This window comes from Stegodyphus dumicola, chromosome 7, assembly GCF_044657685.1.
Source record: "Stegodyphus dumicola isolate Sdum_Otavi_A_Nest chromosome 7, ASM4465768v1".
NCBI lineage: Eukaryota > Metazoa > Arthropoda > Arachnida > Araneae > Eresidae > Stegodyphus > Stegodyphus dumicola.
In genome coordinates, this window is record NC_140774.1 from 146,636,689 (window position 1) to 146,760,957 (window position 124,269).

General features: G+C 33.8%; 1 protein-coding gene across 3 annotated transcripts; it reads right to left on the reverse strand.

Moving 5' to 3' along the window:
- Positions 1–22,828: 22,828 nt before the first annotated feature.
- On the reverse strand, positions 22,829–84,494 carry LOC118179306 (ATP-dependent Clp protease proteolytic subunit, mitochondrial-like). 3 transcript variants are annotated; one of them, XM_035348490.2, is made up of 6 exons: positions 83,640–84,489; positions 74,434–74,595; positions 63,662–63,758; positions 49,434–49,621; positions 28,850–28,955; positions 22,829–23,034 (listed from the first exon to the last, which is right to left on the reverse strand). In XM_035348490.2, exons 1-6 carry the CDS (start codon positions 83,670–83,672, stop codon positions 22,907–22,909), a joined length of 714 nt encoding a protein of 237 aa, XP_035204381.1. In that variant the 5' UTR covers positions 83,673–84,489; the 3' UTR covers positions 22,829–22,906. The 3 variants fall into 3 exon arrangements, with proteins under 3 accessions (XP_035204381.1, XP_035204383.1, XP_035204382.1); XM_035348492.2 differs by lacking the exon at positions 83,640–84,489 and adding an exon at positions 77,557–78,209; XM_035348491.2 differs by lacking the exon at positions 74,434–74,595 and having other exon boundaries at positions 83,640–84,494.
- Between the last annotated feature and the right edge of the window lie 39,775 nt (positions 84,495–124,269).

Consider the following 124,269-nt stretch of genomic DNA (forward strand, 5'->3'; position numbering starts at 1 on the left):
ATAATTTCATTTTCATTCAAAGCATTCGATGTGTCATGATCATTAATTCATGATGTTTTGCATATGTCTATGTAAAACATTATGAATTCCCTTTTAGATATTTTACTTCCATTGAAAATATTGACAAAACTATGTTTCAGTTATACATCGCAAAATCTTTTATACACATCTTACATTTATTCAAAGGATTCACCAAACTATGTCCAGAAAGGGCAAATCTTATACCTTTCTATGTACGTAATTTTGCTTATATTTAATTTTTATCTTGCTTTTAAGACACATTCATGTTTCATTTCTAATCCCTTTTTACCCAAAAGTAAATACAGATTTGTTACAAATATGTTTATTGTAAGACCTACTGACTTTAGATCATATCTTATAAAACAGGAAGGGTGGCTTTTCTTGATATGAAGTCTATGCATCTGCATTTCTACGCAGTTTAGTTAAAACAGATACCAAAATATTTCCTTTCTTATTATTTTACGCTACAGAAACTTCTGTGGATACACCCAAAACACCCTCTTTTATTCAGAAGAGAGATTGATTTATATTCACACGAATTCTGTTAACTCTTTGAAACACTTTACAAATATCCCTTGAATTTTTTGACCTTAAACCTCTAAGAACATACTCTAGAACTTTATTTTCGTCATGTGAAAACTACGGATTCTTAACATGATGTCACCATCTACTGCATAGCCTGATAGCAACTACTATATTCGAACTGAACATAGTTTGAGTTTTTAGCAACTTTTAAATTATAAATAATTAGTAACGTATTTAAATCTGAACTATAGGCAGGTCTGTGAACAGAACACCAAACAAAACGAGTATTTGAGTGCTTGGAAAGCATTTGCAATCTGCAATTCGGTGCTAGGGTTTCTTATTTTCCAACCCTTCATCAAAATACCCATATATTTTAAAGTCAGCTAAAAAATCCAAATAGAGGTATTCAAACAGGAATGCTTTGCAAATAAGCAAAAAGATAGCAAAGTAATGAATAAATTGATAAACACGGAAAGCCGTGTAAAGGACTTAAAAAATATGCTTTTGTGGAAGGAAGACTTTGTTTTGCACAAGGGCTGCATTCTTCGTTTTCCGATTAAGCAAACATTCAAGATAATTACTATATAACTAGTAGTTTTAACCACACTAGTTTGTAATGTAAATTATTAGAATAATTCCAGACGAATAGGAAAAGTATGCAATATCCATGGAAAAACTTCTTAAGCCAAACAACAATAGTGAAAGATAAAATGGAAAAAAAATATATTAGATTTCTAACAAAACGACAACATTTGAATATGCAAAACATGAACAAAAAGCGAGTATTTTCTTAAGAAAAACAACAATAGTGGCATATAAAATGGAAAAAGAAAATATCAGATTTTTAACAAAATGTAAGCATTTGAATATGCAAAACATGAACAAGAAAGGAATATTTTTTCTGTATTTGATCCGAAGGAGACAAATCCTTAACCAGTTTCAGGAATTCCATAGAAGTATTTTTGATCTTACTTTTGCAGACATAATTATTCTAAAATCTTCCCTTTGGACGATTATATGCTACAGATAGGCATAAATAGATGATTCAGAGTTATTTCGTTTTATGAATATTTATGTTAAAAAAATGTTACAGTTTTAGAGAAAAAAAAAAAAAAAAGGCTTTGAATGACAAAGGAATATGCCTGAATGTGACAAATTAATTTTTCGCTGCATTTCATGAATCCGCAGATAAGTAGCAAAATTATCGTGCACTTTATACAAACATTTTTAAAATTTAATTTGGTCACTATTTTCAATTACGTAGACGATATTTCGTGATAATTTGCAGTATTTCATGAGAAACATTCATTTATTTACTTAATTTCAGCATATTTTTCATTTGCAGCATTAAAAGAGGATAAAAGAACTTTTTTTTTTTTTTTTTTTTTTTTTTTTTTGGAAAAATGTATTTGGAAAATGTCCCTAACTTGACTGAATTATTTCCTTAGTATTGTTACGAATTTACATTAACACTTATGTCCATAAATTAAGGATAATTCAGAATCACACGGAAATCGAACTCTAAAGTAAAAATTTCACCTATAGAATTATCGCACGCATCAAGGATAATATGCAAATTATAGGAAGACATCAGAGGGCGCTGATAGTACGCCACAATGACGAGAGTGTTAGAGAAGTGTGTTTAAGGAATGGTAGCAAAAAATTAAAATTGTTCACAAGCGTTCTGTAAGCCGCTCAGTGGCACAACGACACAAAAGACGCATGTGCATGATTTTTTACATGGTAGAATTATCGGCCGCCTCAAATGTAGGCGTACTCAGACGAAAGTATCCGAGGAACTTGGAATAGCCGAAAGTGTCATCTCTAGGTTTTTCAACGATTCCAAAATGATGTAAATGTCAGTATATGTTATACTACAGGTCGCTCGTGTTACAACGCTGAATGGCGACCGGTTTTTGGCAGTCACTGAAAAATGAAGCAGACGGAGCACAGCATCAAACATGTCTCGTCAGCTGTCTTACACGGATGTCATACTGTCAGCAGCAGCAGCCACGGATACGACAATTTCAAGGCAAACCATGTAGAGACGTTTAGGGCAGATTAGTCTATATGCTCGCAGGCCTGTCAGATGTATTCCGCTCATGGCAACTCAATGTCGCCAAAATGTTAGCGTGAAGTAGAGAACATGCAATGCAGACATCGTCACAGTGGGCATGTGTGATGTTTTCCGACGAGTCCAGGTTTAGCTTGCAGTCTGATTCACGTCGGACTTTCATATAGAGAAATCCAAGTACCCGCTGCCACCAAGACAACATCATTGAACGACACTGTTACGGTAGTGCAGGATTGCTCGTTTGGAGTGGAATTACACTGTGCTCCAGAACAGATCTGCATGCTCAGATCGAAACCATGACAGGGCAAATTTATCGGGAAATTATTCTGGAACAACACGTACTTTTGTTTAGAGATGCAATTGGGGCAGAGTTTTTGTTTATGGATGAGAACTCCCATCCTCACCGTGCAGTCTTTGTAAAAGAATGATTTCAATCTGAGGATATCATCCGTATGGAATGGCCAGCATTCTCACCTGACTTGATTCTGATACAGCATGCATGGGACATCTTCAGCCGACGAATTGCAGCCCGTCAAGCACTTCCTACAAGTGTACCGGAGCTTCGGAGAGTATTGCTTGATGAGTGGAGTAATCGTACCCAAGATCACCTCGAAAACTTGATACTCAGCATGCCCAGGCGTTGTACGGACTGTATTTCATTGTCTTGGAGACATACAATTAACCATCATACCAACCATGTAACGTGAAGTTTTGGTCAGGGAGATAGATTTTTGTAATTGCTCCCAGGGAACAAAAATCGTAGTTTTTATGAATCGTATCATACACACACCAACGTTTTCGTTCTTTATGATTTGTTTAATAAATGGACTTTATGAATAAGTCACGTTTGTTTTGTTTCTGAGCTTTTATTTGCCCGAGCTAGCATTATCCTTAATTTATGGACATGAATGTAGATAGCTAATTTTAGTAGAATTATAATTAAAATTGTATTTCCCTGTACAATGCAACGCAAGATAAATTTTAAGAAAAAGCTTTACCCGAAAAACACAGGAGTACAAGAGTAAATGGATATCTCGTTATTTGTTAAAACTTCACGTTACATCTCGTTAATTTGTGTTGAAATCGGATAAATGTAATTAAGCACTATGTAGCTGTAACTGTAACTCACACTCTTTTTACTTTTCAAAAATCTCGAGAAACAGAAATTACTAGATATTCCTCAGGACCGATTGACAGCTATAAAAAGCCAGAGAGAGAACATCTCAGTTCATTTGCCGATGCGATGTCATAGCCATGTCCACGTGACAAACTGGTCACGCGCCTTCGCCATTTTCTATCTGTCCTCCTGGGCTCACTATGTTGCACTCATTCTGCTTAAGCGTCCTGCCATGGCACGCGAAGTTCTGACAGCCGGAACACAGCATGAACTTTTCATGCTAATCTCGGTATACAGCCGAAGTTGGAGCTGGATATCTCAGTTCATTTGTTTAGTTAGCTGCTGTTGTTATTGTTGTGAGTTCAGCGTGAGATTGGATTAGCTTTCTGTTCAGATACTTTGTGCATTGCGTTGTATTTTAACGATTTCAGTAGTTTGAAGTATAACTACTGGTTATATTGAGTGATATTGTGAACACTTGTACGACTATTCCTGAGGAAAATTCCAGCGTTCTGTTATATTTCTTTTGACAAGAATAAATCTTACTAACCGTTTATCGTACTTGTGCATTCGATCTATTACAAACCCGTACAACACGCAACAGTATTGTTGAAGTAAAGATTTTTAAAATCAGTTGCCTTTTATTAATTTTTCAGCCTCTGGCCTTGTTTACTGATTTTTATTACATATCATGTAAATGTCTAAGGTAAGTCATTAGGAAGCCAGGTAAAGAATTTAAGTTATATGTTATACATAAGGAAAACTCGTTAACTTTCAATTAAAGTTGACCGAATTCAGTGTTTTATTGTTAATTTGAGTTTCTAACAGAAACAAACACATTCAAACATTAAAGTCAAGGCATTCTACACTGACTACCAATAAGTATTTGGACACCTATGCAAATGACGATATCTGCGGTCCTAAGGTACGTCACGGACTCCGTCGGTATATATCGTGTAGGAAACAGCATCGGCTTTAGTCGCATGCAAGATGCCTGGCAGTTCGGAGCTTTCTGATTTCGAGAATATAACTATTGGGTATCACAAATGTGGCCGATCCATAAGGGGCATATCTAGCGATCTGAAGTACCCAAAAGCGACAGTGGCATATATGATTAAGACGTAGAAGGTGAGCGGTGATTGTAGGAATGTGCCCCGAGTCGGCAGACCAACGAAACTGGGAGATAGAGACCGACGAGTGCTGTCCAGAGAAATTCGGAAGAACCGCACCCAACCGATGGCCCTCATCCGCGAGGAGATTCAACAGGCATCCGTGAGCATTGTTTCAATGAATACCATCCGTAAGGAAGCACATCTGCTTGGATTTCATGGTCGTGCTGCTGCTAATAAGCCTTTGATCACAAAGTCCAACCGCGCTGCTCGGTTAATGTGGTGCAAAGCATATCGAAATTGGACCGCAGATCAGTGGAAACGGGTTCTTTGGAGTGACGAATCAAGGTTCACCCTTTACCGTTCGGATGGCAGGGTCTGGGTCTGGCGTCTACCTGGAGAACGTCTCCTGTCCTTTGCATTGTGCCAACAGTCAAGTTCGGCGGAGGTGGAGTTATGTTTCTCCTGGTATGGGCTGGGACCCTTGGTCCCCATTCATGGTAAGCTCAACTCTGATGCCTACTGCACTATTTTGGATGACAATGTGCTTCCTACGTTGTGGCAGTTTTACGGGTTGGACCCCTGCTACTTTCAGGACGACAATGCCAGTTGTCATGTTTCGACGTTAACCAAGGCTTGGTATGGTGCCAATGGAGTTCATAGAATGGACTGGCCTGCCCAGAGTCCAGACCTGAACCCTATCGAGAACCTCTGGGATGAGTTGCATCGTCGAATTCAGGGGTGCACTACCTGTGCAAAATCGGTGAAGGAACTTCTATGTCTTCTCCAAGCCGAGTGGAAGAAAATACCACTATCTGTCATACAAAGACTTGTGGAAAGTATGCCCCGGACCTCTCGTGGAGGCTCTACCAACTATTGATTTTGAATAAAGTTAGTTTTTCTTTTCTATCACAGGTGTCCAAATACTTATTGGTAGTCAGTGTACATGGATATTTTTCTACTTTTTTGCCATTTTTCACTATTTCATTTCCAGTGAAGCTTGATTCTTTGGCAAATTGTGTTTGCTAATTTTCCCTTCTGAATGCATTTTGTATTTTACATATGCTTTTAATGATAACATGACTCCTTACAGATAACATATTAATGACTTAATAAAATTACAAACAAATTAAAAAGTGAATGAATATTTCCTGAAAATTCTAGAAGTTCCATTTTGGAAAGTTTACATGAATAACTTCAATTTCAATCCTTTAATGTTTCTTTTCCTACATCACAGCTTAAAATTTTTTGTTTTCTAGAAATTTATTTGAAAATCACTGTGATTTCTGACAAAAAGACTTTTATGGAAATTCCTTACCGATAACATTTTAAACATTTAGAATATATTATCTCTTTTTCTCGTTTACCACTGGTCTGCTATTGCTGATAATCATTAAGATTTTAATTATTTTCATATAATTTCTCATTTTTTTAACATTGCCTTCTAAGGATTCAGAAGCAAATTTTATTAGGTTGTTACATAGGCTAATTTAATAATATTTTGTTTGTGTGTTTGAAAGATTCAGACTGAATAGAATTTACTTTAGCTTACTACTATGACAGTTGTACATATATGCAGGTACCAGATATTTTAAGTGACTTAATATGAACTTTGAATCTTTTCTCCAAATTATCACGACCACAGACTAACATTATCCTAGACATTAAGAAAAATTTTCTGCTGATTTCATAAGAAGCATGTCTAAGTAAACATTGATCAACTTTGTTTTAATTTAAATTAATAATAGAATAAGAATTTTTTTTTTTGAAAAATATTTCTCTTTGACTGAAAAATTACTTCTTTATCAAATAATCAACTATATATACTTACAGTATTGAAATGATGGACCAGGTTTATAGTGTTACGAATTTGGTATTTGAAAAGCTAATGTTAGTTCAATTATAAATTAAATGGTTTTATTTCTCACGTAGTACAGCGCGTGACGAATATTAAAAGAAAGCTAAGCCGGAAAATTGAAAATACAAGAGCGCGTGCATTAAATAAATAAATATCTCTTTTTGATTTCGAGAAAGTACTGGAAAATTCTAGCGCGTGATTTTTAAAATCTTATAAAAGGAGGAAAACATCTCAGTTCGTAGTAGTTGCTTAGTTTGTTGTTGTTTAGAAAACTGCTCTTGTTGATTGTAGCGAATTCGCGGATTAGCGTTCTTTAGCTGTTTTGAATTACGTTCTATTGGACATTTGAGTAGTTAAAAGATAACTACTATGAGATATTGTAATACTGCATGATAATTTGAGAAAATTTAAGCATTTTTGTTGTGATAATAATAAATTTTTTGTTCATTTTTCATCGGACTTGTGCATTCACTTCATAACGAACCCGTACGCACGCAACAATATTTTAACTTATTACAAAACATGTTAAGCGAGTATTTGAAAAACGTCACGTTTTCCCTGCACAATTTCAAGTCGATTTTTCCTAACACACAAAAGTCTTTACTGCAGTTGTACTAAACTCTCAAACGTTGAATTGAGTGTTTCATTGATAAATTACTAGGTTCTGACCAATCCTTCTAAAAATGTCTACCAAGAAACTTAGACTGAAATTGATTTTAAAACAAATTTTTAAAATTTTAATGGGAATGTACACAAATAGTAAAATCTTCAGATTTTTCATAATCTGTAGAATTCAAAAAACGTAAAGGACTGAATCATGGACTGAATCTTGCCGCCTTCAGGAATATAAATCCCTCTTTTTAATACTCCTATTCAAAGATTCCGGATAACCTAACCATTTTACGAAATATTTTCCCTTTTCGCATACCTTTCTTTTTAAATATTTTTTCAATCTCATGTAAATAAACTTTTCATTATACTTTACCATTTCATAGTCGAAAAATATTCATAAGCCGTACTTACAACTGAGGAAAATCAATGCAACACCTAAAACTATAATTTCAGTAATTAACATACAACAAATCAAACCTTAACTCAATAATTGAGCGCACAAATTTAGAAACAAATAGAATCATGGTCTCAGTCAACCCTGGACGTATGGCTAGCGCGTCGCGCAGCTATACCACAGGTCTGGGGTTCGATCTCCGGGTTGGGCAACTTTGACTCAGCCTTTCGTCCCTTGAATGGGTCGATAAAATGAGTACCAAGTTCGCTTGGGGACTAAACACCTGGGGTCCTGCGACAAGCTGACTACTTGTCCAGAGCATATGCTGATGCAACCCGGGGCCCAAGGTCAAGAAAGCAGATTTCGGGGCTCTGTAGGCCGTGGCCCACTAGGGCTGTTGCGCCACTGAAATTAGTTTTTTTAGGATCATGGTCTTATACCATTTATATTATATACACTACGTACTATGGCCATAGTAAGGGGCTAACCTGTCGTAATGAACGACTTAAGGCCCGTCCACACGAGGACGCTCCCGACGTAGTTGACGTAACTTTTTTGACGCCGGCGTAAATTCGCGTGACGCAGAAACCGTAAAACTGAGTACGCTCCTGTTCAGCTTTTTCGCCCGCGACGCGCGCGTATAGCCAATCGCCGACCGAGTTCTTATCACGTGTCATAATCAGAAAACCTTCTTGCTTATCCGTTTCAATATGGCGTCAGAACCACACAGAGATGAGTTTTTGCTTAGAAATATCATAACTGTATACAGCAATAAAATAATCAGCATTGTTCACGCCATCTTCAGATTTCTCAAACCGTACATATTGGTATACATTTAAAATTTTCATTAAAGGGGAAAACTGTATATTTATAAAGCAATGATCCGACCAGTATATCCATATGCTTCACCTATTTATAACACCGTAAGTAATATGAACCTAAATAAATTACAGTTTCTACGAAATCAAAGTTTCTGCCTTACAAAATTATCCTTGATTATTATAAATATTGGCTATATCATGTGTAATAAAAAGCTCTATAAATATCCCAATATTAAATACACCAAAAACTAACTTCAGCAATATAACCACTTTGAAAATAAAGCATTTGACTGTGAAAGAGTATTCAATAAAATACAATTACGAAATTTTGGAGGAAAGTTACAACTTGTGTCATACAGCAATCATTTATTGAAGTTTAATTAAATTATCTTTGCAGCGACTTCTACTAGTTACATTATTTTTTCCAAACACTGCTATCACAGATAGCTGAGTAGTCAGCGCGCTGCTTTGTTAGCGGAGGAATGAAAAGGTGGCGAGTTCGAACCTCACCCGTAGGCGGTATATATTTCATTCTCATTTTGAAACGTGTTTCTTATATTTAATCATGAATCATTATATTCTTATTTTACCTATTATTATTGTTTTCATTTCTTATTTTATTCACTATTATTATTGTTTTCATTTCTTATTTTATTCACTATTATTATTGTTTTTAATTTAGTGTAAATAGAAATCCTTATGTAATAATATATCTGCATCTCTTTATCATATATCATCTATAAATTCTCTTTTTATTTTTACTTTATTGCATATTTTATCATGCACATACACTCACGTTTGTGAAAATTGCAACACCATGAAGGACTTACGCGAGTGAGCTGAAATTTTCAGGAAATGCAAAGTAGCGCATGATATGCAAATGATTAGAATTGCAAATCCGTAGCGCATGCGTATGCTGAGCAGCGCCCTCTGAACGGCTGATGGATCCGAATAAATAGACGGCTGTAGCGAGGCGTGTATGGTTATCGGTGGTTATCTGCTAGTGGTAAACGTTAACTCAATCTGTACTTATGCCTCGTCGACGAAAGAGAGCGAGATTTGAACAACTTACAGAGTTTGAACGAGGGAGAATCATCGGCCTTCGTGAAGCTGGATTGTCGTATCGTGCAGTAGCCTCTCGTGTGCAGCGTAACAGCAGCACAGTGATGCGCGTTTGGAAGCAGTGGACGGACGAGTGTCGGACAACTCGGAAATCCGGGAGTGGACCCCGAAATGTGACGTCAGCTCGCGATGATAGACACCTGGTCCGCATGGCGCGGACGGACCGTGCAGCTTCCTCTAGACAATTGGCAGCACTGTGGTCAATAGCTACAGGTGTTTCATTGTGTGCTTCATCAATTCGTAGACGTCTGCTGCAGTGTGGACTGCGCGCACGGACTCCTTTATACAGGATCCCCCTAACGCACGACCATCGCCGCCTGCGGCTACAATGGGCCAATCAGCATAGAGACTGGCGTGCTGATTGGCAGCATGTCGTGTTTTCTGACGAATCCCGCTTTAATTTGTGGTACCATGATGGCCGCATTCGTGTCAGACGCTATGCCGGTGAACGCCACCTTCCGGAGTGCATTATCGAACGCCACAGTGGACGAACACCCGGAGTTATGGTCTGGGGCGCCATAGCATATCATAGACGATCTCAATTGCTACAAATTGTGGGCAATCTGAACAGCAACCGGTATATCCGTGAAGTTCTACAGCCCGAAGCTGTTCCCTTCCTTCAAAGCTTGCCAGGCGCTGTATTTCAACAGGACAATGCCCGCTCTCATACTGCTCGGATTGTTAAATCCTTCTTTGCAGCGCAGCAGGTACAGCTTCTTCCTTGGCCTGCGTGTTCCCCGGATATGTCGCCAATTGAACATGTGTGGGATGTCATTGGTCGGCGTCTTGCTCGTGATCCTCGTCCTGTTGCGTCTGCAGACGAACTTTGGGTACGCGTACAAACGATATGGAATGCTCTTCCTCAGTCAGACATTCAAACTTTGTTTGACTCCATGCCACGTCGTGTAGCAGCACTTATTGCGGCGCGTGGTGGCCACACAAAATACTGATTCTGATCTCTTGTTCTTGTTTGTTTGCTTTGAACATTTAATCATTTATTTGTACCACTACCACTCAACTGTGTATTAAATTGCATTCAATTATGACGATTCCTTCTTGGTGTTGCAATTTTCACAAACGTGAGTGTAATTTCTCATAAACTGTCCAAAGTTTGAACCTCATTCTAAATTCAAAAATAAATAAAAAGAAAAACAAAAGGCCAAGGGAGGGGGAGTTAAAAAATATGAAGTTGGTTTTATTATATGGTGGATGGTGTATATAAAGAGAATTAAGTAATTTAATTCTCTTTATATACTGTATTCCAAACCAATTTTATAAATCCTAATTTTCATACAATATAGAATCTGCAAGCCTGTCAAACTGGTCGATACTTATTCTGAAGTAATTAAAGAACAAGTAATATACCAAAAAAAAAAAAATTAAGTCGAATCCTACTTATGTCTACAAAGAAAAACTTTTAAAATACAAAAATAAATAAATAAATAAATAAAAATTAAGTAATAATAAATAAGAATAAATAAGAATTTTTTAAAATTAAAAATTTTAATATGTGAAAAAGCTGTATTAACATCAAGTGTCACTACAAGATTAAAAAATTGTATTTGAACTTGAGTGGATGAATAAAAAGCATCTTATGTACTGAAAATTTCAATAAGATATAGAGAGAGTGTGAGCTAATAGTAGGAATTTAATAATTCCGGATATTCCTTTCGCAAACAAGGCAGTAAAAAAAAATCTCTTTGAATAGGTCGCTCTAAATAAATCTTTCGGACTCATTCTTGCCATTTTTTGCGGTTTTGCCTCTGCTTAATAATTGCACTTAAAGTTTCAGCTATTAAAAAAAAAATCATCTGTTTCGGACAACTTGCCGCAAACCATACAGAAGAAAAGCGAAGTAATAAGATACAGCTCTGTTGACGCTATATTACAGCGTCACGTGATTTTTGCGCAAAATAATTCTATTGGTTAAACGCACTCTTCGCGAGCGTACTCGTTTGGACGCTTTTACGCTGGTAACGTAAAAGCGCGTTCGTCAGCTACGTTTCGAGCGTACTCGTGTGGACGGCCCTTTAAGGCTATGAATTCGGTGACTTACTGATCCGAACAACGACGCCGTTCAGCCTGTTTTAGGGCAGTGTAAGTCCTCTCCGTAGAATCAGATTCCACGACCACAGCTTGTTATCTTCGTTGAATCGATGTCCTGTAGCTTTTGTGTCATATCGGGTCTTAATCTTCTCCGTCGCTCTCGTGCAAAATTGTGCATCGCTTCAATCCGGGCCTAGATCATGGATGCACTCAATAGGTGATAAAGGCGCATTCGGAGGACGACCAAACAAGAGATCACAAGGCAGACATAGGTCACAACCGAAGAGCATATGGGATGTTGAATAGCCAGAGTAGTCTCTTGGACAGCACTGCGCTAAGCCAGTAAAAACAGACGTAAATTCTTGTCCTAGTCCTGTTGGTTTCTGGAAGCCACCACCGAGAGGTTATTAAGGATGGTTCGATTAAAACTCTCTAGCATCCCTTCTGACTGGGGATGTAAAGGTGTCGTTTGAGTTTAGTCAATGCAAAGTAGCTTGCAGAGTTCTTTAATTAGAGCCGATGCAAAATTTTTCCTTCATCGGAATGTAACTGAAGCGGCACTCGGAACCTGGAAATCCAAAGCTATACCCTTTCATCTGCTATCGTGACAGCCTCTTGATCAGTAATAGGACACGCTTTAGTCCATTTGGTGAAGTAACCAGTGACAACTAGGATGTATTTGTTGCCAGCAGCAGTTCGTAGCAGAGGTCACAAAATGTCGGAGGCGATGCGTTCAAAAGGTGCTCCTACATTGCAACGTTGCAGCTTGCCTCGGCTACGTTTCATCGGTCCTTTCCGACCCGCGCAAGCATCACAAGATCGGCACCACTTTTGAATCTCAACCCTTGCATTACTGCAGCAGAAGCATTCTTGAAATATCTACAAAACGTTCGCTACAGTGGAGTAGCAAGTATAACTGGCGCCCGGGGAAAAGTAACTTTTTGGCGCCCCCCCGGAAAAAACACAGTGATATGATGAAAATCTTGTTTGGAGACCACCATTTGGCGCCCGTCTGTGAGCGGCGCCTGGGCATTATACACCCCCTTGCCCCCCTCTCGCTACGCCACTGGTTCACTATTCCGAAGTGGCTTCCTGTATGTTGTTCTATCCGTGATCTTCAAAGCATCAGCTGCCCTCGGAAAGCTTTTCCATCATCCGATTCGAATTTCCTGTACAAAACGCTGTTTCGAATATGGAGTAAGTTCCAGAGAGCCCATTATTGTTTTGTCGTAGGAGCGAAATGTCCTGCCAGGTAGGTTTTCTGTTTGAAGACTTCATTAAGCCAAGTACGGGTTTAATGTCGTCGTCCTCCAGCTGGTCCCTCCTGACATTTTTGTCACTCCATCGGTCTCGATCAGCCAATGTGGATATATGGTCACTTTACTTAACCTGTTCCGCCAAACTAAGTTAATGGCACTACAGGGTTAGGAAGTCATCCTAGTCATTGTTAGCAATCTGACGGTTAGGCCGCCTTTCTACATTTTACATTAATCTGTAGTTTCTTGGATATAATTATTTTCATTCACTTGCTTCATTATCTCTAAGATGCCCTTGTTGCAGTGAACTGCTGTCGAAGGTGTTCTGTCAGAGGACAGGAGAGCAGGTAATGAAGTGCGCCTGCGTCTTCCCCGCGAAAACCGAAAGAACAGCTGACATCCCGTCTGAGGAATCGTCTGTAATACGCTGGGAATTTCCCGTGGTTGGTACAGGCTTGGAGGAAGAGTCAGTTGCATATGAGCCTCTTGAGAGAAGGTACTGGGAAGATGTTTAAGTAAATCTTCCTGTCTCTTCTTCCTGCCATCGTGAAGATCATGTCTTTTGAAATGTTGTCTTGAGGAGCCTTTTTGCAACTTCTGCGGAAAGCGGAACTTCCAGGGGCGTAGCTAGAGGGGGGCAAGGGGGGCATCTGTCCCCGAGCGCAGATTCCAAGGGGCGCCAAACTGATGTTACGACATTTTAGAATTAAATGTTTTCCATCCTTGGCAAGCAGTAGGGGGCGCGAAATTTTCAGTTGTCCCTGGGCGCTGAAAGCCCTAGCTACGACTCTGGGAACTTCCTTGTCAATTTCTGGTTTGAGAGCTGCAGTCTTAGCTAGTTCATCCGCTCGTTCGTTGCCTTGCTGCCCGGTATGTCCTGTTATCCAGTTGATCTTTAAAGGTATGGAAAAGCCTAACGTCAAGAGGATCTATCTAAGTGCTGCCGTGTGCGGATGTTTTGGAGGAAAGGAATTCAGCGCATTCAGAACGCTCATACTATCTGTGAAGAATGAAGTGTGAGCTGCTGGTTGCTTACCTAACCATAGTGCTGCTTCTTCGAGTGCTAGGGACTCGGCTTGGAAGACTGAAGCCATGGTTGCTTAGACGGAATTGTGCTTGATAAATTTCTTCATTGTTCGAAATGACCGTGAAAGCTGCCCCTACTCGTCCTGAAATTTTTCAACCGTAAGAGAAAATCTCTCTTTGTTGTCCTGAGAGTGGCGATTTGCACCAGGGAAGGATGGGTAGATCTCCTGGGTGTAAGTCAGGGGGATTTTGGAAACTTTCTATGCTGACATAGGATAGATGTAAATCTTCTTTAGTGTGAAGGTCCTCTTTGTAGTGTAGAAGTCCATAGATTGTTCTTTCTAATTCTACTTTTAGGTCGAGTGGAAGCGTGCCAGCTAAAACCTGAAGTGCTGCGGTTGATGTGGTGTTATACGCACTGGTGAGTTTTAACAGGATTACTCGCTGTATTTGATGTAGTTTTTGACACATTCTTGCTGTGCCATTCATCCAGCCTGGGCAGCCGTAGAGGATCATGCGTTCAATTGCATTAAGGTATAGATGTTTTAACAGGCGCCCCTTTTGGCTCCACTTGTATGTGATTATACTGTTTAGTTTATAGATGATTCGATGCGTCTTATCTGGGACTTTCGCAGGATGTGAAACCCACGTGAGCTTCTTATCAAGCGTGAATCTGAAGTATTTAATGGTATCCTGGCGTCGCAGTGGATGCCCTTCCAACTTTATGCGTGGTGGATTCGCTTCTATTTTTGAACCTTTTGGAAAGACTATCATCTGTGTCTTTTCAATACTGAAACACAGTTTGTTGTCTTGACTCCATTTTGTAAGCAATTTGAGTGCTACGTCTGCTTTACGCTCTATTGTTGTTCTATTGTCTCCGTCTATTATGAGCATAATATCGTCCGCGTAAGCTTGTATCTTGGCATTGTCTCCAAAGTTGATGTTCAGCGCCGAGTCTGCAATTACGTTCCACAGGATGGGTCCGATATTAGACCCCTGTGGGACTCCTTAGTGGTAATTCATCGTGATATTTAGGGCGTCTCTTTTGTAGGTCACTTGACGTCCTGTGAGGTAGCTTGTAATCAGTTGGTAAAGATTCTTTGGACATCGCAGGTCTTCTAGTTTTGTTTTGAGCACTGGCCACCATAGTTTATTGAATGCTGAAGCGATATTATACACGTATGGAGGTTATTTTGTCTGTTATTTAAGATGATGTCTTGAACACGGTTGAGGGCTTCAGTGGTGCTCCGCCCTTTAGTAAACTCGAATTGGGCAGGGTTTAGTAGTTTGTTTTTGACCAGGTAATACCTTAATCTCTGCGTAAGCATCTTGTCAAGGACTTTGCCTCACCAGCCAATGTTGATGTCATAACTTGCCGTGTTGTAACGTGTCGGATGAAGCAGCTCTTAATTCGCTTCGACCCTGGAACAATATCGGCAGCTTTCTGGGCCGGCTCTTCTAGACAGGGTGTCGCGGTTTCCATTATAATCCCTTCCAGTGACAGATAGTGATGTCACATTCCTGGAGTACTGTATTAAACTAGCTATTTGGCGTTCAGCATTCTTGAAATTTAAAAGCCATGTCAACGTTGCATGATTCATACGGAGCAAGAAATTTCTTCCGTAGAGATAATGACGGAAATGTTCTATGGCTATGGCGAGTAACTTTTTCCTGGTGACACAGTAATTCCGCTCGGGTTTAGAGTTTAGACAGGCACTTTTTACAGTAGGCCAAGGCATGTTCTTAGCCGTTTACTTCTTATGACAAAACACCGCCGATACTTTCATTGCTCGCATCCGTGTTGAGAATAAATGGCTTGTCGAGCTGACGATACGCAAGGAGAGCACATGTTCATGCTTCCTTCAGGTTGTTAAATGCATCCTCACATTCTTTTGTCCACATAAAATTTTGCTTGCTCTCTGTCAGCTTGTGATGGATGAAATGACCTTCACAAATCTCCTATAGTAGGTGTTAAGACCCAGGAAACTTCTCAGCAGATCCGCATTTTCGGAGCGTCTCCAGTCTTTGACTGCTGACACTTTTCCTCTGGATCTGTACAGACACATTCGGCAGAGATGACATGCCCAAAATAAGTCACTTCCTGTCTGAATAATTTAAATTGGTAGGACTTTGGATTCGCTCTTTTCAATTTTTGAACCAACTTCCTGAGATTTTCTAAATGTCCTTCAAAACTTCTTGAGGATGATGGTCATGCAGATATATCAGACAGGGTTCGTAGAAAAGACCTCTCCACATGGTCACCATGAAGCGTTAGAATGTTGCTGGCGCATTACATGTATATGTACTCTTTTCTCGGTCATCAAGATGTATCTCTACCTGTCAATATTCAGTCCTTCAATCAAGCGTCGAAAACCACTTGTTTCCAGAAAGAGTGTCGAGAATGTAGTCAATTCTAGGAAGAAGGAAGCTGTCTTTCTTCGTAACTTCGTTCAACCGGCGCAAAATCTGGTTGAGCAGTCTTTTTGACCAGGACGATGGGAGAGGCCCAAAGATTTGCCAATGTATCGAGAACATTGCTCTCTCCTTAGAAAGTCCAATCCGAATATGCAAGGATCTGTAATCTCGTTAAGTTATTCCGTGTGATGGTAGGTGGAGCATCCACACGTGATGGTAACGTTTAATTTTCCGTCGATGTTACTCTCGCCAGACACTCTGGAGGGTAACGCAGGGCGCGTCCAGATAAGTTTATCTTCCAGGTGTTGAGCCAAATGATTTCGGATGATGGTAACGTTGGCTCCTGTATCGATCGTCATATTGCAGGGAATTCCATTCATTTGTCCCATGATGAAGAGTCCATTACTGCCGCCATTACCATTACATCGCAGAAAACTGAAGCGCTTTAAAATGGGATTTCTCATTATCTGGCCAACTCCTCCCTGCGAGATGGTCACTAGTTAGTCTCTCTTCTTCTTGGTGAGAGCAGTCTTATTTTCCGGGCCTTGGGGTTTCTGCAGTTCCTTCGTAAATAGCCTTCAGCACCACAGTTCCAGCACTTCAGAATTTGTTTCTTGTCACACCTATTCCACCTCAAGGCATTGATTTGTCTGGTTAAATCATTTAGGCGAGCAGCTCTAACTGGTTGGCAGTCTCTACGGGTTGCGAGCCGGGCTACCTCGAATTTCACGTCGTACCCTACAGCACATTTTAAATCCCTGACATGCGACATTCGCAGAGCTTTCTGTATTGGCAAGCTCTCTGATGCCATCGATGACGTACTGGAGAGACAAGATTTCCCTTGTTTCTGTCGGCATTCCGATAAGGAAAAATAAGACAGCCATTCAGCAACCGTGGTGAGCTCCTGGAGTGTTCCCGTAGCCTTCAGTTGATGGGATTTTAGTTGAAGCCTGCCATAATCTTTCAAACACTTGTCGCCAAGGCGGATTCCAACGCAAGTCTAGCCTCTGGTTTTCGGGATGAGTTTGGAGGATATTCGCTGCGTCTGCTCTCAGAGAAGCGGCGAGATGACAGGCCTTAGCTTGAGAATCCCATCTATTCGCGTCCGCCACTACAGAAAATTGCGTCCTATAAACTTGCCAGTATGTTTATGCCAGTTTTTACTATCATAAGTATGCCAGTTTTACTATCATAAGTGTATAGCTTCAAAGAGAGGCGAGAAGGGAAGGTTAACAATTGAAAGCCCTCAGAATTGCTTCCTGCTGTCGCTATGCACTTCTTTAAGTTGTCAACTTCTTTGGTAACGGTAGCAGAAACCAGTGGCGTAGCTAGGGTTGAGCAAGGGGCAACATCTGTCCCTGGGCGCAGCATCCAAAGCCTAATTATTGCTGCGAATTTTTTTAATGAAATGTTTTCCATTTTTGGCACACAGAAAGGGGCGCAAATTCTTCAGTTGTCCCTGGGCCCTGGAAACTCTAGCTACGCACCTGGAGAAATCCTATCATCAATTTGTTTTTCGATGGCAGAAACTCTTTCTTCGATTGGTTGCTCCACAGGTGAAACTCTCTTTTTTATCTGTTCTTTCACAGACGAAACTCTTCTTTCATTGAGTTCAACTTTATTTTCAACAGCGTCCCTTCTGCCTTTCATAGCCTCAGATTTGTTTTCTATTATGAAGGTGATTTCTCTTTTCATTTCCTCTTGATCAGCTTCCATCCTGCTTGAACTGCATTCATCTCTGCTTTATCAAATTCTTGACCCGTTTCATCTCTAACGGATTTTTGACCTGCATACATCTCTTTTTTAACAGATGCTTAACCGGCTTACATCTCTTTTTTGTATGTTGCAGAGGCTGCTTGTAACTGGTATTCAATCTCGCTTCTGACACCAAAAATTGGCAGATTTAACAGATTCTTCCATCTTTCCTTGAACTGCTTTCAACTCTGCTTTAATAGATTCTTGACCCGTTTCATCTTTTTTTAACGGATGCTTAACCCGCTTACATCCCTTCTTTGTATGCTGCAGAGGCTGCTTGTCACTGGTATTCAATCCCCCTTCTGACACCACAAATTGTTGTGTGCGTATGGGTTCGTAGTAGATTGAATGCACACGGGTCCGATAACACATTAATAACATTTTTTTATCAAAAAAGTATTTCAGAGTTCTGGAATTTTCCACAGAAATATTCATACAAGTGTTCACAGTATCACACAGTACACTCAGTAGTTACACTTCAAACTACTAAGGACGTTAAAACAACACAATGTAAAGCTCATCTAAAGAGAAAGCTAATTCTGGTATATCTCACTTCACGTGGAGCCCTCAGAATTGCAACAACAAGAACTAAGCAATTAGCAACAACAAGAACTAAGCAAATCGGCTCCTGTTTATAGACATATCGTCGGAACTATTATAAATTCGTTAATTTTGCCGGGTCCTTGACGCTCTCTCTTCGGCTTTAGTTTCCAACCGGCCGCAGAGATATCTGTAGTACTTTCTGCTTCTCGAAATTACTGGAAAACAATATGAGGTTGGAATTACGGTTACAACTAACATAGCGGTCAATTACTTTATTCAATTTCAATACATATTACGGTGATACAGGGACCGGAACAAAATGTCGCCAAATTACCGAGATACCCTTTTACTCAATGTTAAATGCAGTTGTAATGTATTCTTATTTTAAGAGTTTTCGCGTTACATTACGCAGCAAAATACACCAATTTCACTAAAATCATCTATTTCTATGTGCAAATTTCGTAATACCTTTCAGGAAAAGGCTAAAAAGTACTCATTTTACTTTCACATTGTACATAATTTCCTTTTCCAAGTTTCTTATGATAATTTTCAGTTCCTGTTTTCTTATTACATGAGAGACAATAAATCGAAATTGCCATACCAAACTTCTCTTTAGTTTTTATAATAGGTTTAATTATAATTCTGCCTATTCTTTCTCCAATAGTTGGGTTTTTGATCGCATCTAAATTGTCTAATAATTCTTGACCTGCTCTTTTATTTTCGTATCTTTTGTTTTACTCTCTTTCATATTATGCTCTTTACAGGCTTTATTGATTCTATTTATACCAGGATCTCCTTCTTCTAGTCTTTTTTTTCAAATTTAGTAAACGCATCACAATATTGATATCCTGGTAAATGCATTCCCAGAGGATTTATTTTATCTTTTAACCCTCCTAGAATATCACTGCCTTTAATTAAACCATCTCCATTAATTTCTTTACAAACTATTTATGAATAATATTTATAGCCATTCAATTTGTTTTATATATTTTTCAACAGCATTAAATTTTAAACTTTTTATAAAATGTTCTTTTTTGTACATTTCTTCTCCAGAAATTTCTTTTGCTTTAAATGATTTAAGTTCTTTATAAAAATTTAAACAATGTTTGCGAGTGAAATGAACAACTTCCAATATATCAGCTGACAAATGTAAAATTCCAGGCCTTCTTGGAACTTTTCCCGCGGCCTTCTCGGAACCTTCCCCTCTGATGTGTAAGAGATTTCTTTTGCAGTGCGCCCGCTCCACTGCCCTCTCTTGTCTTGAATCTTACTGACACGTCCACTTCCTCCCACTCGCCATTGTTAGTTTAAGCCTAATAGTGTTTGCGAACCGGTCAGAGTTAATTTCTTATCTTTTATTGTGTTCAGCGCTTGTGCTTTTGGGTTTTGTGTTTTTCATTACCGATTTAAAATGTCAGGAAAACGAAAAAAGGTTGTGTTGACGATTGCGCAAAAATTAGAATTAATTTCTAAAGTAGCAAATGGCGCTACAAGGCCGCAGATGGAATTGGATTACAGAATCGCAGAAACAACAGTGCGCAACATTCTAAAGCAAAAAGACAAACTGGTAAACTTTGGATGTTGGACAGTGCTTCCGCAATAAAAACGTGAAAAACTATGAAGGGTTCTACCTTTGATGAGCTAGACACAGCATTGACAGAGTGGTTAGCTCAAGTTCGAAAAGAGGGTACTCCTGTAAATGGTCCTATCATTGCGGCGAAGGCAAAAACCTTTTTTGAGTTGTTAGACCTGAAAGGAAATTTTGATGCGTCTTCGGCTGGTTGACTCATTTTAAGCAGCAACATGGAATTCGAGAAATTGGACTTCATGGGGAGAAACTTAGTGGTGACCAACAAGCAGCCAACGATTTCCACCATGAATTTGAAGAATTTGTTTTAAAAGAAGAGCTATATTTTGAACAAATTTACAATGCTGACGAATCAGGACTTTTGTAGAAATGTCTTCCCACTCGCACTTTAGCATTTGAAAGTGAAAGTAAAGTGGCGGGTCATAAAAGCAGCAAGGAAAGGATCACTATCATGTCTTGCACCAACGCTACTGGTGGACATAAACTTAGATTTGTTGTCATTGGAAAGTAAAAAAAAACTGAGATCTTTCAAAGGCACAAGGATAGAAAATTTGCCTGTTGATTACTTTAACCAAAAAAAAAAAAAAAAAAGGATGGATAAACCAAAACATTTTTCAAGAATGGTTTGAAAAAATCTTTCTTCTTCAAGTGTGTAAACATCCTTAATCGAAAAACCTGCCTGAAAAAGCTGTGCTATTAATCGACAACGCACTTTCTCACCCAGCAACAAACATGCTAAAGTTTTTGATGGACAAATTTTTGCAAAGTTTCTCCCCCAAACGTTACTGCACTAATCCAACCCATGGACCAAGGAGTCATTGCAACAATGAAGAGAGCATACCGAACCAAGCTGCTAATGACCAAAATTGAAGAAGGTTATGATCTGAAAGAGTTTTAGAAACACTACACAATCTTGGACAAACTCTACGGTATTGCATCAGCATGGGACTCAGTGAAACCGTTAACCCTCATAAAATCATGGAGAAAACTCATGCCTAATGTTGAAGCCAACAACAACCTAATTCCTTTGAGTTGTGAAGAAGAGAATGAAGATGTAGACACGCCCACGGCAACTCTTGCCGATATGGTGAAAACAGTTCCTGGTGGTGAGAACGTCGATGCTGAAAACATTAACGAGTGGTTGGAGTGTGACGTCAATAAACCTGGCTTCGAACGCTTGACAGATGACAAAATTGTGAAGAAAGCAAGGGGAGAGACCGAGAATGAAGGACAGCGAAGTAAAGGTGAAGAAGAGCCCACTGTGCAGATGCGGAAGACTCACGAAGCGGCTTTGCAACAAGTCAACGGACTGCTGAGCTATTTGGAAGAACAAGACGACGTGGAGTTGGCCGAGAAATTTATGCTACGAAAAAATGCAATCTCGGATCAAGAGAAAATGCTTCCAAAGAAGAAGAAAACACAAATGACTGATTTCTTCAAAAAGGTGTAGTTTTACAGTTATGCTTTTATAATTACATAATACATTACAGTATTAAAACAGTACATATGTATTAATTTTTCTGTGTATCCTTGTCGCCTCTCGTAAGTACAAAGCACTTTTCTGTTTTCATTAACAAAATGCATTTTAGGTTAGTTTTAAGTGATATACTAAAATATTAAGCGTTAATTAAACATTTCCTGCTGTTTATTTTACGTTTTATAAAAATGATTTTTCATAAAACGATTCTTCAAAGTTGGAATGACTGTTTTCTCTTTTGCCATACCCGTTTTTAACTTTTTTTGGATTATCCGCGATTTTTGTTATCCGTGGCGACCGCACCACCCAATTCCGCGGGTAATCGGCAGTGTACTGTAGTTCAAAAGATGAATTTTATTATGATTTTAATATACCTAAGTTTTTAAAACAGAGATATAATAGTAAAGTTTTTTTTATTTAATAAAATTAAAAGAAAAAAATATTATTTTAACTCAAGAGGTAGATGTTTTTAAATTTTATAAACTCAACCCTTTGTGGAAGAATAAATAATTATTTATTTTTTATAAAAAGTTTGTGATTATTATAATATTCCACATGAAGCAAATGCTTGCAGCTTATAAAAAGCTGTTTACACTAGGGAGAAATCATTGCTTATTTTGTATTTTATTTAGTCAAAAATAAAATAAAATAAAAAATAAGCAATGATTTCTTCCTAGTGTAAACAGGTTCTTATAAGCTGCAAGTCCCACTTCCAGTTGTTTAACATTTTTTATTCAAAATCTAATCTACTCTTAAATGCAAAACTTAAACATGGAAAATGGAAATTTCTACCAGTTTCATTAAGAGTTATCATGGATGAAAAAATCAACACATACAGAGACAGACATCACAGTAAATATATGCAATGAGGTCCTTAATTTATGCTTATTCACTGGATAGTCACTGTCGAATTTTTTGAACTGAAGACAATCTACCTCTAAGCTGGCAGGAGATAAAAAATATTAATATGGAATAACTTTTACTTTTGAAGTAAAGTACTTATTTCACATTTCTGAGCCACATTTCAATTTTCCGCTTACTTAATAGAAAATAATACATGGAACAAAAATATGACCAAAAAGATTTATTAAAAGTCTTAAGACAAAAATTACAACTGAGCACATATAATTAAAATAGAAAGTCCATTTTACTGTTCAACAGAGGCTGTCTCTTTTTCGTCTTCTAGAATAGGAGAACGTGATAAGACATCATCTATTAAACCAAAATCTTTAGCCTGTTCTGGAGTCATATGCTGAACCCGTTCCATATGTTTTTCTGAAATAAAACATTCAAACCTAATACATTACACATTTTTTTAAAATTTCGAATGACAGAATACAAAGACAACCGTAGGCAGAACAAACAAATATGAAAGAGAACAGCAAAATTAAAAAAAAAAAAAGAGTTCACACTGTAATCTATCAATCTATTTTGTATCTTGCCTCCAAGTATCTCTCCCAGAGTGATCCAGTATTAAGTACAGGGCAATGACTTAGGTGTGAGGCATCTATTTCCTCATGAATGTTGCATAATTTACAAATTAAAGTTGGAATAATGATCATTCAAAGCAAATGTTTTAAAAGGCAATCATGACCAGTAACAAGATGAAAAATAGCAAACAGATTTCTTTCAGGGCCATAAAAGAGTGTCAAAAATTCTGTTAATCCTTATTTTATAACTGTTTTTTTCTATAATGTCTTTCCAAAAAGCTTCTCGATAGCAATTATTAATTACTCTTTTGGCAGTGTAAAAAGGGATGTGGCTGTAATTTATTTGGAGAATAAAAGGTCTTTCTGTGTCAACAAAGCTGCCTTATCATTTCCATGAAGGCTACCGTGTGATGGCATCCATTGCATGACAAGCTCTTTGCCCACTTGACCTAAGTTGTTTAGAAACTGTTTACATTTCAAATCATCAACAAACACTGGCAATAAAATAAAATTAAAAAAAAAAAAAAAGGCTAGAAGAGCAGTTTTAGAATCAGAGTTTGACAACCTTTGAAAAATGTTAAAGTTGACACTGAGGCTGGGCTAAAGCTATGTGTATAGCAGGGATCTCAGCATCAAAAGCAGTCCTATTTCTTCCAACAGCATTTTAAAATGAAAAAAACCTTACAAAAGACACCAGCCCCTGCATTAATACTGTCAGCTAACACAGAGCCAAAATACATTGATTATTTTGTGAGCTGCCATGGCTGGCAATAACTGCTGTAACATGCCTCAGTGATGAAATAAAAAAGCTTTGAATGCATACTTAGAGTATGTTAATCTGTGTTGTTTCTATATGATGCCAAAGTTCATCTGGCATGACTGAAGATGGAGTATGCTAGGCCATACATTTTCCAGTCACTGGCCAGATGTGTTCAATGAGTGACAAATAAGGAAAATGATCATGCCAAGGCAGAGAATGAAGAAATGCAGGCATTACATGTCATATGAGTTCTTTGGACAGGAAGTTGGAACTGGACATATAGAGCAAGCCTTGAAGGGAATGCTGATAAGAAGCTTCAAATTTCAGAGATGTAGCAAAGTGATAAATATGCTGGAAATGTGGTGGCTGTTAAATGTGCTGGAAATGCATATTAGACAAATACAAAAATAAAATCCAATGGCACCCAGAACCAGAAAATACCTCAGGTTAAGGGGCAGTTTAATGAAGCATAACACAAAGGTCATGACACCTGCAATACATGCAAACTCAGATGTAAAAACTGTGATGTTGTAGGCACAATTGAGATTCGTCTGAAGAGATGTCATAAAATCCATTTATCTATGCATAGTGCTCAACACATCATTGCAGCTGCACACATCTGTGTGCTACAGTATCAATAATGATTGGAGAATGATACCTTGCAAAGATCTCTTATGCAGACAACATTGAATGGTGTGTGCTAACACAGGCTACAGAGCAAGAAAACAAAATTTTTGAACTAAGATTCTTAGTGCTGCTTTGGGATTTGTCATTACTATGTACACAACATGCCTGTCTTCTTTTTCCGTGGTGTGACAAGTCTACTACAATCACTCCTGTTGGTCCATCCAATCCTTCTTGCATTCACCAATTCCACATTTGCATAATAGTGGCTTGATTCTGTCCAACACAAGTATCAGTTTCTAGAAAAGATAATCTGCAGTCTCCATAGGCTGCTATACTTTATCTGTCAAACTCAGAAATTTGCTGAAATTCATTTTTCAAGAAGGCATACTGAAACATCACACACAAAAGAACAGTGGGAAAACATGGTTTCAGTGTTTAAAAACATCCTATGGTTCATTTTTACATTGTTTCTAGGTGGTGTTACTGGCATGTTTTTCAGGGTTCTTACACATTTCTGCACAAGGAAATTAAGTACTCTTAAGGACTTTTAAGGACCATTAATGAAAAAATTAAGGACCTATGAGCAAATGGGAACTGAATAAATTCAATTAAAAATATTATATCTATGCCTGAACGTGAGTAGGATGCATTATTATTAAACATAATTAATATAATTATTAATATGTTTGAGAATAGAATTAATTTTATGAAATTTATCAAGTAGCATTAAATATTTTACACTCATAATAACTGGACTTATTTGAAGGAAGATAAGTGACATTTTAGTTAAGTTTTACTAACAGTTATCTTTTTTTTTTCTTTCTTTTTTCTTTCTTTTTCTTCTTCTTTTTTTTTTAATGTCTCATTTTGTTACATACTTTCTCAGTTTAGAGGTTTAGTAAATAGTAAGCTGATTTTATGTCAAGCAACATAGGTTAAAATGAGCATTAAAATCATAATCAGCATGATTCATAACAAAAGACCAGCTGTTGTCACCGCTCCTGCTTACCTATAGAGAGACCTGTTGATCAGAACAAACCTGAAAGGCCTGATGTAGGCACAGTAGCAAGTTTTGAAAGTTAGCTGACCTCTGTCTGACGCTGTTAGTGTCGTAGCTTCGTGTAGAGTTCCAGGGGTTGTAACTCAGTTAATATACTTTAAGGTTTATTAAGCCACTAAAGCATTAGCGGTGATAAGTTGTTTTGCATTAAGTCTTACTAGATGCAAAGAATAAGTTTCACATGAATTTTTATATTTTTACGTTTTACCTTGTGACCACGGTAAACGTTTAACACGTTGAGCACGGCGCCGAATTTGCTGTCCTTTCTGTTCAGCCGGTGAAATTATAGAAAAAGGAAGGATATAAAGTCCGAAAGTATTGCTCGAAATGTTATGATGACAATTCAAAACTATTTGGATGCAAGATAGCCAAAAATGTTACCAAAATAGTTGTTTCGTATTGTAATATGTGTAAAGCTAAACCATAGTTTTGTTTAGAATGTTTCAATAAATTTTATTAAAACTACATTTGATCTCATTTCATTGAGACTATACTTATTTTTTAACTTTACTGTCGGTCCTGCAGATTGATGCCAGCCAAACGAAAACTCCAGTGCCAGTTCCCAGGGACCAACGCCGGGCTTAGCGTGTTAACGAAAGGCAATAACTTGCTTTAATATAGAGAGATAATTTTTAAGAGAATGCATTTAGTTATAACTAAATTAGGTATTAGATAACCTTAGTCCTTATGGATTTACATGGCCACTATTAAATTAAATTAATTTTTTAATAATATTTGTTAAAAAAAACTATTAATATAACAATCTCATAAAATTTCACAGTTTAAAATACATGCAGTTTATGACATTGATTTTTAAACAATATTAGGATAATTACACATTAAAAGCTACAAGACATAAAACTCAACCAAATAATTATGCATCTTTTTAATTTGTAGGCCTTCCCAGACATTTTGGCTAACTTATATTGATTTCCTTCTCCTTAAGCATGTTTTCTAACAATTAGAAATTTGTCTCAATAAGCAAAATAATGTTCTCATTAGTTTCTGCGTGTTTTATATCCTAACTGCCAACCTCTCTACAATGTACTTCCTATGAGAGTTTACTTGATCTGGTAAAAGTTAAATAGTCCGACCCCCACGTGAAAAAAATTATCACTATGTCTGAAAGTAACTATAAATCAGATAATAAATTTAAATTCTTCTTATTCAAAAAGAACTTGGAACATATAGGCCTGTTCTTATGCTAACAGAATCAATTACAGTTTGTGGTGATATAAATAAACAAGAAGAGTCAAATTCAAACTAAAAATATGGATTAGTGGCCAAAGACTATACAATTTAATTTCAATTTAATCTGGCTCAGTAACTCTATTGTCATAATAAACTCAAATGTCAGCAGCAGTAATGGAAAGACTAATAATTACAAATTATCAGAGCTGACAGAACTAATGCAGGGAGCAAGTGGAGGACAGAAACATACTCGTCTTACACTCCAAAAACTTCCTTTTAAAAACTAAGTGATTTGCATTCTGGTGAGGAAATAGAAATGGGAAATTAAAAGTACAGGCTTAAACTGTAAATAACTGGGTAATTTACATAATAATAACTGTACATATCTTTGAAGAATAATTTTCTTCTCTTTACATATTCAGTTTCTTTTTTCAACACGTTTCCTTTTCACTTTAAATTTTTGGGATTTAATTAAAGACTTCTAAAAGACTAAATGCATTTAGAATGTATGGAAAAAGCTGCTAATTTTATTTCTTTAGTAATGCGAACATTCAGAAGAAATATGAAATACATATGGTAAAGTCTGGTCACAGAGCTGGTGTGGCATAATTTTTAGAATTTAAGGACACAATGAGCAACAAAATCTAGAAATGGCAAAACTTTTAGAATTTAGAGCAGGCATTGGAAGCAGAATTTAGAAAGGCACCAAGCAGCAAAATTTAGGATCCACAGAGACTGCGTCAGGTGGCAAAATCCCTAGCGCCAGCTCTGTGTATGATGCATTAAGACATGTTAGATGAATCTTTTGAATTGTCAGTTTTCAATTTCTTTATTAATAAAAAAATTCCTTTTTATAATGCCTTTCCATATGATAAGATTAAAAGTACTTTTGATATTTTCCATGCCTATATCTAGTGAAAAGTAGAGAAAATAAAGAGAAGATAAAAATGTTAAAAAAGCAATTCTAGAATCAGAAGTAAAACATTCAACTATTATATTTTCATTGCTCTTCCAGATGTTCTCCAAAATGTAAGAAACTGCATGTTACTACCATGGAGACATTTTTCATTTTATCACATTTTTCTGGAATCTTTTAGAATCATGGGTCTATAAATTTGCCTTAAAATCTTTCTAAACTTTCCAAGCTTCAATGTCTAAAATCCTAAAGAAAAATTACCCCCACCAATTATGTAACAGCAAAAAGCTAGAAACGCTTTTGAAAAAAATTGGAGGAAAAAAGTGTGAAATTAATTTTATAGAGAAAACTGATGCATTTTCTGAGAATTCTGATCATTCTGAGAAATGGGAAAAATTCTTACCATGAAAAAATTAAAAAGACATTTTTAATTAATTACATAGCTATTTTGCTTTTGCTAGAGACTGTTTTGTAAACTGTGCTTTATAGCATTATTCCTTGCTTATTTTTCAGATTCAAAAAATTGTATAATATGTGGTCAAAATGGAACTTTATATGACAAGTGAAAAATAAAAATTATTTAATGTTATTTCTTAAATATAATTCCAATATATTACCATTATTTTAATGAAATTTATCAATGTTAGAATGTTCTAAAAAAATCGTCAAAAAATTCCCAGATCTCGGAATTAAAAATTTTCTATAGAAACCGATCTTAAAATCGCCAAAATGTTGATAATCACCAAATTTAGAGCCGTTTAATAAAAGAATTCGCATTTCCAAAAGGAAAAATGTTGTTTGAGAGCTCTTCATCACAAAAACTGAAATAATTCTGAAATGTTTAAAATGATCATTAGAAATAAGAGAAAAAATTTTAGTGGAAATATATAAAGATTAATTTTTATTTATGCAGATACATCAACAGATAGAAATCTTATAAAAAAAAAGTAATCACTTCTATTGAATCAAATCAATCTATAGAATCTCTATCAAAGCAATTTTTTTTTTAATACAACGGCTAACACTATTACAAAAATGCAAAATTTTATATGCAGATGTATAACAAAAAGAAATTTCAATACTTAAATTTAGAAAGAAAATCATACCAATGATTTCAGTTGGCTGCTTTGTGTGTTTAGCCAATATACTATTCATTTGTTTCTTATGAAATAACAGCCGTTCAGCGTGGATTTGAACATCAGTAACTGCACCCTAAAAAGAAGTCAGCTCATTATTTTTAACTCTAAGATATAATACAATGCTAATAAAAGTTTAAGAAAATATAATTAAAAAGTATATACATGCACATTATAATGTTTCATTAAAAACTAATTTGTAAAGTTAAATAATTATTTTGCACCAATGCTGCAAGGAATGAAATATGAATTTAATAATTACAATATTATAATCTCATTCATATAAAGCAAATTAAATTGCAAACAAAATAAATTGATTAATTATTGATGTGGCCTAATTTGAAATATCATTAAATTCAGAAAACATAAATAAAGTGCAAGCATGTGAATGCTAGAAAAACGTAATACAATCCCAAAAATTTTATCTTAAAAACCTTTCAAAATTTTTAAATAAATTTTAATTTGCATAAAGTGAATAATTGTTGAGCAGGCAGGAGACAGAGCTTTTTAAGGAGAAGTTGCCCCCAATTCCTACTGTGGATTTGTTTTTTAATTTCTTGAAAATTCCTTAAATATTAATTTCTCATTTTAACATATTATTACTTTTGGTTTTGTGTGTTTCTTTACCTATACCTGTACAGTTGGCGAAACGTGAATTGCATAATTGAATAATTAGGTTTGGGGGCAACTTCCCCTTGAAAAGATCTGTCTCCTGCCTACTCAATAATTATTCAGTTTATGCATATTAAAATTTATTTTTAAAATTGTAAAGGCTTTTAAGGTAAAAATTTTGGGGTTGCATTACGTTTTTTTAGTATTTACATGCTTTCACTTTATTTACTTATGTTTTTTGAATTTGATATAGCAAATTAATTTACAGCAATAATTAATCAATTTATTTTGCTTGCAATTGAATTTTCATAATTTAAAATTTAATTTGCTTTATATGAATGAGATTATAATATTGTTTTATTAAATACACACACATTACATATACTTTTTTAAAAATTCAACAATACTCAACATTTCATTCAGAACACCATGGAAAAATCCCAAAACTGCAATTATTTATAAACTTTTGTTTGGCTGATATGAAAATTTAACCAAAACATATAAAAAATAAGCTATAAAAAGATATAAAATCAATTTTTTAATTCACTTTCAAAATCAGCATATGAATGAAAATCACAAAATGTAAATATCAGCAATATAGAATATGATTATTCTGAGCAACAATATATCAACTAATGCAATGTTCCAAGTAGTGAATAAAAGTGTCTATGAGATCTATAATGAGTGAAGTCAATTGTTATCAAAACTGCTCCAGTCATGGCAAGAGTTTGAGGAGGACGGGCATAACAGCAGTAATACATGTACTTAGAGCATCCCAGAACTACTCACTAAGATTTGAATAAAAAGATCAAGCTGGCTACTCTACATGCAGAACTGTTACCGTATTGCTATCTTCTAAATCAAAATTTTCATCTACTGCACCTGCATAAGCATCAAGAATATTGTTTCTATACACACAAACAATCTCGGTTTTACAAAAATTCTGACCAGCCACCTACAGACATCTTAACTCAAACATGGATATTGCTTTCTCCAAATAACTCTCTTTCAAGAGTGTCTGAATGATGACACCAGTTCTCATGTCTCCTTAAATCAAGAAAGACTTGTCATTATTTTGAAAGCTAAAGACTCATCCAAGAAAAGAAAAAGCCTCCATTTATCTGGTACTGCAATAACCATATTGATCTGTCTACTGCAAATACAATCTCATCTTCTCACAGTTAAGAGGTATGCAAATTGTTGGTGGCTTTACATATAAATCTCTTGCATGACGTCTTCAGCATTCAAGAGATTACGATAGTATACTTTCAGTAGTTGTCAGAAGAGAAGATTTTAGTAGGATTCATGTGCCTTCTTGCCCATTAATAAAGATTTAGTTTCTGATGTTCATTCTAGCTCTTAACTTGCTGCTTTTTCTAGAAATCATATCCATAACTACATTAAAAATTATGAAACTGAGAAAGTCTTACATTTATTCATCTCTCCAACCTCTATCTGAATTTGCCCAGCTTCATTCTCAAAACATGTAGATTTATTTTCTTGTTCCATAATACAAATCGATTACTCATTATTTTGAATATTGTTGCATGTGTACGGGTTCATAATAAATTAAATACACAAGTCCGATGAAAAGTGAATAAAATTTACTCTTATCACTACAAATATAACAAAATGCTGAAATGTCCTCAGAGATATTCGTACAATATTGCAATATCTCACAGTAGTTATATTTTAAACTAATAAAACATTCAATAGAACTCAATTCAAAACACTGAGAAAGCTAATCCGATCTCGCCGCAAATTCGCTACAGTCAATAACAACACTAAGTAAACAACTAATGAACGAATGAATTGAGATGTTTTGATCCAGCTTTTATAAGATTTTTAATCCTGCACAAGAACATTATGGTATTTTCTCAATTTTTCTGTATAGCTAAAAAGAATACAATTATGAGATATCTATTTATTAAAATGTTAAATGCTCGTGCTCCTGTATTTAGATTTTTTCTGGCATAGCTTTCTCTTCAAAAAAGTCTTGTGCTGCATTGCACAGGAATATAAAACAATTTTAATTATAGCTAAATAAATACAAAAAAGTAACAATATTATATTTGAGTTCAATTTATTAAGGATACACCTAAATTTTCTATAAAATGCTTTATTTTCATTATAAATTATCATAAATTTCACGATTTTTCCTCAATTCTTAGAAACCACTGCATTTATTCAAATATATGGCATTAAAAAAAATTAAGTAAAAATTACTTGAACTAATTTAACAAACAATTTTAGTTAAACATTTAATTTAATTAAAGTACAGATTATAGATTAATTAAAGTACAGATTATAGAAACATGATATCAAGATTGCTCTTTTCCATTATTATTATTTTTAACTACTGATGCATTCTTCATTAACTAATTTTTTATTTGTTTTTTGCATGAATCAATGTTATCAGAAAACATAACTTTTCATACCTGTATCATACTAAATAAAGATTAGTCAATTATTATGACCCATTCCCATGATTAGCATTGCCCTATCCTTCATTAATCATGCAAGTATTGTGAAATAACACTCTGAAATAACTTGAATAGATGTTTTATTATTCTCTCATACACACTTAAAAGTTTATTTCTCAAAGTCCTAGGTTTTTGGCACAAGCTAGCCCAGCCACAACTTCAATTAAGAAATCAGTTCCTTTGCATGTACTATGGTTAAGGCTCAAAATTTTCCTTTGAGAGCTTATTATTGTTACAGTAAATGGGAGCACAGTACTCCTGGGTTGCTGGCTCCTTGAAGAGTCATCAAAATTATTTAACTTTCATTAAAAAACTCATAGAAAATTCATTTACTTTTTGTTTGAATAAATTCATAGATCACTCCCAGATCATCCACCATTTCTCGTTCTCGCATGGGGGGGAGAAGAAGAATCCTTTTAAAAGAAGAATTCTTTTTAATTCTTATCAATCCGTTCTAGTCTGGCACTCTTTATGCCAAGGTTATAACTAGTTAGTTATACAACCCCAATGAGTCACCAAGACTTTCATTATAACATTCCTTATGCACCAGGTGAAAAATAAAAATATTAATATACTTTTAACCTTTTTATTTATATATTTATATACATAATCCTACCCTAAATGATTCTATTAGCAAAAACTTTATCTATCAAACTGCATTATATACAAAGCAGGCAAACTAATTATTGTTTCAATTGAAACTGAAAAACTAAAACAACTTATATATTAAAATTATCCAAGATTTTACAAATGCAAATGGCAAAATGTGAAACAACAAACAGAATTATCTGCATAATTTATTGTATGTCATAATTTATTCTCTAAGAGAACATTATCTTTCTCATAATATACAAACAAATATTATGAAAAAGATAATGATAATATATAAACAAGGAATCAAAGTACTGACTTACCAAGGCATTGTTCATATTAATTAGTATAACTAATTAATGTATATAGTAATTCATATTAATTAGTATAATTAAATAAATCTTAAAATAAAATTTCCTACTCTCTTTTCATACAGTATTTATCATCACTTGAATCATACTATGATATGGTATAACAAAATTTTTATGATACTGCTATCAAAATGATTATTGTTATTATACACGCAGTATTCATCAAATTTGAGCTAAAATGGATGAGAAAAAATATAGCATTGCATTATATATAAAACCGCAAATCAAAGGTTTTATTTCCAAATAAAACCATAATTGTCTCTTGGATGAAGATTATATTTGACAGATGGTTCCTGATCAGTCAACTATGATTAATGTCATTACTGCCAATTTGCAATACTTTATCATGTATTGGAATCATAATTTATTTTTAAAGTTCTGTTTCTCAGTTGTTGAGAAGTTCAAAATCTTAAAATCATATTCAAGGAATTTTGAGGTTCATATACCAGGTGAGGCTCATGAATTTCTGTTTCACAATCAAAATGATTTTTTTTTTCTAAATGTTCATCCTCAAGTTCCCTTGGAATCAGGAAAAATTTCACAGCTTCACTTTCTTTATCATATTTATATGTATAATATCTTACTTTGTGGTTCAGCCAGGAGATCAGTTTCATAATTTATATCTGATAATCTTCTTCTTACTCTGCATGTGCCATCATTTAATTTGCTTAAACTTTTTTTAATCCAACTATTACTTTAGAAATAGAAAGATAAAAAATATCATTTACATTAATATTTTTGTCTTTAATGAATTTATTGTCTTGCTTAGGAACAGCTGCCATTAGATTCCATTTTACACAGTTAAATGTTTAATCGGAAGGAATGTATGTTTGTCAGTTTCGTCTGAAAATAATTTCATCAAGCAAAATTTTGGGGGGGGGGGTTACAATAGTAAAACATTAAATTTATAAAATGCCTGTTAAAATTTAAGTTTTACAAATACTAGTTATTGCCAAATGCAAAACCTTAACTAATCTTGTATTATGCATGCTTTAAATTTTGCAGTCATATTTTTATGTCAATGCATGGTAGTTTTGATTATTTTAATTTTAAGCATACATTTGTAGAATTTTATTCTTCCCAAGAGCTTCACAGAAAATAAAAAAAACAGCTGTGGAAAGTTGATTACTTTAATACAAGTAGGAAGAAGAGTACTTTATTGTGCAAAATGAACACCATTCAACAAACTGTTTGCTTTTCCTTGAAAGTGTGTTATTAAAAAATATATATATAACATTTGACTGTATGATGAAACAAACATCATTCCATGATCTTTTCCTCATGAATCTTTCACAAAGTAAAAATTAACTTTAGCTAATCTTTAAATTAATAAATAAAAAAATCTTTGCAAGAACTGCAAAATATAATGCTATAAGAGATTTCACAAGATACAGAAGTGGCAAGAGCATAGTACAAAATTCCTTACATACTTGAAAAACATATGAAATCCTTTATTGATGACAAAACTGTGAAAGAATGTTTAGGATAAAGAAATAAGTATGAAAGCTTATGTAACTTAAATGATTTTTGCTGCAAAGAACATGGAAGTCGCAAAATATCTTTTTAAACATACAAATTTGCCTAATTGGGGAGGGGGATGAACATAGGAAATGTGATAAAAACTAGGGGCAGGAAAAACTGGTATTAATACTTTTTACAGACACAAAGAATGAATTAATAATGTATGTAATCATTTCTGAACAAAACGCAAGCTTTACAGTGACTTTCTATGCTGTGTATTGGATTATACACATGTCCTATGGTAACAAACCACATTCAGAATGAATAGTACCTAAAAGCTCCTGAAGAGTGCTAAATAGGGGGCTGAAGTGATATAAGTCAACATTCTAGTGCTTACCACTTACTGGATTCAAATCAGGGCTGTGGAGTCAGAATCAGAGTTGGGCAGATATTTGGATAAAAGCAGTGGGAGCTGGAGTCGCTAAAGGCATGTCGACTCCAACTCCAGTTTTTATTGGACAGTTTGAATTTGAAATGAAATTAAGGTGAACTAAAATAAAAAAAAAAAAAAAAAAAAAGACTGTGTTATTATTTTTATCTATGGATGATATACATTAATAAATACTTACTTTCTATTTTATTGACATATTAATAAATAATATAAGGGAGGAATATGGATGTGATATTTGCCATTATCGATTAAACTGATTCATTTAGTTTCAAATATCATTGGTAAATTTAGGTAAGCAGCAATAGTAGCAAGAACTCTCAAAATTGATGCTATTCTTAAGAAGCAAGGAGGAAAAGGAGGAATTATTGATCAAAGAACTTTTCTAGAAGATGTAGATAACCCTAATGTTTCACTAGCAGAAAGACTGTGTAATGACCTTGCAAAATTGGAAACTCTTCTTTTTACACCATATATAACAGCAAAAAAGCTACAATCTGAAGAATTAACAGGAGGTGAGAATGGAAGAATGTGATGCTCTTTCTGCACGAGGGCTTATTGCAAAAGGAATCATTTCTTCAATGAAGAAAAAAGAAACTAATTTGCTAGACAATGAGATCTTGCTGGGTTCAATATATGCAGATTTAAAACACTGAATTTTGTTGGATGACAAACAAAAAGGAAAAGAAAGTCATCTATGAACCATATTAAGAATGAAATTATTCTCAGAACAATTGCAGTATTCAGATCAGGACAGTCAGACTGCAGACACTGCAACTAAGTCTATATCATCCTCTTCCACTAATGAATTAGATTTTGAGAAATATTTGGATAATATTGAAAAGGCTATGGCAAAGCTAATGAAAATAAAGAACCAAGAGCCTTTGGATATAAAAATGAAAAAATACACACAAGATTTCTACACAGCCTTTGAAGAAACAGAGAAATATGATTGCTTTTGCAAGACACGTCTTTTAGAACTTATAAAAATCTATCTTGAAAAGTTAAAAAAAAAAAAAAAAAAATATTCCTAATAGTAACAGCTCTTCCTCCTATTCTATAGCTATTCCCTCCTTCTTCCTCAAGTTAGTATGGAAAGACTCTTCTCAGTTCTGAAATTTATCAAATTGGATCTATGGTCCTCTAACAAAGAAGATCTTGCCAAAGCTATACTGTTTCTTAGAAATTACTAATGGCAGTTTTTCTATTTAATAATCAATCCTTATTACTGTAAATAATTTGCTATGCCATTAATTTTTTTTCCTGTAGCATCTATTACTTCTGTTATAAATTACTAATGGCAGTTTTTCCATTTAATAATCAATCCTAATTAATATAAATAATTTGCTATGCCATTATTTTTTTTTCTGTAGCATCTATTACTTCTTTTATATATATATATATATATATATATATATATATATATATAAAAGCCTTAACACATGTGTATATGTTTACATATATATGAGGGAGTCAGTGTCTTTAAGTTTAAAATTCCAGGAGTAGGATTCAGTCATTTTTCCTACAGACTCCCTAGCCCTGATTCAGATATGTAGAATAGGCAAGCCCTACCACCTGCTTGATTCCTTCACCTCAAAATATTTGATATCTAATGAAGAAGACTCGGGATAAGCATTATCATCAATCTGGAGGAAGTTATTACCAACTGCATCCCTATATAATTTAACATAGTCAGAAACCTCATTTCTGTACATTTCAGCATTTACAGTTTCACTGATAAAATGTGTAGATCTGTGTGGCCATTAATACTCTTATGAAATCTGTACATATATAAATTGAAATTACATGTAAAACTGTAGCTTCTTTTGTATACTGTAACATAAAAGTATAAACAGGTTATGCTTTGCCAGAAAAGTAAGAATACAGGGGCAAATCTATTCAGCATTGAGTAAATGCCTAAATTGGGGTGATATCACCAAGCTGATGATAGTTTTAGCAACTAATTTTTTGCCAAATTTGGCAAGAAATCGCTAAAAGTTGCCAAACTTGACAACCATTTGGGGACATTTTGCTTTGGTTCTTGTATAACTGTAATGGGTATTGTAACTGAATAACTGTAATTGATCCTACATGTAACTAATTGTATCCAGCCCTCATATGCCTTCCAGTAATTTCGAGAAACAGAAGGTACTAGCAATTTCTCAGTAGCCAGGGTAAAACTATATAACACCACGTACAGCATTTACTTCTGAGTGGGAGTAATTTAGTTAAAGCACGAATTCGGAGTATTGAGATACCTCCATGTTAGCTTCCCTCTTCAGATGCATTTTGCATTTAACGTTTTAATTAATTTGAAGTGTAACTATTGATTGTACTCTGTGAATTGTAAACAGCTGTACGAGTGTTTCTGTCGAAAATTCCTGAAATGTGAAGTGTCCCTTCTGCTAAAATGAATTTTATTGACCTATTATCGATTTTATGTGCATTCAATCTATTACGGACCCGTATGCATGCAACAATTTTATTAAAATCTGTGTGTATCTCTATCTGCATGCTTATTTGTAACATCATCTCCTCAGGAATGAGTTTCGAGAGGTACCCCCCCCCAGATTCCAAATATTTGGGGGAAAGTCATTTCACACATTCTCATCTTCATATGATTTTAATCAGCCAAACATTAATTAAAAACTCTGGAAATGCTAATTTTTGCACCTTGCAAATTGCTTTTTTCATTGAACTTTACTGCTGTTCGGTGTGCTTACTTCGAAGCATATACGAGGTGGAATTTTAAAATTGCCATCAGACTTTTCTAAAAAAAGGTACAGTAAAAATTTTTTATGGAATCATGCAGTTAGGTTATTATCATTAAAATACTGCTGCACGCAAGCGGGATAATAATAGATTGAATGCACATACAATTGATGACAGCTTGATAAATCTATTTTACCCAAAATAACAGTTCACAGTTCAGGAACTTTCCACAAAAACAGTTGTACAACTCTTCACAGTATCACAAAATACAATCAGTAGTTACACTTCAATCTACTAAGAACGTTAAACACAACACAATGCAAAGCGCATCTAAACAGCAAAACTAACCCAGAAGTATCTCAGTAATCCAAACTCACGCTTAACAACTACAAAAAGTGATGATCTCTTATATAGTTTTCATCCAGCCAAAGATATTTGTAGTAATTTCTGCTTCTCGAAACTTAAAGGCATATGAGGGCTGGATATGGTTACAGTTACATATAGCAACCAATTCCATTTATTCAATCACAATACCAATTACAGTTATTCAGGGACAGGACTAAAATGTCACCATATGGCAGTCAAAAATTAGTTGCCGAAACTATCGCCAGCTTGGCAATACCTCGCCAATTTAGCAACATAGTTGTTTACACAATGCTAAATAGACTTGCCCCTGCATTCTTATTTTTTCTGGCAGAGCATCATCTCTCTAGATTTCCATGTTATGTTACAGAGAAAAATACAACAATGTTGTATATAACTGCACTAAAATCATCTATCCATATACAAAATTTGTAACAATATATGTAATTGATTTCATTCATGCTGAAATATTTTGCTTTGGCATACTGAAATGCTGTCTTGTTTTGCTTTGGCCGCAGCTCACTAGTTTAATATAATGCTCGCTCCTACCACAATTCCATTACTGTCATAATGATGTCTTATAAACAATAAGGTGGTATTTTTTTAAGCATTTTGTGTTATTTTACTTCACGCATATTGTTACAGTATTTCTACAAATTCCCTGCACTTGATATGTAGATTGTTCACTCTCATAATATTTCAAACTTGCACTGAAAACAAAACTATCAGTTATGCTGTTTCCTTTAAATATGAAGGGCAGGAATGAAATTTCTGTTTAGAAATCAAGAACTAAAAAGCAATAATTATCAAGTATAATATATTTTCATTATAGATATATACTAATGATCAGTGCTGGCGCAAGGTTATCTGGCACTCACCTGCAAAATAGCTGAAGTCACGCCCCTCCCCCTTTTTAAATTTTTGTCTAGGAAAAGGAAGTTTTGAAGAAAGCATTTGTTGATTTTTTAACTTTTTTTTGAGAATAATTAATTTTTCTGCATTTCATACTTACAAATTTTTCTAAATTTTTTTTTGCATTTATCTCTTGACAGATTTCATTTTCAATGGCAATCAACGCAAAATTTATGAGTCTTTCCTGCGATATATTTGACCGTAAATATGCCTCGATCAATTTTAATTTGGAGAATGACGTTTTGCTACTAGCAACACTAACAGAAATACTAAGTAGTATTCTCAATATCATCTTCAAGTTCGAAAAGCATAAACTGTTTGACACAATTAAGTTTAGAGTATCAAATGGGTCATTTATACTGGCTGTAAAAATGTCTTTCAAAGCTACTGTTTTGTCATAAAGGTGTTCTGCATTAATATCTTTATTGTCATCTCACTGCAGCAATTTTTCTCATTTAGTGTATTTTATTTTCAAATTTGCATTATATATTTTTGATAAATTACCCAGGAAACTAAAATTATCGCAATGGTTTATTGCATCAGATCTTTCATTTAATGATGTCCAAGCAATATTCAAAATTCCAAAAAAGACATTTGCTGTAAACTTTTCTTATGGATATTGAGGGAATTTGTCAGCATGTTCGTAATCGAAGTGACATTTCTTTTTCCTTCGTCGGGCTTCTTCAACAGTTTTAAATTGCGGCTCTCCATCGACTTCTTCACTAAGTTCTTTGGTTTTCTCAAGAATTCTTTTGTAATTGATGTCACTTCTATATTTTTCAATGAATGTTTTTAAGTTACTTATTCCTTTAAGGCTAGTGTAACTCACAACCCCCTTTTTCTTGCAGTTTTTTGCTGAAGGATTAATTCTGTTATGCAAATCATGCCAAATTATCAAGGAACAAATCAATTTATAATCTGTGATTTTGGCACACAGACTTCGTCCTTCATGTTGCACTCCTTTTGAAAAGCCCTCACCTTCGGATATTTCAAAAAGAGAGTCGTAGATTACTCCTAGTTGATATCTTAAAGGTCGAATGGCTTCAATTTTGCTTTCCCATCGAGTGTTTGAGAGAGGTTTTAAGGTTAAACAGGAAATGCTTCTCAAAAGAACTGACCATCGCTCAGGAGAAGAAGAAAATACATTGTATAATTATTGAATTGAGGGGAAAAAAAAAAAAAAAAAACACTTTAACTGTACCTGCATTCACCTTTGCTGTATCGTTAATCATTATATTTAAATTATGAGTGCCACAAGAAAAATAAAATGTGCAAGGATTTACTTTTAAGATATTATATTGAAGATAATTTTTTTTTACCTTTCCTATTTGCACCATTGTCATGTCCCTGTTCTCAAATATCATCAAGAGGAAGGTTCCATATTTTCAACATTTCCATTACTGTCTCCCGTTCTGTTACTGTTTAAGTCGTTACCTGTAGAATCATCAACTTTAATAAAGCCTAAAAAATGCTCCTTGATTTCTGATACTCGATCATTGCAGAGGACAAAATACTGATGACATTCATCTGTTCAGTTTTGCTAATATAGGGAGTATAATCTAAAGTTATAAAATAATACTTGGCTTTTCGAAGAAATAGTAAGATTTTCTCGCTTATACTATTGCCAATAATTTACAGCATTTTATTTTGACTCTTTTTGTTTAGATTATGACTTTCCTGCTGCTACCTTTAGGTCGTAATACTCTTTCTATGTGAAATTCCATAACTGGGTCAAACTTTGTAAACAATTCCCTTAATTTTAAGAAGTTTCCATTGTATTTTTAATACAGCTCATCAGATGAGCCTCGAAAAGCTAAGTTCTGGCTGCCAAGAAATTTTGTGATCTCAATCATTCTTCCTAATACACTTGACCAATGTTTTTGTTTCTCTTACATACATCTCTTGTGTTTGGGAATCAAATGTTTTATTTTTCAAATTTTTCTCAAGCTGTTTCCATTTTAAGAAATATTTCATATGTGCTGTACGAGTCTCATGCCTATGCAAGGCTTTAGACACATTTATCCAATCATTATAGCTTTTTACGAGGCTACTTCTATCAATCGGTGAAAATATCTTGCAACAGAAGCAAAAAACAGGATTGTTACTTATGGAATATCATAGCCATGTACGGGGAACTCATTCTTCGTTTTCCATTTTTCTGTTGTAATATGTATCATTAAATTTAAGTTTATTATTACTTTTCAGATACATTTTTTAATAGGCCTCCATTTCAGACAAGTCATTCTCACTTTGTCGCTAAGAGTTGGTTTTCAAGCAGTTGGTGAAGAATTAGCATCTTTCTAACAAACAATTAGGCCTTGTGATGGGTCAAACTTAAATGCTTGCCAAGAGCTTCGTGTACAAGCACCATGAAACCTGTCTTTCCGCAAACACCAGCTAAGCCTTACCTCAATCTATCTATACACCACCACGACAGCACTGAAAACAAACAGATACCAGCTCATGGCGAACGTTAACCACATAATAATGCCCTTTAAATATCCCCCAGTACATTCAACAGCTTTATGTGAAGTTGCCGTACCCCCTGCACATATCTTTCTTTTTGATGTCACACTGTACTATTGCATTACCTTTTATAATTGAATTATTGTGAAATTCTAATGCTCATTTTTGTTTATTATTATCCTCAATCTTGTAAATGCTTCCAAAGTTTTATGATATTGTTATTATTCGTTTTAATATATCATGTGTCAACAAAAGCCAGATTTGTAAAAAGCATCACAGACAAAATCGCGGATGTTTGGACATGTAATTCATACACAATATCTAAAAACTTCACTTCTCCAAAATTCTCGACAAGATGGAATCAACAGATGTTGTTACGGAAGAGCGGCAGCCAAATGGTCTGATTGCTCCGATGGAGGAATACAATCTTTAAAGTTTTAGCAACAGATAGAACCATCCTTGTGTGGTATTTTGAAGTTAAATTTTCTATGTAAATACTATTTGTACATTTTCAAGAAACACAACCATTAAAAATACCTCTAAAATTTATTTCAACATAAATGCCTTCTAGTTGAGCGGATTCAGATTTTCTCCAAAGAACGATAGGGAGGGGGGACAATTCGTACCAGGCACGTAATCGGAAAATTTCAGAGGATGAAAGTGCAAAAATGTTTTACTAATATACAAAAAATATGTTTACAGATAACATGAATTCCACTGTGTGTTGTAAACCTAAGCTTAAATGACCAATGTAGACAATTCTGTTTTTAGCTCCAAGGAACTAATCAAATTTTGAAATTACAACCGTTAATGAGAAGGAAAAGGCCTTCGCCTCAGAGGATCCGATGCAGCATTCCCCAGCAGGGTACGGGGTGAAGTCCCAGAAACCAACTTAATATTAAAAATCTAATAAAGATTCTCAACGCTTTACGAAAATAACTGAATATAAAACTTAAGTTCTTTACCTTGGGCCCTTCCCCTGCCTGCGTGCCTAATGGGTAAGCTCCTCAAGCGGCTTTTTATATTCCTTTTGTCTTTCTGTACAAACACGTGCACGAGCAAGCCAAGATACTTAATTGGGAGTCTAGTCATTAAATAAATTATACCAAACGTTGAGAATTTGGACTTAGACAGATGCTACACGCTTCCCCATGAAAGAGGAAAATGAATCCTTCATACAATTTTCAATTTTCCTCCAATGCAAATACTGCCCCCCCTCTCCAATTCCCGTGAAGAAAATGAAAAGTTGGCACCTGTGTTCAGTCCTACATATGGGGAAATGACAAATTTGTCCCCGAAGGCTAATCAATTCCCTCCTTCACACCTTGAGAAAAATTTTCTAGAGAAAAAAAGCAGTATTTCACTCTACACATTTTAAATAAAAATATAATAAAATTGATTAAATAAGGATAAATAGAAATTGTATTAAGTAAAATAAAATAAGTACGTACTTCCTCAAATGGATTTTTCTTTTCCAATAGTAGTAAGGTTACTTTAGATCGAAAATTTTCTTCGCCAGCCACTCAGCCATAAATATGCAGAAGGAATGTGTAGATGATACATAACACATGGCTTTCTAGACACATGGAAAATGACCATTATATTGTACTAGGTGCTCAGAAGGGCTATTTTGACCAGTGCACAATGTCTGCGCATGTAGTCGGCGTACAGTATTAACCTAGATTAAACTTGCTCACAGCTTGAATTCCCACGGCTTTTGGAACTCGAACATCTTTGTCTGACACTGTACCTAATGACTGACGGTTGGGTGGCAAGGTACTTGTGTGGGCTGGAGAGGAAAGGTGAGGGGCACAAACGCCCATGGTCCCTGTCCTGTGTACCATTCAAGGTACATTGAAGAAGGCCACAGGCCCTGCTAATGACAGTATAACTTATTTGCATTTATCAGATTAATCACAGAAAGAAGGCCATGTCAAGTAAGAAAGCAAAAAAAAAAAAAAAATTTGCATTCTTGCATCAGAAGCAAAGTTATGAACACAAAGAAGCTTTTCACAGAAATTATATATATATATATACATGTTGTATAATCTTAAATTCACAATTTCTGTGAAATCTACTAAATTAATCTTAGGAGATAATATAATGATAATAAATACATCTTTAGTAAACAAATTTATACATACACTGCTTGACACAGCTTTTTTTATGTGATATATATATATATATATATATATATATATATATATATACGAGGTAGGATTCAAAAGTTCCTGGACTGAGACTATAACATAAATACTATAAATTAAATTGTAGAAACACATCCCCCTTTGAAATAAGACCCTTGTGCAACAACACACTTTTGCCAGCACCTGTAAAGTTCATTGAAGCTTGTCTGCAACCCATTTTTGATCATGTCCTTTAATTCAGAATGCAATGTGCACTTAACTTCAGCTGAAGATTGAAATCAACGACCTTACAAGCATCTTGCCAATACAGGAAATAGGAAGAAATTGCAAGGTGCAAGACCAGGTGAGTAAGGAGGATGAGGCAAAACAATTGTTTTCCTTTTCTCAAGAAAGTCATTGATGAGTAGAGAGCAGGTGAGCAGGAGTGTTGTTGTGCAACAGCACCCATGACTGCTCAGTCCACATTTTTGGTCTCTTCATCTGGATCAACTCACGCAAACGAAGCAAGATTTTGACGTAGAGTTCTTTGTTCACAGTGCGACCTTCAGGGATGAATTCCAGATGCACAATGCCCTGGATATCAAAGAATACATCTAGCATAACATTTCCTTTAGAGCGATCTTGGCAGAAATTCTGCTTCTGTGAAGATTGTGGTGATTTCCACATTGCCGATGCTCTCTTGGTTTGTGGGTTAGGATCTTTGTCAACAGCCGAGATTAAGTCTCCCACCATTTCCATTTGAATTTCCTTTTGGTCTACGTTTAACAAACGGAGAATGATGTGTTGATACAGCCTATGTATGCTAAGATCCTTAGTCAATATCTGCTGACATGTGGCCTCTGATATCCCAACTGATTCTGCTACCTGGAAAATTGCTTTCTGCCTGTTCGCACATACTGCCGCAGACACCTTTTTTATGTTTTCATCGGTGCACGAGCTGAAACGACGATGCCACTCAAAAGCTTGCATTCTCGACAACGTTTCCCTTCAGTACACATGCTTCAACATTTCAAAAGTCTCCATAGCATTCTTTCCCAAGCGAACACAAAATTTGAGATTGATTCTCTACTCAACTGATGCCATTTCTTTCTATTGGCAATTACTAAATGTACCTGCCTACAAAAAAAACGCTGTTGCTGCGAGCTTTTGACCACATGATTTTGGATAAACCACTTTTAGAAAAAGGGGAGAACATAGTAAAACAAAAACGTTCTCGTAGTCGCACTGCTGCAAAATATTTTTACGTTATAGACTCAGTCCAGGAATTTTTAAATCTTACAACACATATATATATAACTTCAAGGAATATATAAATAAAAAGAAAATAAAACAGATTTGTTTTGACTCTCAGAAAAGTACAAGCTGAAGTAACAAGTTATAGGTCCTCATACGCGCCCCACTGTGAGTACAAATGTTCACATTTGAATTTCAATTACTTAATCATCTTTGAAGTTATGAGTGAGTTCTTAAACTGTCATCAAACTGGCTTTTCCTCATCTTGAACAATAGACAGCACAGAGGGAGTAGGTTTCAGCTTTGCTGTTCTCTCGCTACCTGTGTTAGATCGTGTGTTGAGTTTTTTCCCTTCAAGCTTGTCATTTGTAATGATAGAATTGCCATTTTTGATTTTGTCACAAACTAATGTCTTACTTCCAGCCTGCTCCTAAGATACCAAGAAGTGTCTTTAAGTGTAAAAAATGACCAGTGTTCTTTCAGCAGAATGTTTTAATTGACTAATTCTCCTTGATTAAAGTTTTGTAAATGCAATTTTTAGACAGATAAAAATAGATATCTGCATAGCTTCGTAATCTTCAGTGCAGGACTTCTATTATGTTCAAACTTAAAAGGACTGTTAACACGGTGAAGAATATTTGTCATTTCTTTTTAGTAATTTTTTACATGGCCAGATAGATCAATTTCAAGTAGGTATTAGTAAATCACTAATTGTGAAACTTAGTTGTATTTCGATTTGGCACTTACAGTATAGAGTAAGTGAAGTTATTACTTTATGTTCTGGCAATAAGTTCAGAAAGTCTAATTTTTATCATTCCATAAATTTTGGTTTACAGCAATAGCAAAATGCAACGCACTGGTTTCTATCTAAGGAATATTTGTTTCACAGGCACATACAATATTTAAAACATCCACTTTTTTGTAGCATTTTGCTGCCACGACACCACCTTCTTGAACAGTTTGGTACTATAGCTTTTGGTTCTACAACATACATATAGCAATAAAATTGCTCATAGCCCATATCAAACACTATTGCCTCAAGAAAAGTGAATAATGTTGTTTAGAAGGATAGGAAATGCCAATCATTATATGCTTGATTGTTCCTATGCAGACAAGTGTAATTTTAGGTAACCAGTCACAATAGATGGTGAACATGCTTAGACTACATTGGTGGGAAAAATTAAAGAAACAACTATAAAAACTCCTATAAATTAAATTATTTTTGTTATGAAGGAGGTAGAACTTGCAAATAATCTATAGTTTGCTATGCTTTCAAAACACAAAATTGTATAGTTTTGCAAAAAATTAATTTAAATATGAACATAGGGTATATGATACAAACTACAGTAAGGAAAAATTTGTATTAAAACTTTCTATAGACACAAAGAAAAAACTGTATTGTCTAGAGTTCCTGTGGCAGCAAGGTGTATTCAGAATAAATACAGCCTCAAAGCTCCATAAGAGTACTAAGTAAGGTCTGAAGTAATGCAAGTTGCCATTTTAGTGCTTCTTGCATGATTTTATTGGATTAAATACGTAGAGCATGCAGGCCTCTAAATCTGCTGGATTCTTTCACTTCAAAATATTTGCTTCTAATCTAGAATACAAGGGATAAGCATTATTGTCCATTAGGAGGAAGTTATTACCAACTGTAAACATATACAGTCAAAAGTCGTTAATCTGGACTCGTCAAGACTTCGGCAATTCCAGATTATTGATTTTTCCGGATTATAGATCATCAGTTTAAATCTGGTAAGATGGCAGTCAGAAATTATAAAATTAAAAATATGAAACCGTAATTTATGAAATAAAGAACAATTATGATCTAAAGGGTATCAAAATTTACACAAAAAAAAGCTTAATATTTATTTGTTTACTTTATTAAACATTTCTTTCAACGCGTGCATGCGTAAAGCATACATTACGCATAGTCGAAATTAGAAAATTGCAACCAGAAAACTATTTTATGTGTATTCGTGATATTTATAATGAATTTGATTTAAATTATGTAAAAGACAGAATACATCGAGATGAAATACTACATTTAGTAATGAACTATAAGCCGAAAACATCTAGCCGAAAGCTATAATAAAATAAAAACATCTGCCCTGAAGATATGGATAGTGCTGACAGATCAACTTCCAGTTCATTGCACGCCGCGACGTTCCCCTCCCCCGCAGAGCAGCGTGAAATTGATAAACAGATTTCAGAATGGTTAGAAAAACAAAGGATATGCCTTTATCCATTTCTTGCAGCAATTCCACTTTTTGTTTAATGGACTTCGAAACATACTTTCGCTTTGTAGATCCTTTACATATTAGTAAATATATATCAGAAATTCTATTTGACATAATCGAAAGTTTAAGCTTACTTTTATAAAATTGCTCTAACAGTCTGCAAAAAATAATAAGGTGGATCCAATTCGAAGATTAAGGAACAATGCAATCCGCAACATTAACTGAATTAGATAATTTTAGCTTAGCTTATATCATCTGTTATACATTAAACGCGCATGCGTAAACGTATTATGCACATGCGCACACACATATTCGCAGCCGTAAAGGTCTTACGCGCATGCTTCAACATGACGCATGCGCAGAAAGTTTGTAGCTTTGAGGTCAGGATTATACATCATTCCGGATTATGGGTGTCTGAATTAACGACTGTTGACTGTATAACTTAACATAAGGTCAAGAATCTCATCTCTGTATATTTCAGCATTTGGTAAACACGTGTAGGTCAGCGTAGCCATTCAAAATAATGCCCCCTACCAAGATTACATTACAGTCATACCATGGCTTTTATGGACACTTTCAGGCATTTTGCATCTGTTTTACTCCGTCAAGACTGTTATAATAGTTTTGTAAATCCTATGTTTTTAACATATAGTTTATTCTCATAACGCTTCAAAACTGCACTGAAATTAGAATGATTAATTCTGCAGTTTCCTTTAAATATGAAAAGAAGAACGATTACAAATCAAAAATTAAAAAGCAATAATTGTTAAGTAGATCATTAAAAAAAACCATGTTAAAAAAGAAAGGAAATAAACTTGGATTCTAGCATCAGAAGCTGAGTTGTAAGCACAAAGAAGTTTTTCGTAGAAATTTCTACAAGAATCATAAAAATGATAAGAAAGCAGAACAAACTTGTTTTGAATCTAGGAAATGTCTGAGCTGATTTAAGAAGTTCCTCATTCACTATATCTACAAGTGGACACAGTTCTGCACATCTGATATCAAGCACTATTGCCTAAAAAAAAGTGGATAAAGTTCTGTGCAGAATGACAGGAAATGCAAATATGCTCAATTAAGGTGACAGCCACAGGAAATGATACACATGGATAAAAAATAACATCTTGCAAGCATGCAGGGAAAATAACTGAAGTGGCCTTCTGTGTCCCTTTCCTAAATGAAAATACAGTACAGAGTCCGTAATCCGGACGTCCATTATACGGAATGATCTATATATAATCCGGACCTCAAAGTCACAAACTTACACATGCGCGTTTGATGACGCGTCCGCGACGCATGTGCATAAAGCCAGTAAAGCGTTTACACATGCACGCTTCCGATAGTGAAAAAAGTGACAGAGAACAAAAACAAAATGTTATTGTTACTGAAAACAAAAAAATTTCGATTGACAAGTTAGTCGGTATTTTCGACACAGCAATTACAGGAGTTGAACAGTGGAACTTTGTAACTGAACAAGAAATTATGTCTGTTTATATAAGTAAGAATTAAAAAGAAAATATTAGCACAAAAAAACGAAGCAACTTAAACAGCTTACATTGAAAGAAATATTTAATAAAGTAAAAAAATAAATATTAAGCTTTTTTTTGTAAATTTTGTTACCCTTTAGATCGTAATTGCTCTTTATTTCAGAAGTTATGGTTTCATATTTTTAATTGTATAATTTCTGCATGTTCCCTTACCAGATTTAAATTGATGATCTATAATCTGGAATCGCCGAAGTCCCGACGAGTCCGGATTACGGCCTTTGTAATGTACTTATTAAGAGGTAATGACTGACATACAGTGCAGAGTTAAAATTATAGCCAAATGAATGCTTTTATCTGATGGTTAGGCAAATCAAGCTGAATATTCACAAGCAGGTTAACAGTCCTCCTTGTAGTGAACACTGTATATAAAAATTTGACACACATTTCTATTTCATTTCTATAAAATTGAAATATTTATGTGACTTTTTTATTGCAGTGAATCAGATTTAAATTCACAAAATCTGAAAGTATACCTATAATGAAATAAATTTATAAACAGATGTTAAAATTACGGCCTTTGTACTGTACTTATTAAGAGATAATGACTGACATACAGTGCAGAGTTAAAATTATAGCCAAATGAATGCTTTTATCTGATGGTTAGGTAAATCAGGCTGAATATTCACAAGCAGATTAACAGTCCTCCTTGTAGTGAACACTGTATATAAAAATTTCACACACATTTCTATTTCATTTCTATGAAATTGAAATATTTATGTGACTTTTTTATTGCAGTGAATCAGATTTAAATTCACAAAATCTGAAAGTATACCTATAATGAAATAAATTTATAAACAGATGTTAAAAATACAATTGATGAAAGGCAAATTCTATTGCATTATTTAGATGAAAGCCCTTTTATAAATAAAATATTTATGAATGGTTATAATACACAACTTTAGAAGTAAATGTAACTACAATAAAAAAACTACTATCAATTAATATTAAAAAAATAGGACTATAAAAATACTTGCCCAAGCACTACCAGATGGCTGATGTATCATTATACTAGAATTAGGAAGAGAATACCGCATACCATGTTCACCAGCGCTAAGCAAAATACTTGCTATGCTGCATGCTCGACCTACACACCAGGTAGCTACTGGGGGCAAAATATATTGCATAGTATCATAAATTGCAAATCCAGCAGTCACCAATCCTCCTACAAAAATAATAAAAGAAAGTACAAAATAATGATTCATAAATTGCAAATCCAGCAGTCACCAATCCACCTACAAAAATAATAAGAGAAAGTACAGAATAATGATTCAGATGAACTTTCATTCAGATGACTTCCCTGCATTCAAGCAAACCGGAATAATTTTGACTCATATTAAGAGAAAAATTATCTTGTGTTTGCAATTAATGGTTTTATATATAGGACAAAAAGACACTTATAATAAAAAAAAAAAAATGCTTGTACTTAAACATCTTAGATATTATACTACCTAGATATTTTTTCTCTATATCTGTCATAAAAACACAAATTTTGTTTATGAAACATTTTACAACCCACGTTGAAATTATTTATAAATAGCGAAGCTAATACCATTACAGAAACATCTAGTGGCACACATAGCTGCTCAAAGAAAAAATACTTTTGTAAATATGACAAGAGTTGTTGGGAGTTATTTTGAATCATATTAAGATAAAAATTATCTTGTGTTTGCAATTAATGGTTTTATATATAGGACAAAAAGACACTTATAATAAAAAAAAATGCTTGTACTTAAACATCTTAGATATTATACTACCTAGATATTTTTTCTCTATATCAGTCATAAAAACACAAATTTTGTTTATGAAACATTTTACAACCCACCTTGAAATTATTTATAAATAGCGAAGCTAATACCATTACAGAAACATCTAGTGGCACACATAGCTGCTCAAAGAAAAAATACTTTTGTAAATATGACAAGAGTTGTTGGGAGTTAGGATTTACTTAATGACCAAAGACTCATTACATTGTATATTACAAAGTGCTTGCAAATGAGTGTATGAAACTCATAGAATTGAAACAACACTTAGGTAGGAAACACACAAGTATAAAAAGTAAATATATAGAGTTTTTCCATTGTTGTGCTGAAAAACTGAATAGAGAAACCTGTTTTTAAAGCTGATTTTAAAGTGAAAAGCTATTTCTAACGAAACTTGCAACATAATGAAGAAAAGTCCCCCTGTTCTGTAGATGATACTTTGCCCTCCAAAAGTTAAGGAACAGCATATTGTTTGGGTCTAATTTGAGAACAAAGCAACAGAGAAACAAGAAATTTACAGGACATGTTCACTTAACAGTTCTTTAATGAATTGCGACATAGAATGTTTCTAAAGTTCAACACAAATATGAATTACAACAAAAACTTGCATTCTTGGTAGAGAAATCCAGTCTTGGAGAAACAGTATATCGTAGTCTTTTGAGGAAAAAATGGGTTGGTAATACTACAAAAATGGGTTATGGTAAGGAATGTGTCCATCCCCAACTGCAATACATTGGCGGCTGTGCCATTCCATACTGTCAATTAAGTTATTGGTCAGTAAAATGAGAAGCGATGACCAGACACGGGGTAATCCTTGTTCAAGCTTATCTAATGACATTGGAGGAGGACTTGTAGCAGCAACTTATCTCTCAAGATAGTTCCAAAGATGCTCTATTGGATTTAGGTCTGAGATTAAGCTGGCCATTTCATCTGCTCCATACCGTGACCCTGAAGACATTCTTCAGCAACCCAAGCTCGGTGCAGTCACACATTCATCCATCAGAAGAAATCCAGGACCAACAGCAGCTGCATATGGGTGGACACATTGATCAAGGATCTTGTCTCAATATCTCACACCAGTCAAAGTTCCTTCATGGAACACATGCAGCTCAGTGTTACCATCGAGAGAGATCTCAGTCCAAATGATTATTCCACTATCACTGTAACTGTGTCTTTCCACAATGTGGGATTGGTTGTATTTGATACATTGTTCTCTCCAGACCAGCTGACAACCTGAATCACTCTCCAATGTGAACCTGGACATCATCTATATAATGCTAATAACATTTTAAGAAAATATACATATATAAAATATGTATCTTTTAATAATTGCAGTCCTTTGTTTAAAAAATAACACTTCTTTTAATTTATAAAAATCAACAGTACTCAACAATTCATTTAAAACATGAAGGAAAAAATCCCATGGCAGCCTGAATATTGATTTAATACAACCTTCAAATGATACATTTATGTGTCAAATCAACAGCATGGGTAATAGCATAAAATCTGTATTCATCAGTAGAATGACTGAAAGTTTATTTTATTCACTTTAGGTAGACAAGACAACAGACATTTTGGATGATGCACAGCTGATTTGTTCTTTCAGACTTAATTTTAGCAATAACATTCATACAAATGTGCTAATTTCGAAGACCCTGCCAACTTGTGCAAATGCAGACCAAATTTTTAAAGTCCTAAATGAGTTCATGCAAGAACTTGATATTGATTGAAAAATATGTCAATAAAGGAAGCCTCATTAGCCAAAGACACTATCTTAATTTAAAAACCCTGCTGAAAAACAGTATTAAGAAAATCTACTTCAGAAAAGTCTCGGAATAGCAGAATATTGTCATTACTTTGTTATGACATGAGTAGCAAGCATAAACAGTGCCTTCTTCATTCTGACGTTTGCTGGCTTTCACATGGCCTTTTGAATCAAGTCCTGTTATTTGTAAATGAAATTTACAATGTTTTTTCATTATTTCTTAACTGATAACTTAAGGATAAGCACATTGGCTTATCTATTATATAAATTCTTGAAACTAAATGAACTAAATCTCTGTTTATAAGGCAATTCTGTGATTGTTCTCAGTGCCCATGAGAAAATAAAGAGATTTAAGAAGAAACTTTGTTGTGGGTTAGTTATGTAAAACAAAAATATTTCATCATTTCCAGCAGTAATATATTTCAGCAGGAATATTAATATTAGATATACTTTTGGGAAAAGAATCATGCAATGACAATGTTTTCATCTCAAAAACTCTGAGGTCACAATTTGAAACTAATTTTTTAGATGATAAATTCAAGGAGTTTTCATGGCTTCACGATCACTTTTATTGCAATATTAAAAATAGCAAAATGACATTGAATAAAAGAGAACAGTCAAACATTGAATAAAAGAGTCAGGGCAAACAGAAAGACACATGACTTAATAAATTCCAAGGCATGATTCATTTCTGGACCTCATTACCAGTGAAAATGGAACATAGTGAATCGTACAGTTGCACTTTAAAAATTATAATTCAGTTTGCATCTACATATCTTTCTGAGAAAGGGTTTTCATCACTAATTCAAAACAAAGTACTAAAATCAACTTGATATAAGCACCCATCTAACACTTAAGCATATCAGGATACATACAAACATAAAATAACTGTGCAAGAATTAATAAACTCATCCATCTCATTAATGAGTATCAACACTTTTAAATTTTAATAAACTGAATACAAATGAGTGATAGTTTCTTAGATTGCTACAGAAATGGGAGCCAGTACTGGATCAGTGAGAAAAGTCCTACATAAAATGCTGTAGATGTAAAAGCTCTACATCAGATGAGAGCCTTTGGATGTTGATTTGAGAAATAAAGAAACATCAGGTGAAATGTTGAGAACTGCTATCCATGACACAGGCTGGTAAAAATTTTATTCACAGCTTCATCAAGAAATACAAGACCCAGCTTCAAAATGAAAAAAGTATTATACAGAATCACAGTAGGTCTGCGTGACCTCACAAATTCAGAACCCAGAGATCCACAAAGAAGACTAGATCTCAGCTTACAGATCACAGACAACTCTCAATTAAGTGAAAGCAAATTAACTAGCTTACAGATTAATTCAGCCTAAAACAAGATTTATGTTTGTCTACTGTGAATTGATGAAAAAATTCATATTGCAAATAATCAGTGTCAAGAAATAAGCATCAAGCAGAAAATACAGACAGGAAAAGAAAATGATAGCAATTGATGTCATAACTTAGTTTCTTCATTTCTAAGTTTCTAATGATACTTACTCCTCTATACACAGTATTTTTTTTACAATGATTTAATTTATGAACTAAATAAACTTATTCTCCAGGTTAAACTAGTTGAAAATATGGGTTTAACTGTTAAAAGCACATGTTTGTTAATTATAATATGGCTTATTCTTTCCATCGCTTTTTTAAATGCCCTCTTAATCATAATTTTGAGCTAACCATGGACATTGTCCCTAGTAAATCAGGAGCTGACTGCATATATCACATAATACAGTACAAAGTCTCTAATCCGGACGTTCATTATCCGGACCTCAAAGCCACAAACTTATGCATGCACATTTAATGCACATGTCCACTACGCATGCGCATAAAGCCAGTAAAGCGTTTACCCGTGCGCGCTTCCGATAGTGAAGAAAGTAACAGAGAACCAGGGCTTAATTTCCAAGAATAGAAGTACCGTTGCCCTATGGAAGACCGTCAGCAAAGAGGAACAAGAGTAAATAAATAAATAAAATGACTATTATACTCATTAATAATTTTAAAATTAAATAGTTAATTATTATCAAATTAATTAATAGCTATTTAATTAATGTTTATAAATTGTTATTTAATCAATAATTACTATATAATTAATTATAATTTAATTAATAATTATTAGATAATTATTATTTATTGAAATAATTAAAAATTGAAATAATTAAATAATTTAAATTAAATAAAATGTAAAGAGATAAATTGAAATTTAATAGGCGATTTTTAATATAATTTTACTGTTTAAAATAAAATTTCTACTCAAATTGTGATTGTTACAGAAAAGTGCTGCAGCCTTCTTATTCAGGGCTCCGGTGCGCTCTGGATAGAATTATGATTTATTACAAATACTAAGAAGCACCGAAGCCGAAATCCGGTGAGCTCCGGCCCAATTTAAGCTCTGATCGTAGGGGGGGGGGAGTTCTTTTATCATCATAAAAATTAAATATACTTAAAGTATAGCTGATGAAAATTCCATGGCGAAACAAAATGAGGGTATGAGTGGGTGGAAACAAAAAATGAGGGGAATCTTAGTGAGAGAGAACGTTCTCTTTGACCGCGGGTCTCTGCTAATATAATTATAGCCATCAAGCAGATGTGTGTCAGGGGTAAAATGAAACCTGAATCTGACTCCTAAGGATGAATGTAAAGTTGCTGGTTACGCTTCCCCCCCCATCAGTGGATACTGTGGGAAGACGATGTGTAAGACCTTGCTTGAGCAGTTTATCTCCGTATTTCACTCTTATTGTACTCGCTGTTACTTAAGAACATAAATTTTCCTTCTTGCGAGGATAACTAACTGTAAGAATCGATAACAATACACTAGATATGATGGCATGGCGAGAAATTTACGCGTTCTTGAACAAATTTTCCCAAATTTATTGCCCTTCTTAAAGGGAAAGGTTTCCACATATGAGTGAGGGGACTTTATTTGAACATCTCATGCTCTCATGAGTTCGTATTTCTAGGGAAATAGAGTATTGCAAAGTCTGCTTATTGCTAAACTAAAACGTTAGGAATTAATTCTAAATTCCCCCCCTTTAAATTGTGGTTCATTTTTATAAAAAGAAATACCGGAGCTCATTTTCTTTAGAGCTCCGGTGCGCTCCGGCTAAAATTGTAATTTATCTTAAAAATTGAGAACTACAGGAGCCGGGCTCCGGCGTAATTTAAGCATTGCAGAGAATGTTATTGAAAACAAAAAAATTTCGATTGACAAGTTAGTCGGTATTCTTGACACAACAATTACAGGATTTGAACAGTGGAACTTGAACAAGAAATTATGTCTGTTTATAGAATTAAAGAGAAAGTATTAGCACAAAAAACAACTTACATTGACAGAAATGTTTACTAAAGTAAACAAATAAATATGAAGCTTTTTTTTTTTTTTTTTTTTTTTAAATTTGATACCCTTTAAGATTATAATTGCTCTTTATTTCATAAATTACGGTTTCATATTTTTAATAGTATAATTTCTGCATGCCATCTTACCAGATTTAAATTGATGATCTATAATCCGGGACAACCCCTAATCCGGAATCATCCAAGTCCCGACGAGTCCGGATTACGGACTTTGTACTGTACAATAATATAACCCGTTGACTGAAGTGAAACAAGTCATAAAGGTAAAATGCCATGGAAAACTCAGCAGAAAAAACTGCTTTTGCACAGCAATATTCCAGTACACAAGACTCAGTGCTAAGCGCTAAACATAAATAACATGAAATATAACTAAATAGTAGCAAGCAACCCTAATGAAAAGCTCTGGGAAAGAAATGAATTTGTAACAGTAGAAAACTGTTCAAGTTGGGCCTTCCTATGGACACAGCAATTTTCACAAAAAGGAAAAAAAAAAAAAAAAAAAAAAAAAAAAAAATCAGATTCAAAATAAATATTCAAAAAAAAAAAAAAAAAAAAAAAAAAATTCAAAATAGGATCACAAGAGTGATATCCATGTATCTCGCATTTTTCAATATTTTAAAAATTTTGGTATACAATTTATGATGCATGAATTCGGCAGAATGCATAGCTTTAGTGTTGCACACATTAACACTGTCCAGTTATTCACTTGTGATATAAACAGACTTCATACATTTGGAACTTTGGCGAATTGCGATCAGGGCTGTGGAGACGGTAGGGAAAATGACTGATTCTGACTCCTGGAATTTTAAAGACTCCGACTCAACTCCCTCATTTATACAAGGGGTGATCAAGAAAAGGTACGAAATGACACGGTGGGAACAAATGTAGACTTTATTCAAAATATACACCATAGGCCTGAGCACAACGATCCCATTGATGAACAAGCCACAGGATTCCTTGTTCCCAGAATTCCTGTGGCCGTGACGAGACCCAGTCCTTCACAGTGTCCTTGAGTACGTCGCCCGAGCTGAAGCGCTTCCCTTTAAGGTGTTTCTTTAGTAGACCAAACACATGGAAATTGCAGGGCGACATGTCCGGACTTTAGGGCGGATAGTCCAACGTCTCCCACTTGAACTTAGCCAGTTCCATGTGTGCGATTCTGGAGATGTGTGGATGAGCCTTATCGGGGAGCAGAACCGCACTCTCCGTGAGCAGTTCCGGTCTTTTGTTCTTGATGGACCTGCGTAGGTGTCGGAGTGTCTCACAGTACACATCGGAGTTAATGGTTTTTCTGTACTCGAGGAATTCCACAAGTAGCGGACCTTGAACGTTGAAAAAGACGGTGAGCAACACCTTGCCTGCTGATGCCATGGCTTTGAACTTTTTAGGGGGAGGTGACGACGCATGCTTCCACTGCATGCTATCCCGTTTTGCTTCTGGCTCGTATTGATGGCACCAGGTCTCATCCCCTGTGACGATCCGCTCCATGAAAGCGGGGTCTTCCTGATACTGAAACAGATGTTGCAGTCCTAACCCCATACGCAGTTCCTTTTGCTGGTCGGTGAGCTGCTTCGGAACTCAAGCGGCACACACCTTCCAATATCGCAACCTGTTGTGAACAATTGTCCACACGGTTCCATAGCTGACATCCAACTTCACCGCCAACATTCTCAATGTGACACGCCAATGACTTCTCATTAGGTGGTCCACCTTGTCGATGAGATCGCTCGGGATGACAGTGTATGCCTGGCCTGGTCTCGGGTCATCACCCGCACTCTCACGGCTTGCATGAAAATGGGCGCTACATTTTCTGACAGACTTGTCAGAGACACATTTCTCCTTGTAAACTGTCACCATCCGGCGATGAATAGCTGCTGGTTTCTCACCTTCTGCTGTCAGAAATTGGATAACACCTCGCTGCTCCTCGGTCGTCGAATTTTGCAACGTGAATACTATCCTGTCCTCATACGGACTTCGCATCATTTGGACGCCCTTTTGATAAGACTCTCTGCTCTCTCCTGCGCATGCTTTGATCCCAGTCAGAGACTCCAGTCGCATCCCGAGATGTCTCGCTACGTTCTCCCATGGAGGAATATGCAAATATTTAACTGTTACGTTTTTACGTCGTTCTGTACCTTTTCATTTGATCACCCCTTGTATATATATACTAAAGAAATATTGATTATATTATCTCCTAATATTAATTTTAGTAGAAGTATCTAAAAAGAGTGAACCCATAGTTAGTAAGTTTAATTCCGAAAATTGTTTTAAGTAACTTGAATGTTAATTGTTAAAAATGTTTTACGGGGACTTGAATTAAATCATGAATAACAAAATTTCAGTTGGAAAAAGAAATTAAATTAAACGCAAGTAATCACTGCCATTGTCGGAAATTAGTTGACTTTTCAAGGGGAACAAACCAACTAACGTTCAATGAACAATAATTAATAAATAAATACGAAGGCATTTTGTCCTTTACTCAAGTTAATAAGGTGATGCCAAACTGGCTAATTAAGTTAGGTCAAATATTTCCGTGAAGTGAAGGGATCCGGAACCAGTGCGGAGCACCAAAGAACTCATTCTGATTAAGCATTTTCACTAATACAATTTTGAATGAAGAGCAATTTATGCAGTAAAATTGATAAATTACTTGAGTAATTGTCTACTGCATAAATTGCTCTTCACTCAAAATTGTATTAGTGAAAATGCTTAATCAGAATGAGTTCCTTGGTGTTCTGCACTGGTTCCAGATCCCTTCACTTCACGGAAATACTTGGCCTAACTTAATTAGCCAGTTTGGCATCACCTTATTAACTTGAGTAAAGGACGAAACACTTTCGTATTTATTTATTAATTATTGTTCATTGAACGGGAGTTGGTTTGTTCCCCTTGAAAAGTCAACTAATTTCCGATCAATGGCAATGATTACTTGCTTTTAATTTACCGTATATACCCGCGTATAAGTCGAGATATTTTGGGCAAAAGAAAGACTTCAAAGTGGGGGGTCGACTTATACGCGGGGCCATAAAAAATTAAAAGAATCGGAAATTCAAAAATTGCTTTGTATAATGCAGTTGTTTTCTTCCCGCACTCGAACTGGACGACTTATCAAATAAGTCACTTACTTGAAGTAATTTCATGACTTAACCCTTTGCGGCATGGTGGGTCAATATATGTCCCACCTAATTAATATTTATTTTCTCAGTTAGCAATTTCCGTTAGAAATTTTCTAATCTTTTAAAAATAATCTATTTTAGTTATTATTTTTCTCAGTAGATGTCATTACTATACCAGGGCTTAAATTTATAAGCAAAAAATATTCAAAATAGGATCACAAGAGTGATATCCATGTATCTCGCATTTTTCAATATTTTAAAAATTTTGGTATACAATTTATGATATGTATGATTCTTTTTAATATTCAAAGGTATTTTATTTTCAAAAATCTTAATTGGATTCAATATTTTATAACATTAATTTTGCAGTTGAAATAAGTGGGTTAAAATTTGTCCCACCACACACTTGAATTTCCTCTCAATAGATGGCAGCACTCACAATTATTTTTCTTTTCTTTTTTGCATCAATTTTTTTCGTGATTGCGCGCGCTTTTACATCCGTTGTATGCTCTGATGTGCAAAAATGTCTAGAAAAAAATTAACAACTCAGGAAGCTTTGGATCTTTTTGCTGAATTGCCATCCGATTGCAACTCAAATGCTTCAGGTGTCTGTTCTGATTCAGATGAAATTGAAATCCAGGAGAGAATAACTGAGGTTGAAGTTATTGCTGAAGAAGAAAGGCAAGTAGTTATAATTTGTTTCGCTTTTTAAAGACACAGAACCATCTATGCATGTGGCTGCCATCTATGCATGTGGCACTGTAAATATGAATCGGAAATATCTACCCACAAATTTATGTCAAGAGAATATATAGACTTTTCAGTTAGCGATGATTCAATTTATTGCATAAAATGGAAGGATAAAAGATCCGTTTCTATCCTGTCTTGCTTGGAAAAGGCAACTGAAATGAAAGAAATTAATAGAAAAGAACGAGATGGAAAGACAAAAAAAGTACTGTGCCCAAACAGCATTATTTCATACAATAAGAACATGGGATATGTCGACTGATTGAACAACTGAAAGAAATGGTGGCACATTTTTTTTTTTACTTTTTAGATGTGAATATAGTAAACGCATTTATTCTATTTAAGTTTGTTCGCGAACCCGATCATGATGTAAACACAATGAAAGATTTTCTTCTCTCAGTTACAGAAGGTCTAATGGCACTTGCAGGCAAGAAAGAGCTGAAGAGAAAACTGAAATTCCCAGTTCAAATAAAAACTAAAAACCCGTTCGTACAACCAGAAAAGAGACTAAAAAATGTAAGTCACACGCCAAACAGAACGAGCAGGAGAAGATGTGCATATTGCAGCACATCGAAAGAAGAACGACGAACATTTTGGATGTGTGAAACATGTGAAGTGTCTCTATGCTTACAAAAGAATGAAACAACATGTTTTTCAAAGTTTCATGAAAAATGACTTTTTTTTCAATTTTAATCTAGATATGATTATAATTATAATTTTAATCTATATATGAATCTATAATGTTTTTGAATCAAGTACCAATTTTAATATTTTATTTAGTATCATATGTACGTGTATCAAATTTTAATCTTAAAATAATATTCAAGAAAATATTTTCTTTTGTTCCTAAAATTTAAAAATATTAAATATATATATGCAAAATGTGCATATGCAAAATTTTACAAGTCATGCATATATGCAATAAGTACAAAATGCATTTTAGTGTGTTTATTATGAATATTTTAGAATGCACGCTTTATTTTGTTTATTCATTCCACATATGTTTTTTTTTTCCTGCTATACACCAATATGCCATAAGACATGTGCTAGTTGCATGGTGGGACAAACGGTATTCCACCTTCTCCCGTAAAAACTAAAAGCGCAGAATTTTTTTCAAGCCTTAAAGGCATTTAAGTAAGTCCATCTCACTTATTCTAAGGCATTTTTTTAAAGATTAAAATATATTTTAAATATGCGTGTCGCAAAGGGTTAAATTATGTTACGAACTACAGTGGTGGCCAAAATTGTGGACACTTTTGGAAATTTTTATGTTTTTGCCCCTGAAAAATGCGAATGCCTGAGAAATACCCTCTGAATGATTATAAAATCATTAAAAAAATGTTGTATTAGCAACGAACTAGACGGCACGGATGATGATGCTGTTTTTGAAAGTGAAAATGACGACGAAGACTGTAGTAGTGATTGTAACAATACAGAGTTCGAAACTGAAAATATGTATGATGACAAGCCAATGACGACAGAAGAGTTCTATGAAATGTTTGGCGAATCTGACCATGAATCAGACGTTGAAGGATTTTGATTTTGTTTATTTACCAAGGTATTTTTTATCGTATATTTACTTTTTTTCTCAGATGATTTTGAATAAATGTAGTACTTAAAAAATTTTTTCGAAGTTTCTCGATCAATTTCAGAAATGGGGGGGGGGGGTCGACTTATACGCGGGTTTCTTATTTTCTACGAATTTTTTATGTCGAAGGGGGGGGGTGACTTATACGCGAGTATATACGGTAATTTCTTTTTCAATTGAAATTTTGTTATTCATGATTCAAATCCCCGTAAAACATTTTAAACAATTTATGTTCAAGTTACTTTAAAACAATTTTCGAAATTAAACTTACTACCTATGGGTTCACTCTTTTTAGATACTTCTACTAAAATTAATATTAGGAGATAATATAATCAATATTTCTTTAGTAAATAAATTATTATTAACTTACTTTGCAGCTATTGCGCAAGTATTAGAAAAATTTGATTTCGAACTAAGTGGATTTAAAATTATATACATATGTAAACATATACACATGGGTTACAGCTTATTTTTTTAATATAAAAGTAATAGATGCTACAGGAAAAAAAAAACTGATGGCATAGCAATTTATTTATATTAATTAGCATTTATTATGAAATGGAAAAACTGGCATTAGTTATTTCTAAGAAAAAGTATAGCTTCGGCAAGACCTTCTTTGTTGGAGGGCCATAGATCCAATCTGATAAACTTCAGAGCTGAGAAGAGTCTTTCCACACTGACTTGAGTAGGAGGAAGAGCTGTTACTGTTAGGGCTACTTCTTTTAACTTTTCAGGCTAGCTTTTTATAAGCTCTAAAAGAGGTGTCTTGCAAGTGCAATCATATTTCTCTATTTCTTCAAAGGCCATGTAGATATCTTGTTTATATTTTTTCATTTTTATATCTAAAGGCTCCTCGTTCTTTATTTTCATTCGCTTTGCCTTAGCCTTTTCAATATTATCCAAAAATATTTCTCAAAATCCAATTCATCTTTGGAAAAGGATGATAGAGAATGCAATGTCTGCAGTTTGACTGTCCTGATTCGAATTCTCCAATTGTTCTCAGAAGAATTTCATTCTTAATGAAAGTTTATAGATGGCTTTCTTTGCCATTTTAATTTGTTCCTCATCCAAGAAAATTCGGTGTTTTGGATCAACATATATTGAACTCAGCAAGATCTCATTGTCTAGCAAACTAGTTTCTCTTTTCTTCATTGAATAAATGATTCCTTTTGCAATAAACCCCCATTTCTGAAAGAACAAACATCAGATTCTTACATTCTCACCTCCTGTCAATTCTTCAGATTGCAGCTTTTTTGTGGCTATATACGGTGTAGAAAGAAGAGTTTCCAATTCCACAAGATCATTCCACAGTCTTTCTCCTAGTGAAACATTAGGGTTATCTACACCTTCTAAAAAAGTTCTTAATTCTAACAACCTCTTTATCATCAAATCTGGACTTCCTTATCGAGTTGCTTGATCAATAATTGCTCCTTTTTCTGCTCGCTTCCTAAGAATGGCATCAATTTTGGGAGTTCTTGCTGCTATTGCTGCTTATCTAAATTTACCAGTGAGATCTGTAACTAAATGAATCAGTTTAATCACTAATGGCAAATATCACATCCATCCTCCTCCCTTATATTTATTTATTAATACATCAATAAAATAGAAAATAACTATTTATTAATGTATATAGTTCATAAATAAAAGTAATAACTCAGCCTGTCATTAATTTTTTTCAATTCATTTTAATATCATTTAAATTCAAACTGTCCAACAAAAATTGGAGCCGGAGTCGACCTGTTTTTGTGACTCCGACTCCGACTGCTTTTACCCCAAAATCTGCCTGACTCCAACTCCACAGCCCTGCTTGCAATCCATTAATAGAAAAGTGAAGTACAAATTTCTATTGTTAAAAATGTTCTTACTTTATTGACTAGATATGGCCCAAATATATTTTTTGTTTCAAGAGCTGAAGTATGATTTGCATGGTTCAAGATAGAAAAATTGAAAATTTGAAAGCTGTAACAAAAATAAGTTTTTATTGTTGGAATCTGATGCTTAAGAAAGTGTTAAATATGTTGAAATCATTAATTAGGGAATGTTAATATTAGACATTCATTTTGCTTACATGTGTTAGGCTTACAGCCTACTGATCGTACATGTTCTGCTTTGTGCATTTCATAGCCTTCCCCTAAATAGCTTTCTTTTTCAAATTTAATGGAACAACATCATACATGAGATAATTTAATCATACATGAGATAATAATAAGAATTTAATCATTGTTAATCACTTAGAAAGAAAAATATCTTCTAAATAAAGAGGGCCAATTAACGAGGCATAGAATTTATTCTTACCACAAAAAGAATTCATTTGGGCTTAAGTTTTCTTTCCCCCAAAAACTCTCCCTCTCTGTAGACTATATGAGTTAAACATTAACAGCTAATCTGAGAAAAGCAAATATTTGCCATTAGAAATCTGAACAAAATTTTAATTACATTTAATGCTTTTTATAAGGTAGTATACTAGTGCTTGTATCTTAATTAATTCTAATGAGTAACTGCAAATCTATTAAGAGCTACTGCTTTCAATGATTTTAGTCTTTATGCATTTTTAAAAATACGTACATTTTCAAAAGAAAAGCCCTTTTTTAGTTTACTTGTAACAAATTAAAAATATAATTTAAACAGCTGGATCATAGCAAGGTAGTCATAAAACATATTAAAACAAAACAACTACTCGAAGTTGGATAGTAACCTATTAAGCAACAGTATAATTAAAAATTAATTAGCAAGATCAAATAACAGAGAAATAATACTGAGAATTTACATATTTATAACAAAAAATAAGTAGCATAATAAAACATGCAGAAATGCTTACATGAATTAAGAGAAATGAAAACATTTACCAGAACTGTTTATGTACATATGTATAGGTTCTGTACTACTTTTAGATTGAAGATAAAAAAGTTGCGCTACAACCACACTAGCCATATCATCTGTGATCTAAAGGAGAAAAAAGAGTAACTTTTATAAAATATCAAATGCTCTATAACCATACTGTGAAACAGATGGCATAAAATTACTCGCAATTCCACACAGCATTCTAAGAATTTACAATATATAAATATTAATAAGATAATGAAAAAAGCTTTATAATAAAAAACATACATAAATTTTGATGTACGTGATTGATAACAGATTATAGCAAAACTAATGTGTTTTGCTATAATCTGTTATCATTGTAAAGAAAGCCTTTGCCTTGGCTTTCTTTACAATGGCAAAGCATTGTAAAGAAAGCCAAGGCAAAGTATAAGAGGATGGATTGAATTGGATTATTTAATTATGTAAAAATACATGATTATCTACTTCAGCTTTATCTCTAGTTTGACCAAATTATAAAGAGTTATAAATAATTTCAAGGCCTCTTAAACCTGAAGCCCAGGCATTAAAACCTGAGCCTGAAAACTTATTATAGTACAAAGTCCGATATCCGGACCCATCGGGAACTTTGGCGATTCCATATTTGGGATTTGCCTGGATATTAGATCCTCACTTTAAAGTTACTCTTTGGGATTCCATTACTAATATAAAAAAATTGCTTATGTATTGCTGCATGAAACATTACTCAAGCTGTCGTGTTGATAAACATGGCATGATAAAAGCAAAATATAATAAATAATGATTCACAACATTCGTGGGTGTCAGCGATATAAAATATTAGTAGATGTAAAATCAGTCATGTTTCTATGTGGAATGTTTTGGTTGGAGATGTATGCAAAGCAGATGTGCAGCTTCGGAGCCAAATTATTTATCACACAAATTTATCCTAAAATGATGGTTTCTTCAATAATGAGTTATTTTATTTAGTGATGGAGTAAAACTAAGAATCAGTACTCCCAACACGTTTTATTATGGATTAAAAAAAATCAAATGCGTGCACATAAGGGATACCCCCCCCCAAAAAATCTGATGTGTACACCACGACTTCCTTGTACGGAATTATACGCATTTTTTATTGCATTTCGTTTAAGCTTATTGGATTGAATTAAATCTACTTCACCGACAGCGCATAAACCACAATAAAATAAATGCATTCTTTAAAATTCACTGTATTTGTTTACCATAGCAACACTTTGGCACTAGGTTCTCTTAACAGTATTATATTTCGTTCATATTATAACTCAGAATGCACAAAATTTATATCATTTAAAGAATTATCTAATCGTTGCCACATGTTCTATTCAAATACTATAATAAAGCTAGAACGACGTATAAAAGAAATTAAGCAAACAAAAAAAAAAAAAAAAAAAAAAAGAAAAAGTTTTTCACAGACGATTTAGTATTTCTCATTCAATTAATTCAGTTCTCACTTCCCGACAAGACAAAAATACATAAAAACTCAAAATATCTGTATTAAAAATTACGAAGTAAATCTTAAACACTTATTTCCTCGAAAAAATTCTAGAAAGGAATAAGCATGGTTTAATTCACAATAATAAATTAAGGCGTTAGCTTTGTTGTTGCGAAGCTACGCTTCTCTAGATTGGCAACAAATCCACTACTCTGCCGTTTCAAATGTAAACAAGCAATGGCCACCATCAGAAAAATTATTAGGCTTAGTGGCACTTAAACAACTTTAAAATTGTTGATAATTCTACAGATTTACTAAAAGCATAAAAACCTCAACCGGAAGATAAGAAAAACATAATTCAATCATTTTTAAAGCAAAAAATGTACAATTTACAAACATATAAGGGTAAAGAAGATCACTGAGCCAGGTAACAGTGTGGATATATATATAAATATATTGTATAATTTTAAATTCCCTTAGTACGAAATTGAGTTATTCTTATATACGTTTGGCACGGCCGATTGCAACCAAAATACGAGCAGCACATCTACATGTTATAGTAGTCCTACATACAAAATTCCAATGCTCTGAGGCTACTTGTTTTTGAGTTATGCGAGATACGTACGTTCGTACAGAAGCCATGAAAAATTCTCTTTAGAATTAATTTTAAAGCAGTTTTATAATTTTTTTTTGGAGGAAAAGTGTCTTTTATTCTGTCCTTACGTACAGATTTCATGCAAATACATCGTTAAATTTCATTCGAAAGCGGTCAAAATGGATATTTTCGTTGAAATATCCTGCCTGAAACTTTTCGCGATTACAATACTTCCTTTTTACTTCATACAAGGAAGTAAAAATGTTGGTGGCTTTGAGGTCCAGATTTTAGAGCATTCCGGATATTGGATATGAAATGTGTGTGTGTATGTGTGCATGTGATTATGGCAAAGCCTCGAGGGCTATCTGCCTATAGGGAGGGATGCCTTCATGGAGGACTTTCTGAGGGAAACTGGCTCGTATACAAGTTACTCATGGGGGAAATCACGAAAACGCCCATTGCATATGAAATGAAACCTTTCATTATCTCTGCCTCTGTTAGTTCATAAGTTTTTAAACAGGCCTGATTCATTTTGTGATATATATGTGGCAGTTCTACCATTCCCAGTCAAAGGACATCAAAATACATTTATCAGGCAAGCCTATTTTAAAATGGAAATTGGTGATCAAGATAAATCATGAGCCCTTCAGAAAGTCTGCAAGCATGGTGTCAAAAGTTTATGGATGCGGTGAAGGGAATACGTTCTATATTTCCATTTTGTATAACTATGATTTGGTGAGAGCCTAAAGATCACTCGACTGATTGTTACTTTTGTATAGAGAAAACATCAGAATGTAACAAGAAAAAAAAATGAAAAATAGAGTATCCTAGTTTACCATCAGATTTATACACCCAGTGCCCCACTCAGCTGAACTTCCCAAAGAATTACCATTTGGAAATACAGGACTACAATTCTGGTGAATATCGAATTGACCCCAATGATGAAGGTTTCAAAACTGAAGATGATTCCATTTGTAAGAAATTTGACCAGCATGAGTTGAATGCTTGGCATGAAATTTGAGACTATTCAAAAAAGCTTCAGAGTTATTAGCATCAGGACTGCACGAGAAAAACTTGTTTAAAGAATAAACTGAAAAAGGAGCTAAGATATCCCATGGTCTAAAAGAAATGTCAACCTATAATGCAACTCAATAACAAATCTTCGTTGATAGCTCAAAGTGGAGCTTGAAGTGTGTCCCCCTCCAAAATGGAAATTTATTTGGTACAGTCCCAATAGGCCATTCAGTCAGTTTGTGTGAAGAATATGAAGACATAAAGAGAGTCATTGATTTGTTGCAATATCACATGCACCAATGGATTATCTGTGTTGACCTTAAAGTGATCTGATTTCTCCATGGATCCCTGTTTGTGGATATATCAAGTATCCCTGTTTTTTTGTGTATGTGGGACAGCAGACCTCTGAAAAGCACTGGGTGCAGTTGAATTGGCCACCAAAAAGATCTGAAACCTGGGGATTCAAACATTCTATATCAACCCCTTGTCAACAGAAATATTATATTTCCTTCTCTGCATATAAAACTGAGTCTCGTCAAGCAATTTGTTAAAGCTTTGCCAATTGAAGGAAACTGTTTCAAGTATCTTATTTCAGCATTTCCTGTTATTTGAAAAGATAAAGGCCGCTGTGCTTGATGGTCCACAGATTCGGCAGCTCCTTAAAGAGGAGCATTTCATTGGAACAATGACAGAACTTCTAAAGAATGCTCGGTTGGCATTCAAAAACAAAAACTTTATCAAAGACTAAGGTTATTCTTGGATTCAGAGGCCAAAAGTTAGTCAAAAACGAGTGACAGATCCAAAAAAAAATTGCTGTTTCCCAGTGATATCGATCAGAAGAGATTTAAATCAATTGTTCCCTTTAGTGATTTTCCAGCAAAATATTGTATTCTTGCAGAAATTATACGACAGTTTCTTCCATTTGAGACAAATGAATTTAAGACAAAAGCTGTCACAATTTGTGAATAAAAAATGTTGGAACTTGGTATATAACAAAAAGAAGGTATATGAAAACGGCAGCATTGCTTATAAAAAAAAAAAAAAAAAAAAAAAACAGAACTGTACACACACGTTGGTTTATGCCACATTCTGATAATATTTGGTGACTTCTATTTAGGTAGTTGCACTAATACATTATCTAAATATGTGTTTTTTCATCAGATGAAGCTCATAAAATTTTTCTGATGCTCTGAGAGAAAATCAAATTCACAGCAGCATAATAAGCATTAATAAATTGCATAATTATTGAAAATAGTGAAAAGTATTTATTCATTCCTTATCTTTTAAATAATAAAATATTTAATTACAGTATATCAATCACATAAAGTAATATAACTCAAATTAATCACAGCATTTGAATAATAAAGCATGAACTATTAACAGGGGTGACTGCAATCCTATTTCAAAAATCCTAAAAACAAGCAAGGAGGAAAAATCTGATAAAATGTCAAATTCAGAATTTTTTGTGAAACACATACAGATATATGCATACAAACATATTTTTGGACAATTTCATTATAAAAGTTACAAGTATAATTTATCTAAATTTACTAAAAATTAATTTGGGCTACTCTTTGGAATATGGTAACAGGTAGTTTGGCGACATTTTGGAGGCGATAAAGGTTACTACCTAGGACTTTGGGAATAATGTGAGAAGTACTCAGTTCCGATTACGCATTATTTTGTGTGAGGGAAATGAGAGATCATGAGATATGTCATGTGACATAAATGGACGAATCACTGTTCTTTAATCGGAAAAGGGAGTAAATTTGTAAAAATATCTGCTGTACTTTATAGTATCAGTTTCATTCTATGTTCTGTGAAACAGTGTTGTTTAATATTGGGATCCCATGGCCCTATATAAAGTAAATCCGAAATTTTTATTGTGTTTAAGTGTAATTGAAAAGAATTGCTTAATGCGGATAAGTATGAATGTCCAACATGTGGGAATGAAATGAGATTGTGTGAAAGGAAGGATATTACAGATAAGTTTGAATTATTTGAGGATATTATTTTTATGCATTGTTCTAAATGTAAGGAGTAAATAAATTAATATGGTATTATTGCAAAATTGTTATTAGCAATGATTTAGTTTAAAGTAATTAGGATTGTAAGCTAATTTTTATTAATTTAATGTATGTGCTTATTTATATTTTAAGTAGTGTTTTTTAATTTAATTATATTTTAATTTAATGATCGTGATTTTGAGAGTTATATGTTTGTAGTATTTTGGAATACGTTTGAGTAGAAGTAATTGTGCATGGAAAGAATTTAAGTATTTGACACTAAGTATTTGGAACCATTTTTAATGTTTGCGTTATAAATTGGCAGGTGAGGTTTATAATAGATAATTTAGAAGGAAAAGTTTTTGGTTATTTTATTTATTTTATACGTGCAAATGTTCATCCTTGGAATGGGTATACACTTTTTCGCGATCAGGTAATTTCATATATATCCTTTTTACCGAATTTAAAGATTCACAAAATTTTCATGCATTTTCGTGAAATTTTTCTAATTTATGAGAAAAAAGCAGTGTACATGGATATAGTGAAGAGTGTGCGCAATGCCATTTTTGTGCAATTCTGGGATATTTTTTTTAAGTAAAAAAAAGTAGACGTGTACATGGTTTAATTATATTTTAATTAAATGATAGTTATTTTGTGAATTATATGTTTGTAGCAATTTGGTATACGTTTCAGTGGAAGTAAACGTCCATGGAAATAATTTAAATATTTGAGACTAACATTTATAACCATTTTTAATGTTTTGTTATGAATTCGTTGGTGACGTTTATAATGGATAATTTAGAGGTAAAAGTTTTTGGATACTTTATTTATATTATACGTAGAAATGTTCATTCTTGGATAGGGTATGTACTTTTTCGCAATCAGGTAATTTCATATATGTCCTTTTTACCGAGTTTAAAGATTCACAAAATTTTCCTGCATTTTCATGCAAATTTTTGTAATTTATGAGAAAATAGCAGTGTAGATGGATAAAGTCAAGAGTGTGTGCAATGCCATTTTTGTGCAATTCTGGGATGTTTTTTTTAAGTAAAACTAAGTCGACGTGTACATGGTTACTGTGTATGTGCGATTCTGAAAAACGCGGCAAGGAGTTTGCGATTCTGCACTTTTTCCCAATTTTGCAGTTAATATTTGTCATGATTAAGCAGTTTTGTTCCATAAAATTTCTAGCATAAGTGTATTTCGGCTAGCAGATTGTTGGAAAAAGTGTTGAGTAAATAAAAAGAAAAGAAACATGTCTTTACTTCATGAAGACAAAATGGTGGCGAAAAAAAAATAGAGGGTTGCTGTAGCAGAGTTGGTCGCCAAATTTTCGCCAAGTTACCATAATCCAAAGATTAACCTTAATTTGTTTTACATCATTTCACATAGTTGCTTACCTTCTTGGTTTCTTAACATTTAAAACTAACAAACAACAACAAATATATATATATTGTTTAGGTCCCCCCCCTATGATGGGGAGAGTTGTGGGAACAGCTGCATTTATATTCTGCAAACCGCTGCATTGATATTTTCCTTTGTTAGCAACTTAAAGTTCAATATGATTAGCAAAACACTTAGCCCTATAAATATTAGATTAGTATTATATGTATGGATATAGGTGTTGGAGATGAGAAACTGTTTCTTAATTTTCCAGTTATTCACTAAATTACCCCTAAAATCTTTAACAATATGGTCTTCAGGGGAATTTTCTGATCAAAATGCTTCATATACACTATTTTAATGAAAAATAAAGAATATTTCACAATTTGTGCAACACTAGGCTATCATTATTAATGATATTCTACATTCTCTCATTATATCACCCATTTAATTAAATGAACTTTCAGCAATGAGCACTTAAGCCCCGTTCACAAGAACAGATTCGACCGGTAGCGAAAGCCGGTTCTTCCAACGTGTCCCGTTCACATGGGACAAGTATTAACTGCCTCACCGAATTGTAGGTAGAACTTGGTTGAATGTTCCTTACCTCTCGGGAGCAGGGCAAATGGGGAGATTTCCCGTACTATACTGCGTGGTTTTAGTTACTGCTCGCTGGACTGTCAGCGAAACAATCGCGCTGATAGATATCTGGGGATGTGATAGCATCCCCCCAAAAATTAGATAGAACTGTACAAGATACGCAAATTATAGACAAATACAGACAAGGTTATATTGATGCTAGGTATTCCAGAAATATCGTTCAAATTAAAACTAAAGTTAAGACAAGTGCATATCGGCTTCAACGCGACAAGGGACTCGGTACCTTTTGAATGATTTTTTTTTTTTTTTAATTTATGCATTTTCATCTACTTTTTATGAATATTATTAAATGGTTTTGTGAGACAAAATAATTTTAAGCTGAAAAAAAGTTTTTACTAGTATTTTTTTAATTTAAATTTTTGAAGAAAAATTTTACAATTAAAATGTCTTTCTTCTACAATTTTCAATGTCTCCCCCCCCAGTTTTTTTGTTGTATTTATTAGACTGTTCTTAATAACTTCAAGGAATGATTTTGCAATTAATTAATTAGTTTCTGAGGGAAAAAAATACACTTTTATCTAAAATCTTTAAAACAAATATGATCTCAGTCACATTTTCAAATAATTTTTTCCTTTCAGTATTTTGCAAAACCCATCCTTGTTTCTATAAAGTATATAATTTTAAATAAGCAGTAAAAATAATAAAAAATTTAGTCCATACCTGTATATGTTTTAGGACTTTAAGTAAAAGGATTTATTGAAAAAAATGCAAAAGGTTTCTCAGTTTGCATTTGCAGTTTAAAGAATACAAACTGTCTAAATAGACATTTAATGATTTCAAATTTTTAAAATTTTATTACTGAATTTCAGTAATAAAATTATATATATATATAAATCAAACCTAGTGCTATTTATTCAATTGGTAAATATAAACATAAATTACAAACCTTTTTTTAAAACCTTATGTGGCCAGAAAAATTGCAAGAACTCATAAAACGCAAGCAGAATTTTTCTTTACCTGTTTTTGTTTTGTAAAACACGTTCAAAACAATTTAATACATTAATTAATTATAATACTGTTGCATGCGTATGGGTTTGTAATAGATTGATAATAGATCATAAATGATTGTCATTGCACTCAAATCCGATGATAGCTTAATTAAATTTATTTTATCAACAGAAACACTTCAAAGTTCTGGAATTTTCCACAGAAATACTCGTACAAGTGTTTAGAATATCACTAAGTATAATCAGTAATTATGCTTCAATCTAATAAGAACGTTAAACACAACGGAATGCAAAACGCATCTTAAGAGAAAGTTAACTCAGAAATATCTCCAATCTAACGCTGAACTAACAATTGGCAACAATAACAACTTATACATTCAAAAGTCGTTAATTCGGACACCCATAATCTGGACCTCAATGCTAAAAACTTTCTGCGCATGCGCCGCGTTGACACATGCGCATAGGCGTTTACGCGTGCATGTAAGACCTTTTACGTCTGCGCATATGCGTGTGCGCAAGCACAGAATACGTTTTCGCGTGCGTGTTTTGTGTATAACGGACGGTATAATCTAAAATTATCTAATTATCTATTTCAGTTAATGTTGATGATTGCGTTGTTCCTTAATTTTCGAATTTGATCAGGCTTATTATTTTTTGCAGACTGTAAGAGCAATACTATAAAAGTAAACTTGAACTTTCAATTATGTCAAATAGAATTTCCGATTCTGGAGCTCCCAAAGGATCGTACAAAACGAAAGTATGTTTCGATGTCCATCAAACAAAAAGTAGAATTGCTGCAAAAAATGGATAAAGACATGAAGAATGTGACAGAGAGGTTAGTGAAAACGAAAAAATTTCGATTGACAAGTTAGTTGGTATTCTCGGCACAGCAATTAACGGGACTTGAACAGTGGAACTTTGTAACTGAACAAGAAATTATGTGTTTATAGAATTAAAGAGAAAGTATTATCACATAAAATGAAGCAACTTAAACAACTTACATTGAAAGAAATGTTTAATAAAGTAAACAAATAAGTATTAAGCTTTTTTTTTTTTTTTTTTGTAAATTTTGATACCCTTTAGATCATAATTGTTCTTTATTTCATAAATTACGGTTTCGTATTTTTAATTTTAGAATTTCTGCATGCCATCTTACGAGATTTAAACTGATGATCTATAATCCGGAATCGCCGAAGTCCCGACGAGTCCGGATTAACGACTTTTGACTGTATAGCATAAATAATGTCATAAAAATAGTGTGGTGTAATGAGATTATTACTTTGAAACCGATGTTTCGAATTGATGCCCAAGAAGAACCAATATTTCTCATTCTCCTTCATTGCACATTTTTCAAAAAAGTAAAAAAAATCATCCAATTAATTTCCTGTATCATTTTTTTAAATGTGAAACGTTTGTTTTATAAGCTGTAAAAATGTTGCAAGTTAGTAACCGATATATTTTTAGATATGAAATTTTAAAATTAATGGGTGTCAAGACGTCTAAAAATATGAAAAATTTTCAAAAATTCTCCCAAAATATTAAAAAAAAAATTACGCTAAAATTTAATTAAATTTTTTTTTCCTCCACAGTGTGTTATGGTGCAAGCTATAATATTCTGAGATTCTCAGTTTATTTGCTAATATTTGTAAAAAATTGTTTCAACTTTAAATTTGAAAAAATCTAATCCTCTAAAAATCAAAAGTGTGATACCACATCTACAAGCAGTGTATGTACAAAGTTTGAGTTCTATATCTTATCGGGAAGCAGTTTAAAAATCCATGACCATCTGTTAAAAATAGAGACAAGCACCAAGAGTGAACTAAATTACAGCTTATAAAATAATAAATAATAATTAAAAAGCATATATTTTTCAGGAACCAGTTGCGAAAGTCCAGATTACAAAATTAACAACAGTAAACAACATTAAAAATGTGTAAACAGTATTAGAAATCTGCCGATTCGGAGACGTGATTGTTCACAGAAGCTTAGGTGTAAAGGGGAAGGAAGACGGAGGTCTTCTGAATGGGTCCTAAAGACGAAACTCTTTCATGTCTCCTTTTTCTCCCCTTGCTAACGGCAGCTGTGCGAAGGAGCGTTGCATGTGAACGGGGCTTTAAAAGCAAATTAAGATAGATTTAGTCTGCTTAGTTATAGGATGCTTTTACTTCCACCTCTTTTAGCCTGAATGTTATTGCACAAAACTTTACAGTATCAGTTTCTTTTTTTGTTTCAGTGTAAAGCAAACAGCACACAAAACTTTTCAGTATAAGAAAAATTTCTTGTCTGACTGACCAATTAAATGAACTATGAGCAATGGGTACATGGAAGCAAAATAAAACAGATTTAATCATTTGTGTCAATAATCTGTATTTCCATCTTCTTTTAGTCTGAATACTTCAGCTTACTGATCGATTTCTCTCAGTAATCATACCTCCTGTCCAATTTCTGTCTCCTGTCCAATTTAGTCTAATTTTATTTTATTTTATTTATTTATTTATTTATTTATTTTTTTAATCTATGAAATCCTTCAATGATATATTTTTCCTAGAAAATGAGAAAGATAATAAGACTACATTACAAAAAATTCAGACACTCCAGATTTGAGCAGGTTAAAAATCTGTAATTCTGGCTACATCTGGATTGCAATCACTCCTGCAATAAGAAATAAAAATCACATTATTGTTGGGGGAAAAAAGGATAATATGAAAAGACAGCTACCTACATCACCCATAACATAAATTATTCTCTCTTTTAAAAGTCTGGAATAAATATCATATGCTTTTCCTTCATCTTTTGAAATAGCCAGGGGGATCCGAAGGAAGTGCTTGGAGCTTTGATGAAAACTATTTTCATGTCTGACAGTTGCAGAATATGCACCTAAAAGCTGTACAAAGAATTTCAGTATATTATGAAATTATTAATATGGCATAATGAAAACAAAAGATGGAAGTTTTGTAGTCTTGACTAGTGATATTCAAACTGAATTATAATTTAGAAATAGCAAGAATCACTAAATTTACTGCTTTTATTTTTAGCTATCAAAATGAGTTGCTACTTTGAATAATAATAACAGAATAAAAAAAAAAAATTTACAAATCACTACTTGTTGCCATTCAGCATAAAAAATATGAATATTAACTGTCTGCTTATGTGTAAAAAAAAAAAACGGTACTTTTCCGTTTCGCCGGCGCAAATTTCGCCAAGCAGACTTTATTGGCAACAACATACAGTATACACATAGAAAATATTTAAGACATTTTAGTTCTAAGAATTCTTTTTTTGAAGACATAAACATGTTAATATCGCTTAAAACTTTATAAAAAGCCAATAAATAAAGACAATAAATTTGTAAAAAGACATTAATTTAAGAATTTACTATGCTTTCAATTTAAGAATTTACTATGCTTTCATGGTTCAACATCCTAATTCGCCGGTTCATATCACGTGACCCCAAGCGATCTCATCTCACGTAAACTACTCTACAAAAATCTAATGCTCTCAGTAATTATCTACATTAATTTCAAGTTAAATCTTAATTTGGAACACAAGTTTAAATGCAAGAAATATTTCAATGCGTACGAATAGCTTACTCAGAAATTTTGTAAAACTGCAGTGCTTTACTTCACTAATGCATTCTCATTAGAATTGATGAATTTAACCCTTGACTTTCCTTTTCTATATTTTCGGCTTCGGGTAAGTGCTGTGATTGCATCCTAATTGACTTAATTACTGAAAATGGCCTTAGACATAAAACTGAACTATCTGATAAAAATTCTATGTAATTATATGCCAGTATTGAAAGAAACAATCAATCTGATAAGAAAAAGCTGCGACTTGTTTTGAAAATGAGGCGTAAAAGGTTACCAGCGAGAATATTCCGTTTGACATCGGTTGTACCATTATTGACGACTTTATCGCTTGCGCCGGCAAAACGGAAAAGTACCAAAAAAAAACCATTATGCTACCAGCATATCACAGAGTCTTAAGAGACTATTAAAAATATTCTAAAGTATTCATTTATTAACTTAAGTAAAACATCACTCATATGAATAATATGTCATTCTTCTTTAATAAGTCTAACTACATAAACATATATTTTTGCTAATTCTATAAATTTTTTTGTTGCCACTTCTAAGAAACTAAACTAACAATAATGATTAGTGGCCAGACAACATTAAATAAAAAATTAAAGGCAAGTAAGTAAAGTTAAATTGAAGCACGTATAGAATAAAAACTACATTCATTTGAAATCCAACATTAAACAACAAAGCGAAGTTAATTTTACAAAATAATTAAACACGTGCAAAAATATAAGTATATATATATGAAGTCATGTGAAAAGTTCTGCAGTTTTTTATTGATAAATATTGATTTTTATTGATCTTTCACTAATAAAGTGAAAGATCACACACAGATAGATTATTGGACACACAGATAGATTATTTATTGGGCTAATTTATTGGGATTAATAAAATCCCAATAAATTAGCACATACAGCAGTTATAAGATTGCAACCACAGGATGTTTACATTCATATAAATCCTAAATATGAACTATATCAACACACAATAAAATTCTTTTTAAGTCATTATTAAGAAATGAGCAGGAGTCAATACCCATCTGTATGCACCTTTCCAGTTTCTGATTCATTCAAAGCAGGTGTGGAATTCTTACTTAAATTTCTGTGCAATAAATAAAGTATGATGTTTAAGCTTACAAATTGAACAAGTGATCTTTGACCTACATTCAGATATTTTATGAGATAGGAATTAGTGATTTAAGCTGAGTCTGCATTTCTCAATAACATCAAATCTCTCAGTATGACTCATATCCTTGAATGTCATAAAAAAATGTGTATGGCACATATGTTTCTGCACATAACACAAGATGATTTTTAAAAAGTTATTCAAACTAACTGTGAGATATTGCAACTGATGAGACAAATTTGTTTACACCTTTAAATGGTATATTTTGCAATAACTTTTCTAATGTCTAATTCATTTTAAATTGCAAAAATATTTCAAATTCTCAAACATTATTTGACATGAAAGTTGTTTCAAATTATTTTCAAGATTCTGAATGATAACATTTATTAACAATACATCTGAAAGTTAATCACTATCCGAATTTAATAATTTCAATGGCTATATATTCTTTTTATATGATTTACCATTTCTCAATGTTCTTTAGCTGAACTCTTGACCAAGTTTGAGATAGTTTATAATGCTTTGAACATGTGTATCTACCATTATTCTTTTGTTCTTGGAACGGTCTTCTAATACTTTAAATAATGACATCTGTGCTGTCTGAGGTTTTAACTGAACTTGGCCTTGTAATATCTTGTTATTTAACATAGAACTATATTAATTATTGAAGTGGCAACGCCATATTTATAGGATGTAACCATTGCTCAGCAACAGAAGATATTGTTTAAAAATGATGATTCTGAAGTTTCACCAGCTAGTAGATGTATGAAAATTTTGACATTTAAGATTTGAATACAAAATATCTAAACTAAAAATAAAATTTATGTTTTACTAAGAAGATTATCTGTTTTGTCAATTACTGCAAAATACATTAGTCTTATTAAACTGGTCTTACAAAATAAACAAAGTCTTACAAAACAGTGCTTAAACATTTCTGAGAATCTGTTAAATGAGGATTTTTAGATATTAGATTATTAAATGTAATGATTATTAAATGTAATAATCCACTACTCATACAAATCAGAGAATTCCAGTAGGAAAATTTGGGAAAAACAAATACTAGGACTTTTCAAATTATTAACTCTTAGTTCATTTTTTTAAATTCTTGAATATTGAGTAATGAGGTTTAAAAGACTTACCTGATTTGTCTCACAATGTACTTCCAGTTCATGAATCAAGCATCATTATGAAATTTTTTTGTTTAATGTCATTTTTGTTTAATGAAATTTTTCTGTTTTGGATCAAACTTTATCTTTAGCTTTTCCATAATATTCATTATGCAGTTCTTTCAAATCTTGAAGCAGAGTTTTAAAGAACCTAGCTTCTGCTGCAATTTGATTATTAGTACCAATTCTTCAACAGCATACAAAATGGCTAATGTGAATCTTTATTTTGTAATTTCTATGAAATTTTTTTGTACCAATAAGCTTAGTTTTTAAAGCAGCTTTCTGAATGTTCAAAGTAGGGAGAGCCATTCTTTTTCCAGCTAGATGAACTAAATGTTGCAAAATTAAGAGGGACATGGTGCTACTAGTAGCCCTTCTAGAATCTTAGTCCATTTTGGGTAGCATTAACCCTTTGAGGGGTGGTATATAAATTAATTTAAATTGTGGTAAAAATTTTAAATGAACTGTAACTTAGGACACAAAATTGAGACTTCCAAAAAATCTAGAGTGAAATCCTGAATTTTGAGGGCTGGTATACATATTTTATACTGATGCCCCTCTACGACATTTTTTTCCCAGGCCAATTGTTAATATTTTTTTTTCCATCTATTTTTGCGAACTTTTGATGTGCATCTTTGGAGATGGGTGCTTGAGTACAGTTATGTAAGTCTGAAGGCAAAAAACTTTTAAAATTTCACTAGAAATTTAAAATTAGAAAATAAAATTTATGTTTTTCACACTTTGATGATGCCACCCAGCTGAATATACTTATGTAAAATATGGGTAAAAAGATTTTAAAAGTGATTTAAATTCAATATTATTATTTTATGAAAAATTTTAGCAAATTTTCATGCAGAAACCGTATCATGCTGTAATTGAGCTAGCATAATGTTACAAGGAAATGTTACTCAGGCGAAAAAATTTTTAAAAAATTTTTAAATGAAACACTATGATTCAGCTGAAAAATTATGTTGCATTTTTGAAGTTATTATATTTTATGCTTTAGGTAACATATAAAAAGAGTATGCTTCATGCTATGATAGTAAGAATCACCCCTCTACACACACTTTTGATTATCAGGCCCAGTAAGGGGCCCTTTTTAATTTTTTGTAAATATAAGTTGTAATATATTTTGTTCAAGAAGAAAGGTTGTTAAACGATTTTATTATTTGATACACCTCAAAGCTCTTATTTCAATCAAAACTTTAAAAACTCAATGGCACTTTTTTTTTTTTTTTTTTCTTTCCAAAGATAAATGTTTTGCATTTAAAACTGGCCTTAGAAATATTTCCCTCAATTCACCAGCTGTGAAGACTAAACCACATACTTGTATCCTAATCCAAGATGAAAATTTTTCTTGTATTCCCTAGTCTCTCATCTGAAATTAACAAAATTAATTTTAATGTTGCCTAAAGAATAAAAGCATGCTTTCAAACCAGCAGTTTTTCTATTGCATTAAGAAATGGATCTAAAGTGCATTTCAATTTCTCGTACTTTTAGAGTTTTTCATTTGTGTGATGGCATGTCCCTTTGTGAAGATGGCACGAGCACTGCGTGACAAATTTGTTGTCCATCACCTGTCATTTTCACTGCATTCTAAGATTTTGGAAAACCCGAAACAAAAGGTGTGTTTGGGAGCTAACAATGCCACATTTAACCTCTACAGTTGTGTAACGTTTTTTGACGCCAGACGAGTCTTTCTCGTGGGAAAGGGTGCAGTGCTGAAATTAAAATTTTAGCTAAACAGAGATGAATGAGAAACTCGTGTATTGTAACAGGGAATAAAACAAAACTAATATACAGTCAAAAGTCGTTAATCCGGACTCGTCGGGACTTCGGCGATTCCAGATTATCGATTTTTCCGGATTACAGATCATCAGTTTAAATCTGGTAAGATGGCATGCAGAAATTACAAAATTAAAAATATGAAACCGTAATTTATGAAATAAAGAACAATTATGATCTAAAGGGTATCAAAATTTACAAAAAGAAAAAGCTTAATATTTATTTGTTTACTTTATTAAACATTTCTTTCAATGTAAGTTGCTTCGTTTCATGTGATAATACTTTCGCTTTAATTCTATTAAACAGACATAATTTCTTGTTTGGTTACAAAGTTCTGCTGTTCAAGTCCTATAATTGCTGTGTCGAGAATACCGACTAATTTGTCAAACGAAATTTTTTCGTTTTCAATAACCTCTGTCACTTTCTTCACTATCGGAAGCGAATTATAATGATGAGGAACTTGTTTTAAATCATATCAAAGACGGAGCACATCGAGATGAAATACTACATTTGGTAAGGAATTATAAGCCAAATAAAATAAAAACATCTGCCCTGAAGATAAGGATAGCGCTGACAGATCAACTTCCAATTCCTTGCGCGCCGCGGCGTTCCTCCACCGAGCAGCGTGAAATTGATAAACAGATTTCGGATTTCGAAACATACTTTCGCTTTAGATCCTTTACATATTAACAAATATATATCGTAAATTCTATTTGATATAATCAAAAGTTTAAGCTTACTTTTATAAAATTGCTCTAACAGTCAGCAAAAAATAATAAGCCGGATCCAATTCGAAGATTAAGTAACAACGCAATCTGCAACATTAACTGAATTAGATAATTTTAGCTTAGCTTACACCATCCGTTATACATTAAACGCGCATGCGTAAACGTTTTATGAGCATGCGCACAAGCATATTCGTAGCCGTAAAGGTATTACGCGCGCACGTAAACGCCTGTGCGCATGCGCAGAAAGTTTGTAGCTTTGTGGTCCGGATTATGGGTGTCTGAATTAACGACTTTTGATACTTGTATTCAGTCCTAGGAGAGGTTCAGTAAACTTCCCATACACCCATGAACATAATACTGAATCCTAAACAACTTGTGAATTAATCATAAGCAAATTATTGCATCATAAACTATTATAATGTAAAGAAATTCTGTCATCTTACAGAGTAGAGAAGGAGAAGCCTGATGCTGCCATCTATTGGCAAGGTACCCTCAGTAGGGACACCAGTATATATTATATACCAGGATTAAAAACGTGTATATAATATTGTTTTAATTATCAGTTTTGATTGAAATGCAGTAAATATAAAAGGTTCAGCACATGTGCATCATATATTTGAAGATTGTGAATTTTTTCCTACCCTCCAATGGAATTTATGAATATTCAAACATGATACCTTTGAAAGAGGTATATTAATATCATAACTGCAAAATATTGAGCATTCATAGGGTAGGTATTTAGAATCAAAAGAAAACAGTAGAAACTTATGATTACATCTTTTGGTGTAGAAAAATTAGCTATTTTGAGGAAGTTAAAAAATTGACAGACTATATAACGGTGGCCTTTCAAAGACTGTCATTTTTTTTTTTTTTTTTTTTTGGCATGTGTGTCTGTATCTATGCATGAGTCAGATAACTCAACTAAGGGTTGGTTGTTTTCGTCCTTTTTAATGGTCTATAATTCAATATTGTGTGCAAAACCATGCAAGAAATCTATAGTTTTGTTTGATCATCAAAGACAGTGGTGATGTGTTTCTCTTGTTCAACATATTCCTTAAGAGTTGGCGAAAGAGATCTCCTCCAAACAATATCATCTGTCCTTTTCCTTCTAAGCTCACCAATTATTGTGTAAATACCAACATGAGATTCTCCAACAAGTATTTCACAATGTCTGTGCCCTGCTTCAACTCAATTTTGTGTTTTTGGAATATCAAGATTTACTCAATTAAACATGGATGAAAATTTGAAGAAAAGAAAGGAGGATTTTGAGTAATGTTAAAATTTCTCATATTCTCCCTAATTTTATTATGTACATAATTATCATCAAACTACTGTACAAATGCATTTGTTTCATCAGAGAATTAGAGACTTTATGTCATCCAATGCCCATGGAATATCATTAGATAGAAGAAAAGACTGTGTTGAAATTTCAAAATAAAACTTTTACCTTCACCATATCTTTTAGCAAGCCCCGATACCTCAATATGGGGCCAGACACTTTGTCCTAAATGAAATTCATACTTTACCAAGGCATCTGGGTGTTCGTAACTAGAAGAATTAATTACTGCATTTTTCGAAATTACTGCTAATGAAATGAAAATTTAACTCTGGTTCTTTTTACCAGAAAAGTCCTTCAAATATTGAAATAAATGAGCATAACAATTCTCTGATTTGCTGGTCATTAAAATGCTGCACCAAAATGTTAGCAAGAAGAAGCACTCTGGCATTTTTGCCAGTTAAATGCCCATTCATTACCCAATAAAAGACTACTTTCAATAGCACAATGCCCCTCTTTTTTTTTTCTTTCAGTCATGAACAAAAGTATATATTCATTGTTAAAGGATGAATCATTTATTAGAAATTTTTCATCACAAATATTCCTAAGTTTTAATGGAATATCAGCACCTTCCAAAATAGCTGGCTGCAGAGGCAAAATTTCCTTAAGAGTTCCTTTTATAACTTGACACAGAGCATGGCAACTAGGCACTACAAGACTGCTTTGTGACAACATTTGTTTCGTCTTGAATAATGTGCTCTGGTGTGTTGTGAGTTTGGTAGGGCTTTCACTTAGTATTATCTACTGCTAAAGCAACTTCATTTTTTTTTAACCATTAAGGTACATGATTATGTTCTCTTTGATGATGTTGTCCAGCTACAAATATGGTGCTTGCATACCCACTATATGTTTTGTAGTTTTCACAATTTTGCACTTCTCACATCACGAATAAAACAAATCACCTCTATTTCTCTCTTTGTATATCAAATAACTATTAACAACTAGTAATTTTTAAAGGTACAATTTTGCACACTTGAGCTATTCCTTAAAACTAATATACATGTTAACTCCTAATGCATCCAGCAAATCCATGGCAAATAATGAAAGACTAGGTCTTCTCTTAAAATTACTTATTGTCAAAGTCAGTATATAAGATTAAACAAAATTATTAGCCTTAACTTGATCAAGAAAATCAGTTAATAAGTAAAAATTGCATATCAGTTCATTTTTATTAAGGAATTAAAAATATATCGGCTTATGAAGTACCAGGTACATGGCAAATTTGGTAACTTCGTTCCAAGGTAATGATTTTATTCTGGTAACATTACTTTCGTTGTTTGTGATCATGACCAGTATTTGTTAACAAGGTTGTACAATTCTGATTTTTCTTTAATGAAAACAAATTGCTGTGTATATGGAGAGAATAACACAGCTTATTTGTTTAATATCTCATATTATCCTTATTTAATAAACAAAATTTGTATTTAAACTGTCCAAGTTTATTTTTTTTTCATATGTGGATAATGTTTGCAGACTTAAAATGAATATTGATACTTTGGCGATCTTTTAAAAATTTATTGCCAAAATTGCCAGTTTGCATCTGATAATTTTTTGCTTCCATGATTTTATCTAAGGTAATAGCTTTGAAACTGCCCCTCAGCAAATAGCAGTTCATAGGTAATTAATAGGAAATAACCACTTAAACACAGCAAACATGAATATCTTGTATATGATAGAACTGACTGAATGACAGAAAATATGATAATGAAAATGAAAATTCCTGTCTTCAAATTTAGAATATTACACTACCATTTATAACTTAAAAATAGTGTTTCTTTAACTTTGTTATAAAATGTTAACTCCTGATCAGCACAATAAGACAAGGATACTATGTAGTTAAAATGGTGACCACATAAGCCTTTGTCAACATTTCTGAAATTCACTCATTACACATTACGGTGATTAAGTTTGCAAATTTCGGCAACTAAGCACAGGTCATTATTTTAATAAAACAGACCTTTAAATTCAGAAATTATGACAATCATTCACTTAAAAGATTTCACGATACAAATTATATGAATATATGCGAAGAAAATTTCTAATTAGCTATTTCTGTATGTACAGAAACTATAGTAACGAAAGAAAGTAACGATTGCTATCAAATAGTAATCGATCACGTTAGGAAACATAAATCTATAACAAATATATATTTTACAGCAAAATATCAATAATATTTGAACGATAAATAAATGCATTGGAAAACCTACTTTTTTCCCAGCAGCTCTCAATGAAGATAGCATGATGAATTAAGAATGTAACAATCCCGTACAATATAATTTAAAATATCAATAATGGAAAACTTGACTTTTTACAATCTACTTTTCTTTATTAATGGCAAAGCCTGATGCTTCCAGCTTCCTATAATCAAATTGTGATATATGTATTTATTTATGGAAATAAACTTTTATTGCTGCTATTCAGGTAGTTCGCACAAAGAGAGGGAAACAAACACGAGGAGTTACGGGATTTTCTTGGTTGCAGGAATATCTGTAAATAGTGTTCGCGCCAAGTTATTTAAGAAGTGTCTAGAACCTGAGCAAACACCCTCATAACCAAGGAGGTTAGAATGCTCATAACAGGTTTTTCCTCCTTCTGGGGACGGGAAATGAAGGAAAAAAGAGATTTTCATTATTTAGGGAATTGCAGGGACTCTCTGCAATAAGAAATTTTAACTTTTTATATTTTTTAGCTTCCTGTAAAGATGAGGTGGTCTTCCGCCTATATAAAGTGTCGAAAAGATCACTTTGAAGAAAACGTATCTGCTATATTAAAGAACCTCGTCTGCTACCACTAAAATGACTAAAAGCAGCGAAAATCATGATGCCACAATCTATCTTAGCACTAAAATCAACGAAGCCCTCAACCACGCCAAATTTATTCCAAAACGGACGAATTATACGCTTCCACACAATATTAGACAGAAAATTACAGAGAAAAATAAACTAAGAAAAATTTATCAGCGATCCTACTCCACCCAAGACAAAAGGAGATTTAATTAATGGTGCCAATCGAAACCTCAGAAAAGTTATCCAAGAGTACAGAAACAATTACGCGGATAACTTCATTGAAAGTCTTTCGCACACCGACCACTCTGGGTGGAAAGATGCTAAAACTCTCCGAAGCACTCCCTACAATATTGGACTCATATTCTAGATGATAATAATACTAAAATTTACGATCATAAGAAAACTGCCAACCTCTTCGCTGATAACTAAGAACAACACTAAAACTACGTTACTACTTTAACAACTACTTTAAATGATTTCCCACGCTCAAATGATATCAATATATCAATCACGTGACCGATTTCTTCTGCAAAGATCCTGAAAATCAAAACAACCCGACTTCTGCCATAGAAATACAGAAAATTATAAAGAATCTTAATCCATAACAATATCACTAATAAGGCCCCGCAATACCTCCCAAGAAAAGGCATCGTCCTTATTAAAAATATTTTTAATACGTGTTTAAGACTTAATACATTCCCAAAAAATTGGAAACACGCCGTTTTAACTGTCATTAAAAAGCCTGGCAAAGCTGGAAATCTCACAAGTAACTTTAGACAGATCTGTCTTCTGCCTGCGATTGCCAAACTTTTCGAAAGGCCTTATCGAGTCTCGACTCACCACTTTTATTAATGAAAGTAACATCATCAAAGACCATCAGTTCGGATTTCGCCAGGGATTCTCAACGACTCAGTAGATCTCCCGAATCTTAGAATTGATTCTGGGAATCCTGGGAATCATAGAATTGAATCTTAGATTTGATTCTGGGAATCATAGAATTGAATCTTAGAATTGATCTTAGAATAGGTGAAAATTTTAATAAAAGGAAGTAGTTGCTGCTATTTTTATGGATATAGAGAAAGTCTTCGATAAAGTTTGGTATCACGGTCTTATCATCAAGCTGGTAAACTATAATTTCCCACCTGCCATCATCTATCTAATCGCTGATTTTTTAAAAAAACAGAACTTTTCAAGTTAAGATAACTACTCCACCACAAGAAAAATTCACGCGGGTTTACCGTTAACCAGAGAACAGGGGCTCCATTACCTAGCTGACATGATGTCTGCCTTACACGGATTAAAGCCCCTGCCTCCAGAAGCTATTTATTATGACTAAGCAGATCCCTCGCAGCCTACACGTTCAACCACTAGAAATGGAATTTCAGATACTGTTATTTGAAGATATGCACTCAAGACTGTGATGATTTAAAATAATACAACTCTCTCGATTACACATATGGACCCCTAATGATCCTAAATATATGAACCCCTAGAGGCAGTCAACACTTGCAAATTCGAAAGAGTTACTAGAATTCACCACTAAAGAGCTTTTGAGTTTACAGTGGCATACAAGGCCTTCAAGAACACAAGAACATAAGTAACATAGTCATAATAGACCCTAAAGAAAGCATGTTACAAGTAGTACCTATAAGCATTCAAACAATTTCAAAACTGAGTCCAACTAATTTAAATAAAAACTATGGTGCAAACAAAATATAATACATCCATTACTGTATTATACACAATTAATATCAATTAGATTCACAATTTCAAGAAGAACCATTCAATTTAGAAAAAAAATGCATAAAGATAAACTAAGACAATAATAAACTGCCAAATAAAATTTTTTCATATGAATTCAGAATTAAGAACCAATAACTTTGATAACTGAACAATATTATCATAAAATACACTCAACCTGAGATATTATTACAATACAAAACATAAATTTGGTTTAAAAACAAAACCACTCCAAGTAATATAAAAACTCTACATCAGGTTTGCTGGTAACGCGATAGAAATACAGTACAAGAATAATGCCAACATAAAGATATGAAAAATTTCCAATTCCAAAAACCACATTCATTCAAAAATAAGTCAAACATTCAAAAATAAGTCAAAGAAAATTATTATAAAATACTGCCTTAAATGCACATTTTACAATAGAGAACTCAAGTAAAACCAATCACATTCACAAAAACAGGTCAACTATTCAATTCAGAAAAGTGCAAACAGGTATACAAAATAATTATTCTAGATTAGGTTTGCTGGCATCGCTAAGACAAATGCAATACTAGAAAAATGCCGACATAAAATTTTACAGAATTTCAAAATCAAATACAAAATGCATTCAAGATTAAAGTAAAGAATAATATAAAATAATTATCATGAATGCAAATTTTTATAATAGAATGCACAATTAATGCCTATTAAGTTCACCAAAGTGAATCAATTCAATTACAAAGGAACGCATTAAAATATGCAAAATAATAAAATTGTCACAAAAATGTTCTGTTAAATTTAATTAACAATTACAAAACTGAACAAAATAATCATGATATATATATATGATTAAGAACGATTTCAGTACCATACAACAAATACTATGTGCGTCACAAATAAAACCGACTATTTGTACAATATAAGAAAGTAATAGGCTACAAGTAACCGTTACAAATTATAAGAGCATAGATGCATTCAATGTCAGATACGTCTGTTCTACGTAAAACCATTTCTAATTTTAAATCAGTAACATAAGTAGTGGAAACAACAAAACTGAACAATAATAAGCATCAAACACACAAAGTTAAACAATTACCATTATACAGTAAAAATCTAACAGTCGCTGAAAGTTAATTACTCACTCCCAATAGAGATGATCTGAGAGAATTATTTACAGAAAAATTTAATTCCTGACAGAAAAGCATAATTTCCTTAAATTTCTTACTCTCACTAGAGGTTTTTAATATCAATTCAGCCCATTTTGGCCTGTGTTGATCTAAAGGTTTATTCAAGTGAAGGTTTTTAGTAAATGGACAGTGAAAGATAGAGTGTTCAGGGTCTCCGAACTCCCCGCAAAAACAAAGCTCAGTCGTACGTAGTCCAAATCGAAAGAGATATGTATTAAAAGGTCCATGACCAGTGAAAAATTGAGTATAAAATTCGATGTGCTTCTTTGACTGAGTGAAACTTTTGGAAAGAAAGAGAAGACTCGTCTTCCTGTGGAGTCATTAGTCCATCTTTCCTGCCATTTCACAAGCAGTGTATTTAAAGTCTCGCTCTTCAAGTGTGAAAAAGGCAATTTCGTTGGATTTTCAATTCCGTTGATATCATTAGCAGCCCATTTAGCTAAAGTATCTGCTTCTTCGTTGCCCAGTATGCCAACATGAGTTGGCACCCAGGTAAGAAGTGTCATTCAGATGAATTAAATCTTAGCAATTTCTCTTGAATAACTTGTACAATCGGATTTCTATTCGTAATGTCTGAGATAGCCTGCAGACTACATAATGAATCACTGAAGATCTTAGTCTTGCCCGATAGATTTCTTTTAACATAAGTGAGAGCAGCGTTTATCGCTAAAAGTTCTGCCTGAAAAACAGTATTTCTGTCATCAAGCCTTCGAGTCCATGTATATACCTTTTGAGTATTGTTAAATACACAAAATGCACAACCTGTTCCACGTTCAGTTTTAGAACCATCTGTAAATAGAGCAATGTCATTGGCTACTGGAGCCGTATAGTATAAATTGACTGCAGATTTGAGTTTTAAAGAGGCAGGATGGCCAAGATTAGATGGAACCCGTAGTTCATAATCATTTACTAGGTGATGTTGGTTCCATAAATCCCCATTCAATCGTAATCGTAGGATCCGTCCTAAGAAAGAGTCTCTTTGAGCCTGCAGATCTAATGGAGGTATACCCGCCAAAATCTGCAGTGAGGCTGTCGAGGTTGTTCTATAACCTTTGGAAATAAGTAATAGCTGAAGCCTCTGTATTGAATTCAGTAAGCCGCTCATAGTTTTGTTCATATCAAAACCCCAAATGGAGACTCCGTACAAAAGAACTCTTTCAGTGATTGTTTTATACCACAGCCGCAAGATTTTTGGGGAAGTACCCCAATTAAGGCCCATAGTCTTTGTCATGCCATTCGTAAGAACGGCACATCTCTGTTTAAGATGTTTCACATGTGGAAACCAAGACAGCGTATTGCTGATAACAAAGCCTAAATATTTCAAGGTGTTTGCACATTTTATTGGCCTTCCATGGATTTTTATAGACGGATTTCGACGCATTTTTCTTTTCCTACCGATAAACAACATAGTAGATTTTCTTCGGAAATTCTTGATTTATGCATGTCTGCCCACTCTACAAACTTATTAATCGCTTGTTGATCTCTTACTTCAATGTCTTTTACGCCTGAGATAATTAACAGAAAATCATCGGCATAAGCTTGCAAAGTTACTTGTTCAGTATTTTCAAACATACCAAAGGCCGTATTAGCGACTAAGTTCCACAGGGTTGGTCCTAAACAGGAACCCTGTGGACAGCCTCTTTGTAAATCTTTTATTAAAATTTCATTATCCAGGGTTAATTGAATTTTGCGTTGTTCCAAATAATTTCGAATTAAATTCAAAATTTCTACAGGGCAGTTTGCGCTATCCAATGCATCGATTATGTCAGGCCACCAGACCGTGTCAAATGCACCACGTATATCAATGGAGATGATTAACGTGTGCCTGTTACCATCCCTGTTGCGTTTTACTGTAATTAGCAGATTAATAACAGCCATTTCAGTTGAAACCCCCTTTTTAAATCCAAATTGAAAGTCGCTGATCACTTTATTTTCAGTTAGAAAATAATTTAGTCTGTTCAATATTAATTTTTCAAAGAGTTTATTTAAAGAAGAAAGAAGACTCACTGGTCTATAAGAAGACAAAATAGCAGGATCTTTACCTTTTTTGCCAAATAAAACTATTTCGGCAATTTTCATCTGCCGTGGAAATAAAGCCAATTTCCAACATGCTCGATATAAAGATAACAACAATTGGGGGAATTCTTTGAAAAGTATCTTTATGATAATATTATCAAGACCGTCTGGTCCGGGGGCCTTCTTAGACGGTAGAGAACGAATTGTATTTTCTAACTCCTCAAGCTCCAGGAGGGCAGAGTCACTTAAAGTAGAATTCCAAGTTTGATTTTTAAATTTTTCTCGCATTACTTTATGTAAATCCATATCGTCAATCTCCAAATCCAATGGAAATAACTCATCTAAATTTTTTTTTATATTTCTCTCCCAGAGAAGTACAGTCCGGAGCTACCTCTACTGGCAGCTGAAGAGGTGGAAATACTCTGTCCACTGCAATCTTTTGAGTGAAGCCATAAATATTTTCAATAGCAGCACAAAATGCCTTCCAAGATTCACTTTTTGTCTTAATCAATCTTTAAAATTGCTAGTTCAAATAATCAATCTTTTAAAAATTGCTAGTTCCTTCTTATAAGAAATTTTAAGTGAATGCCTTATATTGTCATCCCTTTCTTTTTGCATACGTCTCCTTATAGCACGAACTTTGTTCCTTTTTATTGTGAGCGAGTCAGACCACCATGATGTAGAGGTTTTAATCCGTACTCTTTTCGACTTATAGGACGCTGTTGCTGCATCCATCAATGAACTAATAAAAAAGTCGTAGTTATTTTCTAAATCCTCTCGAGAAGTATTAGATTCAAATAAATTTATAAATTGAGAAATTCGTGGACGAAGTTTCTCAATAAATTTTTCATGTCCACCATATGAAGTTTTAAATCTACGTTTCAAAATTATGTCTTCCGAGATTCCGGGTTTACCACAGGGCTCGGTAATTTCCCCGCTTCTCTATAATTTATATATTAATGATCTTCCTAATATTGAAAATATTCTCACTGCGTGCTATGCCGACGACACAGCACTTTACTGTCATCCACTTAATCCATATCATGCAAGAAATAAACTACAGAATGTCACTGATTACATTTCACCGTGGTTTAAAGGATGGAAAATAAAAATTAACCCAGAAAAATCTAAAGTGATTTACTTTAAAAAAGGAAATATACCTCAAGACTTAGAAGAAATTACGATGAACGGACAAATTGTGTTACCTGACCACCAAGTAAAATATTTAGGTCTTTATCTCGACCAGAAGTTAACTTTCAAATTTCACTTTAATTATGTCAGAGACAAAGCACAACGTGCCTTAATGAGCATTTACCCTTTAATGTGTAAATATTCCAAGTTAAATATCAACACTAAAGGAACACTCTATCTACAGGCAATCTTGTGTACAATAACCTAAGTATGAGCTAATTTCTGTCATAATAGCTATAATTAAATTGGTCTAGGTTTAATGTACCAAACACTGCTAATGCAGATGCTTTGATTTCGCTTCTAATTTAATATTTGTAGATTTTGTTTTCCTGTGCAAATTGTGGAAATTATAGTAATGTAATATGAAAATCCTCAGCATATTGAAATTTATTAAAAAATAAATAATAATTTGAGAATAATAATTTAGAAACACAAGTTAAAATCTGACTATTTGCCAAAGGTATTATGTAACATAATGTGTTTGAATATGGTTGACATTACTTCTAAGCCCACCAGCGGCCGAGCGGTAAAGTCGCTAAATACTGGTAGTTCGGTCCGAGGTTCGAATCGCGCGAACGGGCTGGTAGCATGGGTGTTTTCGTGGATTTCCCCATGTGTATCGTGTATACGAGCCAGTTTCCCTTAGAAAGTCCTCCACAAATGCATCCCTTCCCTTAGGCAGGTAGCCCTAGTGTGCTTTGCCATAATTAAATGCACCACCATTACTTCTAATTTTATTGTTTATCATATAATCACCATTGTTGAAAAGTTAAGGTGAATTGTTTATGCATGGTTCCCACTACTGGTTCTTGGTTAAAATAATTTCCAGAATATTGACATTGAGGTCCGAAGTCAGTGGAAGAAACTGAGTACTGTTGGACAAAAAATATATAATTCGCTTTCAATAATTGCAAGGATTGTGCAGATAATATATATTTGTAATCACAATATTATTCAATTTGGCAGTACAGTAAAAATTTACAAATGAATGCAGAACATCCTGATAAGCACATTAAATTTGTGAAAACTTTGCATGTTTATTTTTCGTAAAATAATTAGGTTGTTTTTAATGCATGCATAACAGTCAAATAAATTTGTCTGTAATGATGAATTTCAAAGGCCAAGTCAAAATCATTTCATGAATTCAATACTTCAAAGGAATTTAATCACATCAAATTAAATCCTCATTTCACTGATAAACAGTTATTACTGATCTGTGTTGCAAGCAGACTTTTATACATGATAAATAATATTTTCTGAAGCTTTATTTTGCGTTTTTATCCCTAAATAAGAAATTGCCTACATATTCAGAATTACGTTCTGGTGTTTTTAATGATTTTAACTGGATATGTATATGCCAATGTAATTTAAAAGATTGTCGTTTCAACTGGCCTTGATGCTTCTCAAAATGCACATTAGCACAGGTGCTCCCAAAACGAAAGTGCTTGTAAGCTTGTTTTACATCATACTTAATTGACAATATGCTCTAAAGTTATTTTTTGAGTATAAATTTACAGTACTTTTATTGAAATTTTTGTTAAAATATCATTAAGATAAACTTATTTGCACACTCTAGACTTCTATTCCCTGATTACTATTTCCTGATTTAATACTATTGAACGTTTTCTTATTCATATCTTATTTAATTTACGCTGCTAACTAAACTGAAACATCTAAAGCATAAGTTTCCATATAGCACACGTAGTTGCTAAGACGTTGCAGTGACATGTCAGTGTTGCATTTTCTTCACATTACATTTGTGACCACGGTACAATGTCGCAGAAGTGTCACATACACGTCACAGCAAACGTTTAATGTGACCACAAGAAATTTTCAGTCTTCCCTACCCTGACGTTTCTTGACCTTGCTCAAGTCATTCTCTTTAATGGGAGGTATTCTTGCGCGCTACCTTGCCTTCCGCCGATTCATTGCTATGTGTTTCAGTAAACCTTTCTTAATAAATTATTCTTTAATGCCAATAGCTTGCAATTTTAGTTATTTCTTTTTTATTAAAAATATTAACAGTTTAAAGCGTGTTTTTATTGATGTGGTACTTCGAAATCATTGAACTACATTCTGAGGTGAATGAATTCACATTCTACCGTATCTAGTGTTATCGAGAGAGACTGACGAAGAGTTTTGTTGTCCACAAGGCGTTTGTTTGTAAGCACTGTTTATAGTATATTGATGTGAATGAAACAGGATTAATTAATATATAATAATAAAAGCGTAATTTAAACGGTATGAACAAAAAGAAGTAATTAACTGGCAGTTGATTAACTTTTATTTGTATTACAAAAAGTGCGAAAGCAAGGGCATTATCAAAAGTTTATTCTCATTTCTGTCTCACTGCTTAGAAATTTTAATTTAGGGAGTTTTATTTGGTAGATATAAACGTTTGCTTTTTATTGCTTTTAATGTAAAAGATAATGTGAAAAAGGAACTGATTTTAAGTATTTTACTGCAGTACTTTCATCGTGTTCAGCTATTTTTCGAAATTATACACAAAATAATTACTTACTTCCATGCGTGGTACTTAGCGCCATATTATAAATGATGCCATGCTTCCATAGCCACGTTTTAGTTAGATAGAACACGATTTCGATTATTATAACTTTACAAATGGTGTATTACTTTAAAACACTGATCTTTTCTACGTGTTTCCTATATGTAAATTTCTGAGGTTATTTTAAAAATTTGTTATATTAGATCTTTCCTTCTCGAAAATTATGCCACACTTTTACGTGTAACGTATTTAAGTTATCTTGTTAAAGAAACACAATTTCCTTATTAAGAGATTTAGTTGGAGAAAAGTATTTCCTAGTTAAGGATAAGTTTCCTAGTTAATTAATTGAATACCGCAAAACAGACAAAGGCTGCCTGCCTTAGAGAAGGGATGCCTTTGTGGAGAACTTTCTAAGGAAAATTAGCTCGCATTCATTTTATATATTAAGAAAAACATGAAAACCAACTGTGTAAAAGTATTTGTTACTTGAGATATTAAGAGAATATATTTATGATATTGATTTTTTAAATAGATACATAAATTATTTAAACGATAACAATATAAAAGTAAAGAAATTACATTTCATCGTTACTTATATATGATGGAAGTTAAAATTTCACTTTAACCTAATCACATCTAGTTTTGTTTTATCGCTTGTAGAAATAGACGATGAAAAGATACTAGTTTCTACAATCGTATTTAAAAAGCTTAGAAAATTAAGAAAGGAATCTTTCTCAAAGGAATTTAAAAATGTCATTATGATAACTTGGAAATTCGAATATTATAAAACATTGATTAACTAAATTGATGTCTTTGCCATACAGGGAATGTATAACTTCACGGAATTCTATTTATTGGAAGACCTCAGTTCTTTGCCGCATTTAAATAAAAAAATAAATTTCTTTGGAAATTTTATAACAGAAAGCCAATTCCTTTAGAGCTAATCGAAGGCTCTGAAAATTCCGTGTAATTGCGCTGCATTATACTATAGGACAAACAAATATTTCTTTTAATGTAAGAGGCTTAACAAAACTTGTAAATTTATTCCTACAAAATTAAGTATGGAATTACTTTTATTTTCATAAATACAGCCAATTTCAATTTGAACTTGAGTAAATAACTGAAATTCAGTTTTATTTGCGTAGATTCTAAAATGAAAGGCATAAACGTGTTTTCATAGTTACTGTGCTAAAAGTAAATTAAAAAACTATTTTTTTATATAAAAGAAATCAAATAATCTATTTCTTTTCAATTAAAAGTATACTAAGGTAACTGTTTCTTTAATTCCTGTCTAGTAAAAAAACAATAAAATCATTACTAAAATATGTATTGATGCCTTTTTAACATCTTAACAGTTTGAAATCATTTCTGATTTCAATAAAGAAATCAAATGAAAACTCTAAAGAAAGTCCAGTTTAAAGAAATATGAATTACTTTAAAAAAATGCAGCATCAGAGCTTTATCATCAGATTTTAACATCTGAAACTAATCTCGTAACTTGCTTCTCCTAAACATTTCTATTTTATCTTCCAAATCTTTATTTATGCAGCATATGTGCCTCATTACTGGCAAGTGTCTGATTCACCCAAAAAAGGTACAGCTTTGTATTGTACAGATTCATTTAGATTCAATTAATAACTTTTTGAAAGTATGCATTGTAAAACATAATATCTTCATATTGTTAAGGTTTTTGTATTTAATTTGTTATTTTTAATAGAATTGTTATTAATTGTTTCATTTCCCGGTGCAATGCTGCGCGTGACAAATTTGAAGAGAATGCTAAGCCGGAAAAATTAAAAATAGAGGGAGCACGCGAATTTAATAACTAAATATCTCGTAAAAGTATGCTTTTGCTTTTCGAGAAAATACCAGAAAATTATCTTGCATTTGGAAAAGCTTACATAAGCGGCATGTCGTTAGTAGTTATTTCTTTTAGTCAGATTAAACGAGTTTATGGGTGGTGTCCTTCACAATCGACAGAATGTTGCCTTACTCATGCTAGACGTGGCGAAAGCCTTCGACCACGTCTGGCATGAGGGGCTAATTTTCAAGCTTATCAGCTTAAACTTCAGTAGAGAGCTAATACTCATTCCACACTCGTTTCTTAAAGGACGCAGATTTTTTTGCCAACGTTGGGAAAGACTCTTCCGAGAGTAAGATGATTCATGCTGGTGTCCCCCAGGGGTCTATTTTGGGACCCATTATCTATCTTTTCTCATACCGAATATCAGCACGGACCATAATTTTTTTCCTGGGCTGCTACGCCGACGATACAGTAATTGCTGTGAAGTCGGCTAGTCAAGATCTTGCAGTTGACAAACTCCAGAGCTTCATGCCGCACTTTGAGCATTGGTGCACAAAGTGGAGAGTGGCAATTAACGCTGATAAATCTCAACTGTTAATTATCAAAAGAAAAAACTCCAGAACTCTTCCAGCTACCAAACTAAGCTTTCCAACACGGAAGTTCCTTTAGTTGCAAAAGCAACCTATCTTGGAATTAAGTACACTGAAAACTTCAAATGGACTGAGCACATAAAGTATGTAAGAGGGCAAACTCTAAGAGTCATTCAAAGGTTGACACCTCTGTTGGATGCAAACTCGAAATTGGACTTACGCCGAAAAAGGCACATTTACATTGCCATTATTAGGCCGATTTTTGCTTGCGCGTCGCCTGCCCGGAAAAGAGATCTTCAGAAACTGCAGATCACCCAAAATAAGCTTCTGAGGACTATGCTACTGCTTACTACCTAGTTTCAAATAATACACTCCACAAGGACCTAAAAATCGAGACGGTTGAAGAGTACCAGCATAAGATGAACGATAACTTTTTTCAAAAATGCGAGAAATTGTGATCACCTCAAGCTCAATGTTTTAAACTACGTTGTTCTCACGGAAGACTCTGATATTAGACCACTCGCGGCCCACCTCACCCGTGACACTAATTTCCCTACTTAATTTTATCTTGTACTTTCAGCTACTGCAATTTTTGTTCTCAATTCGTATTGCATCTTATTTTTATTTTTTGTGCTACGTAAAATTTTTGTATCGCATTTGATATTTAACTGTACATAATTTCTCACCGCTCTGTCTGATCTTTTCCTACTCGTTCGCTTTTTAGCCTTGTCTTGGCCTGGGATGCATGGTCACCCCCTTTCTCTCTCGCCTCTGACTTTTAATTTACCCGTTCGGACTCTACTACTGTCATGTGCCCTCTGGGTCTTTTATCATGAGCCGGAAACGTCGAGCTGCGCGCGATTATATCGGCAATACTTGTACGGATACGGATACGGATAGTTATTTCTCTCAGTTCCTTAGTAGTTGTTTTATGAGTTTTGTTTAGGAAACTACTGTTGTTTACTGTAGCGCATTCGAGGTGAAATCAGATTAACTTTCTCTACGTTTCTCTGTTTTGAATTAGTTCTGTTGAACGTTTTAGTAGTTTAAAAGATAACTACTGTTAGATTTTGCAATATTGAACGAAAATCTGAGGAAATTTAAGCATTTTGTTTTTATTTGTTGGGATAATAATAAATTTTATTCATTTTTCATCGGACTTGTGCATTCAATTCATAACCAACCCTTACGCACGCAACAATATTATTTAAATTAAATGAAAAAAACCGAAACATGTTTATATTAAACTAGAAGAATATCAAGAATGCGTATATCTCATGTTACCTCATCTTTACATGAAAAAATATTTCTGAATCCTCATCTTTGCTCTGTAAATTCATATTAAAATAATTCCAAATGCCCAAATTAAAACATGGTTCTGATTTCATTCTATATTTGCAGAAATTTATAGCTAGCAAAGAATCATGATTGATTCTTTTTCGCGCTTCTTATATATATGCGGCTTAAGTGTTTGTCGACGATAGTTTATTGGTTGCTTGCGTAACTGTAAATTGTTTTATTCCCCGTGCAGTGTAGCGCGTGATGAATATTATGAGAAAGCTAGGCCGGATAAATTAAAAATACAAGAGCACGTGCATTTAATATTTAATAAATAAATTTAACATCTATATATAATAGAATTCGGAAGTATGCAACCAGCAAAAACTGGCAACAATGAAAAAATAAATAAAATGAAATAATTAAATATCTTTATTATATGCGGCTTAAGTGTCTGTTTGTCGCCGATAGTTTATTGGTTGTTTGCGTAACTGTACTAGTCAATGGTGTGAAGTTGCCACAGCACAGGGTTGCCGTTTCAATTGAGACGTAGACAATTTCCTGTAAAACTTGCCTTAGCTATGGCCATCAATAAGTCTCAGGGCCAAACGCTTAAGCGTGTTGGCATTTTTTTTACCTGAGCCTGCATTTGGACACGGTCAACTTTAGGCTGCCATTTCAAGAGTTCGTGAAAGAACGGACATAAAATTAAAAATAATGGATGGTCCTCTGCAAAGCGAGCTTAAAAATGATGGAAAGATCTACACAAGAAATGTTGTGTACGAAGAGAACTTTGTGAATTAACATTTTATTATTTAAATCACCTTTATTTATTGAGATAGCGGTGGCTCTTAAGAAATGTACCGCCAGTGGTTTCCTTCATTGCACTCTACTTTAAACAATTAAGCAAGTAGAAGCAAAGGAGCGTCCTCGCCGCCTGCCCTGGGTAATTCAGTTTGAATTAGCAGACTCCTTTGAACAAATAATTTTAATTAAAATTTATAGGTTAGGTTAGGTTATTTAATTACGGCAAAGCCTCGAGGGCTATCTGCCTAAGGGGAGGGATGCCTTCGTGGAGGACTTTCTAAGGGAAACTGGCTCGTATACACGTTACACATGGGAAAAAGCACGAAAACACCCATGCAGCCAGCCCGTTCGCGGGATTCGAACCTCGGACCGAACTTACCAGTGTTCAACGACTTTACCGCTCGGCCGGTAGTGTTACAATTTATAATATCTAGAACAGCGGTCATTTCGTAGGACCGCCGGGCTTTCTAATCTATAATGTTCATTCATCTCTAGTATTTTTATTGGCGATAACCGCTTCATTCTTAATAATAATTTAAAAATTTATCTTCAATTATTATGTATTAATTATTACTGCTATTATTCATGTCAGTACGCAATCAGTGTTTACTCTCCATGCGTGTTAATTAAATAAAATAACTTGTGATGTTACACACAAACAGCTGAGTTTTATTCAGTTTACTCTATGAGCTACTAACAGTATTTAAGCATTCCTGTGAAGGTTACAGTATAGTGTATATCCTCAGAAGTGAGTAATACAGAATTTCCGTAGTTCAGCTTTGGTAACAATAATTGTTTTATGAACTGGAATTATTAATTCATGCAAATTTGTTATGCTTTTGCAAATTAAACTGTGTAAAACTGTATTGAATTTAATCTCTAATTGTTAAGAGAAGAGAAAAATGCGTTTAAGAAATGCAGAAATATTTAAAACGAGTGATTCACATTAATCATCAAATGAAACAAATTTGACGATATTTTTACCTTAATAAAATTATTTAAATATATTGAAGCTGTGCAATGTGAGAGAGTTATTTTAAATTTATACCTTAAAAATCTCATAAAATTGTAATTTGTCAATGGAGAAATAATGGTGAAAGAGAATGCCCGTATTGTATAACTAATATAACTCTTTTTCGATACTTCTACTAAATTTATATTAAGAGATAATATACAGTGTCTCACAAAAGTGATGGGACACTTGTGCTTTACGAAAGGAAACTGTAGTAAAATAAATTTAAAAAACATGTAAAACTTTTTTGTCGGTGTGTTTCATACTTAAATTTAGTAACAATTATTACATAGCATACATTTTCTCAAAATATTAAAATAGTAATTTAATAAAAATACAATTATTTAGAACGGAGCAAAAAATGGCTCACATAAGTGATGGGACACTTACTTTTCCATCAAGCATTTATCCAAAAATTTTATTTCTTAAAATGTTTTAATATTTTGTTGGATTTTCTTTTACTTTTAAAACGTGATTTAATCTTCTTGGGATGGATTCGACTAATTTTTTTGTGATTTCTGGAGTGATTTTACCCTATTCTTCTTGAACACACCATTTCTTCAAAACAACAAACAATGATTTTGATTGTTGTTTTGAAGAAATGGTGTGTTTGAGAATTCTTGATTCCAATTCTTGCCAAATATTCTCTATGGGATTTAAGTCTGGAGATTATGGTGGTGTTTTTATTATTTCAGGACAGTTATACAGCAGCCAGAGTCTAACGTTCAAAGCAGTGTGCTTGGAGTCATTGTCCTGGTAGAATTTAAAATCGTTATGAAGGATCAATTTTCGTGCTGAAGATTTCAAATTTTGATTTAAAATGTCAATATACTTGTACTGATCCATTATACTGTCAATAAAAACAAGATTACCAACTCCAGCGGACGACATACCGTAACTCCTCCTCCACCATGTTTTACTGTTGGCACCAAGTTCTGTTTGCGAAATTCTTTCCTGAGTTTTCTCCACACCAAGATTCTACCGTCAGAGCCAAATATATTAAATTTACTCTCATCAGCAAATATAACTTCATTCCAGTAATCAGAATTCTTATTTATGTTGGATTTTGCGAAAGCCAGTCTGAATTTTCTATTCTTTTCACTTACGAAGAATTTTTTCCCGGCTGCTCTACCGTGATATCCAGCAGATCGAATTATTTTTCTAATAGTCTCAGGATTAACAATTACTCCATATAATGCTTGTAAATCAGAAGCAACTTTAGGAGCACTCATTCTTGGATTTTTTTTAATATTTGGAACAATAATTCGCTTTATTCCATTGGATAGCTTTGATGGTCGGCCAGGTCTTCTTTTATCCTGAATCATATGATTCTTTTTATATCGTTTAATGATATCAAAAACTGTTGAATGACTGATATTAACTGTTTCAGCAGTTTCTCTAATAGATTTTCCACGTTCAATATGCAAATTAATAACTAATTTTCGAATTTCAGGCAAAGTTTCTTTTCGTTTAGCATTCATGGCTGCACAGAGCTAAAAAACACAAAAATTCCAAAACAAACTGGAGAGAAAGACTGCAAACGATTTTATAAATTATTGCCAATTGCTTTTGAGTAAAAATAAAAAAAAACCAAAATATTTTTACTGTAGTACGTAGTAGTATCTAATGGTGTCTCATTACTTATGTGAGCCATTTTTTTGCTCCGTTCTAAACAATTGTATTTTTATTAAATTACTATTTTAATATTTTGAGAAAATGTATGTTATGTAATAATTGTTACTAAATTTAAGTAAGAAACACACCCACAAAAAATTTTTACATGTTTTTTTAATTTATTTTATTACAGTTTCTTTTTGTAAAGCACAAGTGTCCCATCACTTTTGTGAGACACTGTAATAAACGTTTCTTTAGTAAATAAATATAAATATATATTTTCCGTAATTTGTTTTCATTGCCACGTTTTCCAGCTACTGATTTTTGTACTCATAATTATTCGTTCAGTATTACATATTAAGCAACAAAACGCTAATTTGAAAACTAAGATTGTAGTTAATTAATTTGGAAACTATGATTGTATTGATTTACGAAAGTTTTAAATTAAAAACAAAACATTTTGTTATATAACAAAATATTCAAATAGGTAAATTTCCTATAAATATAGTATTAAAACGTTTTTCTTTCATCCAATTATCAAAATAATTTAGCTTTTTTCCTGGAAGAAAAGCAATTAAGGAAGAGAGAAATGGAGAGCAAAAAAAACAGTATTAAAAGCTAAATAATTAAAAAATATTCCCAGCCAAATAGAATTTTTTAAAAATATTTCTGTTGGGAATGAGGGGGAAAAGTATTAAATTTAAGAAATATAGTAATTATTATAAGAAATATGGTTATTATAAATATTGCAAGCCGAAGAGATTTTTTAAAAATATTTCTATTTTGAAAGGGGGAAGGTGTTAAATTAATGTAGTTAATTTTTTAATAAGCCGTAATAAGAACTCAGATTTTTAATACAATTTAGAAATTTTTGAAAATTATGAAATGTCTGTAAATATTATGTAGAGACATTAGATATTTTTTTGGAAGCAAGCAAGAGAGATCGAAAAATTAGCCAACGCCTTCTGGAATCGAACCGCGGACTTCTGGAATATCGACCCAGTGTGCAAGCCATTACACCACGAAGGCAGGAGAAATATTAGGTGAGTCCATAAATTCGTGAGGATTTTTTGGTAAATTTTTGAATAATATAAAAAACATAGTTTAACATTTTAAACATTTATATATTTTCCTCCATCATCTACAATGTCTCGCCATCTTACAGGTATCTTTTTTTATGCCATCGTTGTAGAAAGACTCCGGTTTTGATGCAAAAAACTTGAAAGTTCATTGTGTACATCCTGTTTAGAATTTAATTTTTTCCCCCTAAAAAATTTTGTGAGGCAGGAAATAAGTGAAAATCTCTTGGGGCAATACCTGGGGAGTAAGCAAGACGTGGCAAAATCTCCCAGATTGAATTCATTAATTTTCTGCAGCGTTGTTCGAGCCGTATGTGGTCTAGCGTTATCACGATGAAACAACACTTTCTTGATATTCACCAACCGTGGGCGTTTTTTGATCAATTCTGAGTTTAAACGGCAAAGTTGTTCACTATAAACTTCTGAATGAATCGTTTGATTTTGTTCTAGTAGTTAAAAACGTCCTGAACGGGGTTCATTATCAATGCTGCTTTTTCCAACTTTAAAATTTTTAAATCATTTCTGAGGAGTCCTTCCACTAATAGTGTGTTCACCATGTACACTATTAATTTTTATCGCTGCAAACCTGGCAGATTCACCACACGAAAATAAAAAAATGTAGCACAGCACGTTTGCACTGATTACCTATATTCATCTTCTATGGGTGCTAAAATGCGTTCGATATTTACGAAAGTTTGTGATGAACTGAATAATATGTTAGTTAAACGATGACAAGTGTCAACAGGTTCAAAATTGTATTGTTTTAGTAAATGCGTCATAGTGAATTCCACTCATACTATTAATGCGTACGAACTCATGTACTGACTCGATACCTTATATACTTTCCCTTTTAAATGGCGACTGAGGTTTTTAGGGGATTCAATCGCCAAATATTGGGTGAGGAGAATCATCATCCAACATCTTTTTAGTTCGGGCGAAACTGTAGAGACATTAAGTATTCTTTGGAAGCAGACAAGAGAGATTGAAAAATTAGCAAACGCCTTGGCCGGGAATCGAACCACGAACCTCTGGAATACCGGCCCAGTGCCAAACCACCAAACCACGAAGGCTCGTTAAGAAGGCGGGAGAAATACTTTATAATTAAATTCTAAAGAATGAAAGCAAAATTATGTACCTTCTGCACAGGTAATACTCACAAGTATTTGCAATATATGACCATATGATCAAATTTGCATCATATTTACTACGTTCTGCATTTTCTGTAAACTATGGTTCATGCATATATGTAATAAACATGAATGGATTAGTTATATAAGCTTAATAGGGTGAGATACAACCTTAGTACGATGAGAAATTTTCAAATGATTATGTTGGATATATTCAATAATTTAAAAAACGCCAAATATTACGGAAATATTTTAATACCTTAAATATATAATTCCTCACTGGAGCACTAAAAACATTATTGTAGCTAGCTGTTCACTAAAATTGGTGTATATCACGCTTATCATTTAGAAAGTAATCCTCTGTATTGCGTGACATGCATATGCACATTTAGTGACATTACATTCATGTCACTCTATGGCATTATATTAAAGTGGCAAAGTGTCGTTGCATGAATGCCGCAGTGGGACTTCATAACAATAGCATTGTGTAACTTCACAACAACGTCGCAGCGTGACTACGCGTCAACGTCACAGTGTGACTTCAACAATGTCACAATGTGACTTCACATCAATATCGCCAAGTGACGTCACAAAAAGCCGACATTAAGCCATGCCTACAACATTACTGCTACATTGAGATCGTCGCAGTGTGACACGTTTGCAATGTCACAGCGACATCGCCGTGCTATTGGGGTTATTTTGAATGTGTTTTAGAAAATAACCGTGAAATTTTTATTTTAAGTGAAAACGCCTATATACTGTTCGAGAACTAATAAATTATCCGAAAAGTTTATATGCGCGGAATCCCACGCGTCTATAAAACCAATCACAGCAACAAGAGCAGCAGACATTCAGCCAGTGTCTGCGATAAACTCGCCAAAACTGGCAGCACTTTCCCTTTTTCGCCAAGAGGGAAAAGTTGGTGATTCAGCTTAGTATATAGGAGTCTTACTTCAGTCCGGCCTAAGGTTTCTAAATTATCCTAGCTTCTAAATACCTGTATCTATACCTGTAAGAAGTATTTTACTGATCTGGAGTCACACCGCTCAAGACCTCTTAACAGAAGTTTCCGATTTAGGAATATCGTGTTTTATTTGACTTGCAAGATGGACAGGTATCTTATCCTGACAGTTCAGTTCACAACTTCACTGCAATTTAGTCGACATGGAATAGCACAAAGACGCAGTTTTGATCATGAAAATTCCTAGTAAGAACGAAGAATGTTATTTACAGACTGTTAAAAGCTTTGCACTCCCTCTATACGAATACGCATATAATGAAACAGCAGTCTGTAGATTAATAAAGAAATCTGAGGGGAGGGCACAGGTCTGACGGCACATATTTAAGCAAATCACCCCACTTTTGATCTAGTTGGTCTGTTGGAAACATTGCTATTCTGGGTGTCAACGTACTACAAGTCTAAAAAGAATCTGAGCTTAAAGAGAAACAACAATACACTTAAGGAGGAAATTTTATGTGTCATTAGCTACATTGATAGGCAGATGCGTGAAAGAGTGGTTTCGAATTTCATGGAAAGAGTGCCGTGTTGCGCAGCAAGTCTTGGAAGGCATATACCAATGCATTGTTTTTCTTAATCGAAACATTTATCTGCTGCATATATGTTGAAATATTTTCAGTTTCGAAAATAAAGTATGTTATTTGACATATTAAATATGACGCTTTTATTGGGACAACCTGTACTTTCAGAGACTTTGCCTAAAGATAATATACTATATGCGCAGAATTTTGCAACTTCCTAAAACTTTGAAAACTTTGAATTAGATATCAATTGTTTCAGTGATATCAGGTCAATCATTACAAATGAAAAGCTTATCCACAACGCTACTGACATCAGCTTGATTTGGATGCAATTCTAAGACCATTACTCTGATATCCTCCCACTTCTTCAAAAGATCTTTAATGGCACATGTCGGCATTAGTCCTCTTTCGTCTTCCTCTTGTTGAGAAGGAGACACATTGTGTCTCCTTCTCAACAAGACACAGAAGGAGACACAGTATTTCTTGGTGTTCTACATACAAGGTTTCTTGGAGTTCTTCTGTCGTCAGTTCATTTCCATGTTCCATTATGAGCCCTTCTATATCATTTTCGTTCACCTCCAATTCCAGATCTTTAGCAGTTGTCAAAATTTCATCCATAATTTCAGGGGGTCGTTTAAGTTCGTTATCCGAAAACAATCTTTCGTGAAATTGTTCGTTGTTAGATTTGTTCGCAGTCCGAACTGTTCGTTAACCCACTGTATTTACAAACTTGCACTGTTTACTCTTCAGATACAGATAATACTAGAAGTCAATTAATAAATACCCGAATTGATGCAGGGTCAGGAAAGACAACTTTCAGGAAAAAAGATTATTTATTCTTTTGGATAGATTCAGGGTAAACTAATAGACTGTAACTTAGTTTAAATTACGTTTAAAAGTATGCATTGTCCTAATGATTCAATTACAGCAGAAGATTTCTGGAGACATTACAAAAATTCCTTCGAAAAACGTTTTGGAAATATTAAAATCAGAAAATTTAAAATTAGCTTATAATGGTGAGTCAGCTGAAATAAAAATATTGCGAGGATCTGATTCATGTTAGGAAGAGCAAACAGGAGAAAAGAAAAGAGTAAGTAAGAAACTATTTGCGGTTTATTCTATTTTTGGTTGGTCCTCAGTCCAGTTTCTTTATGTTTACAATTTGTGCTTCTCATTGGTTGAAGGAAGATGATAATTAAATTAATGACTGTTTTCGAAGGTTCAGGACTTTAGACCACATAGGTTTAGAGAAGAATGAAAATCCTTATGATAAATCAGTCACTGAGAAATTTGGAAAAAAACTGCATTTCACTAATGGTAGATATGTAGTTCGTTTGTTATGAAAATGACATCATGAGAAATTGGGTAATAATTTAGAAAATTCCAAGCGACGTCTAGTAATTTTAGTTAATAAAAGTTTAGTTAAAAAGTGACTTTATTACGTGTATTACATGCCACATTCTCTAGTGGTATGAAAAAAATGCTTCAAAGTCTAAAGTCCGTATCGTGTTTGACGCATCTTCGAAGTGTGACAATGAGGTATCTTTGAACCATTGTTTGATGCCTGGTCCAATTTTGAATCCTTCTGTTTTGGATTTAATATTTGCGTTTCAGATAACACAAACATGCGTTTTTAGCCGATACTGAAAAGAACTTTCTCCATATCGGAATTTGCCATAAGCTGATAGAGATGTGATACGGTTTTTATAATAATTACAGTTTGAAACATTATAGAATGGCCCGCGTTCTTTTCGGTGAGTCATGTAACCCTTTCATTTTGGCATGCACTATTAAAAACGCATAAAGAAAATAGCGGTAGAAAACCAAAATATTTTTGAGATGCTGGAAAGGTTCGATATACGTAGATGATGTTTTCTATGGGGGCATATTCTGTGGAACAGACTTTTAAATTAAATACTGGAGCCTATAACGCGCTTAAAAATGGCGGTGTGAATTTGTGTCAGTTTAATATAAATTCAGGGGAACTCAAAAACTTTTGGGATGGTAATGGAATAATTAAGTCAGAAAATGAACGTAATAATTCCTTAAAAGTGTTAGGAATTAATTGGTGTACAAGTAGAGATGTACTTTCCTCGAACATAGATAACCTGTGCGAAGTATTAGATAGCTGTAAGAAAAAAAATAAATATATTAAAGGTAACAGCAACTATTTTAGATCCAACAGGTTTCCTGGCACCACTTGCATTAAGTACAAAATTGATAATGCAAAACCTTCGGCAGTTGAGTTTAGAATTTGACGTCGTGGTTCGAAAAGAATATAAGTAGTTGTGGTCCGAATGGTGCGGTTAAATTGAAAAGTTAACGAAATTTAAAATTTCTCGCGAGTATTTTCCCGGCAAATTAAATAAAAATAAAAATACCGAACTGCATTTATCATGTGATGCGTTTATTAAAGCGCACTATGCAGTCGCATATTTTAGAGCGGTTGAGGAATGGCAGGTGGCGTTCATTAAAGGTAAAAACTGGAATTGCACCACATCGGAAGGTTTTGCTAAAAATTTAAAGAATCTACTTTTAGTTTATGTAGAAAATATCTATTTGTGGACTGATAGTATGATAGTGGCTCATTGAATCCATAGTGTTCCTGAACGTTGACAAATGTATATAATAAATCGAGTATCGGGAATATAATCATTAATTTGCTTTACTCGAGACATTGTAACAGAAGGTTCAATCCAGCGGACATTTTTATCTGAAGGATATTCAGCCAAATATTTTATAAGGTATTTTTCCCGCTTTCCTTCGTGGTGTAGTGGTCAGCACACTGAGCCGGTATTCCAGAGGTCGTGGTTCGATTCCCGGCGAAGACGTTTGCTAATTTTTCATCTTGCCTGCTTCCAAAAAGTACCTAATGTCTCTACAGTGGCGCCCGAACTAAACCCAATCGCCAAATTATGGGTGAGGTTTCTCGACACCCATGATTTGGCGATTGGGTCCCCTAAAAACACCAGTCTCCCTTTAAAAAGGGGAATATATAAGGTATTTCTATCGCTTTCCTAGCGTGCCTTCGTGGTGTAGTGGTTCTGCACTCTTGGCCTATATTACAGAGGTACGTGGTTCGATTCCCGGCTCATTTTTCATCTTTCCGGCCTCCAAAAAAATCTTAATGTCCCTACAATTTGTTGTCTTCAAAATTATAGCAATCTGGACCAGAGTGGTTATTGAATCAGTGAGTGCTTGGCCCAGTAAATTTATCTCGACAACTGATGCTGAATTAGATTAGAAAAAGTATATAAATGATACCACAATGCTACCGTCTGTTGCAGAAAAATCTAACTCTTCCTTGAATCTTGAAAAATATAGCAAATTAATTAGAGCTACTAGAGTGACTTCATAGATCTTTAGATTTATTCACAATTTGAAAAATAAAACTGACAAGAAAGCATAATTCTTGATTACAGAAGAACTTTGTCTTGACTTGTATTTGATAAAAGAAGTTCAATATGAACATTTTCCTGTTGAACTTAATAGTTTAAAGTCTAGACAGCTGATTTTGACAAACTCTAAAATTTATGAATTGAATTCTTTTCTAAGTGGAGAAGGAGTTTTGTTAGTAAGAGGAAAACTACAAAAGTCATCTTTAAGTTTCCATGAATAGCATCGTATAATTATTCCTTCAAAAGCTTAATTTAAAGATCTAAACGAGTTCTTCATACAGGTATAGCTAATAGTCTCATGTTTCTCCGTGAAAAATACTGAATAATTAGATCCATACAAAATGTGGAACGGATTATGAGAAACTGTTTTGTGACAGTGTTATAACTTCCGACCGATGCAACAAGTCATAACACCATTAGTACATCTAGAATTGGAAAAGCAAATCTCTTTAATGTTAAAGGACTGGATAATGCAGGTCCACTTTTCGTTAAAAATGAAAATATGAAATACTATATTCTATTATTTACCTGCCTAGTGACTAGAGCTATTCATCTTAAACTAACAAAAGATCTCACAATTAATTTTTTTCTACTTTCTTTTCTTCGATTTATATCAAGAAGAGGATTGTGCTCTTTAATATACTCAGATAATGCTCGTACGATTCAAGGCAGCTTATGCGGAGCTAAAAAAAAATGTGCCAAGTACTAAGCAATCCCCATATGAATAATTCTTAAGCCGCAAATTGAGTGGTACATCATCGAAAAAGGTGCCTGTTGGGGAGGATTTTATGAGAGACTTCTGCCATCCGTCACTGCTACCAGAGGAATTGGATACTGTACTAACTGAAATTGAAGCGTGATAAATCGTCGACCCTTGACTTACATCTAAGTTCTGTCACCTGCTCATTTTCTGCTAGATCAGAAACTTGTTAATTTTCCTCCTTTCAAATACACAAATGAAGTATGCAGCAGTAAAGAAATTCTTTTAAAAGTGCATCTAAATCTTGAAAAACTATTAAATAACTTTTGGAAAATCTATAAAGATTATTTGCTGAATCTGAAATCTGCGAATTGTGTGAACAATCACCGTGTAAAACAGGACTTAACGATATCGTAATAATACATGATGAACATTTACCACGTAACATATGGAAATAAGAAAAGGTTCTGAGAACTTTTACTGGTAAAGAAGGATTAATTCAGAGTTGTGAAATGAAGACTGAAAAAGGCATTATAAAGAGACCTTTACAGTTATTAGTCAAGTGCTAAAAATAATCATATTGTGTAACAGAATATTACTTACTGAAACGATTTTAATATTGCACACTGTTACATATATTTAATATTTTAAGCTTAAATGTATATGTTAAAAAAATTAAGTTTGTAGAAATATATATTTAAAATTTAATTTAATTTTAAAAAATGACAGGTTTCTTTTAATAATTCTAGTATTTTAGTTGGATTATTGTAATGTTAATATTATCTTGAGTAATAGAAATTCTTGATTAAAATTCCTAATGCTTGAACAAAAATGCTATGACAATAATCCTTGATACAAATGAAAGTTTGCTTGATAATACTGAAACATATGGTAAATGTTTACTTGTTCTTGATATTTATGTGACATTTCTCTGATTACGAACTTGTATTGAAATAATGCATAATGATTCTTGAAGATGTTCATATGCCGCTGGTATTCTTGATTGTTCTAAATTAATGTTCAGCTAGGCCCAGTGTCTAAGAAATTTTGTCTGAAAACCTATTTTAATTGCCTAATATGATGGCGTAAATGTTTCATGATGCATGTTTTTGTTCTTTGGATCTAGCAATGCCAGTAAGTAAAGTGCGTAATGAAATTGAATAAAACTCAAGTTTCAAACCTGATATGCATGTTGCCTTTTAATTATGCTCTATTTTGAATTGAAAATAATATTTCTTGAATTTTGATCACATGGAACTTCTAGATTTCATCATTTATTAAACGGAATAAATCATTAAAAGCCTTGAGGTTGACAGTTGTTAAAAGCTCATCTATATCGTGCAAAACTATTAAATATCTGGAGTTAAAAGATTTTCCCAAATTTTATTTTTAACCCCATGGCAATGTCTGCATAATTAGTCAACCATCTTTTTAAATCGTTGGTTGTATAACGAAATTCAACAGTGAAAAAAGAAAGAAAATGCAACCTTCTACTTAGCTGTTCAAAAGTTAATCAGCTTCTGTTTATATTCGAATGAATCAAAAGTCTGGAATAACCAAAAATATTTCCAAGCAAGTCAACGTTCGAAATTATTCCCCTGCTTTGAAGGTCCAAACTACTACGTACTTTTACTTTTACATTTCCCTATATGGATGACGAAACACGAATTGAGTAATTGAAGAGTTAAGTTTGGGGCAACTTCCCCTTGATAAGTCTGTCTCCTGCCTGCTCAACAATTATTCAAAAATATTATTCCAAAAAATTAAATTTATGTGTGAATCAGCACCGCCCGATGCTGAATTAGAATACCAGGATTATGACGTCATCAGCACCGCTCACCGCAGTAAGAATCATCCGAGACAGCGAGAGATAGACTCCAGACCTGGTCGAGAGCGGAAGGTGGACGTGAGCAGACGGCTCACTCGTATGCCTTCAAGAGTTTATGGAATTAAGTGTTATGCCTTTAGCTGGTTACATTATTTAAAGCTAAACATCGAACTCTGTGTAAAAGGACTGTCTGCGACTGTACCTCATTACATGAACCATTCAACATTTAAACTTTACTTAATTTATCTTATTTACTTTTATTTCTTTCTATTAAAATAAACCATATTTAAAATTGTACGATGCTGCTCTCATGATCTGATTTAAAAGAGAATTCCACAGAACATTTGGCGACCAAGCGTGCGTCCTCGAACTCGAAAGTGTGCGAGTAGTAGAACTGTGCTTTGAACTAACTGAGTGAACTATTCTTACAAGTTATTCGATTTATTGGATTGCTGTTTAAGTGTGTGGATTACCCTTATTGACGACGATCATCTGTCGGGTGAGTACAAAATTTTCTTTCCAATATGAAGTTAGTAGAAATTCCAGAATTGGAAGCAGCTTTAAAGAACAGTAAAAGTTCTGAAATCAAAAGTTTGCATAAGCTTATTTTTAATACTGATGGAGATCGAAATAACCGGAAAAGATTACGTGAATTTTCTGGCTTTATATTTAAACCAGATTCTGAAGAATTTAATAAGAAAATAGATACAGTGCAGAATAGTTTTACTTTGAATGAGTTAATTAAAGTTTGCAATGTATTGTGCATAAATTCAGAAGGTTTAAAATCGGAAGTCGTAACCCGAATTGTCTCTTTCCTATATGATTTATCTGTATTATTTGAAAATATTTTGTATGAAGAAAATAGTGATATTGAAGATGAAACTATTAATAAAATTTCTGAAGTAATGCTTGATGATAATCAAAGAGACAATCCTGGTTCTAACGAGTCTCAAGTAAATAACAGTATGCAGCTTCCAATTCAAGATCATTTTAAACCTCATCTTAGTTTTTCGGATATTGAAAGTACTGTTAATCCTTTTTCTGGTAATGCATATGAAAATGTTGATAAATGGATTGATGAATTTGAAGATGTTATAAATTCTTTGAAATTAAGTGATTTGCATAAATTAGTTTTTGCTAAAAGATCATTAAAAGGTAAAGCGAAACTATTTATTCAGAGTGAACCTAAAGTCAATGACTGGTGAAGTCAAAAAAGCTTTTGAAATCTGAATATGGTAAAGGTAATTCTGCTGAATTGCATGAAATGTTATGTAAGCGTAAATTAATGCCTAATGAATCTTTAGATGAGTATTTTTTGAAAATGAAAGAAATGTGTTCGCGAGGTAACATTGAAGATGCTTCATTAATTAAATATGTTATTGATGGTATTCCCGATTCGGTGGTGAGGAAAACTATACTATATGGTTGTGAAACAATATCTGAATTTAAACAAAGGCTTAAAATTTATGATAGAATGAGATCGGACAATGATAAGTTTAAAAATCCGAAACCGAAAGTAGACACTCTAGTGTCTACTTTCGGTTAAAGATAGAAGTTAGATAGTTAAAGATAGAAGTTATAGATAGTTAAAGTAGTTAAAGATAGAAGTCACAGCTGACTGTATCATGGCCTTGAAGCGAAATCAGTTTCGGAAGGTCACGTGATCGAAATAGTCGATCTCTTTCTCTTTGCCATAATCCCGGAATTAAAGTTTATCGAAATAATAGTTTGTCTTAGAATAAATATAAATTAATAAACGTGAGTAGGTCGTATGATTTACATTAAATTTTTCATACTGCAATATTTTAAAGGCGGTAAAAATGTATATCTTCAATAATTTTTAAAACAATTTGTACTTCGTTTATGTAACTAAAAATATCATTGAGAATCACCACATGCGAACTTCATTTATGTAATTTTGATAAAAATGAAATCCATTTACGTAATCTGAATCAAATTTATTGTCAAAATAATATAAAATCCACATAGGGGGGGAATTCAATAGATTTATGTATGTAAATTTTAGATTTTCATACTAGTAAAATAAATATTAAGGGAAGAATTATTTTGTAAAACTCCATGCCGCTACCATCGCATCAGTTATATAAATTTTTAGAAGACAAATACCCATAGTCATCTCTCTTCACTCCATTCACTAATAAAATCTGCATATCTCAATTTTATCAAAACAGGAAAATGAATTAAAATTCCTTAAATGCTAGAAAATTTGAATATAAAGATGAACTTACATGCATGTTGTACTATAAATAAATCTTTCAAGATAATATCAAAGAACTAAATGCTAATTGCATTCATAAAAAAGGACAGCCATCTATTTGTACTAGTCCCAATTTAAATCAAATTCCAATCAAAATCACTTTTTCCAAACCATCCAAGAGGTAAGTGATTAGGCTTGGTTTTTTTTAAAGTGATTTCTCCAAATTACAGGTCTATTCCACTATTAAAAATAAATTCATAAAACTTGAAGCTGTACCATATACATACATACTACATATTATACATAATCTATGCAGAAACAAAGCATAAATCAAAATAAACAATTGAGTTATTAACTGAAATTAATTAAATTTTTTAACATTTTTATATGAACATTTTATATTTTGCATAATTATTTAACATTATTTTACAAGTTATCAAACATATTTTCTAACCGAGTTTGTAAAGTCATTCCACAAGTGCAAGAATCTGTTAAATTAAAGTAACTGTATGGTGTACTAATCGTATCCAAGATAACTTATATAAAATATCCATTTGCTTTCCTGGCATAAGAAATGTATTTTCCATGTTTTTAAGAATTTCACCAAACAAGAAATATACAATTGAAGATTTTAATAGAGTAACTTCAGATGGAAAATTTTTAATTTCCCCCTTATCTAATTCTTTAAGAAAACCAAAAATATCATCTGCTGTATCTACTGAATGAATACTTTGCAACCAGTCCTGTCAAATATTGCATTTTATCACCCTTAATTTTTTCATGGCATCATAACCTGAAACATAAATTAGCACTGCTAAAATATCAAAAGAAACATTTTCTATAAAAAATCATTAATTAGTAAATTTGAATAATCAATTAATATTCGCAAAAGTAAAGATAGAATCCTTATCATAATCTGGTAAAAGGAACATTCATATTTGATTGAAATTATAATATTGTTTTTAAAACGAAGCTTCTTCTCATTTTCTAATAATTGTAGGTCATTTATTTAATAATCTGAACCTGACATTTGCCGATACATTTCAAAACGTGATTCAGGAGCATTGAAATTTTCCTAACAATATGTATTCAGCTTCATACTTTTGTAACAAACATGGAATCAATTGAATGCACCTGTAATTGTTATTAATGACTGAAAAGTTTGTGGTGATAAAGTTTCTTTTATTGAGACAGAATGTCAAATATGCTATTAGAAAGAAATAATCAAAACAAGGAATTCCTAATTTACTATTCCAAACAAATATTCAAAACAACACTACGCGAAACGTCCAAACTAATGTATTTGATGTTATTATGTTAAAACGAAATACTTGAATAGGATTGAGAACAGCTACAAATTTTCCCAAATAAATCTAAAAATTAAAAAATTATAAAACGAAGTATAGATAAAAATATTATTTACCTTAGCATAAGTGATTTAAAATCATTTAATAGCAAAATATACATCCAAAAAATCCACGACCACGAGTTCACAACCACACACTACCACAAAAATACATCGACCATCTTGATCACGTGACTTTTGCGCTTCAAGGCCATTATAGAGTTGGCTATGGATAGAAGTAAGCTTACGTCATCAAACCGAAATCAATCCAACGTTAATAAGGTCAAATATTTTAATTGCCAGGAATTTGGGCATCTATCAAAGCATTGTGTAAACAAATCGAAGGGTATAAAATGTATTAAATGTAAAAAGTTTGGGCATTATTCAATTGGTTGTCCAGAGCAGACCCCCGAGAAACAAGCTTTATTTCAATGAATTTCTGAGAATTATGAAGACTGTAGTAATAAATAATCATTTAGTTGATAGTCTAGTTGACACTGGTTCAGATGTAACGATATGCAACGTAGAGTTACACAAGCAGATTGGTTCTCCTAATTTAAATTGTAGCGATATCACATTAAACGGAATTGAATCAAAGCAAACGTACCCCATCGGCTTTTTTATTTCTGATATTTCAATTGATAGTTTTTCACTTCGTACGAAAATTTATGTTGTTAAGTCGTTATGTAATCAAATTGTATTAGGTTTGGATGTATTGAATCAGTTTAACTTTTCTTTTACCGAGAATGGCCTTCAAATAATTTCTCATCGGAATAAAACTAATGTAAGCTTGATAACTGCTGAGTCACCTCGAAATTCTAACGTTCGTTGCGTTATGGAAAATTTGAATATTGCTGTGTCCTTGAATAATGTTTATGATCTTTCTCAGTCGTCTGACGTCTCTGTTAATGTAAACAAAAACCCCGAAAGCGGAAGTGGATTGACGTTTAATTACCTCTCCCACATCTGGTGAATGCTATTTCTGTCAACGAGATTGATTTATCGCATATTTCGAATGCGGAACATAAAGAAAGACTGTGTAATTTAATTAATTCGTACCAGCCTCGGAAAAATAGACAATCTGACTTCAAGTTGCAAATAAATTTATGCGATGATATTCCTGCCTGTCAAAATAGAAGATACATGTCTTTCGCGGAACAAAAAATTGTTGAAGATCAAATTAAGGAATGGCTGTAAGAAAAAATAATAAAGCCTAGCAATTCTAATTATTCGGCGCCTATTGTTTTGTGTAACAAGCGTGATAATTCGAAACGATTATGCATCGACTATCGGAAATTAAATAAGAAGATCATTAAAGACAAATTTCCACTGCCTTTAATTCCGGAAGTACTTGATCGCTTAGAACAGTCAAAGGTCTTCACGACACAAGATTTGAAAAATGGCTTTTTCCATGTAGACACAGACGAAAATTGCACCAAATACTATACCGCATTTGTAACGCATAATGGTATCTACGAATTTCTTAAAGCTCCTTTTGGTTTATGTATTAGTCCAAATGTTTTCCAAAGGTATATTTATTCAGTATTTCGTGACTTGTTAAATGAAGGTGTACTAATTATTTATATGGATGATATAGTCATACCGGCTAATGATGAAGTTGAATGTTTAGACAAATCAGAAAGAGTATTCAAAACTGCTTCGGAATATGGGTTACAAATAAATTTCAAAATGTGCCAATTCATTAAAGCGTAAAATTGAATTTTTAGGACATGTAATTGAAAACGGAACTATTCGACCATCGCCTTCCAAAACTGTTGCTGTTCGAAACTTTCCACAACCGCGTAACTGTATACAACTGCAAAGCTTTTTAGGACTAACAGGTTATTTTCGTAAATTCATTCCTGATTATGCTAAAATAGCTAAACCTCTTAGTGATTTACTTAGAAAAGGTATTGGTTTTAAGTTCGATTCCGAACAACAGGAAGCTTTTTGCAGATTAAAAGAAATTCTCTCTCAGGCACCTGTTCTACACATATTTAGGCAAGGATATCTATTAGAACTTCATACTGATGCTAGTAGTCAAGGCTTTGGTGCGGTATTACTCCAATTGTCTGATGATGGTAATTATCACCCAATCCAGTATATGAGTAAGAAGACTTCAGCGCAGCAAGAGAAACTCTGTAGTTACGAATTAGAAGCCCTTGCAGTTATAGAAGCTGTGAAGAAATTTCGAAACTATTTGTTAGGGACTAAATTCAAAATTGTAACTGATTGTAGTGCTTTTCAGAAAACTTTAGATAAGAAAGATTTAACTCCTAAAATTGCGAGATGGGCAATGTTTATTGAAGAATTCAATTATGAAATTGTACATCGTTCAGGAAGCCAAATGAAACGTGCTGATGCTCTAAGTAGAAATGCTTTAATTTTAACATCTCACACCTCCGATGTAACTGAGAAGATTCGGTTAGCACAACAACAGAATGAGGATGAACATGTGAAATTAATCAAGAATTTAGTTGAGAAAGGAGAAGAAAATGGATTCTTCGTGAGAAATGATATCTTGTACAAATTTGAAAATGGTAAAGATCTTCTAGTAGTGCCAGAATCCTTACAGAAGGAAATCATACAGAAGGTACATAAAAAAGGTCACTTTGCTGTAGATAAAACTGTGAAGGCTGTAGAGCAAGAATTCTATATTCCCAGACTGAAATGCAAAGTTGAAAAAGTAATTGCTAACTGTATAGAATGTATACTGTACAACAAGAAGCAAGGAAAAGCAGAAGGATTTCTTCATCCTCTACCGAAAGAAAACGTTCCTTTGAGTACGTATCATATCGACTTTATTAGACCTCTTCCATCAACGAACAAGAGATACCAGCATATTCTAACTGTGGTTGACGCTCTTACGAAATTTACTTGGTTCTATCCAGTGAAATCACCAACTGTGCAAGAAGTTATTTCAAAATTGAAGCAACAACAGACTGTATTTGGAAATCCAGCCAGAATCATTTCAGATCGAGGTAGTGCCTTTACATCGAAAGAATTTTCAGCCTATTGTACTGAAGAAGGTATAGAACATGTCAAAATTACTACCGGTATTCCACGAGGAGCGAATTCATAGAATTTTGATTCCTGTTTTGTCAAAATTATCAAATGAGGATTCGACGAAATGGTTTAAGTATGTTCCAGATGTCCAGACGTTAATCAACAGTACAACCACGAGAAGTACGAAATATTCACCGTTTGAGCTTCTCATAGGCACAAAAATGAAGAACAAAGAATATTTGAGAATAGTGAGATATTGAATGAAGAATATCTAAAGCAATTGATGCAAGAACGTGATGAAATAAGAGAAGATGCTAAAAACAACATTTTGAAGATACAAGAAGAGCATCGTAAGCAATTCAACAAGAAACTCTACAAGATTGGCGACTTGGTAGCCATTCAGAGAACTCAATATGGGACTGGTTTGAAACTTCGACCGAAATTTCATGAACCGTATAAAATCATAGCTGTAAGATCAAATGACAGATATGAAGTCGAGAAAGTAGGATGCCATGAAGGACCGAATTTGACATCTACTGCGGATGACCATATGAAGCCATGGTCAAATTGATTTGATGTTTGTATCAGCTCAAAATCTAAGGACCTGATACTCTTTTTTTTTTTTTTTTAATTCTCTTTGCAGGTACACGATGGTGATGTCCATTCAACAGACATCGAGGACAATGCCTCTTCAGGCTGGCCGAAGCTGTGGGAATCAGCACTGCCCGATGCTGAATTAGAATACCAGGATTATGACGTCATCAGCACCGCTCACCGCAGTAAGAATCATCCGAGACAGCGGGAGATAGACTCTAGACCTGGTCGAGAGCGGAAGGTGGACGTGAGCAGACGGCTCACTCGTATGCCTTCAAGAGTCTATGGAATTTAGCTGTTATGCCTTTAGCTGATTATATTATTTAAAGCTAAACATCGAACTCTGTGTAAAAGGACTGTCTGCGATTGTACCTCATTACATGAACCATTCAACATTTAAACTTTACTTAATTTATCTTATTTACTTTTATTTCTTTCTATTAAAATAAACCATATTTAAAATTGTACGATGCTGCTCTCATGATCTGATTTAAACGAAAATTCCACATTTATTTTTAGGAATAATAAATTTAATTTTTTGGAATAATATTTTTTCATGGTTTAGATAAGTGCGATTAATTTAAATATGCTCTTAGAATTTAAATGATATTGTAAATTAGTTCGCAGCAATAATTATTTTTTATTTCTTTACAATTAAAATTTTAAATTTTATTTTATATTTGCTTTATACGAATAGAGAATTTTATGTTTGCTTTATACGAAAGGAGAATATTTGATAATTTAAAATAAAATAATATATTTTTAGGAATCGTGTAAGGATCTTAAGTTTTACTAACGTTTATTTTATTTTAAATCTTTACTATCACTTCTTATTTTCTACTTCCGGCCAGAATTATAAGCGTGAAGGAGTTTATGCAAAGTTGTCTGGCGAACGCCAAGTATTTAAGTGTGGCCTTTTTGCCAAGCAGAAGAGAGGAAGCCGTGAGTTCGAAGCAGGCCGCTTACCTTAGAAGTTACGCAGTTGCTACTTTGCCTTCCAGGCCAGAGGTTTTAATCCTCTTGATAAATTAAACGTATTGTAGTGTTCACAGTCTCTGTGCTACATACGCTTTCTGTTATTATAAGGCCAATCTTATTCTAAAGTTAAATTAGAGTTTAGTTTTATTTTGATATCTTTTAAGTTAGACCCCGAGTGGAGGGTCATTGTATTCCGAAGTACGGAAGTCATTGTATATAAAGAAAAAAATAAAGGGTTTTGTATACCCTTCGTCTGTATCCTGTCCACTTACTACAATTAGTGAACATAGCTTTAGTAAGCTCTCTGTTCTAGTCAGGTCATTGTATGTTTCCGAAGAAAGTTAGAAGAAACATTGAACCTGATAGTGGCGCCCGACGAAGAATAACCATGGCCGAGTTTCAAGAAGAACCTGTGCTGCCTGCAGAAACAGCTCAGAATCCAGAAATGCCAGCTGCCGCCCTGGAAGGATTTGGGTATATTGTCCAGACCATGCGCGCTTCGATAAAACCAGAAGCAACGTTTAATGGAAACTCACAGGTAACCAGTTTTTTGGAAAAATTGGATGACCACTTCATGCTCTACCCCGTGCACGAGTTTCAAAAAGTTACCTTAGCTACCAGCGCTTTGAGGGGCCAAGCGCTTAACTGGTTCAAATGTATCGGCAGAAGTCTCTTGGGTCAAGCAGGAAGTCCCACCTATACCTACGAAAATTTCAAGACTGCCCTACTAAAAGCCTTCCCTGTTGTAAGGGATCGTGCGAAATTAGAAACAGAACTTTTCAGTATATATCAACAAAGAATGGAAAACCTCTCCAGGTTTATTTTAAGAAAAATTCACGTTTTCAAGCTCTTGTATGGAAACCGTCCGGATCCTGGAATAATTCAAGTGATTTTGCCGAGGTTACTACCCCAAGTGCAAGACTTTATTGAATTGAGAAATCCGACTACACTGGAAAAATTATTTGAGCTAGCAATCCAGTTTGAAAGTAGAAGAACGGCGGACGTCGAAAGAAGACGCCAATATCAACAGCGAAACCAATTTGGTACGCCAAGACTACAGCAAACTCAAGCACATGGCTACGGAGAAAAAGCGAATCAGTGGGCAAGGAAACCCGAGCATTCAAAAACAGCCGGCGAACGTCGACAGTTCAATAGCAACCCAGGAAAAAAGTCTCAAGGCCAGTGGAGAAAGAAGGAAAGCACCGAAAGAAAAAATAATTTAAACTAAAACGGATTTCTGCTGACGAGAGGGTGCGGAAATCCGAAGGCCACGAAAACCCCTCTTCCTACAAGTTAAATACAGTAATGGTGAAAAATTTAACTCTTCCGAAGATTGAAGTCTTGGTAAATAATATCCCGGCCACCGCACTCCTGGATACCGGCGCGCAGTGTTCCTGTGTGGCAGAAGTCTTTTTTAGAAAGTATTTTCGCAAATACCGCATATATAATGCGGATAATACAACAGTATTAGCGGCGCAAGGAGAACAATGTAAGTGCGTAGGTAAAGTACCTTTGTACATCCGTATCAAGGACGAACAAGTAAAGGTGATGTTTTTTATAGTAAAGAATTTGCAAGCACACTTAATACTAGGAATAGACTTTCTTTCAGACGCACAAGCTACACTGGATTTTAATGAAGCGTCTCTTAAGCTGACGATGAAGCCAGTGCGTGTAGAAAAGGTTGAACCGCCAAGGGTAAATCTCGACCACCTGCCTAATGACGAGCAAGACAGAATCCGACAAGTGGTAAGTGAATTTGCTTCCTTATTTAGTGATATTCCAGGATTTACCCAGGTTACTAACCATAGTATTGACACCGGAGATGCATTGCCGGTTCGTCAAAAACCATACCGGTATGATAAGAATAAGGAAAAAATTATAGAATGGCATATTACCGATATGCTACGTAAAAAGATCGTAACGCCTATCTCAAGTAGTTATGCTAGTCCGGTGGTTTTATGTAAGAAAAATAATGATTATCCTTTGGAGCATCCAAAAAGGTGGAGATTCGCTATTGATTACCGTAAATTAAATTCCATAACGAAATATCCGGTATATCCGTTACCGATTATAGAAGAAATTTTAAGGAACATAAAATCAACCAAATTTATGACAACTTTAGACTTAACGAATGGTTATTTTCAAATAGGGATCAGGCCTGAGGACGTGCCTAAGACTGCTTTTATAACCAAGTCTGGCACTTATGCATTTTTGCGAATGCCGTTTGGCCTTTCAGGCGCCCCAGCAACATTTCAGCGATGCATGGACATTGTGTTAAGACCTGTTCTCGGAAAGTCCACATTTATCTATTTAGACGATATCATTATTACTAGTGATAATCTAGACCAACATGTACAGGATTTAAGACAGGTGTTTTCTTTATTAAATGAGGCCGGTCTAAAAGTTAATGTCGAAAAATGCAAATTTGCAGCCCCTGAATTAAAATATTTAGGTTACAAAATATCGCAAAAAGGGATCGAGACAGATGAATCAAAAATAATCGCGGTACAAAAGTATCCCACTCCAAACACGGCAAAGAAGCTCTCTTCTTTTCTAGGACTTTGTTCATATTATAGGTCCTTTATAAAAGATTTTGCGGCTATCGCTGAGCCATTGTTAAAATTAAAAAGGAAAAAGGCAAGATTCTCGTGGACGGCCGAAGCCAATAGTGCTTTCGAAAAATTAAAACAAGCATTAACGCAAGCCCCTGTGTTGAAATTTCCTGAAAAGGATGAAAATTTAGAAATTTCAGCGGATGCTTCGGATTATGCGGTAGGAGCGGTACTTTCGCAAAATCAGCAGCCAGTAGCATTTTTTAGCCGAACTTTAAATCAAACACAAAGAAACTATTCCGCGACCGAGAGAGAGGCACTTGCAGTTCTGTTAGCAGTGCAAAAGTTCCGAGTCTATTTTGGAAAGGCGCCGATAACAGTATATTCTGATCATGCGGCGGTAACTAGATTGTACTCTGGAAAAAATTTATCCCCAAGGTTAATAAGATGGGCACTCAAGCTGCAAGAATATAATCTGGTAATCAAGCATACCCCCGGAAAGGAAAATATCGTAGCAGATGCCCTGTCACGAATTAAATTAGACGAACAGGGTAATACCGTAAAAGTTGCAATGCTGACAGCGTGTACAATAAATTCCCGAGAAACTGTAATAACCGAACTGGGTAAGGATCCTGAGTTTGGAAGTATTTATGAGTATTTGAAGGATCCTGAAAATTTTAGCCACCAAGATATTGTGGCGATAAGAAATAGGGCGGCCCATTACGAACTAATAGATGGTCTATTATTTTATACAAAAACTACGAATTCCAACAACGAATTTCGACCTGTTATCCCAGCTAGTCTTAGATTAAATATCCTGCAAGAGCTCCATGACAGCCCTTTAGCTTCTCATGCTGGTATTCGAAAAACTACTCAACGCGTACGCGAGGCAGTCTACTTTCCTGAACTGCAAAAGTTAACAAGGGCGTATGTCCAGTCCTGCCCAACATGTCAAGCCGTTAATTATATTAATTTCCGCCCGGCCGGGTTTCTAAATAGTATTAAATCCGAATTTCTAAATGAAATAATCGGTATCGATTTATTGGGCCCTTTCCCAAAAAGTCAGTTAAACAAAAGTCGCTATCTCCTTGTTATAGTTGATCATTTTAGTAAATGGACCGAAATTGTTCCCTTAAAACGAGCCTCCGCGAAATTAGTTACCGATTCTATTTTAAATAAATATATTTTAAAATACGGGGCGCCCCTAAAAGTTATATCGGATAATGGTCCTCAATTTGTAAGTAATATATTTGAAGACATGTGCCAAAAACTGGGCATACGTCATTTAAAAATGGTCCCGTATCGGCCGCAATCAAATATAGCGGAACGGGTCAACAGAAATATAGTGAAAATTATCCGTAGTTATGTTAAAAATTTTCATAAAAGCTGGGATAACTATGTCAATGAATTTGCTTTCGCCCTTAGGACCGCAAAACATGATACAACGGGCAAAACTCCTGCTGAGTTATTTCTAGGCAGAAAGATTATAACACCGTTAGATAAATTATTTTATGTGCAACAAAGAGCCCCAGAATTTAAAATGGGTGATATAGAAAAACTAATTAAGGAAGCAAAGAAGAATACGGAAGTAGCACAAAGAAAACAGAAGCTCTATTATGATTTGAAACGACGGGGAGTAACTTATAAAGTAGGGGATGAAGTACTAAAAATTAAGCATTCACTTTCTTCAGCACCAGAAGATAAAACTGCCAAATTTTTCCCACGCTTTGAAGGACCATATGTTATAGAAAAAATAACTCACGTTGTTGTAGTATTAAAGGCAAGAAATGGCGAAACCTGTTCCGCAAACATTGACCAGATAAAACCATTCTATGACCGTAATAAAATGCAAATCTTTTCAGATCTTTTGCAGGATCCGGTACGGCAGACACCGCAGGTACAAGTTCCAGAGGTGGGAAAACGACAAGTACAAGGGCAAGCCAATGAGAGACAGAAGCAAGTGAAAAGAAAATTGCCCCGCGGAAAAATTGAAGGTACAAAGAAAAAGAAGTCGTTCCACCGTCCAAAAAACAGAGTTCACGAACACCCCCAGAATGAAGAAGGGAGAAGGACGACGTATGTGGAAAAGACCGGGAGAAAGGACGGCAACTATAACCCGGCTGTGAAACGGAAGATTGACTCATCCGACAGAACTCTCCGCAGCAAAAGTCGCCGAACTGCGGAAGGGCCATCAGCGGCGGAGGAAAAAGTACAAGAAAAATTTGAACGGCCAACAACGAGGTCCAAGCAGGATCACGACAGAAGTTTCCCGGTTCCACCAAGACCAGCTGCCTTCAAGCGGCCAAGACCACAAGCAGAGGACAGAAGGAAGATGTTCAAGGGTGGCCGTAGTGGTGAAAAACGGAAGCTTCCAGAGGAAAGCACTGAAGGGCGAGCCCGTACAAGAAGGAGGATCAACCAAGCAACGGTCTGCAGCACCTTTAAAGACTGGGCCCAGAAAAGGATGTCTGAATATTACAAAGATAAGTAAAATTTTGTGTTACTTTACAAACTTAAGTTAATCTTTCATTCTTACTGCAAGTGGCAGATTTGAAGAAGTTTTACCTCATGCGAGGTCTACCTTTATCGCCAAAAGGGCGAGAAATGAGTTGTGACCGATTTTCTTATTATGTTTTTCAATTACTCGCGCGTAAAACTAAAGTTGATGTATAATAGCGTTGTATAAAGACTTAAATTGTATAAATTTTATTTAAAACATTCTAACAAGAAAGAAGTTTTAGTCTGAAAGACTTTTTGAAATGTAGTATTATTTCAATGTAGAAAGAATTGGCACTTGCTTTGAAAAGAATAGAAGTTAACAATGTACTACTAATGTATGTTTTCAAATGTGTAAAATTAACGGCATCTTCATATGTTCTTGTATACATGTGAACTGTTATTTTGAATGTTTAGAAATACCGTGATATGGTAAAAGTGAAAGTAATGTTAAAAAATTTTGTTATTCGTGTGACTGTAAAGATTAAATCATGCTGAATATGTGTTAAAGGTTGAATGATGTAGTTAGGCTCTCTGACGCTACACTTTAGAGTTAGCCACTTTCAGAATAGTACCTCAGGGTCTAGAGTTGAAATTAGGGTGTGTTAAGAGGTCTCGTATGTTGAATTTTAACACGTTAGTGTTTTGATTGTAGGAGGAAGTGTTGAACACATAGACAGAAACACATTCGTGTTTGGTGTTTTTACAACACATGTCAGAGAGCACGGGGAGAGATAATTAAAATAGTCATGAATGAAATAAGAATGTTAAGAAAAGTATATTCTATATGTTATTTACAATGTCATTCTGTAACATTTCATTAAACTAGTTTTCCTTCCAGATCTCTGGAAGGAACCAGAATTGAATAAAGCTCCTGTTTTGATGCAGTACAGATGAAAAAGAAAAAAGATTGTTGTATATTCCGGGAGCTGCTATTGTAACAAATTTCTTTCTTTTAAAATTTTCTAGTTTCTAGCTAAGTTATGTTTGTAAAAGTTTGGCCTCGCGTTAGTTTCTAGAGCTAAAAGTTTTCAACAAGGTCGTTTTAGACCTCAGTTTCAAACTAATTAACTCTGGCGGGAAGTATGTAAGGATCTTAAGTTTTACTAACGTTTATTTTATTTTAAATCTTTACTATCACTTCTTATTTTCTACTTCCGGCCAGAATTATAAGCGTGAAGGAGTTTATGCAAAGTTGTCTGGCGAACGCCAAGTATTTAAGTGTGGCCTTTTTGCCAAGCAGAAGAGAGGAAGCCGTGAGTTCGAAGCAGGCCGCTTACCTTAGAAGTTACGCAGTTGCTACTTTGCCTTCCAGGCCAGAGGTTTTAATCCTCTTGATAAATTAAACGTATTGTAGTGTTCACAGTCTCTGTGCTACATACGCTTTCTGTTATTATAAGGCCAATCTTATTCTAAAGTTAAATTAGAGTTTAGTTTTATTTTGATATCTTTTAAGTTAGACCC

Coding starts and splice junctions, on each gene's coding strand:
- LOC118179306 (XM_035348490.2), bottom strand. CDS start 83,672: ATGCTATCTTCATTGAGAGCTGCTGGGAAAAAA. Junction 63,759..74,433: donor TAATTTATGTTATGGGTGAT/GTAGGTAGCTGT, acceptor TTTCTCCTTTAG/ATCACAGATGATATGGCTAG. Junction 28,956..49,433: donor AGCCATCTGGTAGTGCTTGG/GCAAGTATTTTT, acceptor ACTTCTTTTTAG/GGTGCAGTTACTGATGTTCA.